At 56.2% G+C, this 123,014-nt stretch overlaps 2 protein-coding genes and 4 long non-coding RNA genes across 17 annotated transcripts; 2 read left to right on the forward strand and 4 right to left on the reverse strand.

Annotated features, from left to right (window-relative positions):
- Positions 1–8,092: 8,092 nt before the first annotated feature.
- On the reverse strand, positions 8,093–57,689 carry C2CD2 (C2 calcium dependent domain containing 2). 3 transcript variants are annotated; one of them, XM_032355794.1, is made up of 15 exons: positions 57,054–57,689; positions 48,884–48,982; positions 37,186–37,305; positions 33,548–33,652; positions 29,244–29,366; positions 27,049–27,172; positions 25,534–25,639; positions 23,392–23,456; positions 21,443–21,564; positions 20,774–20,945; positions 19,862–19,975; positions 17,757–17,884; positions 15,944–16,253; positions 13,276–13,312; positions 8,816–8,879 (listed from the first exon to the last, which is right to left on the reverse strand). In XM_032355794.1, the coding sequence occupies exons 1-14, from the start codon at positions 57,324–57,326 to the stop codon at positions 13,287–13,289; spliced, it is 1,887 nt and encodes a 628-aa protein (XP_032211685.1). In that variant the 5' UTR covers positions 57,327–57,689; the 3' UTR covers positions 8,816–8,879; positions 13,276–13,286. The 3 variants fall into 3 exon arrangements, with proteins under 3 accessions (XP_032211679.1, XP_032211694.1, XP_032211685.1); XM_032355788.1 differs by lacking the exon at positions 13,276–13,312 and having other exon boundaries at positions 8,093–8,879; positions 57,054–57,686; XM_032355803.1 differs by lacking the exons at positions 13,276–13,312; positions 57,054–57,689 and adding an exon at positions 49,074–49,078 and having other exon boundaries at positions 8,093–8,879.
- Positions 57,690–59,783: 2,094 nt separating this feature from the next.
- LOC116597712 lies at positions 59,784–63,020 on the forward strand. Of its 2 annotated transcripts, none has more exons than XR_004288754.1 (3): positions 59,784–60,437; positions 60,610–60,691; positions 62,954–63,020. It is a non-coding gene; the product is annotated as an uncharacterized LOC116597712 (long non-coding RNA). The 2 variants fall into 2 exon arrangements; XR_004288753.1 differs by lacking the exon at positions 62,954–63,020 and adding an exon at positions 60,861–61,166.
- A 2,589-nt stretch (positions 63,021–65,609) lies between these two features.
- On the reverse strand, positions 65,610–67,712 carry LOC116597715. Its single transcript, XR_004288755.1, has 3 exons — positions 67,673–67,712; positions 67,312–67,538; positions 65,610–66,195 (listed from the first exon to the last, which is right to left on the reverse strand). It is a non-coding gene; the product is annotated as an uncharacterized LOC116597715 (long non-coding RNA).
- Positions 67,713–82,004: 14,292 nt separating this feature from the next.
- On the reverse strand, positions 82,005–100,288 carry ZBTB21 (zinc finger and BTB domain containing 21). 8 transcript variants are annotated; one of them, XM_032355896.1, is made up of 4 exons: positions 100,164–100,288; positions 89,352–89,699; positions 87,666–89,239; positions 82,005–87,065 (listed from the first exon to the last, which is right to left on the reverse strand). In XM_032355896.1, the coding sequence occupies exons 3-4, from the start codon at positions 89,224–89,226 to the stop codon at positions 86,071–86,073; spliced, it is 2,556 nt and encodes an 851-aa protein (XP_032211787.1). In that variant the 5' UTR covers positions 89,227–89,239; positions 89,352–89,699; positions 100,164–100,288; the 3' UTR covers positions 82,005–86,070. The 8 variants fall into 8 exon arrangements, with proteins under 8 accessions (XP_032211787.1, XP_032211731.1, XP_032211758.1 ...); XM_032355840.1 differs by having other exon boundaries at positions 82,005–89,239; XM_032355867.1 differs by lacking the exon at positions 100,164–100,288 and adding an exon at positions 98,313–99,286 and having other exon boundaries at positions 82,005–89,239.
- A 906-nt stretch (positions 100,289–101,194) lies between these two features.
- Positions 101,195–111,421, reverse strand: LOC116597749. Its single transcript, XR_004288770.1, has 2 exons — positions 110,723–111,421; positions 101,195–102,197 (listed from the first exon to the last, which is right to left on the reverse strand). It is a non-coding gene; the product is annotated as an uncharacterized LOC116597749 (long non-coding RNA).
- Positions 111,422–112,902: 1,481 nt separating this feature from the next.
- LOC116597754 lies at positions 112,903–120,573 on the forward strand. Of its 2 annotated transcripts, XR_004288771.1 has the most exons (4): positions 112,903–113,935; positions 117,535–117,745; positions 117,884–118,077; positions 118,905–120,573. It is a non-coding gene; the product is annotated as an uncharacterized LOC116597754 (long non-coding RNA). The 2 variants fall into 2 exon arrangements; XR_004288773.1 differs by lacking the exons at positions 117,535–117,745; positions 117,884–118,077; positions 118,905–120,573 and adding an exon at positions 114,262–114,516.
- Positions 120,574–123,014: the final 2,441 nt, after the last annotated feature.

Here is a 123,014-nt window from a genome sequence, read left to right on the forward strand (position 1 = left end):
GGCGAGGCGCGGACGGTGTGGACCCGCAGCAGGCAGGTCGCAGGTCGCAGGCGGTGTGGACCGGGAGTGGGAGAGCGGGTGCCGCGGACCCGGCAGCGGGCGGCATGGACTCGAGAGCGTGGCTGTTGGGGGGCACCGAGGGCGAGGGCGCCGTGGACAGAGCGGCAGGGAGCGGGCGGTGTGGACCGAGAGTGGGAGAGTGAGTGGTGTAGCTCGAGTAGGGGGGAAGCGGGCGGTGTAGACGGGAGGGCGGCAAGCCGGTTCTGCTGTCGCTTCTGGACGAGTGCCGGGTCCTGACCCTCGAAGCGACAGGCGCCGGTAGCCCCTGGGCCCCTCCAGGTCTCTTGTGGCGGCCGGGGAGCCTCGATTTCCTTGAGGCGTGGGAGAGGTCGGACTCCCCGCGGGCGTCGGCCGTCTGCGGCTGCATCGCGGGTGACCCGGGAAGCGGCGGGTGGGGGCGGCGTCCTCCGGTCCGCGGGACGTGCAGGGAGACGCCCTCCGCCCCCAAAGCCCAGCGGGGACGGTTGGGCACCGCGGGCTCCCGAAATCCACCGCTGACCGGTGCCGTGCGGCTCCGGGGAAAGTTCGGGACCGGCACGGCCCTGGTCAGGGCAGCTGTGAAGGCCACGCTGCTCCCTGGGGCTGTTTCTGCCCCCGCCTGTCCCCCCGGCTCCCCCGGCCTGCGAGGCCTCTGGGCGCCCTGCCTGGAATGTACCTGCGGCCGCCGAATGCTGCGAATAGAAGGGACCAGAGGGGCCCTGGAGCGTCGGGGCGCAGGGCCGCAGAGCCGGCCTCTTCGTTCTGCCCGGCGAGCTCCCGCAGTGGAGTCCCCGAGGGGATGAGCCGGGGTTTGCCGCCGGCATCAGGAAGTCACAGGAATCAGCAGGAAAAAGCCCACCGTGTGGGAAAACGGACCCCTCCTGGCAAGGGACATTCGGTGCTTCTTAGGCATCAGCAAGGCTGTGCACTGTGCGGTCAAGAGAGAAAAGGCAACATTGACTGCCATCGTCTTTACCTGTTATGTTAGCAAAGATTTTTTTTTTTTTAAAGCTTAATAGCATCATTTTGAAGAGACTGCAGAAAACAAGGTGTCTCATCCTTTCCTGGTGGGAGGCTGATTCGGTATAGCCCCCATCTGGGCCATTTGTTAATGTGGAAATTCCAAATGCATAGAGCCTCGGCCGGGCAGCCCGGCGAGCTGGATTATTCAACAGCCGGATGAACTTGTGTGGACTGGTGTTAAGTGAGGACCCATCCGAGGGGCCCCGCTGTAGGGTAGAAGGTTGGGCAGGTGCGGGGGAGTCTCGGGCTGCTGGGGCTCGTGGGTCTGCTCTCCCTGGGTCTGCATCCCTGCCTCCCACACTGTCCCTTCTGGACGAGTGCCGGGTCCTCTCTTGGTCATCTCGCCCTTACCCTGCTCACACCCCTGCCCCCCAGCTATGGGTTCCCCGCCTTCCTCCAGCCTTTTGTCCCTGAGGTCTTTTGCACAGATTCCCTCTACCTTGGAGTGCTCTCCTGGGGTTCTCCCCCGCCATCTTTTCAGCATTCGAGTCTCTGCTCCATCCCCGGGAGCCCCAGGCTGACCGCTACAGCTAACAGACGCCCCTCGCCTACCTCCCTCCCCTCAAGTGACCACTCCCAGTCCTCAGAGCCCAGGGGGCAGCTTCTCAGGGCCCCCGCACACCAGAGGTACTGGCAGGCATGAGCAAGAGCAGGTTGTTGGCAGAAAAAAACGGAGAGGTTACAGCGAGGGTGAAAACCTGTAAGAGTGGAAGACCCGAGCCCCCCTGAAGCCGTTTCTCATGTTAGTACGTAGCACAGGGCTGGGATTCATATCCGCGGTGCTCACTGAATCTTCGGGAGAATTTTCAGTGTGTTCAGTATATGCCTTCTACGAAGGCTGGAAGCAGTTCCTTTCAAGGCAGATTTCTATCCAGAATTTTATTATTTTTTTATTAGTTTCAGAGGTAGAGGTCAGTGATTCATCAGTAGCATACAATGCCCAGTGGTCATCACATCCTGTGCCCTCCTGAATGCCCATCCCCCACTTACCCCATCCCCCCACCCCCGCCCCTCCAGCCACCCTCAGTCCATTTCCTGGAGTTAGCATCGCTTCTGATTTGCCTCCCTCTCTGATTTCCTCTTGTCTTATTTTCCCTTCCCTTCCCCTGTGCATGGGTTTTGTTTCTGAAATTCCGTGTATGAATAAAATCACGTAATTGTCTTTCTCTGATCTATCGGAAATACCAAATTTTTTTCAAAGTTGTGTTTCTGAAAGCATCAAATTTTATGATTAACATAACAAAAACAAGGTAGGAACTTTGCCTGAACCCCAAGCAGGAAAACAAAAGAAAAGCCACCTGTAAACGATGTTCAGCTGGGGAGACCTGAACAGAGCCGATACCTGGCAGCCTCAGTGCCCAGCTCCCCAAGCGTGATGACCACTGGGTGTGACGATGCTGTCCTTCTCAGAAAACGCGTTCTGAAACATTTCGGGTAAAACGCAATGTCTCCACATAGCAGTGGATCAAGAGGTCATGGGGAGGTAGCACAGCTATACCCAAATCGGTGAATCTCTACATGGGTTATTCTGTAGGTTTGACATTTTTATTTATTTTATTTATTTTTTAAGATTTTACTTATTTGTCAGAGAGAGTGAGTAAGCACAAGCAGGGGGAGCGGCAGAGGGAGAAGCAGGTTCCCCGCGGAGCAGGGAGCCGGAAGCAAGACTCGATCCCAGGACCCCAGGATCATGACCTGAGCCGATGCGGATGGTTCACCTTCAGAGCCGCCCAGGCGCCCCTTACTTTTCTTAAAAGTAAGCTGAGGAAATTAAACTTGAGAAGAGCTTCCATCTCTGAGTGGACATGTACGTTCCAAGTCCCGTGTCTCATCAGCCCTGGTTTTTTGTTAATTGACTCCTTTCGTAACGTCATAAAAAATAAATATCCTAAGCCACTTCTCTACACTCCCTCCAGCTTGCGATCGGGCTGGTTTTTCTTGCCCAGATAAAGCAACGGATCTAATCAGCAAGTGATTTTCCTCACTCTGTGCAAAGTGGTGCTTCTCGCTTTATAGTATTCCTGCCTCTTAACCACTGTGCGATCTTGGGCAAGTCACTTAACCTCTCTGGGCCTCAGTTTCCTAGTCTGTGGAGTGGACATGGATCATAACTCCAGCGGTTGTTTCAAAGAGTGTAGGAGTCAGTAGATAATAAAACTCCCGAACAGAGTTCTGGCCAATAGTGTGTGCTCGATTCCTATCAGCTGTGATCGGGAATCGTTATCTAGCTTTTGTGTAAAATACCAAGTAGCCCAGGGCGCCTGAGCACCCGGCTTTAAATCAGGATCATCAGTAGTTCCGAATGCTTGCCACACCCAGGACACCAGGTGGGGGGTTGCACGGTGGAAGTGGCCGTGCGGAGCCCCGGACAGTGGTGGGCGGAGCGTGACTGTGTGTGTCTCTCCGGTGCTGTGGGAAGAGGGCCCTGTGCCAGTCCTCCATCCTGGTGGCCAGACCTCTGCGGGACCAACCTGCCTTTTCTGCGAACCAGGTATTGATATCTACATGCAGCCCCTGTATTTGTGGAGCGGCCAAGGTGAACAGTGGCACGGTTTTGTCCTCGGCTCCCTGTGCGTGGCGGGCTCTGTGCCCTGCGCCTGGGCTCCTGTGAGCCGGGGTAAGATGGGCTCATAGATGGGGGCCAGGTGATACCTCTCATTACTCACTAGGTCTACACTGCCCTCAGCCCAACAGGTCCACTGCCCGCTTGCAGCTGGCATAAGGGGGAGCGAGACGGGGACAAGTGACAGGGACCGAAGGAAGCGTTCTCGGGGCTGTCCTCAGTGGCAGAAGCTGTTTCACGGAGAAGGTGGGGCTTGTGTTTGGTGGGGTGGTGCTGGGGACAAGGGGGGCACATTCACAGACTGGGGGAGGCTGGCGTGGATTAGCGTGGGCTGTCGGGGGCGGGGCACCTGGGTGGCTCAGTCGGCGCAGGGTCCCATCTCTCAATTTTGGCTCAGGTCACGAGCTCCGGCCCTGCGTTGGGCTCCACACTAGACGTGGAACTTGCTGAAGATTCTCTCCCTCTGCCCCTCCTCCCACTCACGGGCTTTCTCTCCTCTCTCTTCTTTCTCTAAAATAAAACAAACGTGGCTGGTGTAGACAGGTCTGGTAGGAGTCCACTGTGTGCCTCGAGGTGACCGGCAGGAGACCCAGTGGGGAAAGCTGGTCCATTAGGGCAGGGCTGGCCTTTCTAGCAGGACTGTCGGGCCTCCTGATACAGCGTCGGCCCAGAACGGACCCCAGGTCACGCAGGACGCGGTGGTGCGGTCTCAGACCGCCGGACGCCTCCACCGCAGACGAGACACCGGGCTGCCATGGCTTGCCACCTCCGGAGCTGAGACTGCGGACCCACGCCCAGGATGGCTGGAGCCGCACATGGGGACATGGCTCGTCGGCTCCTGCTCCCTACCCGGCGGGGCCACCCCACCAAGCGGCCACGTGCGCGCCTCACTTCTCCGAAAGCTGCAGTGCCTGGCAGAGCGAGGAAGGAGGGAGGGAAGCAGAGTCACTGACCCCCAGGAAGGAGCCGAGATGCCTGCGCTTTTGTGTGGGACCTGTCCCTCTGTCTGGCTGTGCCCTGCCCTCCCCCCCACCCCACCAGGAACCAGCACAAGCCCTGCACCAGCGAGACACCGGGGATCGGCTCAGCTGAGCCCACGTGGGAGCCCGCTCCACACCACCCTCCACGGGCCACCCCGGCAGCGGACACTGACCGGGAGCTGAGGGACATATTAAAAAGAGGGCCCCCTAGAGGACAGTGCCCCCCAGAAGATCGCCAGGGGTCACGCAGAGGCATCTCCTGCCAGCTTGCACCGCGGGAGGACCCCGGCCAGGCTGACCCTGACTGATAGCACCCCCCATGCACCATGACCCCGGGGGCCCCTGGAAACGATGACTTTCTAGTAAATGGGTGTGGCCCCGGGCCCAGAACGATGCCAGTACGGCAGGAGGACACGAGGAAGGGCGTCTGCCGAGAACAGAGCAAGGGGCAGCGGCCACGCCTCCTCCTCCAGGCCGCTGACCACGGCGGGCTCACACGCCGGCCGACCACCGAGCACCACGGAGCAGACGGACCGGGACCCGGGACCCCGGACAGTCGCAGGACCCGAGGGACAGCCCAGGGCTCAGCAAACACAGGCGGTGTTTCGTGTCCCGAGTGCGCGTTTATTTTCCTTTCAAAGACTGTTAACATCCCGGCCACGCCTCCCACAGTTTGGTGCGGGACGGGGACCCGTGTTGACAGAGCTACCGAGGAGTACGGTCACCGTCTGGCACGTTCGTCACCACACTGAGTGTCAAGCCAGACCTTGCCACACACCTGGAAGACCTTTCGTGTTCTTTTTAAAAAATGCAGCTTTGATGTGACCGTGGGGGAGGGGGTCTACAAGGCTGACGTGTAAATGTTACGTCTCGGAGCAGTTGGAAGCTGGGCAAACTGGGCAAGTCGACGTCCGCCGGAGGCCTCCTGTCACGTGGGACAGGAACGCCAGGAGGGGGCCAGGAGGGGACCTGAGTTTGCTTTGCAGAACGTAGCAGCACCTGCGTGTCCGTGCCACGTGCTTTGGTCATAGGGCCCGAGCAGGCATGGGGCCGGGGTGGGAGGGCCCGGCGTCAGGGTCTACGCCAGCGCAAGACTGGTTTCCACCCAGCAGACATCCACGTTCTGTCCTCCAGGGGCCCCAGCTTGTGCCCTGAGGTGTCAGGACTGTGAGGCTCTTGCCAGGAGAACCCCGGCAGCTGCTGCCAGCCGCGGACGTGAACGAGTCCCTTCCTGCTCGAGAAGAAAACTCGCAACCGTCTTCCACAGAGGCAGCCAGAAGAACCAATCAGCGCCGAGACGGGCACCTCCCTTGTGGCTGGTGGCCGCGACCGGCCCCAGAGCTCTCAGGAGGCATTAAGGGCTGCTTTTGAACTTAAACTTGGGGGTGGATTTACATAAAGTGCTCTGTCTGCACCGTCGTCTTCACAGCGGTTTCCGTAGGGACAGTGAGATCGGCGCTTTTGTTACTGCTGCACTGTGAACACACACGCACACACACACACACATGCAGGCTCCCACTCGTTCCTCTGCAAACACGGGACGTCCCTGAATGCAGGGCAGTGCCCCAGCTCACGACCAATGTGAGCACCCGCTTCCATTCAGACACATTCCCGTTCGCGTGTGCATGAAATCGCTCTGAAACACTTGTCTGCAAAAATATCAGGAGCAAAACACGGAATCGGGAGCCCCCGCGCCACTAAAGCGTAAGGAAAGGCAAGGGAATGAGGTGACTTCTGGGTCGGTACGTTTAGCATACGGTGTATGTAACCTTAACTGACGCGTAACCTTCCCATTTCCTTACACGTAAATATCAACACCGGAAAAGCACAGGCCCGGCTAAACGGCCAGGAAAGCAGCATTCACAGTATCAACACGGCCCATTTTCTCACGGGGCTCTGTTCCCGCGCCCTTCTGTGCTCTCTCAAGTGTCCTGCGAGTTCAGGAAAGGCCCTCAGATGGAGAAAACATGTGCACGTCTCGAGGAGGAGCTCCTGATCTTGCTTAGAGGTACGGGGCTCCTGACGGGTGCCCGACACACACACGGAAACACGCAGCTCCTTACCGCTCTGCACCTCTCACGCTACGGTCCTGCGTCGCTCGCGGCAGATGCAGCCCACCTGTCACTCAGCCGGGACCCAGAAGAGGCCTCAAGTCACCGGGAAGTTGAGAAAACGAGAGCCTTTGGCAAAAGGGTGAAAACACTCCTGGGCTCAGTCAGGAATGGGAATGCCTGAGATGGGTTTTTTTTTTGAGCGCAAGAAAGTGCCAGCGTAAAACTCCGATACCGTCACATTGACTAAACTGAGCCAATCTGAACTTCAAAAAACTGTGCTAAGAACTGACCTGTGCCTGGAATTCTGACACATAACGTCCTCCGAGAATTCTTGACTATCCCAAGGGTGTCCAACCGGGGGAGGACAGGCGGCAATCCTCCCGGTAAGACTGAACAGAGTGACCGGGTGTGTTCCAAAGAGACAAGTAGTGACCACCGGCCTGCGAGGACTGACTTGGTATGGCGACATGTTGGAGTCCCCTGGGCCATCTCATGCCGACAAAAACCAGAATGTCCCCTATAAAAACTCATCTTACAGTCCCCTGGTAACTCGTGGGACACCGGAGGCTTTCTGAGTGTGCATTTCCAAGTAACAGCCTTCATGTGGTTCTATAATCTCGCTCTCAAGGAAAAGGAAGAAAAGTTCCGTAATCTGGGTTTTCAGGAAGTGATTGGCAGTGGCTCTGTTACCCCTGAAAGAGGGGAGGAGTGTGGGGAGGAGCCCCCCCAGGTTCCTATCCGGGACAGAGGTCAGCCTTCACGACAGCCTTGGAAATCTCGCAGGAAGAAAGCGAACCTCGTTAAACCATCCGACGTTTCGCAGGAATGACCACGGCCCTGACAAGCTTGTCCCCTGGAAGTGGCCCCTTTGGACGGATGGGCCGGCGGCGCAGACACACGGACGGGCAGACAGACGAGGACCATGCTTGAGGGGTACACAGAGATATGCACGCGGTGGGCCGCCTTCATCTTCTCCCCCCCCCACGGGAAACCAAAACAAGGACCAGAACGTGCGGCGCACCGTTCATGGCAGCATTCTGGAGAGCTCCCCAGAGGACTGGGACGCGACGTTTGTTTGTTTGTTATGAAACGTCTACCCTGAAGACTCCTGAGACATACGACAGCTTCCTCTCTTGTCCTAGAAGTGCTCTGCTTCCACCATTGCAGCGTTTGGAAAACTGGCCGTGGAGGGAAGAGAGACCATGTGTGTGCACGCGTGCGCGTGTGTGTGTGCGTGTGCGGTCGCCGTGGAGCTGGCGGTCACTGACTGCTCCCAGCCTCCCTGGAGAGCCTCCCCCTCCCCAGCACTTCCGACACTAGAGAGGGACACGTAAAACCACACAGGGATTGCTAGCTCCCCGCTTGCAAATGGGCTCAGAGTAAACACCAGCAGCGCTCGGCGTAAGGTGTGCAGAATTTAGTGTTTGCGTATGGTCTCAGGCTCTACGGCTAAGCCCAAAGGCAGCTGTCCTCTTCCTTGGTCACAGTGTCCTCATCGCCACCGCAATTTCCCTGCGGACCCCAAATGCTGCCTCTGTCCCACCTCTCCGTACTCAGGGCCAGCCGCACCGTGATGCCGAGCCACCCTCCAGGACAGGTGACTCATCCATTCTATTCCCAGTGACAGCACAGGGGGACACCTCCTCTTTGGGATGTGGTCCGGGTGCGGACCCAAGGTGTCCGAGCGCAGCAGCGGGGTAAGACCAAGTCCTCCGCACCTGCCCCATCGCCGTCCATCACAGGACGTTCTTTAGTTCCTAACGTAAATCTTCTCGCGTTTAACTTCCGCTCTTGGGTGGGAGCAGAGCTTTGGGTCTCCCTGGGCATCTGGGGGCAAATCGGACTTTGTCAGGTGTCTCTGAGGGAAGCCTCCTGGCCGGAACTCGGGGTTCCGTTCCCCTTTACCCCAGCCAGACCAGGCGGCCATCTGACAGTGTGCAGATGTCCTGGCGGGTGGTTAGGGGGCCCCGCATCTCCCCGCGTCCTGGTGAGACAGGGGGCTGGCCGCGGGGTCCGCCGGAGGCCCGTTCATGGCACTCTTGCTTCTGTGTCTGGAGAGCAGCTTCTTGTTCAGGATCCTGGAGAGTGTCGTCCCCTTCCTCCGGGCCCCCTCTGGCTGCTGCAGGAACACGAGGTCATTGTGCGACTGGCTCATGCCGGGGTCTTTCTGTTGCTGTCGCCGGCGGAAGAACAGCTTTGCGCCTTTCCTTAAAATCCCTCCTGCAGGGGGGAAGCACAGGGGCCGGTCAGGTGGGCTGTGGCGGGAACGCAGGGACCACTCGAGCAAGATGAAAACAAACAAGGACATTTGAGCGGCTCTAGTAAGAGCGGTTTCTGACTTTGCCGTGCGGTCGCTCTAGCCACCCGGGAGAAGCTGCTGGAATCTGGCCTGGACCAAACCCGAGTTTTCAGGATGGACAGACTCTGAGCCCAGAAGCCATGAGCTGGTCAGGTGCAACCCGGGGAGGCCTCTCTCTCTCCATGGCCTCCTAGGCAAGACTGATGGCGGTGGGCTGTCCCCCTCGGGTCCCCCGGCCCCCACCCCCAGAAAAGACAGCCCTGCTATGGAAACCCCAGCAGGGGTCAGATCACCTTTCCACCAGCCCGGAAGTCATCGCGCCCGCGTGTCGGTGCCGGTGGCTTTGGACAAGGCCGTCTGGCTGTCGGGGTGAGGGGCTCTACAGCTCGTTGGCAATTCGTTATTCTCGCGCTTGAGCCAACAGATACTTGAATGTTTGGGAGGGACCCCGAGGGACATCTGCCGGCTCTTCCGTGTGGAATGCGAGTGGGCAGCGGTGGAATCAGGCCCAGCCCCGTGTGCGCACTTGGAACAGTCAGCACATCAGAGCATTCAGCCCGTGACCTCAAGTGGCCGCTCGCGGGAGCTAGCACCGAGGACGGGCATCCTTCCGCTCTGGGCGCACCCCAGAGCTCCGGAGCCCAGCGGCAGAGGCCCAATGTCACCTGGTCAAAGTACTGAAAAGCCCCCCCCCCCCACCTTCTCTTTGGATATAAGCAAACAGCCTCTTACCCAGAGTCCTGAGGACGTGTGTACAAGGATCTAACGGGGGGGCGGGCGTGTGCAGGGGTCTCCAGGACAGCAGGCAGGGGAGGCGCACGAAGGGGACGACAGGCGTGTCCGTGGCTCTCCCTCGCCACGGGCCTGCTGCGCTACATCTGGGGGCCACAAGGGTCTGTTCCTAGAGCCAGTCCCATCCCCATAAGAAGTGGCCTGTGTCCCGAAAAATCCCCTGCTGGGGAACATTACACCACCGGTCACCAGCACCGGCTGGATTTGACGCTGCAGCACAGCCGGTGGGGCAGGGGCCCTCGTGCCGACTGCTTTATTCCCCAGCCTGTCGGATGCCCCAGGCACTGGGAAGGGCTCCAGCCAGACCGGGTTACCTGGGGTCGCTGAGGCCCAGGACATTGATTCTGAGCTGCAGGAACCTACTTTAGGCTCAGCTTGGGGTCCCTGAAGGGCACATAAATAAGGGGTCCCCACAAAACAGAGGAGAGGAAGGCAGGGAGGTCCCGCAGGGATGGGGCGTCCCGGGGACCGCGTCTCCAGAGCCCACTCCAGGGGTCCGTGCCCTGAAAGTCGGGCGGGGGTCTGCAGCCAGGGGCTGGGTGTGAGCGCAGGTGCTGTTCTGGGTTGATCATGTCCCTCTGGAATTTGTGGGTTGGGGTCCTGAGACCCCCCCGAGACAACAGAGGGGATTCATCAACAGTAAATCCAGGCGGGCGCTCCACCAACAGGACGTGTCCTTACTCAGAGAACTGTGGACGCAGGGGTGCCCGCGGGGAGAGCGCCCATGGAGGCAGGCATGGGGGTCACGCTTGACCAGCCAGGGGAGGGCAAGGACACCAGCGGACACCAGACACCTGGGGAGAGCCCGGAGCAGAGTCTCCGTCGTCGCCGGCAGGAGGCCCCTGGACTTCTGGCCTCCGGAGCCGGGACACTGTCCGTTTCTGAGCACAAGGCTGTGTGCAGCGGGAGAGACCAGCATCTGGCTGCCGGGAAGCACGGTCCGCCCCAGATTCAGGGGAAAACCAGAGCACGGAGAGGGCCAGGAGGCAGCTGTGTTCACAGCTCTCTAGGAAGGGAATCTACACGTTTCTAAGCCATCACTTTCACTCTTTTAAATGAAATTGCACTTGGGGCGCTGGATGGCTCAGTTGGTTAAGCATCCGACTCCTGGTTTTGGCTCAGGTCATGATCTGGAGGTCATGGGATCGAGCCCAGCATCGGGCTCTGTGCTAAGTGGGGGGAGCCTGCTCAGGATTCTCTCTCCTTCTGCTGGTCCCCGCGGACTTGCAGGCATGACTTGCTCTAATAATAAAAAAAACTTCAAGATTGAAATGACTAAAACTCAAATTCTTGCCATATTAAGATGAATTATCAGGGACTTCTAGGCTGTGAATAAAGTCAGGACAGTGGGCAGACCCGTGTGCCGTACGGACTAGAAACGCTCGTGCCCGCTGCGGTCTGTCCCACAAGCTAAGGTCTGTTCCTACACGTCCCATGGTGGGGCCTGTAACGCGCTGCCTGCCGCACTTCCGTCCCCATGTAGGCTCTCCGAGCAGGTCCACAGTTTGGGTAAATCTGACTGTTCCATATTCATACAAGAGCCAGGGGATGTCCCGTAACTTGACATGACTTGTCACGGCTTCTACGGGGACACCACCACCGCCTCGGATGGAGGGGTCGTGTGAAAGGAGGGGCTGAGGTTTGCAGATCTGTAGGCTGGAGCCCTGCGCCTGCCTCCGAGGGGTGTCTGAGGGAGATCTTACTCCTGGCAGTCATGTGCCGGGCCCCGCTAGCAAGGGCCCCAGGGCAGAAAGCCCATGTGCTCATGCATGGCTCCCCTCTGTGCGTGAGACCTGCTGTCTGAGCTGGCAGGGGACGGGGCAAGCAGGTGTCTGGTCAAGGACACCTGCATGGGCGGTCACCGGGGAGCCTCCCTGGGAGTGGGATGAGTCTCGGTCCTCAGAGCATCCCAGAGCACAGCCCTGCACTCCAGCACGGACGTGGATGGGCTTTCTGGAACGCTGTCAGTCTTGACGTGCTGGTAGCGCGTGTAAGACAGGACGCAACTCCCTCCCAGACCCACAGCTTGATTCCTCAAACGTGAAGAATGACTAGCGTGAATGAAGTCATGCCTTTCCCCTTTCCAGATAAAATGTTAAGATCGTTTAGATCTGGGGCACGAATCACAGTGACCTTTGGGGGAAGTAGAGCCAGAACAACAAGGCCACGGAGGGGACACAGACCCTGCCACTCCGTGGAGGTGTGGGGGTCAAGGACAGACATGCCAGCACACACCCCTGCCAGCTGGGAAGGGACAGGGAACGGAGCTTCCTCAGCTCCCCGGGACCGTGCTGCTCGGTCCCCGGCGTCTGCCTGTCCAGCGTGCCCGGTGACTGAGTCCAACACTCATCTGTCCCGCGAGGGCACTCGGGAGAGGAGAGGTTTAACTGTGCCTCCGCCTGTCCTGGCCCAGAGCACGTCACCCTGGATGGCATGCTTGGCCTTCACACCATCGGCTCAGCGCCTTGAGAGCCAACGCCCAGGGTTCCCTCGGGGAGAAGACGGCAGTCTGTCCAGCCGGCTGGCCCGCCCCACAGATTTCAGACAGACCCCAGGATGGCGTGAGCCGCTTCCCTGAAACGTAGCACCTGTGGTTCTGTCTAGAGAACTCTAGCTAAGATGGTAACTAACAGTTTGGAACGTCACCCTTGCCTCTGGGCCCCCAGAGTCTGTCACCTTTGTGGATGGGGACGGTCACAGGGCCTGAGCAGGAGGGGCTGGAGCGCTCCAGGTTTTACAGAGCGAGTTCCAGACCGTCTCGGCCGCTCTAGCAGGCACGAGCGAGAATCCGACCTCGCCCGCCCAGACCTGAGCCTTCGAGGCTCCTGCAGGTAAGATCTGGAGAGGAGGTTCGTGGAATTTGAAACAAACAGCCCCAACGTCTTAAATGGGGGACAGAGGAGAAAAAAAGAAATCTTCCCCTGGTTCTAGCAAGGTTTAAAAAAAAAAATCACAAATGGGCTAAAGAATAAACAAATAGGAAAAATATCAAAAATAATTCCTCTAAATGGGAGCTTTGTATAGCAAATATCTGCAAATTTATTCTCATTTGCCTCCACCGACCCTAACAGACGTGAACAGGTCACCGGAGAATCCGTCGGAGAGGTCGGAGGACAGTGACCAGAGTCACTGGGCACCTTGTAGTTTGCTGTCCGCAGAACAGCTCCGGGAGTCAAGCCAAACCATAGACCGTACGTGTAGAAAAGGGACCGCTTGTTAGAACAAGGGCCCGGCGAAGGGAACGGTGTGTGGGCACTCGACCGGGCGTGAGGCTGGCTGTCCCCTGAGCTGAGCCAGGGACAGCGCCCCGACCCCCGAGGCGCAGGAGCTACACTAACGGGACCAGGGCATGTCCGAGGAGGAAGACGGGGAACCAGCAGCTCAGGCAGGTCACGCTGCAAAGGGACAGGAAAGCAAGGGCAGGGGATCTGCTTCCTGCTCTTGCAAAATAGGCTTTTCTCAGGCAAGGCTGTCATCAGATTTAAAAATAAATAAATAAATAACAATAAGACGAAAATAACTTACTGTGTAGGCCATTAACTCTGGTTGGCATAGCGATCCTCTTAAGTTAAAGGGAATGAGCGCGAGATGACGGGAAGGAAGAGGTCAGAGGTTAAAAGAAAAGTACGCAGGAGCCACACAAGGGGGACGGGCAGGGAGTCCCGGGGCGCCGTGCCCGTGCGCATGTGACGTTACGGGGCAGGACATCTGGCCGGGCTTGGGGGCTGGGGAGTTGGGTTTTGTCTGGTTTTGTTTTTTCACTCCTTAATATCTGTCAAAGTTTCATCCATCGTTTTGCTCTTCCTTACGGTAAAGTCCACACGACATGGACTCTCCCGTCCTAACCACCCCCAAGTCCACAGTCCCGTTCCGGGCCTGCCCCTTGCCGTGCGACAGCACGGACACTTGGTGACGCTAAAAATAAGCCCAGATCTGAGGACTGGACTTCCTGTGTTGGCTGCGGCCTCAGGGGAACGCGTGTGTCCAACCAGCGAAATCGCACGCTTCTCAACACGCCGGCCGTTCCGGGGACCTGCGGGAACGCCCGCTGGGACAGGGCGGCCCGCGTGGGTCTCCGGCCAGGAAATGAGCTTCAGTTTAAAAAGGAGAGAAGGCCCCCCACAGCCACTCCATCGGGCCCCAGGCAGGAAGTGAAAACTCCCGGGTACAAGAACAAGTGGGCACCCGTCACCAGTAATCGCCTGCGGTTCTGACATCTCCTAGAGATGCAGGGCCCGGGCCTCTCTGAAAACCTTGGAATAGAAGCAAATTGGGAAATGCTGCCCAATTCATCCCTTCGCGAATCTGCAGCGCCGGCAGGGTCAGCGACACCACTGTCGCCACCACATGCAACGTGGCCCCGGGGCCCAGGCTCCGGGAAAGCATCAAGCACACCTGTCAGCACCCAGGGCCCCCCCCGAGTGCCCCTTTGCAGGGGTGCCCTCCCCCTGGCCAGGGACTGGAAAGGAGAAGCATGGCCATGGCACAGCCAGGATGGACCCATGGTAAAGAACTCTCTGGAAGGAAAAGCGGAGGAGCAGAAGGAAGAAGCCAGGGAGGAGGGAATGGGGCTCTCTGGATGGACTCAGGGGCAGCGAGACGCGGCCTCTCAGTGAAGGCAGGAGAGCAGGCTGGAGGTTGCTGGACTGTTGGCCGTCGGGAGGAGGAAGGGGCGCCCACCCTGCACCCATCTTCCGCTCTGCCCAGCGCACACTGCTTCCTCGGGGCTAGAGGAGCTCCCTGGGGCGGTGCTGGCCCCCAGACCAGGCTGGCAGGGGGCGGGGGCGTGTGGGCCACCCTGTGGACCTGCAGCCGGGCCACCTTTCCCATCACCTGGGCTGCCCCTTCTGAACCGGGACAAGGGAGCCGCCAGAGGTCCACGCACGGTCACTCCGGCTCGGGCCAGCAGGTGGACAGAGGCCCACGGTCTGATCTCTGTTGCGTGGCCTAGAGATCCTGTCCTCTTCCTTCTAACTTCCAGCGGGTCCCCATCTGTGCCCTCTCTGCTTCAGCAAGGGTGTGGCTCATGTGGACCCCCGTGGAGCAGACCCCCCTGCAGAGTCCTCAACCTCAGCCCCAGGGACATGGGCCACCATGTGCCAGGCCATCCTGCAGGCTGCGTAGCAGCACCCCAGCCCCCAGCTGTGACCGATGGAATGGCCTCAGGACACAGCTGTGTCCCCTGGGGGCAACGGGCAGGGGGCGCATGGTCACCCAGTTTGAGAACCCCTGGTCCGTGGCGGCAAGAGGAGAGGGGCAGAGCGAGGCAGCCGCAGAGCTGCTCCCCAGGCTTCCCGACCTCGGGAGTGACGAGACGCCTCCAGTCTGCATTCTCGGGGGCCAGGACGGGAGGGGCGAGGACTTGGCGCTGAGCAGCAGCCGCGACGCCCAGCTGGGACCGGGCGCCTGCGTCGGTCCCCGTCCTGTCTCTGCACTAGGATCGCCTTGTTCCTGCCTGGGAGGTGGGCACAGCCTCGCGCAGAGGAGCCGAGGCCCAGGAGGCTTGACCCTCCCTGACCACCCCACCCAGAATGGCCCCCGAGCCCCTGGACTGTCTCGCCTCAGAAGGGGCCTCGAGGGGGACTGTCGTGCGAGAGCACACGTCAAGCACACACACGGACAAAGTCTACAAATACAAAGCTTCGATGTGGTGCTCCCAGAGAACAACGGGTCATCCTCAGGACAGGACGACTGGTCACTACACACACACGGCAAGTTAACCGCTTCCTTTCCCGAGGAATGTCTCTGCCCTCGAACCCTGGCAGGTCCGAGCACTGAGGTCGGGCCGGGTTTTAGTTGGAGGGACGAGCCTGAGGCATGGTGAGCAGAGGGGCCAGTCTCCACAGCCACAGAAGCCCGGGGTCTGCTGGCTTTGTGCCGAGTCGCTGGGTGACCCCCTCTAAACGTTCTAGAGGCTTCTACTTTGGGGGGGCATGGCAGAGTGCCGACAGAGGACAGGGCACCTTTAGGCATGACCAGAAACTGCTGCCCTCGGGCAGAGTTGGAAGGATTCTGAACATGCCGCCTGCCCACCGGCTCCAGGCAGGGGCGCCCCTGCTTGCTGGGGCGGGGTGCCGAGGGCAGGGCAGCCTGGCAGCAGAGGGAGGGGAAGTGGGGATAGGAACTGAGGGTTAGCTTGGAGAGGGGAAGGACAGAAAAGCCAGCGGGTGGGCCGGGGCGGGTGTGCGGGTACCTTTATGCTTCTTGGCAGTGCCCGGCTCGGAGACACTCAGGGAGCTCTCCGACAGCTCGTCCCCGTCGGGGTCCAGCGGGGCCTGGCTGCCCCACGCCGAGGTCTGGGACTCCTTGTCCAAGTCCCAGGAGTCTAGCTCGCCCTCCTGGGGCTCTGGGGCCAGCGGGGCTGGGGCGGAGGCCTCTTCCTGCAGCGGGGCGGAGGCAGCGGCCGCCCCCACGAGGGCCGGGGTGTCCTCCTGGCAGGCGCTGTCCATGGAGGCCGAGTAGTCCAGCATCAGGGCGGCGGCATTGTCCTGAGAGAGTGAGGTCTGTCCCAGGACAAAAGAAAGAAGTCAGCATGAGGGGTGGTAGCAAGGACAGACTGAAGGAGCCCCGGGCTTGGAAGAGATGAAAAGCTCCGTGCAGAGGGCGTGAGGGTGATTCCAGAGTGAGAAGACACTGGCCCGCGGCTCCCCCAGGAGGCAGGGTGGGTTTCACAGGGACTAAAACGCAGCCACTGAGGGTTTCCCCTCGCCGCAGAGGGTCTGCGAGGGGCGCCTGAGGTCACAGGTGAGGGGTGCAGAGGAAGCAGACAGCCTTCCCCGGCAGGGTGCCCATGGGAGGGAGACACTTCCGCCCAAGTGGCCCGCAGCACACCGGGAGGCACAGGAAGTGGGCTGTCCCTTCGGTTGGTCTGTGAACACTTCTTCCCACGGGAGTTTGTTCCCCGCACGCAGAAACCCATCGGCAGGCACACGGCGGCCTGAGAAGTCTGTGTGTGACCTCCTGGTGCCGAAGACAGGTGCAGGTGCTACCCTAACCTGGAGGTGGGGGAAGGTGACTGCAAGGGGCGGGCGCTCCCCGGCCGGCTGCTTCCTGACCTCAGGCAGCCACACATGGCTTGCGGAGCACCCACTGACTGAGGACGGGGCCATCTGAGCCTCCGTGAAGCCTCGTCACTGCCGCGGGTTGGACACATTCCATTAAAGAGCCGCGGGTTCCTAGTGAGTCCAAGATACAGCCTCCGGGAACGGGAGAGGACGGGGTTCCGGACTCCTGATGCCGCCCCCTGCCGGCCGCCGCTGGAACAGCGGGGGAGCTGTCCCAGTTGGCACTCGGGTGCCAGGCAGAGACCCTGCGTATAATGGCAGCACCGGGAGCTCACGCCGGCCCCTCCCATGACCCACCTGGGCAGGAGCGGTAGCCGGCCACCATCTCCTACGCTCCAGGCCCTGCCCTGCCCTCTGGGTTCGGAGCCTTCCTGCTCCCCCTCCCCCACATCGACCACATCTCCCAGCGCCCCCTTCCTCGCCCGCAGTCTCCTTGCTCATTCGGAGATGTCGATCACCCACTTGGGACCCCCGCGTGGCCCCCGGCCCTGCAGGGCTACCCACTCTGGTGGCCCGGCCTGCGTGGGGCCCAGCACGGACTCTGCACCGGGCACGGGGAGCACACGAGCGGCTGGGGGACACTTAGACCGTCCGTCTCGGACTCAGGTGTGTGCAAAAGCACTCATGGCCAACACCTTCAGTGCTTTAGGGACATGTCGGTCTGCAAGAGGGTCACAGCTCTGTCCCCAGATGGAGGCCTCAGGCAGGCCAGTCTCTCTCTCTCAATAGTTTTTCACACGATTCACCGGCCACTCACCAACCTGAGCCCCCGGGGCCAGAACCCACCAGCTTCCCCGTGACAGGGGGAGCGGCCTAAACACGGGTGACCCCTGGTGCTGGCCCTCAGCAGGGAGCCGCCTGGATGACACCGGGAGCTCCGGCCGCCTTCTGCACGGAGGGAGCCCGGCCATGGAGGGATGTGGGCGCGGACGCGAGCCGCACCTTGGAGATCCCTGATATGATGATGGTGCTCTTCTTCCTCGGGGACTTGACCTTCAGCTTCGAGGACTCGCTGAGCTGGCGGATGGCCACTTCAGCCACGGGGTCCGAGCCGTTCAGCACCAGCAGCTCTGCGGGAGGGAAGGCAGCCCTGAGCACGCTACGCTCCAGCCTGCGGACCCGCAGGGCTGACGGAAACAGTCCCCAGGCGAGGCCCCCAGGTCTCCTCTGGAAAGGGCCAGAGAGCAAATGGGAGCAGCTCTGTGGGCCGGCCCGGGCCGTGAGCACTCACGGCAGCCTCGGTCCTGTGTAGGCTGAGCCCGTGTGGACACCATGGCACAAGGTCAGGCTCCAAGGAGTTTACGAACAGGGCCAGGTCTGGCTCACAGAACCCCCCTCGGCCTATAGCTCCTTCTGGATGGTTCCATGCACTCGCTGCTGTGGACTTACTCAGATCTCTGCCCTCAGATATCTGCCAGCCAGACCTCCCTAGAGTTGACGGAGACCAACGAAAGCAGGAAGACCCACCCACAAAAAACCTCCGACCTTTCAGAAGATTCTGAACTCCGGGAGGCAACGCAGTCTCTCCTTCCCTCCCGCTCGCAACGGCCGCGGCTTCCCGGGGTCTGTACCCTACACCTGGCCAACACCTGTGGGAGGCCGGACACCTAGCAGGGGCTTGCGAAGGGCTCAGAGCACAGTGTTACGTGTCCCCAGCCCCTCACCCTGTGAGGCGTGTGTCCCTGAGACGTGGGGGGATGTCAGGCAACTTGCGGGAGGGGGCAGCACGGCCAAGGTCCCCGACGCCCAGCTCGTGCCCGTCCGTCCCTTCCCTGGGGCAGCTCCTGCTCGAGCAGAGGCAAGCACACGGCCATCGGAGGGCTGGACGCTAGCAGGGGCGTCGCCCGTCTCAGCTTGGACTACGGACAACAGGTGCTCCATGTCAGGGCCAACGCGGCCACACACTGCCTGACCACCCCGCAGCACGAAGGGAGAGACTCATGAGGAGGAGGCTGGCGAGGACTCCCCAGGGGAGCACGGCACTGTCGTTCCCAACACCTCACGCCAGGCCCGGTGGCTCGGAGATGTCCTTCAAAGCCCTGTCCAAGTGCTGAGGGTGCGTGAGAAGGGTTCAGTGGCCACAGGCAGCCCAGGGAGCTGATCCAGAGGCTGGCTCCGCTGCCCACAGAGCGGGAGAGAAACCCACGGTGGGCACGTCAGCCCTTTTAAAAAGCGAACCTGCGTGGGGGAAGGGGTCCCTGCGGTCTGAGGCAGCGGGACGCTCCGCCAGGGGCAGAAGGGGCACTGGGGGTGGCCAGCCAGCGGAGGGACACGGCCTGCGTCTAGGGACTGCAGCCGGGGGGGGGGGGGGCCTGCGGTTTCCAGAGAACCGTGACACCCCCCAGGACAGGCAGCGTCCGCTTCACCAGCTGCGGGGATCCGAAGCCGTCCTAAGGCCGCGCCCATCGGATGGAGCTCCCGCCCCCGGCCCCGCCCCCTCCTCTCCTCCTCCTCCCACCCTTGACCTTGGCAAGACCAGAAGCAGGACCGAGAGGAGGAGGAGCCCCCGCCCTCCCTTCGACAGCACGTCACCCCCCAGCCAAGGGGACAAAAGGAATCCCCAAGTTGAGATCGGGCTCTGACCTAAGGAGGCAGGAACCCCCTCCCCAGAGACACTGAGCGCGACCGACCGTAAAAAGGGGCTTTTGTGAGCAGAGTTCTGGGGGAGACGCCGCCAAACGAGCAGCTTCTCTGGGGCAACGGGAGAGGAAAAGCGGCCTTTACAGTTACACCCCTGGGTCCTGCCTCTTGGATGTCAGTCATCGCACTGGTATACTGAGCCAGGGGAACATCACGCTCAAATTTTGTAACATGAGGCATAAACTGGGATTTTATGTTTGTTTTGTGAAAGCATCTGCCAGAACTTCCCACCACCCCTGGTCTCTGCCTGGCTTCCGCTCCCCAAACCTCCTCCCCGTTCTGCTCTCAATGCTCAAACCAGCGCATCCCAGACTCCAAAAAGGAAATGCTGACCTGGGGGCACGTGAGAAAGACAGGAGAAGAGTCTGGAAGGAGGGAGAGGATGCGGTGAGCCCGCGGCCCGTTACCTGTGTCCGAAGAAGAGAAGGTCTTACTGACAGGAGCCCCGTGGCAGGAGATGGCTTGAACAGAGATGTCCTTCTCAATGACCTTCACCTGGACAGGCGTCTTCAGGGGAGACTCTGCCAGGAGAAAATCTGGATCACAATGGCCCCAAAAGCCACCTGACCCTACAGTTCACGGAAGGTGAAATCACACCTTTCACGGAACCCCAGCCGTTCAGATGTTTTTAACCGTCTCTCATTCTGGGGTGGGGTGCAGGGGTGTATGAGGGGGCAAGTACCCCCATCCCAAAAGGATGCTGGGAACCTGGGTTTAAATAAAATTTCAGAAACTTTCATCAAAAATCAAAATTAAAATCAGGAATTTTCATCAAAAGCCCGAATTTCACTGTTTCGTAGTCAAGAACAGCGGGGCCAGGAAACCGACTCTGGGAGGAAGATCCGTTATCTGTCTGGAAGCGGAAACACTGTGCAAATGAAAATGAAACAGTAAGCCCGCACACAGAGGTTGTCTCTGGGGCAGAGACTGGGGAGACAGGTGCAGAACTCGGCTGGGTTGAAAGGGACTGCACCCCGGGCCCTTCTAGAAAACGGATTCTCCTCCTATGAACTTGCACCGATGGCCTCCATCTAAGGTGTCAAGACAGCGGGCCGGCCGGCCCCGCGGGAGTGTGAGCGGTTAGTTCACTGAACTAGATCACTTCCCCCCACGGCCAGGTGCGGAGCTCCGGCGTGCGCTCGGGCTGGACGCGCCTGGGCAGCCGCGCGTTTGACCACAGAGGAAGGTGACCGGCTGAGAAGCGGGAAGCTGGGAGTCTCCTCAGTTACCCCCGTCCCTGCACACGAGACCGTCGGAGCCACGCCTGCCCGGCAGCCGGCGCTTCCCGCCACCTTGAGGTGCTCCCGGGCCGCACTCACCGCAGCTCAGCGGGGACGCTCGCCCCGTGTCAAAGCGAGGCTTGGTCTTCACGGCGGTGACGGTGGTGACCACGGTCCCACAGGGCATCACCATGCGGTCTTTTTCGACCTTTGTGGCAGGAGTAGGTGGCGGGGTCTTGGGTTTCACTTCACCGGGTTCTAGGTAAGAAAACTGCAGAGAAAGCCGGTTACGCGTTTGGTGCTGTGCCCACGCCGACCCCTGGGCACGCACACCACCCTCCCGGGACGTAACCCCGGCTTCGTTGGTCAGCTCCGCTTAGTGCCACAGCCATCCGGCCATCAGCCTGGGTTTCCCCAGAACCGACAGAGGGTGACAAGACCCCAGCTCAGACCCCGTCACGCAGCGCCTGGCGATGGGCACCGAGGCTGGAGAACCCAGCGAAATCGAAGGGCCCTTTCTGGGGTTAGGCCCGCGTGACCCGGCACCGTGGAAAGCTCCCCATGCGGCAGACCACTCAACACGATCGTGGGCGCAGAGTGTCCCATTCGAGTCTAGAAATGCACGGGACGGAAGAGGAGCTCCTCTTGGGTGAGCGAGCGTCCCATTTCCCGCTGAAGAAAACATGGAGACGGACCGACAGGTAAAGATATTCCTAATCTCAAGCAGCTCAAGCTGGAGCTTGGCCACGGCAGGAAATGACGTCATACCTCCGCGGTGACCGAACCCAGCACCGAGCCGCCACAGGAGCCGCCGGTCAGCGTGAAGCTCTGGGGCCCAGATGGCTGCTTCTTGAATAAATCCAAAGGAATGGTCGTCATCGCCAATATGGCTAAAAAGATAGGAGACAAGTAAGGGTATGTTTCCACAGGGTTCCACGGGAGCAGGGGTCAGTGGGAGCCACCACCGCAACCAGAACAGAGTCCCGGTGCGCATCCAGTCCACACCAGCATCCTCCAGTTCCAGAACATTTCAGAACATTCTAGAACACCAGAGACAAAGAGAGGCGTTGGACATGCTCCAGACCACAGGAGGCTAAGAGACAGCAGACAGAAGGCAGTGTCTGATCGGGGGAGTGGGGGTAACTGCTCTACGGGATGCTGGCCTAGCAGATGAAGGGGAACGCAGCAGGGCAGCAGGTCGGGGAAACCAGTACAGACGTATGAGAGAAGGTCCTTATTCTTAGGAAATGGCCAAGAAAGGAGGGTGCAGGGCCTGATACCCTCGAACATTCAGATTCACCCTCCAGCACGTGTGTCCTGTGTCTGGACGTCTGCAGGCAAAGTCAAAGGCAACCACCAAGCGTGAGTGCGGATAATAAAGCAAACGCGGCAGAATGTCAGAACTCTGGGAGGCTGGTAAGGTTCTACGTAGTCCTTTGTTCTGTTTTTGGTTTTTGGTTTTAATGTGAAATTTCATAGATTCCATCTGGCTGTACAGCAGTGGATCTCCAAAGGAGCCACCTCAGTGCCTCGGGAATGGACGAGGGTCAGCTTCTCCCGGCAAAGGTCCGCCCAACCCAGGTCAAACCACACGCCCTGCTCTGGCCACGCCCTCTCCTGGAATGTCAGAGGCATGTCTCGGATCTTATCCCAAGACAACAGAACCAAGGAAATTAGCTCAGAATTCTTACTAATGGGGGGAGGGGGAGACGCACCCGGGTTGCTCTGTCTGTTAAATGGCCGACTCTTGATTTCGGCTCAGGTCATGGTCTCAGGGTCCTGGGGTCAGCCTCTGCACTCTGCAGGGTCTGCTTGAGAGCTCCCTCTCCCTCTCCCTCTGCCTCTTCCTCTTCCTCTAAAATAAATCTTTGAAAACTTAAAATCTTGAAAAAGAAAATTCTTGCTAATAAACAGAAATCTGAAATGCCTTTTCCTGTGTCTTTGTAACTTTGGGAGACAACCCAATGGCTTGGTCTTTTAGCAGGATAAGCCACGGAAGGGTCCCCCTCTCCTAATTTTGGTATGTTTATGGGCATTTTTAAAAGCGTAATCTATTCCCCGACTCCTGAGTTACACACATGCAAACATACAGGTCCGTGTGCCCATTCATGACTTTACCTTTAACTGCTGCTTTCTTGTCTCTAAAGCATGTGTCCAGTGTAAGCTGCTGTGGCTTATTTTATAAGGAAAAGCGAGCCGGAATCCATTGAGACAGAAAGCACAATGCCGGGGGTGGGGGGTGTCGCAGGGGCTGGGGGAGGAGGGAACGGGGAAGACAGGGCCTCAGCCCCGCAAGAGGAAAAAATCCGGGAAGTGGACGGTGCTGAAGGTCGCACGCCAGTGGGAATGTACTTAACGCCTGTGAATTTTACACTCAAAAATGGTCAATATGGGAATTTCTGTTCTATGCTTTTACCACAATTAGGAACACTACAGAACAGATCTATTAAGGCTAAGAAGGCCGAGAGGGGCTTCTCTAAGCCAAGAATTGCTGAATAAAAGAGTTGAGGTATTTGTTTAAAAACAAAAAAAGGCAAAAACGAGCTGAGTCCATTCTCCCAGAGTACATGCCCTTGCTAATGACTGAAGGGGACCTGGAAGCAAACACGGCCTCGGAGACCCGAGGTGTCAGGGCGGGTCTGCCCCTCCCCAGCGACTCCGGCCCCCTCCGGTCAGTGACCCCTCCCAGGGCCTGCCTCCACCCGCCCGACACCCACCTTCCGAGGCTCGCTCAGCCGCCGACACCTGCAGGTGCAACTCCTTCGACTTGGCGTTCAGCTCACTGCGGAAAGGACAAAAAGTGCTGTGGATCCTTTATTAGTTCTTGCAACGGTATTTTTTTTCTGACTCTAGAAAGAAACACATCCCCAACGGTGTGAAGATTATCTTCCCCCTCGCCGTCCCCCAGCAGTTGCTGTTATCTGAGAATTCTCTGCCGCCTTCTGGCTGACGGCGGGGGTATCTACGTGCGGTGCGACATGGCGGCCGCTCGCCACGGTTGGCGTCTGAGAGCTGTGCCCACTGGGGGCCTGCACCGAATTTTGTTGCATTTTAATTAATTCAAACTTAAAAAACCACAAGTAGCTCGTAGTTCCTGTATGAAGCATAGCTATATAATTATCGAAAAACAAAACACAGATTGCGATGTATCTCGCTCCTCTTGTAACCTGTTTGTCTCCCTGAAGATATCAGACCTCTTTCCCAGTCAGACGGCACAGAGCAACGCCCCCTTTTAACAGCTACCCAGGCTCCTCCTACCCAGCCTTGTTTTCTTTAATCCGATCCTTAATAACCAACCCTTAATAATGGCCTGGTTGTGTCTAACATTTCATAATTACAAACTAGCTGAGATAAACACCCTTCGACATAGCTTTGTGCACACCGTGTGATTATTTCCTTAGACTAAACGCCAGACAAAACGTACATGCATTTAAGAGATTTTTTTTCTTTGAGACATACTGAGGACTTTCAGAACGGTCATTCCAATGTATACTTCTGCTGGCCATTGTCACCCGCCTATTCCTTACCAACTTGCGCGGGGAAAAAACAGCCTCTTGTGCTTACATCTGTGTTTCTTAAACTATTGCTGATTCGAACAAGTCTTCAGAAGTCTCAGGCTACCTACAGTTTGGCTTTTCTGTTTTCTAGCTCAGACCTTCTTCCCGGTTTTCCGACAGCGCTCGTATTTTCATCACTGATTCATAAAAGCTCTTTACGTTACACACAGGACACCCGCTGCCTGGCCTGTTTCCGGCTGTTCATTGTTCAAGCCTCAGAAAGCAAGTGATTTCTAGTTTTAGAGTCGGCTGCTTTACTGAAATATTATTTACATGAGCTTCCTATTATTTCTGGTAGTTCTGATTCTCTTGGGTCGTCTAGGCAGACAACCCTATCACCTCCAAGTACTAATCCGTTTTGCCTCCGCCTTTTCGTACTCAGACACTTCCCCCTTCCGCCTCTAAGTACGCTGCTACTCGTGCTTCCAGAACAAAACAGCCGGCATCTTCCTCTTGGCTTTCACTTGGGACCCCTTCTGGTCTTTGTCATTTACAGTGATTTCTCTTAGCTCATTAAAGAAGAAGCCATAAATCATGCACTAGTTAAGATTTTAAATCAGAAATGCACAGGGTGGGACGCCTGGGTGGCTCAGTTGGTTAAGCAGCTGCCTTCGGCTCAGGTCATGATCCCAGCGTCCTGGGATCGAGTCCCACATTGGGCTCCTAGCTTGGCAGGAAGCCTACTTCTCCCTCTGCCTCTGCCTGTGCTCGCTTGCACTGTCTCTCTCTCTCTGACAAGTAAATAAATAAAAAAAAAAAAATCCTAAAAAAAAAAAAGAAAGAAATGCGCAGGGAAAGTCAACGGTCATCTCAGCATGTACGAAGATAAATACGTTTTCTCCTTTGATCTAACATCGCAATAGATTCAGTTACTTGCTCTCCCGAAGGTCTGGACATTTCTGGGCTGAACCCGGCTCCTTAATACATTCCTTAGAATTCCTACAACCGTTTCTTATAAACGGACCGTCCTTTTCCCTTTGTTCCCAGCCAGGTTCCGGTATCAACCCCAAGTGTCCTCTGTTCCGCTCCCGATGGCGGGTATCTCCAAAGTCAAGGGAGCCTGACCAGCGTGCTCTCCGGCCACAGCAGGACACGGGCCAGGAGGAAGTCCAGCCCTGGGGCTGCCTTCAGAAAGGAACCCAGATTCAACCTAAAGCTACCTCAGATGTTTAATACACCTTTTCAAGAGCGACTGCACATCTGTGTTTGGGGTTTGAGCAGTGTTACACACTGATCTCGGGACCTGGCAGCCGTGAGCGGGGCGCTCGGCCGGCGCAAGCCCGTTAACCAGGCTGTACGCACAAGATGAATTCTTCTTCCCAGCTGAGGTCGGCGGGGTTTGTCGCGAGGGCGCTGAACTTCTGAACGGGCTCGTTCAGCCGAACTACACACTGTGGGTTCATGTTGCCTGCAATCAAACAAGGGGGCGTTTCTATTTTTTAAATTACATGACGCACGTGCACACTTTGCATATACGGGCTGAATTAAACGCCGGCCGTCTCGGCTAGCCCACCGCTCAGGGACCGCTCTTTCTTCCATCATGAACCAACTCTCAAAGCACTTCTCTGGGGGTTTAAGATTTTCAATCCCCAACTTGATATCTCTTGGCCTGGAGGGTGGACCCCAGGAGCCCCTGCTCCTCACCCGTGATGGGAGACACTCCCCAGGGACATTATGACAGCAGAGGTGGCCCCCCACTTCTGGACAAATGACCAGCTTGTGCAAGGAAAGGCCTCTGGGATGATCCCTAAATCTGGGGATACCCCACAGAGAACCCGTATCCCTACTTACAAGGGATGTGATTTTATCCCTGACTCAGCTCAGTCAGAGCCCTGTCTGGAGATCTTGGATCTGGGTAATGGGACATTTCCCTAGTCAACAATTCTTTCTGCTGCAAGACCATGCCTGTCCCATGGCAAAGAGCTGTCAATGTACTGTGTAACCAGTGACCACGGGACCAGACATCACATGGCATTAAGCATTCCACACCCACGGTCTTAACTGATCTTCGAGATCACCTCCGACGGGAGACACAGAGACCCAGACGCAGACCTGCCTACGAGGAACAGGGACCCCGGGGCCATCCCCCACAGCCAGCCCTGCACGGAGTCTCGGGTTGTTAAATGTGGACAGTCCGTGCTTTGGGGACAGGAAGACTCCGTGCACATTAAGTAACCCTTAGCATTCTCAGACAATAAAGAATTCCTTCCTGTTCTCAGCAAAATCATATCGCAGTGGGAAGATGGGACCCATCCCAGGAGGCTGTGCACCTGGGGTCTCGCAGCCACTCAGGATCGCCCAAAGAGAACCATCTGGGGTCTGCAACTTGTCCTGACTCAGATAACAGCCTCTCCTACTGCCGGAGGGTCCTCGATGGGCCCGAAGCCCTCCTGACGCTCGGTAAAGCGCCCACAAGGAACCCGGGCTTCTGGGAAAGGGGAAGGAGCTCGTGGCGCATCAGTCAGGAGCGCCCAGCATGGGTTTACACGTTCAATAGTTACAAAAGGCGGGCGAGTGCCTTCCGGATGAAAGAAAGGGCAAGGTCATGACCGAATTCCTTTCTTCCCTCGCTCTTCCTGCACGCAAGCTCGGGACGGGCGTGGGACCGTCTCACGGTACTCGTCTGGTTCTCAGAGGCTCTGGGCTCGCGGGCTGGGATCGCACGGCAGACCCAGTCGGAGGGCGCCACGGGGACCCAGAGTCCGCTGAGAACCCGCCGTCACCCCTCACGCTGCTGTATGGAGGGACAGTCACTTCTGTGGCGGGCAGCCCCCGCCCCCCGTGCCCCCGGGAGCTTCCCCCAGCCCAGCCACCTGCCTGAAGCCCCAGGAGCACTTAGCAGCGAAGCCCGGATGTTCTTCACCAGTAATCTGAGCTCGTGAGCCCTTGGAGGCTTGGGCGGACAGGACTCCTGAGGGGAGGATGAAACGCGCTGTAGATTCTGCAGAGAGAAAATCGAGATGGGTGACCGGGGAGAAGAGGCGGCGCCACTGGACCCGTCACGGGGCAGCATCTTGGGGGAAAATCCGCCGGGGGTGGGGGCTGACCCTGCGGTGGGCTGCGCAAGTTTTCCATTCTTGGGGGAAGGGAGGGTCCCAACCCACCATAGCCTCTGCCCCTGCCTCAGAGCCTTTTCTACCCAAATAACCCGTGGGAAGCGGCGGGGCGCTCAGCCAGAGAGGGCTCCCCGGAACCTGGCTGTGAGTGCAGCCCGGAAGCAAAGCTCGCCTTGGGTCCACTGCCCCAGGCCAGGTGCTGGCGAGAGAGGGGGACATCCGCTCCAGGCTGCAGGGGCCCACTGCCCACCAACTCTGAGCGGGACGCCGGACACACACACACACACACACACACACGGCAAGGGCCGCCTGGCAGGTCTGCACCCCAGGTTGGGGTCTCTAAGTGTCACCCGGGTGCCGGACTACAGCAGTGACAGAGGCGCCCATCATCATGTTCTCAGACGGGCATCCAGGCATTTCCAACAGAGAAAAGGCTCCTTTAACCCAGAGGGCCTCACCTTAAACTGTCTCCCAAACTGGCTTCCTGCCTTCCCTCGCGGCGGTGGGCACTCGCTACGAGGGGTCCCAGGGTCCCCAGGGGGCCCGGTCTGTCAGGTGTGTGACTCTCGGTTTTGGCCTAGGTCCTGACCTTGCACTTGCGGCATCGAGCCCCCGCCGGGCTATGCGTGCAGCGGGGGTCTGCTTCAGATTCTCTCCTTCTCCCCCCGCCTTCCCTCTCTCTCAAATAAATAAAAATAAAAATAAATCTTTAAAAAAGCGGGGTGTGGGGGGTTCCTTAAGTACCAAGGCCTGGGACTCCTAGAAAGGCTTCTCAGAGACGCACACAGAGCCTTCCAGAAAGGGCCCCGCGCACTGATCTGACTCGGATGTTTCTCTGGAGATTCCCAACATCTCAAGGTCACCATTTAGAAACCACTACTGTGAACCACGACCTTGCCAACTGTGAGCTGCAAGAAGTTACCGCAGAAGTCCTTAGGATCCAAGCCCATGAGCACTGGGGTCAGAGCATTCACGTGTCGGGGGTGGAGAGGAAATATTTCGGTTGTCTGTGGGGTGGTTAATTGTATGCGTCAACATGACACGGCCACGGGGATGCACAGTATCTGTTCAAATGCAGTCCTGGGTGTTTCCGTAAGGCTGTTTTCGCGCGAAGTTAACATTTAAATCAAAAGACCCAGTGAGGGACCCCTGGGTGGCTCAGTTGGTTAAGCAGCTGCCTTCGGCTCGGGTCATGATCCCAGCGTCCTGGGATCGAGTCCCACATCGGGCTCCTTGCTTGGCAGGGAGCCTGCTTCTCCCTCTGCCTCTGCCTGCCACTCTGTCTGCCTGTGCTTGCTCTTGCTTCTCTCTCTATGACAAAAAAAAAAAAAAAAAGACCCAGTGAAAGCGACGGCCCTCCCTAATGTGGGTGGGCCTCGCCCAATCAGTTGAAGGTCTGCTAGAAAAGAGGCGGACCTCTCCTGAAAAGGGGGGTTCCTCAAGCCTGACTGCCTTCATGCTGGGGTGTCGGTTTTTTCCCTGCCTGTAGACTCGAGTGGAGACACCAGCTCTCTGTGGCTCTCGTGCCTGCTAGCCTGCAGGCCGCAACAGCAGCTCTCCGCCATTCTCATGGCTAACTAGGTTTCCCAGATGCCTCGGTCCTGGGAAGTCGAGCTCTGAGGCCACAGGCCCCGAGTGGACAGTGGAAAGTCAAGTTTCAGCTCCAGAAAGGCATGGGGTCAGGGCTAATTAAGGTTGGAGCGTGCCAGAGCTGCCAGAGCAGCCCAGACCCCTGTTCCTCCCATCCCACAGGGTTCTGGAACCCCTGCCCTGAACTTGCAGTGCGTCACGATCCGCAGGCCGTGGTCGCCCGGCGAGCAGTCAGGCGTTCCCTCTCTACCACGACGGGGGTGGGGGGCTGGGGTGGGGGGTGGGCCTTGGTCGGGCAGACTCCCCTGCAGGAGGGGGACCAGGAGCCCTAACGGGCCGTGAGGCGCCACCCCCCCCCCGGCTCACCTGAACGTCCCTTGCGTCCACGGGCTTCGTGCTCAGAAGCACCGACGGAGACGCAGCCCCAACCAGGTGCTTCAAGATGTCCTTGAGAGTTTCAGACACGGCCTTGGTCTCTGTCTCCCGGTCCTGCCAAAAGAGGGGGACGCCCTCAGATTGCCTCCTGACCGTGCGCCGTGCAACGGGGGGGCAGACGCTGGCCGTCCTCGCTGCGTCCCAGGAACCAAGCACGCGGGGCGGGGGAAGGGGTTTCGGGGCTCTGGGAGGTCAGATCCCCGCAGGTGACCTGCTCATTCTCCTCTGGGAGACGGGGTCCTCCTTACTGACCTCAGAAGTAGGGGCGCCTGGGTGGCTCAGTGGGTTAAAGCCTCTGCCTTCAGCTCAGGTCATGATCCCAGCATCCTGGGATTGAGCCCCGCATCACATTGGGCTCTCTGCTCAGCGGGGAGCCTGCTTCCCGCCCCCCCCCCCCCGCCCACCCGCCTGCCTCTCTGCCTGCTTGTGATCTCTGTCAAATAAATAAATAAAATCTTAAAAAAAAAAAAAAAGAAGTAACTCCTGCTCCTTATTTTCAAAATGACAACAATCGAGCTCGTGAAATAATACAAACGTGTCGCCGCTTCTGTGTCAACCCTTTCAGAGAGATGTTTCTTCTTTCTCGCATGACATCGGGTAATTTTTTTTTTTTTGAAATTAAAAAGTACTCAAGTAAATGAAAGGGCCCAACAAGAAAGATAAGCTTGTGGAGGCACAAAGCTGGGCAGTTTTTATTACCGGGTATCAACTCTGTAAATCTATGATAATTAATCCCCGACAGAAAGGCGAACATTCCTGGGTTCCAGAATGTTCCCAGCACCACCATTCATGAAGCCCCACACTGGAAACCACCTAAGTATCCGTCGAGAACTAAACAGATACATCGACTGTGGCGCAGTCATGGGGGTGGCGGGGGTGGAGGACGGTCCACAGTCCAGTGTAGATGCCCTCGAGGCTTCCACATCCCCAGCCTGCTCGGGGGACAGGACAGCTGCTCGCAGGGACCCCCACCGGGACCACAGACCTACGGAAAACCTCCCACTTTGCGGGGCTGGAGGGATCATGGAGGTTGGCCTGTGGAGGGCTGGCCGGCCAGGCCCTGTTACAGCGAACTTGATCCCACTCAGCCCAAAGAGCAGCTACTCTCTGCCAGAAACTCTAATAATGATCAAAACAGCTAATCCTCCATCGCTCCTGGGATAGGTCAGGCTCAAGTCTTCGCACTTACACGTATTAACTAATTTAATCTTCGAAACCACCTCTACCATCGTTATCCCCATTTTATCGATGAGGAAACTAGTGCACAGAGACGTGAATTAACTCGTGGAGGGTCACACAGCTCACGAGTGGCAGAGCCGAGAGTCAAACCCAGGCGTTGGGGCTCCAGGGTCTGCACTGAAGACCACCACGTTGCCGTCTTTCTCTTCAGTAAGTACTTGACATCCCTGTCCTTTTTATTTTTTAACTGAGGTGACATTCACCTAAATTCACATAAAACCATCTTAAAAGGGCGCCTGGGTGGCTCAGTGGGTTAAGCCTCTGCCTTCGGCTCAGGTCATGATCTCAGGGTCCTGGGATCGAGCCCCACATCGGGCTCTCTGCTCAGCGGGGAGCCTGCTTCCCCACCCTCAACTGCCTGCCTCTCTGCCTACTTGTGATCTCTCTCCCGCTGTCAAATAAATAAAATCTTTAAAAAAAAAGAAAAAAAAAGAAGTAACTCCTGCTCCTTATTTTCAAAATGACAACAATCGAGCTTGTGAAATATACAAACGTGTCGCTACTTCTGTGTCGAACCTTTCAGACAGATGTTTATTTAAAAAGTATTATTTATTGGGACGCCTGGGTGGCTCAGTGGGTTAAGCCGCTGCCTTCGGCTCAGGTCATGATCTCAGGGTCCTGGGATCGAGTCCCGCATCGGGCTCTCTGCTCAGCAGGGGGCCTGCTTCCCTTCCTCTCTCTCTGCCTGCCTCTCCATCTACTTGTGATTTCTCTCTGTCAAATAAATAAATAAAATCTTTAAAAAAAAAAAAGTATTATTTATTTATAAATTTATATTTATTAAAAATAAATTTATATTTATTCAAAAAGTATATTTAAAAATGAAATAAAATAAAATATGCATTTCAGTGGGATTCAGCAGGCTCCATATCCTGCTGCCACCATGGAGAGGTCATTCCTTCTGCTCTCTCTCACCCACCAACAATCACTCCCTGCCCCTCTCCCCACCCTTTCCCTGACTGCCCCTCCCTGCCCCGCCCCTCCCCACCAACAGTCCCTGCCGGCCCCTGTACGATCTGCCCCCCAGGGAGATCTCCAAGCCTTGAGCTCCCAACGAGATCAGGCCATGTTGGGCTTCTCCCCCTCCAGGGACCTTCCTGGGGTTCCTTTGTGTTGCAGAAAGTGTCAGAGCCTCCTTCTTTTTAAATGGCTGAAAAATACTCCCTCACGTGGACGGACCTCATTTTATTTACACACTCAACTCTTTTTTAACCCCCAGGATTTCCCGTCCCTTCACGAAGGAGGAAACCCAGGGTGACAATAAGCAGTGGGTGCTCTGACGTCCCAGCTCCTCCCGCGATGAGCAATGAGCGGCTGGCTCGGGCCACACCCCTGCCCCCAAGGCCTTTATATCCTCAGGGGGCCGGAGGTTCGGGTCCTGTGCCCACGGGCCAGACCAGCTCCTGGAGGGGGGGGCTGGTTTAGCGCCACACTTAGAGCCTCACTTCTCATTCACGGGAGGAGCGCGTGACAGTTGAAGAAGCTCATGGGACACGGGGGTGGGGGGGTGGGGGGTGTGGGGGGTAAGCTGCAAACAGCGGCACAACAGGCCACAGTTTGGGTGAGAACGGGGCAGGGGGTGGGGTGGGGGGATAAGTTCATTTTTGCAAAAAACCCGGGAACAGAGAAACATGAGCTAATGAATGACCAAGTTACCAAGTTACCGTGTGCAGGGGCGGATGGGGCGAGAGGGACAGGGCAGAGACTGCACGTCTGAGTCGAAGGTTTCCCGCAATTTTGACGTCTGAACCGCGTGAATAGTTCACATTTTCAAACAATACGTGTAAATGTACAAAGACGGGGGACAAAACCTGAGCATGAGTGCGGGCAGGTACTGGGGTGCTCCAGGGTCCCCCAAGCACACAGAGGAAGAATGAACTCAAGGAATCCTACACACGGGGGTCTGCCTGCCTCGGCGGGGCACAGCCCGACCCAAAGGAGGTGCACGTTGGCCACGGTGCCGGGACAGTCGGCCACGGAACGTTCCATGCACTGGGCCGGCCTGACCACGGTGCCGGGACAGTCGGCCACGGAACGTTCCATGCACTGGGCCGGCCTGACCACGGTGCCGGGGGACCGCGAGATGCAGATGTAGGAGGGAAGGGAAGACAGGACGGACAGTCCGAGCCCCGGTGGGACCCAGTGGCCGGGCAAAGCGACAGTTGTGATGTGTGCCGGTTAGGGGAGTTCTAGTCCAAGAACAAAGTGCGTGCCTTCATGTCACGGCACGGAAGGTGACAGTATGGACGGACAGAGGCTTACAGTCCCATACTTAGCTGCTGGGGATCTCTCTGTGGTTGGACGAGTCTGAAACAGAGCCAAGACGGCGGACAACCGTCGCCACAACCCCACCCCGCAAGGGAGCCGGCATTCCCGCGGGCCTCTGGCCTACGTGATCGCGCGTGATCTTTCCAGCCCCTGAAAGTGACCCCGGGGGGACTTCGTACGCCCACTCCCTGCTTCCAAACTCATTTCTTCCAATACCTAAGACCATAGGAAGCAGAGAGATCGCCTTCTGATTCTACATGCACTGAATTTTAGGTCCGGGGGAGAGACACGCCTGTCCCCAGGAACCAGCCCACAGCCACAACCTGAGCTGCCCCGGGAGTGCCTCGGGGAAGCAGAAAGGGTCTGATGTCAGGCACGACAGCTGAGGAACGCTGTGGCGACAGACGTCCCTGGTTCTCAGCCTGCGCTGCACAGCAGTGCTAGAAACAATTCTGGGGTTTGGTGGGGGGGGGGCGGGGGGCAGGCCCAGAATCTTCTAAAGTCCCCAGGCAATGGCAGGTGTGGGAGGGTTGAGGGCCGGGGTTAGATCCAGCAAAGCCGTCTCCCCCCACCCCGTCAGCGCAGCCCCATGATCCAGGAAGAGGGGAGAAGCCTGCCGGCATCGGAGGGGCGCCGGGCTGAGCCTCTGTCCCCCAGATCAGGGGGTCACCACGCACATGCGTTCTCACGTACACCAGCAGAGGGGTGATAAAAACGCCCAGACTGACCTCCGCCACTGCCCTGGGCTGCACCGTAACGGCCGCGTCCGGAGTGCTGACGTAGGACCACCGGATCGGGATGTCCTCCCTCTTCTCTGTCATGCGGAGCTCCAGCTGCCGAAACACAGGGTTACGGGAGAGCCACGCGGCCGGCGAAACCTCACGCGGCCGCGCGTGTCTGCACGCGTGGGGGCTCGCTTATTTTCCGAGACGCCTGCTCTGCCTCCCCTTGCCTTTCACAAGGTCGGGAAAGCTCTAACCTCCCTGGGGCTCCCCTTCACCCCCCCCCCCCAGCACCTTCCGCGGCCTCAGCCCACCACTCGGAGGTTCTCAGCGTTGGCCGCTGAAGCCCAGATGTCATGAAAACTCTGCCTTACGTGATTCTGTAATTACATGCGTAATTCTCTGCGCTTTGCATTCTTGATTCTGTAATTACATGCGTAATTCTCTGCGCTTTGCATTCTCTCCGGGGCGGACACCAAGGCGGGCAGGAGAGGGAGATCAGGTGGGGAGGGGGATGCGTAGCCCAACCCCTCGCTCCCACAGGCCCCGAGGGTTGTGCCCCAGCACGGGGGTCCTCGTCCTCTCTTGCCTGGGCCGACGCACGGCCTCCAAGTGGGCTCTCGGCTCTTGCAACAACCCGCTGGATGGGACCCACGCAGGGAGGCAGCGTCACGCCCCCGCCACACCCAGATTCTCGGAACTGGTGATAACAGGACCAGGTACAGCAAAGGAGACTTTGCAGAAAGGACCAGTGCACGAGGAGATAACGCTGGGTCGTCCCAGCGAGCCCCGAGGGAAGAGGAAGACAGGCCCGCAGGCCGGCGAGGGGCCCGAAGACGGAGGAAGGATGCCAGGACCTTCCGGCACGAGGTGGCGGCTAGAAGCTGCCAACAGCCCTCGGCGGCCAGCACGAGGCGGCGGCCAGAAGCTGCCAACAGCCCTCGGCGGCCGGCCCGCGAGGGCACAGGCCCTCAGCCCTGCGGTCCCAGGGAACAGAATCCGCCGACAGCCCAACGAGCAAGGAAGCAGAGCCTCCCAGAGCGTCGAGACTGCAAGGCAGCCCGCCGATGTGAGCCTGTGCTGGACATCGGGCCTCCAGAGTGGCTCCATTTATGCTGGGTTTTCTTTAAAAAAAGATTTATTTATCTATTTTTTTAGAGAAGAGAGAGCATGCCCGGGGGGTGGGGGCAGAGAGAGAGAGAGAGAGAATCCCAAGCAGAGTCTGTGCTGAACGTGGAGCCCAACACGGGTCTCGACCTCATGAGCCTGAGATCACGAACTGAGCCGGAACCGCGAGTCGGACGCTCAACCGACTGCGTCCCCCGGGCGCCCCCACATCTAGGTTTTAAGCTAAGTCTGCATGCTCTGTTTCAGCAGCCGCAGCAAACAAGTACCCTCCCTTCCTTCCTCAACCCGAGACTCTTTCCTGAGCACAGACCCCAGCTCTTCCCCTCGGTCCCCCTCCCCACCCTCAGCAAAGGAGGAGAGAGAGGCTTTCCATGGTACTAGCCCCTCCTCGGGGCCGTCAGCTCAGGCTAGCACCTGGTAAGACCAGCGAGGCCTTCCCTGGCCCTAGAACCCTGGCTGATTCCCAAGAAGGTACACCAGCCCAGGCAGGTCCTGGGGCAGCAGACAAGCGAGACAGACTTCGGGAGGGGCGGGGCCCTTCTGCACCTTTTATCTGAAGGACAACAGAGCGACAGGAGTGTCTCCTGCCTGGGGCTTGGATAAGGCTCCCCTCCGGCAGCTGCCTGCCTTTGAGAGGGAATCCGCAGAGCGGTTTTCAGCTGTGTTAGGAGATCAAAGATGCGATCACGTTACTTGTCTCTGAGCTGCATGAAACGGCACAAAAACAGCATCTGGGAAACTCCGTGTCCTCCGTGGAGGCTTACGGGTCTCGCTGGACTCACTCTGTCCTGAAACAGCCATCGCGTGTCGGCGATGCATGTCCCGGACTCTGCAATTATTTTGCAATTACGCCGTCCAGAATGTTCGGGGGAGCGGGAGGGTACACACATCTCACGGGTGCGAGAAGTGACGCCCTCCTCGAGTCTCAGGAGGGGAGGGTCAGTGAGGGGGTCCCGCAGAGCTGGCTCATGGAGAAAAGCCACGTAGGTGGCCAGAAAACCTTGCTGGCCCCAGCTCTTCGTAACCATGCCTGTGTAAGAAAAGCACCGGGGATGTCCTCTTCCTCTGTGGTCAAGGGGCCATGAGACTTGGCACATGCCCCAACAAGCAGCCAAGCTCGGGCACAGAGGAAAGGGAGACACAGGGCCGAAGCCGTGGTAACCCCTAAAACAGGACCCAGAAATTCACAGCCGAATGGAACCTCGTGGACCCTGCTTCATGGGAGGGACACAGCTGCCGGGCGGTTCAGCGCCCAGGAATTCCCCTCGTAGCCTCTTACGATGATTAGACGTGTCTCTGTGTAATGACTACGGAGATCGTCCCTAACATGACGTGGCACACAGACGAGCACCCCTTGGAGAGGCAGCAAATCGGCTTCCAGAAAACACGATGAAGCAAGTAGCATCACAAAGCCACCCAAGGGAGCGTCCTGGCTTCCCAGTGCGCAGAAAGGTCATGTTCGGGCGCCAGCCCGGCTCAGTGTACTGAGCGTCCGACTCTTGATCTCGGCTCAGGTCGTGGTCTCAGGGTCGAGGGATCGAGCCCCGCGTCGGGATCCACACTCAGCGGGGAGTCTGCCCCTCCCCCTCCTTCTGCGCCTGCCCCCGCACTCCGGCTCCCGCATGCTCTCTCTCTAAAATAAATACGTGGTTTTTTAAAGCTATATTTACACCAACCTGTAGTCTAGTAAGTGTGCAAAAGCATCACATCTAAAAAAACATACATTATTGCTGAAAAATGGTGACCGCCGTGAGAGCGTTCGACCACAGATCACCAGGACAAACGTTGTAAGGGAAAAGCATGACATGCGACAGAACCACGTGCACGTGACAGAGACACCCAGCAAGCAAAGGCTGCCGAGAACACGCCGACAGACATCCCCCACGCTGGCTCCCACGAGCCTTCCGGGGTGGAAAGTGCAGCATCTTCAAAGTCGAATGAAATGAGCCGTGCCTGTACCGAGCCACGATGAGGATAATCCGCGGGTGATGAGAAAAATGAGCGCCCTACTCGTCTTTCAAACTTACACCGACGAGTAAGAGGTCTTTTAAAGCTGGCCTTTTCCAAAAACTAAAAAAGGGAGGAACTCCCAGGCCAGCCCCTAGGCTGGTGCCCCAGCTGCCCAGGACGGCTGGGTCTGGCGCCGGGTCCCGGGACAGAACCACTGTCCTCATCTGGGATGTCTCTCACCTTCACTCCCCCCGTCGGCAACACCCTGTTCTGTTTAAACGCCTCGAAACGCAGCCTCTCTCCCGACGGTGTTAGACGTTATTCATGACCTCCACCCACACACACCTGTGTGTAACACGTATGTGGGGTGTGCGTACACGGTGTGTGCGTGCGTGCGTACGGTCCATGCGCATCCATAACCCACGCTTTATTTCTCCCATACAAGGTAGAAGCTTACAGGGCGAAACCTACGAGACAGACGAGGCCCCGCGATCACACCGGCCTTACCCTGTGGGTTGACGCGGTTTGCGGTCTCCCCGGGGCCCGCTCGACCTGCCCGGACTCACCTGCACATGAAACGGAGAGAGCCGCGCACAGTACAGCGGGGGCCCCGCGTCTTCGGGGGACGGGGACCCCGCGCGGACCAGGAACTGAATGGCCTCGCCCACCACGTGACAAGACACGACCTGGAGGAGGCACGAGACAGGTCAGAAAGGAGAATTTGCGCCCAACAGCCCTCGATGTCAAGGAATAAAATAATCGGTGTGTGAAGAGTTAGCACGGACGAGACGCCAGCGCTCCAAACCCGCCGAGACGCCAGCGCTCCAAACCCGCCGAGACACCAGCGCTCCAAACCCGCCGAGTCCCACCTCCGCACCTTTTCTGTTACGGAATCGTCCGGAAACCAGAATCGACATTCCAGATCTTTTATTCCCAACGCGTCACTCAAGAGCTACACTCTGTGTTGCCCGAATCTAGTCGTTATATGCTTTCCACATAAAAAGTTTCTCCTGGATAGTGTGTTCCGTTTCTCCCCACCAATAGACTTAAAATTCCCCAGACATTTCCACGTTCATATGCTGTAAAGCCATTAGCTGTCTCCTCTCTCTAAAAAGGAGGCTTAGAAAGAACACAAGTGATACATGTTGTAAGCAAAAAACTTAAAAATATACTTGGAACACCATAAATTGTTTCTATTTAGATGATTTTCAACCTATTGTGGTTCCCAAAGATGTGGGGATAATTCAAAGACCATATAAAATATTAAACACTGAGGAAATAATACAGCCTTAACAAAAATAGCATTATAAAATGAGTCAGCTTAAGGACCTATAAGACAAAGAGAAGTAATTACACCAGGAATAAACCAGGCCACATTCCCGATAAAAATCACAAAGCATTTCTGAGAAAGCGCTTACCAAACAGAAATATCAAGTTTCTGCCCCCGGACCCCTCTATAGGAGAGGACCTTCTAGAGTGCGGGTCACCCCTGCCTTCGCAGCAGGCGAGGAGCGGACCCCCGGAGACGATGGGGAGCCAGGTGCCAGGTGCGCACTGGCTGGGAGGGGCGTGGGGGGGGGGGCGCCCGGCAGGTGGCCAGCGTGCCGGGCTGGGGCCAAGTCATCAGGAGGGAGACGCGGAAGGCAGGAGGGACCCCCACCTTCCCGAGGGAACGCTGCCGGCTGTCACTTGGGAGGGAAAAGAAAATTCTTTAATTCTCTGGTGGATTTATCAGAATCTAAAATAAAATACCAAGTGGAAAGATTATCCAAATAGTTCCTTTATCCGGCCTGCTGTTTCCCCAAGTTCAGGCTAGGACATCTGCCTCCTTCTTTCTCATTCCCAGCGAACGCCTTCCTTCCCACCCTCAACCGCCCCTTCAGAGCCTCCCCCACGCCCGGCCCCTCGGCCCCTCCCGAGGAGACGGATGCTGGGCCCTCCCTGAATGGCCCCCTGCGTCCGTCCCCAGCATCCCCCCCAGCCCGTCGAAGGCTCTCGATGGCACAGACTGAGAAGGGAGAGCATCGCCTGCTCTCGGCCCTGGCAGAAACCGCCCCACACTCGTGTCCCCTGGCCCGGCGAGGTCGTGCAGAAGCTCGAGCTCCGTGCGTGAGTTTACATATCTTCATCGCGTTACCGCCTCTCCCGAGTTCACAAAAGGTTGGAACAAAAAAATGTTTGTACAAGAAACGTCGTCTATTCATTTAAAAATAAATGCTCTATAAACAGTCCTCCTTGGAGGAACGCATTTTCGTGCCAGATGAGTTACAAACACAAGAGACATGACACGGAGAGCGTTCACTGTCCCCATCTCGATGGCCTGGGCCTCGCACGGCTCTGGGAAAACACCAGAGGGGTGACTGCTGGGTTCCTGTTAGGTCTCTGGAACCTTCTGTCTCTACAAGTTGATTCGAATTTTCACAATATGTATAAAATCCCAGGGCTCCGTCCGTGCTCTCGAGCAAGAAGGAGGTGGTTTCCATTGCGTCCGGTTCCACACAAAGCTTCCCCCGACCCCATCCCCGGATACGTAGCTGCCTGAGCCCATGATTAAGCACAAATAAACAAGGATTTATAGTTAAAGGCTTTAAAACTTCTAGGATGCAAGACTCCGATGGCCGCAGCCCCCATTCAGGTCCCACAAGCACGGCAGCGGAGCACTGAAGACAGAGCATTTATGGGTCCCAGTGTCCCGTCACCGAGAGCCGCTGGAGGGTCTTCCCAGCCCCCGGGGTCCCGACCCCCTCCGCGGAACCGGCCACGCAGACGGACCACTCCCCGGTCTCCCCGCAGCACTCAGCGGGAAGAGTCGGCCACAACAGCTGCCCCAGCGTTGCAGCTCGGCCCAGCGAGACGCGGCTGGCGCTGTGGCTTGGAGTCCGTTAAGGGACAATGACGGCACGGAGCCTCGTCCTGGCCGGCCGCTGGCCCTGCCACCCTGGGAATAATAATGCTTCATTTGTCAAATGGACAAGAACAAAATGGAAAGGCTTTAAAAATAAGTAATCTTCTTTTAGCTGCATTAAGGTGTTATCCACAAGGGGGATTAAATTCTCTCGGCCCCGGTGAATGAGGGACAAGCTTTTGCCACCACACAGGGGACCCCACTTGGAGCCGCAGAAGGTGGGGGCCCTAAGGCGATGCACAGCAGACCCTTCCAGACGGTCGGGCCTCCCAAGGGACCAGGATGTCCAGGGCCGACGTCTGCCTAAACCCGGCCAACAGGGACAGACCCTGCTCGTGACCCAGAGTCCCCTACCCCGTCCCACACACACCGGTGTTTCTCAGTGTCCCTCCTGAGTTTTTCACAGTAGCTCCCCAGAGCGTCCCCATCATGTTTAAATAGGGCTTTTCGACCCTCAGTGCCCTGGCTTCCCGCGGAGGGACTCCAATCCTGGTACCAGATTTTTGAAGTCAGTAGAAACGGGATCTAGGATCCGCCGTGGGACTGAGCTCTTCTCCGAGACAGATGTGAACCTCTGGGCCCAGAGCAGGACTCCAGGAAGACAACATCTGGGAACATCAGGAGCTCCCGTGAAAAGAGCCAGCCACGAGCCCACCTGCTTCACGCTGGAGAGACTTTTTCCAAAGCGAACAGACAACGCTTCAGTTCCATAAACCATTTCAAAATCACGCCCACAGAAAGCTGAACTGTGCATCCCAGAGACACCGCCCTCCCCTCCTCAGAGGAGAGCATCGACCGAGGACGGGCTTCGTGGATGGAGGGGCCCCAGGGTGCAGCCCCGGTCCACTCCCGCGGATCAAGACCGAAGGCCGGGACGGAGGGTCACGGGGACGCACACATCACCATCATCATAACCGGCGCAGACAGAACGGATGGGGCCGTGGTTCACGGTCCTGTGCTCGCTCCGGCTTCAGGATGGAAGCTCCGGCAGTCACACACCCTCGCAAGTACGTCTGATCCTGAAACTGCAGCCCTTTGTTTAGACTTGGGGCCAAAGAATGAGCCTCCATCCTAGGCAGAGCTGAGTTTGGCTACCGCTTGCCAGAGAAAGGCCTGGAGTGTCTTCCAATCTCGCCACACTCCTTCCGTGTTCCTTTTCAAGTCAGCTCCTTGGACGGCTGACTCAGCTCCTTCTTCTCTTGGAACCCTCTAGAGACCTGGAAATAATTTATTTATTTCTGTCCCCCAAAAAACTAGAAACACAGCCATGAAAACGCATCGAAAGGGTTGAGGTCACCGAGTCTGTCTCCCCGTGATCATGCTTTATAACAGCCCGAGGGAAGAACTCCGGAACGACAGGGAAGGTATCGTCTGTGCTCCCAACACTGCTGTCTAGACTGACCTCTGTAAATGTTCTTGAAGACAGCACCAAGCTGATACAAACGATCCTTTCTACTCAGGAACAGAGATGCAACTTGTTTTCAAAGATTTTATTTGTTTGTCAAAACCACAGTGAGATCCCACCTCACACCGGTCAGAATGGTTAAAAGTCAGGAAACGACAGATGCTGGCGAGGATGCGGAGAAAGGGGAACCCTCCTACACTGTTGGTGGGAATGCAAGCTGGTGCAGCCGCTCTGGAAAACAGCATGGAGGTTCCTCAGAAAGTTGAAAATAGAACTGCCCTATGACCCAGCAATCACACTACTGGGTATTTACCCTAAGGATACAAACGTAGTGATCCAAAGGGGCACGTGCACCCGAATGTTTATAGCAGCAATGTCCACAATAGCCAAACTATGGAAAGAACCTAGATGTCCATCAACAGATGAATGGATCAAGAAGATGTGGTATATATACACAATGGAATACTATGCAGCCATCAAAAGAAATGAAATCTTGCCATTTGCGACAACATGGATGGAACTAGAGCGTATCATGCTTAGCGAAGTAAGTCAATCGGAGAAAGACAACTATCATATGATCTCCCTGATATGAGGAAGTGGAGAGGCAACGTGGGGTGTTGGGGGGTAGGAAAAGAATAAATGAAACAAGATGGGATCAGGAGGGAGACAAACCGTAAGAGACCCTTAACCTCAGGAAACAAACTGGGGGGTGCTGGGGGGTTGGGGGAAAAGATAGGGTGGCTGATGATTCATAGACCTGCACCCCTGAAGCAAATAATACACTGTATATTAATTTAAAAAATATTTTGGGGGCGCCTGGGTGGCTCAGTGGGTTGAAGCCTCTGCCTTTGGCTCAGGTCATGGTCTTGGGGTCCTGGGATCGAGCCCCGCATCGGGCTCTCTGCTCAGCGGGGAGCCTGCTTCCCCCCACCCTTCTCTCCCTGCCTTTCTGCCTATTTGTGATCTCTGTCAAATAAATTTAAAAAAAAAAATGTGTTTGTGTGTTTGTTTAGAGAGTGTGGGCAGGGGGAGGGGCAGTGGGAGAGAGAGAGAACCTTGAGCAGACTCCGTGATGACCACGGAGCCTAATGCAGGCCTCGATCTCATGACCCTGAGATCACGACCTGAGCCAAAATCAAGAATCAAAGCTTAACCGAGTGAGCCACTAGATGCTCCAAGACTCAGTTTCAAAGGTAAATGCATCACGGCTAGGCGCGATCCGAACATCTATGCAGTTAATCCTGTTGGCCCTGGGAGAGATGAAAAATACTAGAAAAAAGACGGCGGCGCGGCCCAATCCCGGAATGCTGGGTCGACGCTCTGCTTTACAGTCCTGCGGGACATGCCATGGACCAGCCGGGCTCCGACATCCCTCCATGGCAACACTCCCCAACCCCCTCTGGTCAGGACACTTGAAATGAACAGGAAGTGTTTCCAGTAATGCTGCTCTCCCAAGGGGGACGGCTACTGGGGAATGTGGCATTGGGGAATGTGGGAACTGCCGGCATTTGGGGCTCAAAGGTCTATCTGTGAACATGGCATTCTCTTCCATCAACCCTATGTAGGAAAGACACATACGGGACATTTCCTTTAAACTGAAGGCAGGAGGAACAGGGTCCTCTCCAGGCTGCCTGTTAGTGCTCCTGGCACGGGGTCCCCATCACTCCGTCACACCCACCCCCGAATGCTGCTGCTCTGTAGCCCGACGCACAAACGAAACTCCAGCTTGTCCATGGGTCCTTTACCCCGTGTTCTGCGGGCGACGTCAGGCTGCACCCCACGGCTGACTCAGCCCGGAATTCAGTCCAACAACCCGGACAGGCATCGCTCCCGCCCCGGGGTGGCATCCGCACTGGGTCTCAGAGGGCAGGGCCTCCAATGAGAAACCGCCCACTGCCTTTGGAAAGACCCTGGTACAAAACAATTTCACAACCTGTTAGCATTTTAATAAATACCAGGCTAATGGGACACCTGGAATTTCAAGTCATGCAAAGAAAAAAAAAAATGTCAAACGCGCATCCCACCTGCAACTAGAGAAACAAACGCAGGCGACCTGGGATCAGGCGACCCTTGGAGACCAAGGGGGCCGGCTGAGGTCTGGGGGGGGACATGGGAGACCCCAGCCGCTTTCAGAGTCTATTTCAGCACGCAAGCATGTCCCAGCCTTGGTCAGTCACACACAGAACTTGAGCTGTGGGCGGCCGCGACGGACAGCAGAACCAGAATCTGGGGGAAACTTCACGCCATCGTCCACGTTCTGTTTGCTGCCGTCTTCCAGAAGCGAAGGTGGGTTCAGGCCTCCTGAGCGCGTCCCTCTTCTCCGCGGTCTACTCCGCGGTCGGGTGGGGTGGGGAGCACCGGGGACGGGAGGACACGGATGTGAGAGAGAGGTCACAGCACTGGCAGAGGTGTCCCAGGCTCCAGCGTGTGCGTGTCCCGAGGCTGACTGGCCTGACCCAAGCCTCTGCCGCTGAGTAGCTCTCGGCCAAGCGACTTAGCCTCTGTTCGCCTCAGTCTCTCTGTCTGTACGCTGGGCGTGATGCTCGTGTGGTGAACACGGACGAGAAGAGACAGAGCCCGAGGCTGCTCGCACCCGACGGCCCCGGAGCCGAGGCCCGGGCTGGCAGTTCTCCCCACAACCGCGCCAGGCAGGGACACACGCTGCGCAGACACCAGCCTCCGGCTCCGAGGGAGCGGGAAATGCCCAGACACGCCCAGATCCAGCCGGTGTCTCCCTGGCTTCGAGCCGGGCCCTTCTCCGTGCAGGCGGGTTATTGCGTGTGTTTAAAACTGGCCGTGGGTGGTCGTTACAGCACGAGAAGCCTCTCTTTACTTAGCGGAGGAGCTGCAGACGGAGATAATGACCGCTTTTCCCAAGACACCTGGCCTCCCCCCGAGAAACCCAACACCAATTCCCCGTCTCCAGGGCGCCAGGCAGGACCCGTTTCCACCGGCAAGCTTTCCGAAGCAATGCCGTGTCCAAGGAGACACACCGCGCTCCCTAAAGGAAATGCACGGCCTTCTCAGCGGGGGTCCTGGCGCAACCCCCGAACCCGGATTCAGGCGGGGTGAGCTCCCACGTGCTCCTTGGGCCCTTCTCATCTCCATGCAGCCAAGTGTGCAGTTTCTGAACCCACGGCCATGCCGTGACCGGGCTCCGGGGACGCCCTAGGGAGCAAGGGCTCGCTCTCGGGCCGACTGCCACCCAGAGACCGAGGCCTGCCTTTTCTGGGTCAGACGTTCTGTAGCAAGCCTCTCCCGGGACGTGCAGAAAGAGAACGTGGGTAGAAACTCGTTGCTCTTGTGTAAGAGGGTAATTACAGTCTGGGAGGAAGGAATCCACTCAGAGCAGGTTGCGACTGGAACAGAAGGCAGAGGAGCCCCTGGAGAGAAGCGTAAAGGTGACGGCTTCTTCGCGCAGTGTCGCGCTGGGGATTCCCGGGTCCTGCCTCCCGCCTGGGCCAGCTGTGCCCACAAACATGGAGGCCACGTGACAGGGATGCATCCAGTCTATGCCCGAAAGGATGTCCTGCGGGACAAGCACGGGCTCCCCGCAGGAAAATCCACGACCCACAACACCTGATTGGGGTCAGTAGTGGGGCTTCGTCCCCAGTTCCGGGTTCACAGCTCCTAACACGAGCGGATCGCCCAAAGGATAAGAGGGTTTTCTGTGTGCTAAGGAGATGACTGGTGGTTGGGGGCTGTGTATGCTTCAGGATGGGGGCTGGTTACCCCCAACTCCAGCCATGATGTCGGGGGTAGGCGGCGGTTGGAACTCTCAGGCCCACCCCTGGCCTCCAGGGAGGGGAGAGGGGCTGGAGATTGAGTTCAACCACCAAAGCCAGTGATTTACCCAACCTGGGTCATGAAAGCTCCATAAAACCCCCCAATCAGGGGCACTGGGGTGGCTCCGTGGGTTAAGCCTCTTGCCTTCGGCTCAGGTCATGGTCTCAGGGTCCTGGGATCGAGCCCCACATCGGGCTCTCTGCTCAGCGGCAGCCTGCTTCCCCCCTCTCTCTGCCTGTCTCTCTGCCTGCTTGTGATCTCTCTCTGTTAAACAAATAAATAAAATCTTTAAAAAAAAAAAAAAAACAAAAAACAAAAAACAAGCAACAGTGTTTGCAGAGCTCCTGGGATGGTCTACGCGTGAGGAGGTGCCCGTAGCTCAGGGCCCCTCCCCCACACCCCACCCGAGGCCTCCCCCCCACCCACCTATTCTTGACTTGTTTCCTGTATCACAAACCAGTAATAGGAAATAAGCTGTTTTCCTGAGTTCCTTGAGTTGTCCCAGCAAATTATCAAACCTGAGGAGGGGCGAGCCGGTGGGTCTGAAGACCAGGGGGCCCAGCCTTGGGGCTGGCATCTGAGGGGGGGGGCGGTCGTGTGGGGCCGTGCCCTCAGCCTGCAGGGCCTGCGCTGCCTCTGGGGGTCGGTGTCAGGACAGATCGGAGTTCGCTGGGGAGTGGGCTTCCAGCGAGGTGGGAAGGAAAAGCCCGTCCCGCTGCTGTCAGAGCGCCCCAAGGCCACGATGCTCCGACCGAGGTACGGCTGGGCACGCCGTGCATCCGGCCCCCATCATGGGCTCTGCCCCTCACGCTGCTCCAAGTGACGAAGACCTTTGCTCTCCAGGCAGGACGCGGGGGTGGGGGTCGCTGAGCGATCGGATGTCTGCCAAGACCATGACTAGGCCCACGGTGGTCTTCAAGGGTGGCAGGAAAAGGTCAAGTTCAGGGCACCCGGAGAGCAGGGCAGGCCCGCGGGAGACTCGAGACTGAACTCGAGTCAGGCGGGTGAGCCCAAAGGGGGACCAGGATCCCCACGACGGGACTGTGTACTCCAGCCTCACGGTCGGGCTCGTCCCTGTCATTAGCTGAAGTGCCAGTCACACGTCCCTTGTCAGGGCTGAGTCAGGGACATGACAAAGACAGAGGCTGATGATACGGAGCGCACCGAGGAAGGGACGGGGGCGTCCTCAAAACCACGCATCTGTATTTCTTTACAACATTTGCTGGTGGCCCCAAGTGCAATTACAGATTTTCCCCGTCCAGCACCCTGCAGAGCACAACAGGACAGAGCAGAGAGACCGTTCAACGTGCCTGAAACCCGGGCAGGGGCCGGTGGTTAGATCCTAAGAGGAGGAGGACCCGGCTGCTGGAAGCACTCTCCCAACGCAGCGGTTCCAGGACACGAGGTCCTAGAGCAACAGTAGAGAGATCCCGTGGTGCGGGCCCCCCTCCTCTGATGCCCACAGACGTTAACACCCAGCATCCCCCACCTGGGGACACATTGCAAGAGGAACTCTGATTCACCTGGTTGACCCCTTTCCAGCATAGCGCCTTCATGTGCCGTGCTCAGCCACGACGCCCGGCCGTGAGTAGAGAAGGTGGGGGCGGGACCCACGGACTTGGAGGCGTCCTACACCCGACTTCTCAGGAGCTCTGGGTGTGCAGAGGCCGCGGGCTGGCAAGTGACAGTGGCACCCACCACCACCACCCACCCCCGGGACCTGCTCTCCCACACCCCTGGCCGGGGGGCAGGGGCCTGACACACGACGGGGACACCACTACCCGCAGCCGGGACAAGGCACTGACAAGCCCCCATTTCCCATTTGGCCAAGGAGATATACAACAATGAAGAAACTGGTAAAACGAAACATGCCCCACGTGCGCTGTACCATGTGTCTGCGGGACACGAGGAGCTCGAGCATCTGCCACAGCCGCGGGCAGTGGGCTCTTCCGGGGGGAGCGCAGGCAGGGCGCTCCGTGCAGGGGGCCAGGGCGGACGGCGGCCTCGTGTTCAACTTTTGCATGAGCGAACACCACTTCTGTAATTGTCTTCAGGGAAACATGATTTCACCAGCCTCTAGTAAAGTTGCTTTTCTGGCACGAAATATCAAGACCTTGAAAAACGGCCCCTACCTACGTCGACCTGTCAGCTCCCCCGTCTACACCTCCGGGCCTCGGAAACCAGGCAGAGTCAGAAACACCAAAGAGCAAGTGCCCACCACAGCGGGACTCGGTCCTGATCAGTCAAAAAGAGAGAGGGGGCTCGCTGCACCCAGAGGCACTTCCCAGGCCAGGGGGCGAGGTGCCAACGGCCCTCAGCCCCCCAGTATTGTAGAAGCCCCGGGCCACCTGCTGGCCCAGCCTGATCCAGCCCTAATGCGTCCTGCTGGTCTCGGCATCCTGAGCTATACCAGCCTAGGGTCTCTCGTACCCCAATACCTTCTAGAGACGTCCCCACACTTGTTACAGGAGTAACACAGCACAAGCCTCCAGTATTGGCAAGGGGGTGGGGGAGGAGAGCCCTCCTAGGCTGCCGGGGCGCAGTGGGCGGGGAGTAGTGCCCTGCTGACCCACTCTGGGACAGCTGGGCACTCTGCAGCGGGCACACCTGCAGCCTCGCAGCCCATGGCTGCCCCCGATCCACTCCCCTGCTGGTGCCTGAGGAGGCGGGGACAGTAAGCAGGTGAGTTCACGGCAGCCTCGCTGCTCTGCTGGCTAAGAGAGGGGCAGCTCCACTGTCCATCCGTGGGCGGTGAAGACAGAAGCTCTGGTCCCTCCAGGGCCCTGAGCTGCAGTTCAAGTAAAGGAAGCAGAGTGGCCAACGCTACACTAGTGGGGACGGGGAGCAGAATCCGTGGGGCGGGGATCGGGGCAAAAGTGCTCTCTTTCTCCAGTGGGGTTGCGCAGGTGTCTCCCTCCCCGCCCCTGTCCCCATCTGCTAAAGGGCCCGTTAGTAGCAAGGGACCCGACAGCAAAACGGAGACAGATACCAGGGCAAGCCTTGTATTTCAGAGGGAGTTTCTTGGGAGTTTTTACAGATACTTTCCATTAAAAAAATCTTATAAATTATTCACAGTATTTGACCAGTCTAATAAGTAATCCCAGCCTGTCCTGTGAATAACCACAGACTCCAAAATGAGCTCAACATGGCATAAGGATGGTTTGGATCTAGGTGTCAGGGGTGCCTGGGGGGCTCAGTGGCTTAAAGCCTCTGCCTTCGGCTCAGGTCATGATCTCAGGGTCCTGGGATCAAGCCCCGCATCGGGCTCCCAGCTTAGTGGGGAGCCTGCTTCCCCCCCTCCCCCCGCCCCTCCCCACTGCTCATTCTCTCTCTCAGATAAAAGCTTTAAAAACAATCCAGTGTCATATATATACACACAAATATATGCATTTCTGGGACACAATTCACGCATCATTTAATTTGCCCATTTAAACTGTATAATTCAGTGTTTTTTTCTTTAAGATTTATATGTTTATTTGTGGGAGAGAGAGAGCCAGCGAGCAGAGGGAGAGAGAGAGAGAAACTCAAGCAGACTCCCTGCTGAGCATGGAGCCCGAAGCGGGGCTCGATCCCAGCACCCTGAGAGCATGACCTGAACTGAAATCAAGAGCTGGACCCTTAATGGACTGGGCCGCCCCAGCACCCCCAAGTCAATGGTTGTTAACACATTTCCGACTTGTACAACCATCATCCACGACTCTGAGAATCTCATCATCACCCCCCAAAGTCAACCCCCCCACGGGCAGTCCCTCGGCAGCCCCCCCACCCCAGGGCCCGGCGACCCCAAATCTCCTTCCTGTCTCTGTCAGCGTAGCCACCCTGGACAGGCCACGTAAACGAAGCCACTCAAAGACGTGCCTTCCGTGACTGGCCTCTCCCACTCCGCGCGGTGTCTTCAAGGCCCCTGCGCGTGGCACATGCCTGCCTCTCCTTCCTTCTCAAGGCCAAATGCCGTCCCAGCGTGCGGACCTACCGTGTTCTATTTACCCATCCACCAGCTATAGACCACCCCTAATTTTGTTTTTCGCTTTTTGGGTTTTTTTAGATTTTTAAGGTGTCCACATTTTCAATAATCCCAAAACAGAATAACGTCCCTGCTCCCCCCAGCTCAGCTTTAAATTCACTTCCTCGGTGGGGAAGGGCCCGGGGGCGACCGCGCTGAGCTCACCTTCTCCTGGGCGGACCTGGCCAGGCTGGAGACGCCCTGCACTGCGAGCTCCAGGGGCTGCTGGAGCGGGTCCTCCTCGAAGGACAGGAGCAGTGGGCCCTAGAACAGAAGGAAAGGCATGGTGAGGGCACGCCAGCATGATTACACACCAGGGAGAAAGTTCTGGAAACCTGGGAACCGGGAATCTGACCCCTTTCGGTTAACTCTGCCTCCAGCAGCAGCCGCGATCACATAGCACGAGGTCCCCGCACCTGAGAACCCACACACGACACAACACGCCCCGGGCTGGGATCGGTTACCAGAGCGGGTCGGAAGCAAGGAACACACGACTAAACCGGAGACGTGTCCGTACAGACGGCAGAACGGGTCTTGAAAGCTCACGTTTACAAGGGGCGCGGTGCTGGTGTGGCTCCTCGGGTCCACCACGCTATCTGGCCAAGCCCAGCGAGGTCAAGGGCTCTGTCCTCTGCTTCTTCCGCTAAAAGCCAGCTCTCTCTCTGGTTTTAGGGTCACCTCTCCCTGCTCCACATGGTGCACCCCCTTCCTCTCCCACCACCCAAGTGGGCAGGAACCCCCCAGGGGCTGGCCACCTCTCCTAAAGATCCACCAGCTGCTGGCTGTGCCCCAGGAGCGGGTTCTCGAGCCCCGGCTTCACAGACCTTCATGGCTGCGGGGCTCCCACCACCCAAGGTCTCCTGGGTCCACTAGGCAACTACAAGCCACGGTCAAGGGCAGGAGAATAAAATGGTACGAAACGGCACCAAAGCTCTTTTGGCAAGTTGTGGAGTTACCCTGGGGCTATTTCTTAAGAATTCCCGATGACCCAGAGTGAACCGAAAAGACCCAGAATATTGTCACTAACACCCGTCCAACCGCGCCCAGCTTGAGCATCTATCTCACCCCCTAAAAATCATCAGGGAGGAATTACATCTACTTCTCAAGAGGGATGAGGTCACCGACCCGCCTACTGCACAGACACGGTCCTCGGCTGGAGCAGGGGGAGTGGCCGGCCAGGGGCAGGGCCATGCCTCGGGCTCGGGGAGGGAAAGGGTGGGAGGCCCTGGGGGGCAGGGGCGGGCAGGGGTGGTCTCAGCTGCCTGGGCTGCCTGGAGGAGCCGCTGTGGGTGGGGCACGCCTGAAGCACCCTGCACCACCCCCCACCGCCCAGGGATGGGTGGATACACTCTCGACTCTCCTCCCTCTGACACCTTCTAGGCTAAAACCCAGAAAAGATTCTGCTGGGACACTGAACGTCAAGGAGTGGGTGCCTAGAGGAAATGAATTTTTAAATTAAAATAAAGACCCAGAGGTTCCCTGGGGCCCTTCCAAAGGGCCTGGTCCTTGGGTTGCAGGAAACCCAGGGCTCAGATGGGACACAAGCCTGTGCTGCTACACCTGTCACACTCTGTCCAAGTGCGGATGCCACCTCGCTTTAGCCCAGCAGGACTTGACGCGCACAGTCGCGGGGAAAGCACCAAGAAAAGCACGAGGGGAGAAGGATGAGCCCTCCCCCTCCAAGAACGCAGAACCTCCATCATCCCCTGTGCAGAACAGGTGCATGCACACACAGACGACCCAGTGGACCAGATCCGCACGGAGAAACATCGTGGAGGACAAACGCAGCATCCCAAATCACTGCATTTTAAAATATGGATTAAAAAATCGGACGTGGGAGGAACCCCGAAGAAATATACAAACAAACAAATAAAACTAAACACATTAGCCATGATGCCATCACTCCCCGAAGGGTGGGAAAACACAGATCTAACCAGAGGAGCTCCGGAAGACGACATCCTGACTGCATAAACGCGTACCCTGGTCCGTCAGCCTGTGTCTCACAGGGGAGCAGGTTAGCAAGGCAGAAACTGCTGTATGTGTCTAAGAGAACTGACCAAATAAGTCAGTATGTCAGAGACAGGAAGGAGCAGATGCCTGCCTCTTGGAGAGGGAGGATACAGACGAGGAGAGGAAAGTGGACGGAATTCTGCTGCTGAACCAGAACATGAGGCATCAGCCTCCAGACAGACAGAAAGGGACAGAACAACAGATATGAGCCTGTGAGGTGCTGGCAGACACAGCCACACCTCCTCCGTCTGTCCACCAGAATGGTCTAGAAGCCATGAGACCCTGACAGTAATGAGCACGTCGGATGCCCCGACCTTGGCTTCCAAACACTTCTCCAGTAAAAGGCACCAGCGCTGCTCCACGAAGGGGCTGAACCCGGGCAGGAAGAGCGGAGATGAGTCGAGTCTAGAGCAAACATCTTGTGGGATCATGAAGAAGGGAAGTGCTAAGTCGATGTCTATTTGTGCATCTTGAAGGCAGAACACAAGAGGCTACCATGAAAGGCCCTACTGGCCAACACGAGAGCAATTCCACCAACCACGCAAGTGGCCGTGGCATCAGATTATAAACCGCAGAATAAAATAAATCCCCGAGAGTCCACACGGACGCAAGTCATCCAGGGCAGGGAAGAGAAGTGGTAGCGCTTTCTCATAGGAGAATTGCAAGGAATCCATGTGGGAGAGAAGGAAACAGAACCATCGTCCACAGACCAGACACACCATGGGGCCAAAATCAATCAGCAGAAGATTGACAAGTAACAGATTGGTAACAGTCTCGAAGGAGCTTCCCAGGAGAGCTGTTCACCGCCAAGGGGAGGACAGAAGAAGAGACACCGGTATACGGAAGAAAGCCCAGCAGACACCCCCCTCACCGGGGGATCAAGGCCCAGGCCTCTGCCGTCACAAAGCCCATGCTACAGGACGTTAATAGGGGCACATCATTTCTGTGGTTTGTATAACCACAGTCCAACCCTGTGTAAACACCAAATTGAGGGACATTTGGCAAAACGTCAGGTTGTGTCAAGGTTGTGAAATACAAGGAAAGACTAGGGAACTATGACCGACTTTGCACGACCAGGAAAAGCCACAGCTCGGTGCCTGCGGGACCTGATGGGATCCGGGAAGGACACAAGGACAGTGGCAGACCAGGTGAACTTCAAGTCAGGCCTTCAGTTTCAAGGCTTTGTGCCAACTGCTAGTTCCTTATACTGTCACATTGTTAATATGACTGCACTAGGAAATATGGTAACATTGTGCCGATGTTAATTTGTTGGCTGCGGTTCTGTAAGGCTGGGTGAGGAATGTATGGAAACTCTGAATTATTTTTGCAACTTTTCTATGTATCTAAAAGCAATAAAAAAAAAATAAAAAGTTGGGTTTTTTTTTTTAAGCTGCTTCTTCTTTCTTTCTCTCTCTCTTTTTTTTTTTAAGGGAGACTTTACAAGAAAACAGTCCCCCTTTATTGGCTACTGGCTAACACCCCCACACAGACCTCAACCCCCTCCCAGCGGATTCAGTTTTCCAGACTGATCCCAAAGGCACCGTCTTTCTGCGGATGAAGCACAGAGAGGGCAGGGCTCGCCCAAGGTCACACAGAGGTGCCTTCCAGCCACAGCGGTGCAAACTGCTCTTCCTCTTCCGAGCTGCGTGTGAGAAGTCGCCCCCCTCCTCAGCAGCCCGCGACCTGGCCGATGGGAATGGAAGTTAGCTTTGGCTGCATTTTCGTCGATGTTAACACTACACCCACTCTTCCTTCCCCTCAATTCCTGTCTCTTCGGGAGAATGGGTGAGGGCCTGGAGCCGAGTCCCGGGTTTTCAGATGGGCAATTTGCAAAGTCATCAGGGAGCCTCCTTGACTGTTGATTCTTTAGAAGGGAAAAACAAAGCACCTTAAACAGCTCGCCATGCCCAGGCTTGGCCGGCTCCCAAGCAGGGAAGGCCTGTGTCCAGACAGGGTGATCCACATCGCCACCATTCCTCCCCGTCTGGTGACAAGTTCCTGCCAGGGCCTGTCATTCAGCCCCTGGCCACCGCCGGCTCCGCGCCAGCCTTGCGCTGGGCACCAAGGAGGCTGCGCCTGGACAGACGGGGCTCTGGGCTGGCCCCCAATCCCGGGACCTGATGATGACACAAGGTGCGGGGACCAGGACAGGTGGCCGGGGGCTGGGGGACAGCATCCTCTCGGATGGGAGGATGGCGGGGTGACCTCTGCTCTGAGACCAGCAGGTTTACAGAAGTCAAAGGAGGGGGAAGGGTACTTAAGTGTTCAAGACGAAAGGAATGATCTAGGCTTGGGGCCCACACGGGAGAGAGCCCTGAATGTTTGAGCAGCAGACAGGCTATCGGTTAGGGGGTGGGGCAGGTCCACAGCCCTGACCCAATGTCACCTTCACGCTCTTACCGACGGACCTCCTGTGCCTCCTGTGCCGCGGCCACCGACGCTGCTCCAGGAGCTCAGATCTCTGCGAGCGTCACTCAGAGCTCACTGTGAGATAGGAAAACTGTGAAGTCTTGTCGCTGTGTTTACTTTTTGAAAATGTCAAAGCTCATATAAAAGTCAGAGCTATTAATAATACGTTTTAAGTTCACACAGCATCTTTTTTTTTACGAAGACCGCAAATGGTCCCACGGTCTTGGTCATTTGCATTGAGAACATTCCTCTGAAAAAATCCTCAGGCAAATGACTAAAGCAACAAATAGCTCTGGTGACCCTCCTAACTGAGGGCCTCCAAAGAGCCGGGCGGGCCTTTTCTAGACAGTCCGAAGCCCCAGCCACAGGACAAGGCCCTCGCCCTGCAGCTACTGCTCCCCACAGGTGGCCCAGCAGCGTCAGCCCCGGGAGGGGCTGCCTGTCCACAAGCACCCTGGCTTCCAGAGCCTTCCAGGTGGGTGTTGGGGGGCACCATGGCTGGGGTAACCAATGTTCACCAAAGGAAGGGGGCACGTCCAGGCTGGTAACTGGGGCAGCCCTGGGAGCGCTCTGTTCTCTGTGTCTGAACCGGCCACCCGGTCAATGGGAATTCAGTGTCCATGACACCAGAGCAGCGACATCACAGGTGGGAGGGACCCTGCTTGACTGGTGGCTGGCTGAGGGACAGGTGTGCACCTAGGGGCTTCTCATGGGTGAGAAGCTACTCGGGGAGCGTGCAAAGACCACGGCATGCTCCCTGCGCTCTGCCAACCTACCACGTCTGAACGGGCAGTGGGGGAGCGTGCGGATTTTCTCGAAGCTCTGCGGGCAGCTCGCCTGGGCTCCCGGCACACCTGCCATCAGCCTGACAGGCCGGCACAGCAATGACGGCTTCCCCTCGTCCCTCCCCACATCACCACCCGGTCTAGTTTACAAAGGCTTCTGCGGTGAGGGCTGGAGCCCCAGCGGCCCGTCTGACCCAGGCAGCCTACACTGCCAGGGTCAATGGTCAGCCAGGGTCAAAGGAGAGCGCCCGTTATCGACCAGCTGTCAGACGCCGGGAGAGGCCAGCCCCATCGCGAGGACAGCAGGTTCAACAACGGCGCCTCTCACCCCTTCCCGCTGTGTCTCAATGAAGGCAGCATTTGGGTCTCAGAGTTGACCTTGCCATCCACGGGGGAATGTGACAACAGAGGTTTGTACAGGAGTTTCGGGGTCCTTCCAGTCTTAATATTCAAGGCCGGAGCAGGGTTTCATTTGGATGGAGGTCCTGTCTCCCAGGGCAGGGCAGGGCAGGGGCAGGCAGGCGAGCGCCACTAAGCTTTTGCTCTCCAGAGGAGAGCAGGCTCGGAGGGTCAACCCTAATCGGGGATTAGTGGGAGTCATTGGGAATGAAGCTGGAGGACAACAAAGAGAAACTCCCGCAGGGCTGGCGGCCGGGGCCAGGACACCCACTCACGCCACCTCACCCAGTGTGGCGACAGAGGTGGCCCGAGACAGGACAGACTATGCCAGACTATGCCGAGTCACCTACCCAGATCCTATCTGTCTGCAAAACCTGTCATTTGATTACAAATCAAGCAACACTTCCAGGCATCCGGGAGGGAAGAGGAACGCCACACGCACACACAGACACACACAGACACACACACAACCAGTCTCCCCACCCCCCGGCAACACAATCACAACCAGCCTGCGTCCTCTCAAAACCGTGAGAGAAGACTCGGCACATTTTCAGCGTGACGCAGCGTTACTATTACCCTCCGGGCAGGAGTCTGGGACAGCTGACGTCCGAGACGGCAGGGCAGGGTCAGCCGCACGGAGAGGAGAGAGCACACAACCAATCTCCGCACACGGAGTCCCTCCTGCCCCCACACAAAGAGGCAGATGATTTGGGCAAAAGCTTCAGGCACTTTTTTGGTGTTCTCCGCTTCACCTGACTGAGCAAAGACCAATTCCAGAGCACAGAGTGCCTCCTTTCCCCCTCAGCACGCCGGGCGGAGGGGTCACCGGGCAGCGCCCTGTCTGAGGCGATCCTGTTTTCTGAAGCCAATCGAGAAACGTCGGGACGCGAAGCAGCACGGCGTGAGCAGGACCATCCCACGGCTGGACGCGAACGGATCTGCGACCCCTCGGCCCGGATCTGCGACCCCTCGGCCGGTCCTTGCTCCAACCTGGCGGCGAACTGGGCCGAGGCTCCCATCTGCTCACAGCGCCGGCCCACAGGAAACTCAGCCACGGAGCCCAGGCCTGTGACACCAGATCAGCTAGGGAGCTTCCTGGGGAAACAAATCTGTGTTTGCTCACATGTGTGAGGTCCCCTGGCTTTAGGTCTCCCCCTAGAGATGGGGTGGTTCCGGGGCACCTGGCTGGCTCACTGGGTAGAGCACGCGACGCTTGATCTCCGGGTTGTGAGTTCGAGCCCCACGCTGGGTGTGGAGCCTACTTCAAAGAGGGGTTTGGGGGAGAGATGGGGCGGTTTCCCTGAATGGGAGATGTTCCACTCTGGACAGCTGGGCACAGACTCTACGCATCAAGATGGATGGCAGTCAACTGACCCTGAAGGCTTTTTTTACCCAAAAGTTATAGTGAATTTTTTCAATAGTTCAGAACACGGTCTTTTGAGCTGATGAGTTTATACTCATTGACACTCAAAGACTTTTTGTTTTTTTCAATCCATGGCCATGTAAGTCAAGACCATGGTGCAAAGACCAGGCAGTGGGCTGGCTAGGGAGTATTTCTGAGGGTCAGGGGTCCAGGCATGCTTTTCTTTTTTTTTCTTTTAAATATTTTATTTATTTATTTGACAGACAAAGATCACAAGCAGGCAAAGAGGCAGGCAGAGAGAGAGGAGAAAGCAGGCTCCCTGCCGAGCAGAGAGCCCAATGTGGGGCTCGATCCCAGGACCGTGAGACCATGACCTGAGCCGAAGGCAGAGGCTTTACCCACTGAGCCCCCAGGCGCCCCTGCAGACATACTTTTAAAGCGAATGGCCACAGGCTTCCCCACGGAGCCTCGCAGACATGTGGAGGCACGTGAAGGCAAAGGTGACGAGCGCCGTCGGGCGGGCACTTCCCCAACACACCGGGCCTCCATCCCTCTCGGGAATGCCCAGATACTGCAGACACCAGGAGCTTGTCATAAAATGAAGAGGTTTTAAAAGTAAAAACAAGTCATCAAGGACGAACCGTGGAAGAAACCACCTCAGGAGGCTGTGGCAGCAGAGCGAGGCAGTGAGCCCCCCAGCCTGGAGGCAGGAGGCAGCGCAGTTCAGAGCCGGCTCTGCTACCCTCAGGCCATGTGACCTTGGGCAGATCAGCTAACCTGTCTAGGCCTCCGTCTCCCCACCTGTAAAATGTGGATGACGCCTCTGCCCCAGGAGTTGTGAGGGTCCAAAGAGAAGATCTATGCCCTTCAAGTCCCCAAGACAACATCTGGCAGGTGCTCGGCCCTCAACAAAAGCCACTACCTCTATAAGCCAAGGGGTACAAACCTTTTGGAAACATTCTGGAAAAAATTCATTTCTGTAGATGGAATCACATTTGGGTCACGGTAATTCATCCATCAGGTGCGGGAGCAGAAAGTGTCCAGCTGGGTACGGGAACCCACCTGGGACTCCAGGAAGGGCAGTGGGCCCCCCTGACAAGTCCCTCCAGGTCCCACGTGTCCCTGCCATGGGGACTGCAGCCTGGCACACCTGATGGGCAGTGAATACCATCTAAGCTTTGTCTTGATTCCCCATCAAAGGTCCTCAGCTCCCCGGGGTCCTTCTCCCAACTTTCAAAAACGCTCTGCCGAGGGGAAGGCTCACTTCCACCCCTCCAGGGCCGTGGTGAGGCTCCAGGGACGAGCTCTGCCCTAAGTGCCGGCACCGGGCCATCAGCCTCGCAGCTACGACCCGCCCTCAGACACTCACCCCTTTCCGTTTGGCCTCATCATTCAGGGCGGTCACCCAGGCGGCCTGCCACTGGCTCCTCCAGCTGTTCAGCGTCAGGATCCAGGCGAGCAGCGCGTCGGACTCGGGACGCGGGCCCTCTCCAGGCTCGGCAGCCCGCCGCGGGGACCGGGGTCGCGCCCTGGCCAGCGCCCACTGTGCCAGGTACAGGCCCACCGTGCCCAGGGCCACGACGAAGAGCGACACCAAAACCAGCCACTGGACCTCCCCGAGCCACGAGCTCAGGCGGGACATGGTGATGGCGCATACCCGGCGCGCCTCGCCCCAACTTGCCAGGGCAACCTCCGGCCGGGGGCGCAGAGCCCGCGGGCGGCGAGCTCAGGACATGAGCGCGCGGCCCGCCCGGCTCGCGGGGGGCGTGGAGGGGGGCGCGGCGGAGCTGGGTCGGCGGCTGGCGGCGCGGGCCCGGAGGCCGGGCGGCCGCGCGGGGCGAGCTGGAGGGGAAATGCCGGCCGGCGCACGACGGCCGCGGCCGGGACTGCGCCCCGGCCCCGCACGCCTGGAAAAGGGGGACGCTGCGCTCGGCGATCCCGACTAGCGCGTCTGGGCAGGTCCCGGGCCGCGACCGGCGCGCTTCCTCCTCCGCGCGCCGCCCCGGGCGTCCCGCCCGCGGCCCAGCAGTGGCCGGAGGAGGCTCGGGCCGGGGCGGGGCGGGGGCGGGGCCTGGGGCGGGGGCGGGGCCTGCGGGGCCAACACCGCCCCAGCGCCCCGGCCCTCCCGGCCGCGTCCCCCCTGCGGCCCGCCCCCTCCCGCCCCCCGGGCCCCTTAAAGGCCCCGCGGCCCCGCGCGCCTTGCCGGTACCCGCCCCGCCACGTGCGCGCGCCGCTCGGCCCTCTGGTGACTGTCGCCGGCTGTGGCGGAGGCGGAGGCGTGGAGACCGGCTTCCCTCAGCGGGGCTTTCCAGGGAGCTGGACCCCAGACCTGCGGTGGGGCCGACTGGCTTGGCTTTAGTGCGCGCGTGTGCGCGCCTGTGCGCGTGGAAGGGTGATTTCTAGGATCACCATCTGCCCAACAACGAGACAGTGTTTGGCTTTAACGTACTTGGAAAGTCCCTAGAAATCCACAACTTGCACCCTGAAGTCTGGAGGTCCTGGAGCCTCACCCTGGGGGCTGCGTGCTCCCGCCCAAGGAGGGTCTTCGGAAAAACGCCCCAACTTTGCAGGGATGTGTTATTTGTTAAGAATTGTGTGCACGTGTGTGTGCGCCTGCGAGGCATGACTTGCGCGCCCCTCCCTCACCTTGCAGATTCAACTCCTATTAGTAGGAAATCCCACAAAACACTAGCCGAGATTCTCCAAGGCCGGATGAAAGGCCTAAATCACAAAACAGTGATTCTCATGTATTTTCTGCAGCTGTTAGGAGACGGATTTGACCTTGAGTTGGCTTCCCTGCACCCCAGCGCTTAGCCTTCTATCCCCCAGCATTCCGGGGGTACCAGCCTCCCTGATAACATCAGTGGGGATGTTGGCCTTGGTGTGGCCACATGAGGGGTCCTCCCCAGTTCCACCTCAGCCCCTCCCTGCCACTATGCTGGGGAAGAAAAACCTTAGAAACTGGTCCAGAGGAGAGTTAGCTAAGGAGACAGGCTGCTTTGGCAGATCAGGGATTAGGAACCTAGCTCTGGTTTACAGGATGGTGCCATTTTGGACACTTACTATGCAAAGGCCCTGGGAACAGTAAAGCAAAGAGAACCCCAGATGCTAAAGACAGGAGGGAGACACCTCCCAGAAGGGGGGTCAGTACAAGGGTATACGAAAATATATGCGCACACGCGTGTGTGTGCGCGCGCGCGCACATGTGCAAAGGCCCTGAGGCAGAGAGGGCAAGTGGGAATGAGAGCTGAAGGTAGTCGGGGGCAGGCAGAAGCTGCAACTGAGGCCTCCAGAGGATGGACAGTGGATTGTGCCATTGTGCCATGGAAAAGGAGAAGCAACAAGCTCTCTTAAGTACAGAGTGGGGGGAAAAAAAAGAATTTTACAAATATGGCTTCCAGCAGCAGGTGGAGACCAGGTTGGAAGGATGGGGGAGGGGTGGACAAACCAGCTAGAAGGTGATCCCGAGGGTGCAGGAAAACAGTTTAAACTAGGCCTGGTGCACGGCAGGGAGGAAAAGGCGGTATTTCTTGCCTAGCGGCGAGAGGCCAGGAGAGAGAGAGGAAGGCGAGATCGGAGTTGCGGGCAGGGAGCAGCAGCAGGACAAAGCAGTTTACACCCAAGGGGCCTGACTTTCTTTGAAAAAGAGGAAGGGACTGGGAGGCAGCTAGTCTGAGAGCCCCTGTGGGAAACAGAACAGGAAGCTGGCAGAGAGTGCCCAGGTGAGCAGGGGTCGGGGTGGGGGACGAGCCCTTCCTGGGCAAGTCCCATATCAGAAAGTGGAAGCAGGGGCGCCTGGGTGGCTCAGTGGGTTGAGCCGCTGCCTTCGGCTCGGGTCATGATCTCAGGGTCCTGGGATCGAGTCCCGCATCAGGCTCTCTGCTCAGCAGGGAACCTGCTTCCCCCTCTCTCTCTCTCTCTCTCTCTGCCTGCCTCTCTGCCTACTTGTGATCTCTCTCTGTCAAATAAATAAATAAAATCTTTAAAAAAAAAAAAAAAAAAAAAAAAAAGAAAGTGGAAGCAGAGTGATCCTGTGAGCTCCCTGGTCACTTGACACCAGTTCCGTGGCGGGGGCTGGGGGCGGGCCACGCTCCTCTTCTCATGTGCAGGAAACACTTCATTATTTTCTGATCTGCCGCCAAATCCACGCAGCTGAATAATTCAGGCGCTGCGGGCCCCCGTGCCAGAATAACAGGGATAACTAGATACCTGGGGCTCTGCGGCTCCCCGGGCAGGCAAGGTGACACGTGTTGGCGGTTCCTGGAGAGCCCGCCCCGTGTGACCGGTGGAACCCGTCTCCCTCCGCCGCCGCGTCTCCCGGGCACGCTCACTCACTCACCGGCTCATTCGGAGGCTTGCAGCAAACTGTAAACTAGCAACCAGCCCTGGTTTGGAATTCGTCACGCTGCTGGAAGTCCCTGCAAGGGGAATGTAAACACAGATTCTGCGTTCCTTTTGGGTGGAAGCAAATTGAGGGGCAACGAGCAACGGCACGGGCTTATAGGGAAATGCTGTCCAACACATACGTGATAGAAACTCCGACATTTACAATCTAGGAAAAGACCAGGCTCCTTCTGCCTCTGCTCCCAGCCACTGCCCCCTGTGCCCAGGCCCGTTCATACCTTGCGTGGAGGACCCGGTCATTCACGGCCCCAGCTGGGGACACTCCCTGCTCCCAGGGTGCTCCTTCCGCCACCCCATCTCCCTGCTGCCCAGAAATGACTCTCCTCACCATCAAACCTTCGAAGACACGGTGAGTTCCGACACTCACGGCAGCTGCTCGCTGCTTTAACCACTCCTAAAAGGGAAACACGCTGCTTTGAATTCCAGGGGAGGGGAGTGGGGGCTCGGGTCTCTGTGCAGGGGTGGGATCCATGGGTCCTGGCCTCTCTTCCCGAGCCGGGCTCTCACCCTGCCCTCTGCAGGAGACCATCTTCACATCAACCCACCAGAGACAGCCGACTGCCTGGAATTCTCTAGAAGGCATCACTCTGAACCTTGGACCAGGTGAGTCCCACGGTGGCAGGGCAGAAACAGCAAAAGCTGGGTTTCCCCAAATTTTTCTTCAGAATGTTCTAGAATAACTGGGTGTGAGCGCACAGGACCCAGGAGTAAGGTTCCATGGTTCCATTTTTTCTTTAATGTAAAAATCATTCCCAAAATGCTTTTCATGCAGACAAACATTGCTTGCTGGGCGATCTGCCCAGTCACCCAACCTCTGCATCCAGGATGGGAGCATCTCGACATCTTTCGCCATCAAACCAGGACGTGCTGTGATGATGCCACGTTTTTAAAAATTCATACATTTGTCGAGTGTCATGTATGCTTCCTATCTACAAACAAACACGTTACTACTAGACATTGATCATTACCGTTGAGCCTGGAATTCTTAGGGATTTTTAAAAAGGGTTAACAACAACAACAACAAAAATCGGAACAAACACTTCAATACTGATTTCCAAGTAATTATCTTAAATTTGTAGAAGAGGAAAGGATTTTCCGAAAGTTGATAGTTTGACTCTGACTTGGTGGAGAAGCTCCTTTTTCACAATGTGTGGTTATTATTATTGTGCAAATTACCACGTTGGGCTCTGGCCCCGGATAGCCCTGGGCGTGGAGGGCTGGGATGGACGCCCCTGGACTTGGTCGGAGGACCCGGGACTACAAATGTGCAGCTTCCCCCAGCGGCCCTCCAGGGAAGGCATTCCGAGAATTCCCTCTCTGCAAAATGCTTTTAAGATTTGGCTCCATGCCCTCGGCAATGGGGGTCTGTGAGGACATCTGACCGTCTCCTTGGCTATGTTTACAGGGCCTTAGTCATTTCCACAATCGGGAGACTCGGAGAGCTTCGGGCTGGTTTCCTGTTGTGCCCGGAGTGGCTGTGGGGCATCCATGCACCCTGCCAAAGGTCATCGGGGACCAGAGCCGGGCCCTGCACCAGCTAGCCACCGCCCCCCTCCCTGCCCCATTAGAGACCTTGAATTCTACCGACCAGACCATTTGTAAGCTGAGACGTGGTTCATGATGTCTTCGCGGGGAGGAAAGCTGCAGTCCCGCGAATCTGCAGGAACTCCCACAGCACAGCTTGCAAGGGCTCGGAGAGCAGCTTCTGAGTCTGCAGACTGGACCGCGTGCCAGCCTCCCCTGGCAGGAGTGACTGGCACAGGATGGGCGCCAGTCTGCTGCCAGCCCCCTGTGCCTGCAGGACGGGCCTGAGCCCTCAGCCAGGCCCCCATGGCCCCCAGCGCACAGCCAGCCCTCTATGAAGGGTCTCACGGCACGCATCCCTGTGGGTGGGTCCCTATGATGGCCTGGGTGTGGCTGGGCACCTGGCGGGCTGTGTGCCCGTAGACGGATGCTGCAGGAGGCACTTGGCTGGGTGGCCTTGCTCCATTTTCAGGGCAACACGCAGAGGATGGCATCATCCCATTTTCAGACTGAGGAAGCTGACTTCAGAGAGGCTGAGTCACTTGTCCAAGGCCACTCAAGTGAGAAAGTGGCAGAGCCCGGGTTTGAGCCCAGGGTGCATCGGCCCCCAAACTCGTGTTGTTTCCAGCACCTTTTATAAAGCAAACAAATTCTACTCAAAAGAGAAAAATGTTAGAAACTGGGGAGGAAGGGGTCCCATTCCTCAAGCGTTCGGGCAAAGATCTGTCCGAAGAAGATGAATTGCCTTCTGTGTCCTGAAGTCCAGGAGACACGGCCTCTTTCAAACCCAGAGGGGAAGGAAGTGCATTTAGGGTTCATCCGAGGGGCGTCTGTGGACCTTCTGCTCTGTCCCAGCCGAAGACACAGAGTCCTGTCCCGGGGCCTGCTGGAGTGGCTGGGGAAATCAGAACCCCATCCCGCAGATGCCCCCCAGGGAGGGTCCCAGAGGCCATCCCGGCCACGAGCGGGGCCTTCTAGGCTGTCCACCTCCCACCCCGAGTGAACTGTCAACAGGATGGGCCCACTGAGTCATGCGAGAGGGGGAGGGGGAGAGGTGGGGTGGGGGAGGGTGGCTGCCCGCTGCGGAGCCTGCCCCGGGCCAGCCTGAGGGCCGCCGGCAGTACGGTGCCCAGGCTGGCGGGTGGAGTGATCCGACCCACATGGCAGGCTCCCTCCCTGCCAGGTGCCTCGCTTGAGCCTCCCCGGGGATGGCCCGACAGCAAGGTGACAAGGCAATTTTGCTTATGCCCAAGGCTGGGACCTAACTGATGAATGAAATATTTGACCTTGTGTTTTTCTTCCCCTTTTATCTTTTCTGGGTTTGAAAATGTCCTTCCACAGAGGCAGCTGCCTACGACGCACAGGCTCCCTCCCTCAGGGGGGTGCGGGCCCCGCCCTTGTCCGCTGATCCCACCGCCCTTGTCCGCTGATACGTGGGATCCAGCTGTCGGAGCATCAGACCTGCCCTAGAGACAGACATCCGTTCCGAGGGCTTCCTCGGTGGGCGTGGGGCCCGGCAAGAGGGCCGGCTGGGGAGAGAGAGATGACGGCCCCGGAGACCGTCCCCTCCCTCCTTGTTGCTGTGCCCTGCCCGCACCAGAGGCCCCAACTCAGAGTAGCCACCGTGGGGCCTTCTAGCTGGGCTCAGCCTCCTGGGCCGCACGAAGGGTGCTGCTCCTAGCTTCTTGGAATGTGCTGGATTCACTCACCCTGTAGTCCCACCGACGTCCCTATCCCCGGCGCTGACTTCGGAAGAAGAAGGGCACTAGCGAAGGGCTCATGGCTGGTCCGCCAGGCCTCACAAGCCAGGGGAGGGCCACAGCCCAGCCCGCCTCATGGGGGACTCAGGAAGCCTCCCCACCTCAAAGGTAACCTAGAACTTCCCTTTAAACCACCCTTGAAGGGTTTTCCAAACAGCCCAGGAGCACCCCGACCCTGCCAAACCATTCACATGCGTATTCCAGGGCCGCTCCGAGCCATCCAAGGAGACAAAGTGAACAATTTTCCTGGCCTGGGAAACTAAAGTGTGGGAACCACTGATCTAGTGCTCAAGGGAGGAAAACAGGAATAGCTTCTGTCTGTCCCGCACCTTACAGTAATTCCGCTAATACACTGTGACTCAGCAGGGACAACGGCCTGGGGGGTTGGGGGGGTGGGAGACAGCCCCAGAACGCCGGTGTTCCGCGAGTGATCCTGCCCGCTCCCCGCCGGCTAGTCTGCACGATGAGCCTGCAGAGTCCTAGAGCAAGTCTTCACACGGATTTACTGCGATGTCTCATTTTGTCAGTGATTCCGGTGGAGTCATCACCCCCCCCCCAACTACTCAGTGTGTGGTGTACCTGTACCTGTGCACACCTGGGGTCACCACACCCATTCTCTGGGTGCATTATTTCCCTGGAAGCTTCCAGCTCCTTCTGCACACACACCCCCCACCCCCTGCCGCTTCTGGCTGAGCAGGGGAGGGAGGAAGAAGCCAGTGGAGCAGGGTGGGGGGGGGATGGGCTGCCCCTGTGGCCCCAGCCTCCCTTTCCCAGCTCTGCCTCCCCATCCAGCGCAGTCTGATGTCCCCTGGGTTGAGAGGGCCACAGAGATGAAGCCAAGAGCCCTCGGGAGGGAAACAGCCCAGCCTGTCCCCAAGTGTTGGAAGGAATGGCTGACGGGCCCCAGGGGGAGGAAAGGGTCCTACTCCCACCCAACCTTTTCTGTTTAATACATAAAGACCCTTCCTGGATGTGTTCCTGATGATTCATACAGGTATTGCTCTAACTCATGCTTCTGTGTCCAGTAAGATGGGGGAAGGAGCAGCACGCGAGCCACACCGGCAGCCTTTCCAATGACAGCTGGGCTTGGCTGAAAAACAGCGGCGGTGCAAGGCTTCCCCAAAGGAATGGGAAAAAGAAGGCAGGAATGACTTCCCGGTGCCTGTGTCCCATTGCTCTAGGGCAGGACAGAGCAGTGCGGCTTGGTGTCTGTGTCACCGAGGTGTGGGACGTTCACAGCCAGATGGCAGCAGGTGAATACCACGCAGGTGGAAAGGCGACTCCCACACTGAACAGACCCCTTCTAAAGGGACTGGAAAATGCATGTTTCAGGAGCATCTCAAGGAAGCTGGTCTTCATTTAAAGGAACACCTGCTTCTGCATGATCTCAGAAAGTCCACGTGAACATTTATATAAAAGGGGGTATCAGAAGCCCCCCTGCAGGGCAATGACAGTCGCTGTCACCCCTTGGCTTCACTGCTTTGGGGAACGGATTCCGAGCTACAGAATCTCTGGGGAAGTCGGCAGATGAGACCACCTACAATCCCGTCAAAAAGAAAGCCCCCGGGGCGCCTGGGTGGCTCAGTGTGTTAAGCAACTGCCTTTGGCTCAGGTCATGATCTTGGAGTCCCAGGATCAGGTCCCACATCCGGCTCCTTGCAGGAGTCTGCTTGTCCCACCGACCTCTCCTCTCCTGTCTCTCTCTCTCTCTCAAATAAATAAAATCTTTTTTTTTTTCAAAGATTTTTATTTATTTGCCAGAGATAGAGAGAGAGAGTACACACAAGCAGGCAGAGAGGCAGGCAGAGGAGCGACGAGAGAAGCAGGCTCCCCGCGGAGCAAGGAGCCCGATGCGGGACTCGATCCCAGGACCTTGGAATCATGACCTGAGCCGAAGGCAGCGGCTTAACCAACTGAGCCACCCAGGTGTCCCTCAAATACATAAAATCTTAAAAAAAAACAAAAAATGAAAACAAAACGTCCAGCCCACAAGCCAAATCCCCATGCCAGGACTTCATCCCTAACCTAACTGCGGCTCCAGCCTCCCCTACAAATACAGGCCTAACCACCCAGCAATGAATGTTCTGATGGGAACCAAGGAGGTAACCTGTCTCAGGGGCCCTCTCCCTCCGCGCCAGGAGGAGGAGGGAATCTGGGGATAAGATCCCTGCTCCTCCCTTAAGGGAAGGTGACCCTGCCTGAAACAATCCTTTCTTTTCTAATGACTTCCTTGCCCCAGGGCCCTTCCTCTAAAAACCCTTCACGTGTACAACTCAGAGCTAGAAGGAAGTGCTATCCAAGTGCAAAAACCTATGAATAAAACCAGTCAGATCTTCAAATTTACCCAGTTAAATCTCGCTTTTAAACAGTCTTAGCCAATTCAGCAGAGTTTAGACAAGCCAATAAGTGAAAAAGCACAAAGAAGCTTTAAAGGTAATTAAAAACGTGAAAAGGGAATCTGCTCCCCCCCCCCAGCCACACCGCTGGGGTCCACCCCCCTTCACAGTGCACTGGTCGCAAGCGGAGAGGGCTGCCCCTGCAGAGGCCTGAAGTCCCAAGTTCAGCCAGGGTCACCAGGAATGTCCCACGCTGACTACTCAGGATGCCTCTGCGAGCTGGAACAGCCGCCTTAAGCAAAGGTGGCCGCCGAGCAACCAGCCGAGCCGCTGAGCCGCGGTCTTCCGGTCCCTTAAGGCGGCGTGTCCCTCCGCCGCACCTTTGGGAATCACTTGCTGGTTAGTCCGAGCTGTTGGAAAGGGCCGGCTGGCATTATTGCTCCAGTGATCAAGTCATGCTTGCTTTTTACAAAACATCAGGGTTCCTCTGCAGTGGGAAATGAGGGGTCCAGGTCAGGCCTCACCGAGGCCCCCAGCGGGCAAACTCTGGTCGCCCTTGCTCCCTGTCCGCAGTCCACCTCTCAAATGTGCTTATCTGCTGCACTTGGGGAGAAAATAAATGGTCTTGAAAAAAATTATTTTGTCATAAAATAAATTTGATCTAAGAAGTCATGCAAAATTGCAGGAACAGGACAGAGGTGGTTGACTTGAAGTTCTGTTGGTGCTGGAGATGTGGTCAGTGTAGGAGAGGCGTGGGGTGGGGCAGGCGGATGGTGGGGCTGTCCTGCTCCACATGGGCTGAGCCCCTGGGCCTCCACCCTCCCACCCCACCGCCCACCTGCTGGCAGCCACCATGTGGGGTGCTCAGACTCTGGGGCATCGAGGGTTGGGGACAACGTGACTCAGAACGTGCCTCCCCCCTCTCTATATCACTGATGAGGGAGCAAGAGGCTGGCTGAAGACAAAGCAAAAGCTGGCGCCTTGCACCCCCCCCTTCATCCGCTCCCCTCCATATGTGTGGCATTCCTCAGGACCCCTGACCGCCATAAAACGATAAATAGTTAACTTGCAGAGATCACAGTCCTGCAAGGTAGGAGTCTCCCTTGGTTTGCAAATATCCTTGAGATTTACAACAAAGAAGTTACCTTATCAATAGCCCAATCTCCAAAGACACAGAACTCAGTTCCTCAAGCCTAATGTTACCCTCCCCTCCATAAAAACTGAAGGAGGTGGAAGTTTCTTTCTTTAGTCGTTGGCTCCGAACCTCCTCACCCCACCGAACCTGACTTAGGTTCTGGGACTTCATCATCACCATAAGGGTGTCCTCCTCTGGGAGGTCCAGACATCAATGGGAGGGGCGGTGAGTCACCCAGGGGGCCATTTCTTCATCAAAGCCACCCCCCACCACGTGCGGAGCCAAGCCTGCCAGATGCTTCCTGCAGGCAGGTTCCTAAGATGTAAGGAGAAGTCGAGTGAGAGATGTGAGGGGCTGGACGGCTATTACTGCATGTAATAAATGAGGGTCCTTGGAGGACGTCCAGGAGGCCACTGGAGGAACATTCCAGAGCTCAAGGCCACTTGTTGGACCGTCCACACTACTCACCAAGCTTTGTCCTAAGCTAGGGAAGTGGGATCCAGACAGGCAACGGGGTGGTGGGGGGTGCCACAGGAGTCCGGGAGGCATCTTCTCCTCCAGCCTGCAGCTCTGAGCCTAGCCCGGAGGCCCTAAGACTCTACTTCCAGGAAACATCCAGAACTGGCAGATTCCCGGAGGCAGAAAGCAGACTGGTGGCAGCCAGTGGCTGGGGCAGGGGAAGAAGGGGCTTCTTTCTGGGCTGAAGAAAACGTCTGGATTAGATGGTGCTGATTGCACAGCACGCGGGAGGTACTCAATGCCATGGGGCACTTTAAAAATGGTCAGCGTGCTCAGGGCACCTGGGTGGCTCAGTGGGTTAAGCCTCTACCTTTGGCTCAGATTGTGATCCCAGGGTCCTGGGATGGAGCCCCACATCGGGCTCTCTGCTCGGCGGGGAGCCTGCTTCCTCCTCTCTCTCTGTCTGCCTCTCTGCCTACTTGTGATCTGTCTGTCAAATAAATAAATAAAATCTTTAAAAAAAAAATGTCCAAGTGCTCAATGTGCTCAACTTCATGTTAGGTAGATATTTTTTAAAGATTTTATTTATGTATTTGAGAGAGAGAGAGCGAGCGAGAGCGAGCAGGAGCAGGGAGCAGAGGGAGAAGCCGTCCCCCGCTGAGCAGGGAGCCTGATGCGGGACTCCATCCCGGGGCCCCAGGATCATGACCTGAACCAAAGGAGTCGCTTAACCAACTGAGCCACCCAGGCGCCCCAGGTGTATTTTAAGATTTTATTTATTTATGTGTGAGAGAGACAGAGATAGTGATAGAGAGAAAGAGAGAGAGAGGGAACATGTGCTGGGGAGAGAGAGAGAAGCAGCCTCCCCACTGAGCAGGGAGCCAGACACGGGGCTCGATCCCACCACCCTGAGATCATGACCTGTGCTGAAGGCAGACGCCTGACCAACTGAGCCACCCAGGCGCCCCAACACAAATTTTTTTTTTAAAAAGGAATTGATCGATTGTTTTAACAAACGCTGGGAAGAGTTCCCCAGTTTGTGTTCATGATGCAGCTTCAGCTTTTAATAAGGTCCCATATGAAGAGGATTCATTTGAAGAACGTTCCTGTTTTTTGGGGGGGAAAAAAAAGTTATGAATTGCGTGTGTAATACTCCCCCCCACACACACACAGACACCCTCACAGCCAGGTCAGCTCTCGGATGACCCCGAGACCTGACGGGGTCAGGCAACCCCCCACGGCTCCCAGCTGCCTCTGTGTTCAGACAGATGATGCACAAGCGCCCATCTCGGCGGCTTGCTCCCACTGGTTTCGGATCCGTCCTCGGGTTTTCCAGCGTTCTGGTCTGTATTTCGTGTGCTTTGCTAAGGTCCCTTTAAGAAGGGACTACAGCAAGAGGTTTAGCTGTAAACCAAACCATTCGGATTATCATGAAAAATAAAACTCGGGTAAGGACACGTTTATGGATAAAGGGGTGCGCGTCTCCCTCGACACACACAGTCCTAGAGTCCTCGGGGACCGCACTGTGCTAACCACTCTCTTGTCACCGGGGTGGGGGTGGGGGGACGCACAGCCACTGGCCAGGGCTTAGGGGACCGTGTTATGACAGGGATGACCAAAATAAGACTGCTTGCAGATGATTTCTAATCTTAATTTGTTTCCCATTTCATACTCACATCTCCGGCTTTGACGAGGAAAGAAGCCCGTGTTTGCTCTCCTTCCTGCTTTTTACCGCCCGGGACCCGACTGCGTCCGATCACCCCCCAGTTCTGTTCAAGCCCGCACCCCGGGCTGGCCTGCCGCCAGCACATGCCAGAACGGGCTTTCCCACACGCGGCTCAGGGGTTTGGTGATGGCCTGGTGCCCAGAGGGGTGGAACGGGTTCTAGAGTCCCAGGCTGGGCCACACCCAGACGAGGTACCGTCCCCGCCTGTGGCAGGTGCTTTGGGCCCCACCTCTTAGCCCTGTGACCTACTTCTTCCCTCAGCCCTGCTCTGGCAGCCCTGTGCTCGCGGGCACCCGGGATCTCTGCCCTCGGTTTCTCTGTCATCTCCACCAGGGATGGCACAAGCTTCTGGAACCCACGTAGATCCTGATGCGGTGGGACATGAATGAATGTGCTCTGGGGCGGAAGACAGAGGCCCAAGACTTGCTTCTTGCTGTCTCCTCCTCGGAGGGCCCCCAGCGGGAGGCGCCCCCAGAGTCCTCAGCGTAACTAGCCGGATGCTTCCCCCGCTGGCGTGTCCCCTTCCTCCCTGCCTTGCTCACCCCGGCCCCTGCCTGTTTGCCGGAATCCTTCCCAAAAGTAAACCATCAGGGAGTAAGCTCGGGTTCTCTGGGGAGACCCAGCTAAAGCCTGCACAAGGGGGAGTCTTCACAGTCTAGACAGATGAACCAGGTCCCCTCGGACAATGTGGGAAGTGCTGGCAAGGCTCCTTCCCCCAGCGTGGGGGCCACGGATGAAGAGAATAGCGCGGCCAAGGCCAGGGCCAGGTTGGGCTGGGACTTGGGTGTACGAGGAAGCAGACAAGGTAGCGGGGGAGGGGCGCCGCGGAGGGGGCTCAGGCAGGTGGGCCCGTGTTCAGGGGCCCGAGTTCAGAGGCCTGGAGACCAGTTGTGCCCTCGGCTCTGGCGGGATCCCCCAGATGTTAGTGGGGTTGGGGTGCACCTGACTGAGGTCTGCTTGGAAAGGAGGCATGACCTGCTCGGAGCGGTCCGTTCTGTCCAGCGGGGATGGGGAACGGTCGGAGGGTTGAGCAGGGAAGGGGCGTCACGTTGGTATGTCACCTGGAGCCTCACTGTTCAAAGCGTGGTCTGGGACCAGCGGCTTTGGCATCACGGGATCGCTTGATAGAAAGGCAGACTCTCAGCCCGAGCCAGATCTGTGGAATCAAAACCTGCGTTTGAATAAAACTTGAGACACTCCATCCGGAATGCTTCTGCCTGGGGGTGCTGGGGTCAGGCAGGCCTGCGGCGGGAGGCCAGCCGTCTGGGAGGGTGGACCCCGGGGAGCAGGGGGTACGTGCAGGTAAGATGCCGCAGGGAAATGTCGGCTGTGGTGGGCTGGAGGGAGGCGGGAGGCGGATGAGGAGATGAGGGGTTCCGTTTGGGACAGGCCACCTCTCAGGTGTCCTCGGGGATGGGTCGAGGACTCGGAAACCAGAGATGTTCATTGGCGGTGGTTTTTAAGGAACTGGCTGGCCTCGGGTCTTTGCGGTTTTCTCAGTTTTTGCAAACCCCCCGTTTGATGCTCCTGTCTAAAATGTCAGGAATCGATGTCAGCATTAGCAGATCTCCTTATGTCAGATTGTCCGCGGGAGACCCCAGACATAGCACCCTCTTCCTCACTGGGGGGCTGAATACGCTGGGGGTGAAGAATGGGCGCACTTGGCCCCGGGAGCTCAGTGCCGGAGGGGGCTGGGGGCCCCAAGCCCAGCTGGTTTGTTGACAACGAGCCCCCAGACCTCAGACACAGGCAGAGCTGACGGGCAGCCCCGCTTCCTACAGCCGGCTTCTTCCTAATGTGCTACCTGTACCTCCGAATTTGCCAGTCAGAGAGCTGCACCCCCTTCCTAGGAGGCCGGGGGACACAGAAAGGAGCCGGGGGTGAGGAGCTGCCATCCCACTACACGCCTGTCTCGGCTTCCTCAGCTGGGGGACACGATCCCGCGGTCACACCCGCAGACTCTGTGGCACCTTTGTCCTGGGGCCCAGGTGCCCCTAGATAAATGCAATTTTAATGCAATATTTTAAAGTTCTAAATCAGTGAAAAAATCATAAATGGGGTGCCTGGGTGGCTCAGTGGGTTAAAGCCTCTGCCTTCAGCTCAGGTCATGATCTCAGCGTCCTGGGATCGAGCCCCGCATCGGGCTCTCTGCTCAGCAGGGAGCCTGCTTCCTCCTCTCTCTCTGCCTGCCTCTCTGCTCACTTGTGATCTCTCTGTCAAATATATCAATAACATCTTTTAAAAAAATTGTAAATAAAGCATCAATGTTTTAAATAAAGACTGATGTAAGGTAAACCATACTGGGCCATGAACAACCACAAAAACCCCCAAGCCCCCCAAGAACAGTGAGCCCCTATATACACATTCTTATGTGTTTCTTTAAGGTTTGGGGTTTTTTTCCAGGACCTTAACTGAAAAATATTAAAGAATGGAAAAGGAAGTATATAAAACTCAAAACATTATTTTCGATTTAAATGTTCACTAACACTACAAACAGAATTTGCTCTGATTCTGCTTCCCTGATTTTACTGGAAATGAACGTGTCACTGGTACTTGGACGAGCTCCTTCTTTGCTTATCTTATTTTCAGTTCGGGAAACTCCTGTGTCTGACGGTTTCTCTCGACCAAGGGATAATCTCAAATAATTTTAAATCAATATTAAATATATCTTAGTATTAAATAACATTAAATATCAAAAAAGTTTTTTAAAGATTTTATTTGATAGACAGCGAGAGAGCACAAAGCAGGGGGAGTGGCAGAGGGAGAAGCAGGCTTCCCGCTGAGCAGGGAGCCCGACTCAGGGCTCGATCCCATGACTCTGGGATCATAACCTAAGCCAAAGGCAGACTCTTAGCTAACGGAGCCACGTAGGCGCCCCAACATCACATATTTTAATGACATTAAAATTATCCAAAAATGTCACCTAATAAAGAGAAATTAGTCCACAGGGCAACTTTCTCATTACCATTAAATATCATTGTTATCAGATATTAATATTAAATAGAATTAAACATTTAGCATTTTCATTACATTAAATTATTTACGAATTGTCACTTCATTGCCTGGGGTCTGGTGTCTTGGGGACCGATGGCTCACATGTTTTGTCTGGAGTTTTAGGGGGAAGAGGCAAACCCCGTCCCTATTACACCATCTTGGCTGGAGTGGAAACCTCTCTGTCTTTGAATTTTCCCTTCGTGTTTTCAGTCTCCTGGTTCCTCCGTGCTGACGCGGGCGATTTCCTTCTGACATATCTGCTCGTTAGTTCTCTTCAGTCATGTGAGCGCTGTTCTTTGACCCACTATCTGGGTCCGTCCGGGCGGCTATAACCAAATACCCCCGGACTGGGAGGCCCATACACAGCCGGCATCTGCTCCTCCTGCCTCTGGAGGCGGGGAGGCCAAGGTCACGGCGTCCGCAGGAGCCCTGTCTGGGGACACCCGCTGCCTGGCTCGCAGACGGCTGGGGCCTCTTTCCTAAGGTCCCTGACCCCGTTCCTGAGGGCCCCCCACTCCTGCCCAACTGACCTTCCCAAGACCCCACCTCCAAACTCATCCCGGCAGGGATTCCATCCCTACACGGGGACTTGGGGGGGACACGCGTGTTCAGTTTGCAGAGCACCTCCAACCCCCGGCACTGAGTTTATTTCTAATCATTTATGCTCCTTTTTCCAGAAGTTCCAGTTGTTTCTGAGATCTGCCCGCGCACCCGACGATGTCGAGTTACTCCCCATCTTCAATTCACCTTTTTATTTCTTTCAGTGCGTCACCCGCGTCTGCCGCGCCCCTGCACGTGGGGGCTGTGACCCCTGCAGCCTTCGCTGGGCTCGCTCTGCTGCTGGTTGTTCCCGCCACGCTCAGGCATCGGGCCTGCCTCTCCGTGTGTGCGCTGTGACCTCTTGGCTTGCTCTGCTGGAGTCATGAGCGTCTCCATGGGGGGTGCTTTCACCCAGACATTGTCTGATTCCGTTGTGAGCCAAAGGTGATGTGGCCTTGAAATCACGTGTTGGGGCCCCCAAGGCCACCCCAGGTTTGGTGACTCGCTGGGACTCACAGGACTTGGGATAGAGTCCTACTCATGGGTGTGATTCGTTGGGGTGTCAGGACACCAGGCACCATCGGTCAGGAGAAAAGGCGCATGTGGTGAAATCCGGACGGGGCCACATGAGGCCTCCGGGAGTGCCCCCAGCAGGGTCACACAGGGTGTCCTGACAACACACATGCACACTGTCTACCGGGGGAAGCTCCCCAGAGACCCAGGGGCTGGGCCTGTGTGTACCTGCTGCCTGGCACACGTCCAAATCCTGACTCCCAGAAGGAGGGCAGGTGTTCCTCGTATACCTTACTGTCTGCACGCACCGCTTGGGCACCGGGGAGCCACTCTTATCGGGGAATAGTGAGAACCCTCCCTGATCCACGTTCCCAGACACCCGCCAGGGGCCAGCCTACTTTCTAAGGACGGCAGTCTCGTTACGAGAACACTTCCCTTCCCGCACACTCCGTCAGCTCCATGCTCTGCAGAGGGAGGCTCCCCCAGATCTTCACTGAGGACCCCGGGACCATCCACCCTCAGGGAACCCGACTCTCACCCCACTCGCAAAGGTTGCTTCCTTCTCAGAAGCGGGCTGGGAAGGGAACTTGGAAAGCACCCCTACTTCTGGTGGGTCTGGTAATTCGTCAGAAAGTGTGTCTTATCGAGAATCCAAATCCTCCTAAGTGGGGAACCTCTCGGAGCACCCCATTCATCATGTGTCAGAAATAAAAATACTTTGTATTTATTTGAAAAAATAATTTTAAAAATTCCGATATGAATTCCAAAGTTTGGTCATCAGGATAAAAATAACCCTGAATGTTGGGAGGTTATCATCCACAGAATAGCATTCCCACAGAAACCCTGGAACCCCGCTTCCATTTTGCTACCTGGGGACCTGCTTCTCTTGGCATGCCCGCATGCTTGCTGGCCTCATCCTTCCTTCAACCAGGCTGACTCGTCTGTCAGGCACAGTGTTTAGGGTTTATGGTACTTTCAGGGAACCACAAAAATGTTTTTTTAGGGACCACAAAAAGAAAAAGGTTTCCAACTTGAATGAATTAGAAGACTGTTTCCGAGCTCTGGTAACCTTCAGCTGGAGCTCTAGATCAATCAAAATAAGTTTCCGGGGAAAGAGCTTTAGTCCCTGCATTGTATAAGGCCTTTCCTTGGTGGTAGGCTACAGTCATTTCCAACTATTCAAACTGACAAATCAGGAAGTGTTCATGGATGTTTCTAGAATTATGGGGGTGGACAGGGGCTAGAAGCTGAGACCAGCCCTTATTAGAGACCCAACAGCACTCAATATAATTTTTTTTTAAGTGAAAGGTCTAGTAGAATATTTTATACTTTGTCTTTTTACTGAGAAATCAGACAAAATAACCACGAAACATTACACACTAGTCAGGAATCTAACTTTGGTCTTTGCTTTCATGAACAGAAACTGGTTCTTATTAAGCTCTATGACCTCAAATTGGAGATCCGACTTTAATGCCTGTGAAAATTTCCTTTTCATCATTGAGATCATTAAGGCCAAATCTCTGCTTCCCTACATGCAAAATTTCTATTTCTGGTGGTACAAATTAAGGTTCCTTCTTGACTTTCCAATGTCTTTAGCACATGATAGAGAAAAGGAAGTCAATTGGCATCTGCCATTTTAACTACATATCACGTTTGCCACCAAAAACATTGCAAATCAAAATGGATGGCTCAAGTCAGAGGTCATTCCAGCATCTTCCCAAGGAGTACATCCTTGTCACCTGGGCCATCAGGAGACCTGGACAAAGCAAAGGGTTGTCTCACAGCAGGCTGCAACTCATGATCAGATTAAAATGTTCACACCATGGGTTGTGGCTGAGGTTCGTCACTGTAAGTGAATGAAACAGACAGAGGTAGATTTGTCACGAGACTGACAAAGCTCAGGTTCCAGGGCCCCTCACTTTACAGGTGACTTCCATCCCGAGACATCTTACTGTGTTGAATTTAATAAAAACGTGACCACACATCTGAACACGAGAGAGAGGGATCTCTTTCTCTCCATTCTGACATCACCCCCCCAACCACTGTTTCTTTTATGATGGTTCATATTGAGGTGGGCTTTTAGGACCTAAGGCTGAACTAAGGAGGGGATACATTTTGTTTTCACTGAGTGAGATCTGTATGTGATCTTTTTGGTCAAGTTGGAGAAAATGTCTACTGAGTTCTTTCAAGCTTGGAATTTGGAAGCATTTCCCACAGGCAAGTTTTTGGCGTACGCACGTGGATGTCCAGTGCTAGATGCTTTAGGACGTGTTTGCAAACCTGCTGATAATAAAATAATAAACTCAAGTCCACTTCTGACCAAGATGGTGTGGGGTGGCTAGATTTACCACCCTACATGAACAACTAAACTCTGGACAAAGTACATGAAAGAATGAGTTTGAAAACATTGCATGTCAGACAACAAAGAACAGTAACCACTGAGAGATGAGAAAGAAATAAGGCAATCTAGCAGTCCCATTCCCCACCCCCACACCCACTGAGAAGCTGGAGTCCAGGGAAGAGAGTGGCCAGGGCTCTAAAGGTAGAGAACCAGAGAGGAGAGAGCTGCACAGAGATAGGCCTCTTGACTTCTGCGTCAAGTACTGATCAACACGTGCACATGAAGGAATTTTCTGAGACTGAGAAAAGGACCACCTGAAAGGCTTACACTGGATAATCCCTGCAGCTCACATGTGCCTGAAATAAGACATGGGACACTGGATAGAAGGAATGTGTTTCCCTCAGTAGTGGAGCAAAGTTAGCCCTATATTAAATGCTGCTCTGATCCAACATAACACAGTCTAAAAGGAAAACCTAAAAGGATAGGACTGTTTCCAAGTAAGTTAATTACATCCCCTAAACAAAGCTCTAGAACATTTATAGGAATACAAAAACACCCAGCACCCAACAAGTTAAAATTTGCAATGCCTGACATCCATCCAAAAATCACCAGAGATGCCGAGAAGCAAGAAAATGTTACCCAGAATCAGGAGGAAGAGAAATAAAATTGAAACCAACCCAGAAATAGAACAAATGATAGAATTAGTATATAAGAACATTAAAAAAAAAAAACTGTATTCCATCTGTTCAAGAAGTTAGAGGAAAGACGGAGCATGTTAAGTATAGACATAGGAGATATAAATAAGATCCAAATCAAACTTCTAGAGATGAAAACTACAACAGTTCATTAATTACAGATTAGACTTTGCAGGAAAAAAGTTAGTAAATTAGAAGCATGGCAAGAGAAAATATCCACAATGAAACACAGACAGGGAAAAATTCAGCAGAGCAACAGTGGCTTATGGGACAATTTCAAATGGCCTAATAAATGTTCTAATAAATAAAAGGAGTCCATGAAGGAGAGGAGAGGGCAGGAAAGAAAAAAAAAATTGAACAAATAATGGCTAAAAAAATTCCAAATCTGATAAAAAGCTATAAATTCGAACATTCAGGAAATTCAATGAACCCAAGAGGGTATGGACACACACACACACACACACACACACAATTTACACCATGGTACATCATAGGTTGTATGAAACTGGTAATAAGGAGAAAAATTTTTAAAAAGCCAGAGTAAAAATGATACCCTCCATATAGGGGAACAAAGACAAGGACTGCAGATTTCTAAAACAATTCAAACTAGAAACAAACTAGAAGCAACATCTTTAAAGTACTTAAAGAAAAAAAAATAAGCAGAACTATCCATCTAGAATTTTATACCCAGCAAAACTATCTTTCGGGATTGGCAAAATAAAGACTTTTCTAGCACACGTAGGCTGAAAGGATTCAGCACCTGTAGACCTACACTACAGGAAATACTGATGTTTGCGTCCGTAGGAGGACACTGACACCAAATGGAAACTTGGGTCTGCAGGTGAAAGGAAGAGCACTGGAAATGGAAATTTACATGGGTAAATCGAAATACTTGTTTTTTAATAATTGGATTCCTTTAACAGTTAATTGACTATTTAAAGTGAAAACAGTAACAATGTATTATGGGGCTTATACCATACACAGAAGGGAGCATCTGACAATCATAGCACAGAGACTAGGAGGGGAGAAAAGGACACATATGCCATCCATTCTTGCATCACACATAGGTGGTGGTCTGATATTCCTTGGAGGGTAGACTGTGATAAGGCAAAGATGTATACTATAAACTGTAACATAATTACTAAAATAATAAAACAAAGTTATAGATCATAAGAATAAAAGAGAGAAATGGAATCTTAAAAAAGAAAAACAAGGGGGGGCCCGGATGGCTCAGTCAGTTAAGTGGTTGACTCTTGATTTCAGCTCAGGTCATGATCTCAGGATTATGAAATCAAGCCCCATGTTAGGTTCTGCACTCAGCAGGAAGACTGCTTGACAATACTCTCTCTCCCTCTGCTCCTCCCCCAACTTGCCCGTGCTCTCTCTCCCTAAAAGAAATAAATCGTTAGGGGGGAAAAAGAAGAAAACCAAAACCCAGTTAATCCAAAAGAAGGAAGAAGGAAAACCACAAACACAGAATGGACAGGATAAGTGGGAAATGAATGATGAGATGTTAAATGTAAATGGTCTAAACACTCTGACTAAAAGGCAGAGGATGTCAGATTGGACCAAACTGGTACCCAAATATATGCTTGCCTGCAAGACACATACTAAACGTATTGACACAGGTGAAAGAATGGAAAAGATGTACCATGTTAAAACTTGTCAGGAGAGAGCTGGAGTAGTTATATTAATAAAAACAAAGTAGGTTTCACAGTAGATAAAGAAGCTCATTTAAAAAATAATATGGGGCTGGCTAATCAACCTTGTACATGGATGCTGTTAACATCAGAGTACTTAGACTACACGAAGAAAAACTGTAGAACTAAAAGGAGAAAAGACAAATAAGACAGACCTTCCTCCCTCCCTTCCTGTCTCCTTTCTCTCTTTGTTAAAAAGCCATTAGGTACATATAGCTGTCCAGTTTTCCCAGCACCATTGATTGAAGAGACTGTCTTTTTCCCACTGTATATTTTTTCCTGTTTTGTCGAAGATTATTTGACCATAGAGTTGAGGGTCCATATCTGGGCTCTCTACTCTGTTCCACTGGTCTATGTGTCTGTTTTTATGCCAGTACCATGCTATCTTGGTGATCACAGCTTTGTAGTAAAGCTTGAAATCCGGTAACGTGATGCCCCCAGTTTTATTTTTGTTTTTCAACATTTCCTTAGTGATTTGGGGTCTCTTCTGATTCCATACAAATTTTAGGATTATTTGCTCCAGATCTTTGAAAAATGCTGGTGGAATTCTGATGCTGGTGGCATTAAAAGTATATATTGCTCTAGGCAGTATAGATTCCTCAAGAAATTAAAAATAGAGCTTCCCTATGACCCTGCCATTGCACTACTGGGTATTTACCCCAAAGATACAGATGTAGTGAAAAGAAGGGCCGTCTGTACCCAATGTTTATAGCAGCGATGGCCACGGTCGCCAAACTGTGGAAAGAACCAAGATGCCCTTCAACGGACAAATGGATAAGGAAGATGTGGTCCATATACACTATGGAGTATTATGCCTCCATCAGAAAGGACAAATACCCAACATTTGTAGCAACATGGACGGGACTGGAAGAGATGATGCTGAGTGAAATAAGTCAAGCAGAGAGAGTCATTATCATATGGTTTCGCTTATTTGTGGAGCATAACAAATAGCATGGAGGACAAGGGGAGTTAGAGAGGAGAAGGGAGTTGGGGGAAATTGGAAGGGGAGGTGAACCATGAGAGACTATGGACTCTGAAAAACAATCTGAGGGTTTTGAAGGGGCAGGGGGGTGGGAGGTCGGGGTACCAGGTGGTGGGTATTATAGAGGGCACGGATTGCATGGAGAACTGGGTGTGGTGAAAAAATAATGAATACTGTTATGCTGAAAAGAAATTTTAAAAAATCATTAAAAAGAAAAAGCCATTAGGTAGCTCCCCAGGAAGTTGGCATGTGGATGGCAGGTGCAACGGGGCTGGAGGTGGCTACACACAGGGAGACTGAGGCCATGGGAGGCTAGTCTGTCACCACCAGAGAGGGAAGGCATAAATATGGAAAGGGCGAGCCATGGAATGGACCATATGGCATGGGGTTGGAATTGAAGCTATCAGTGTGAACTCAGAGATTCGCACATATCCAGATAGGTCTAGAAGATTCAGAGATAAATCCAGATGTCCCTGTGTGAGTGCACGCACGTGTGTGTATTTTCCCTGTGAGTGAGTCCTCCCCTGAAGGACCGGTGCACGTGCACCTTGCCACCTTGCATCAGTGAGCCCACCTCGTGTCCAGAAACTGGTCTCCAAACGCTGTTCTCCGTGAAAAGGAAACAGCATCCTCAGAGAAATGCCCGATTTTGCAGCTCTGGTAGGAAAAGGACAAGGTGAGTCTGGAACACCTTGTTGGGTGAGAAAGCAGGAAAATACTCCAAGAGCAAGAGGGACGTGTCACAGGTCAGAGAAGCCAGGCTGAAGCTCCCATTGGTTAAATCTGGGATAGCTGAGCCTCGAAGAACAAAGAAGAACGGTGATTGATTACAGTCCCTACAGCAGACTAGGAATTCCTGAGTCCACAACACAGAAACAACCAGCCAGTTAATGGGAATAACAGACGTTTCTTCTTGCAGCAGAGAGCACCCGGGTAAATGCAGAAGTCGTGACGGTAGCAGAAAATGCCCATGTGGCAATGACCATAAAGACAAGGAATTCAGGCAAACCCCATCAACAGATCCTAAAACTAGTGGGTGAAAATGGAGATGAAAAATGGGATTCCACATAGCCCGAAAATGTCCCCCCGAATCTTTATTAACTGCAGAGGGGGAAGGCGTGGAGGATGGAAGGAGCGCCTCCCCGTGGCCGCACACGGGCAGTGCACGCCACGCGCAGGTCCAGAGGGAAGGAACGGTCGCAGCCTCCGTGACGCTCTGGGGCAAAAATGCATAACTGGGGTCTAGTCGGGAGGAAACACCAAACTCTTATTAAGGGGTGTCTGCAACAAGACTGGTCCATAATCCTCAAAAACGATCAGGCCTATGAACGTCCAAGAAACCCCGAGAAATATTCCAGACTGAGGGAGGCGAGAGGACTGGGCTGTCTGAGCACGGGGGGCGGTGACACCACGCGAGAGGAAAACGGGGCTGCTCCTGGTTTACCAACAGCTGCATAGACACGTGCCGGCAGTACCACGACCCACCGGCAGTCGCTGGTCACAGCCCTCGGGGCTCTGAGGTTGGCGCCTGAGTTTATCCGGACAATCCCCCACCACAGGGTGACCTAATGGGCGCTGTGGCGGGGCCAGGGACACACGCCGCCTGCCACACCCCCGGAACAAGGACAGCCGCGTGTGCTGTATTTGCAACAGGCGAGGGGCTCTTCCATCTGAGCCATCTGAACACCTCCGTTCTTCCCCGGGCTTACTGAGAACGGTTTAAAAAATTAAAATACGCTCTGGGTCTCTGAGCAGCTGAATCGGGGTCTGGGGTACAGGCAGAGACTCGGCAAGGTTCTTCCAGTGTTAGCCGAGAAGGAGCGGCTGGTTGCTGGCTGGCTGCTGCGTCCGGCAAGGTTTTTTCTTCACGGTTTTTCTGAGACTCACCACACACCGCCTTCCCCCTGCCGGGCCCTGGAAGCGCCGAGGTGACAAGAGCCCTGCTCTAGAACACATCTGCGCAGGCCAGAAGGTGGCGACAGGCTGACAGGGCTCTTTGGGGTTTTGTGGGAACAGAGCTGGGGTGAGGAGCAGGTGGACAGGGGTCGGAAGAGTGTCCTGGAAATGATCTAGCCCGCGTCGATGGGAGCAAAGACATCCCGCCGGGCAGAATGCAGGGGTGGGGACGATGCACTGGCCAGGGGACCCTACCTTGGAGGATGGGGGCTGATGGCCCGTCACAGGGCACCCAGGTTTTAAAGCTCTCCTGGGACAGCTCGGGGAGGCTCGCCCTCCAGACACCCGCCGGGGATGAGGAATTCCTGCTGCTCAACCGTCCCAGCTCGTGGAGCTGACGGGCTCAGCGGAGCCGAGGGAGCCTCTGGCCGGGAAACGCATCACGTACTGGAGACGCGACTTGACCACCACGGCCGTTTACGGTCCTGAGTGTGTGCCTAAGACTGGGGAGGACGCCACGGGACCGCGACAGGCCCATGAAGAGGCTGCAATTACTACAATGGAAAGGGCCCAGGGAACATTTTCAACAAAACAGCGTGTGGTGGCCATCAGGGTAACAGGTCGCACGGATTATAACAAGATCGTATTTTTTGTTGGGGTGCCGTGCGATCACAGAATCGTTAGCCAGAGGCCCCCAAGATGGGTCTAGGGGGTCAGGTGAGGAAGAGAGCCCGAGACCAGCCCCTTCCCTGCCTGCGGTCAGCCTGGTGGTGGTCACTAGAGATGGCTGCGGCTTGGCTCTCCGAACCCGGGAAGGCGAGCACCACAGAAGCCATCTGCCCCGGGATCACGGAAAGGGCTGGTCAGGGTGACCTGGAAGCCGTGAAAATCAGGCAATAAAACTAGATTATCAATTGCTATGCTGAAGCGTCACTGTGGGGTAATTAACCCCGTTTGGTGGCCCCACGACTGTTTTCAAACTAATGTGACCAGTAAAGCAAGAGGTGGGTGGGTGAGGTCGTCGCTTACGTGAGGTTCTAGAGATCACCTACCTGTGGCGGCCGGGCGACCGACCTGTGAGCGCAAACCCGGTTATCTAAGCAAGCTGGACGCACTGGGACACAGCACCTCACCCGGCTCAGGGGCTACTCCCCAGATCCCCCCACAGCGGCCCCCTCTGTATTCCCAGAAGTGCACACGCTACTCCCCGTGGCTGCCAACGTCCGAACACAGCAATGAGACACGACTCCAAACAAAGTACAGTACAAATTTATTGACTCCAATCATTCGTAGTCAGGATGTAAGCAAAGGAAACGGACAACAGAATTGGATACAAATAAGCAATGGTTTAACGTTAGATAGAAATCCTATCGGACCAGGAGTTTTCAGTTCCCCAAAGCTCATTCCTAAATAAAACCAAACAATGATTTAGTCTGCAAACGCATCTGACAACAAAATATACACAATCTGTTTATAACCACATTTGTTTAATAGTAAGTGTTACTCAATGAAAAGTTTTAAGGTATTGGATTAATGTCAGTAAGAAATTATCCCCAGTTGAAAATTAACATTAACCAAGTGTAACTTTGTGGAAAATTTGACCACAGCACTAATAAATGACTAGAGAGCACTCAGTTCAATTATTTTCAAGATTTACAGTAAAATGCTTTGGTTCCCAAACAACGGTCTCTTGGAATTCCTGAAAACCCTGACACCGACCCACGCCCCCGCCTCCGGAACGTAAACGCGACCAGCCAGTGTCCCCCGCCACGCGGAAGCGAACACGCAGAGAAGCGCTGAACAAGCACGTTAACCATGATGGGAACATAAAACTTCTTAAAGTGCTAAAGCCGCAAAAGAAAACCCTATTTTTTTTTTTTAAAACTTAAAAAAAAAAAAAGCCAGTGTTAAAGAACTTATTAAATGTACTAGCACTATTTAAATAACTTTTCACAATTACTACAAAAAACATCTATGAGGAATCAGAAATCAACAAAATGGACTTGTAAAATCCCAATATGAATTAGTGCAATTATCAAGAAACCTGCTATGTATGACATTTAATTTTTTGTGGTGAGAAAATTCAAATGCCTTTAATTCCTATGGTTCTGGATTCTGGTTGTACACAGACACACACACACACACACACACACACACACACACACACACACACACACACACACGAGGATTCTCCTGTCTCCCTCCCCTGGACGGGCCACTGGCCTGCAGAGGAAGACACCCCCTGCCTCCACAGAAGGGCACTTTTATTCTGGTCGTACAGTTTCTCCCGTCGTCAGCACCAGCGGTGCGTGCGTGGGGAAGTCCACTCCTGATGGACAGGAACTGGAGCGTGTTTTCTAAAAGGCTGTTAGGGATCCGCTCCAGAACGGAAAACCGAGAACCACACACCTGCCCCCCAGATGCAAAAGTGACATCATGGTTGAATTCTTAGAGATTTTGATAAAACAATAAATGCACACTAGCCATAACTAGTTTTAAAGGTGAATATTCTGTTAAAGTTGAAATATTACTATAAAAAATGCACACTATTTGTAATCTCCATTGCTGACTTAGATAAAAAGGTGTTTTAGGTTTTTCCTCTTCCCCTCTCCCACACGAAGAAAATGATTCAATAGCAAGTTCTCAGATTAACAAAGAATATATTAAAACATCTTACATTCTTTTCCATAACTGCGTAAAAAAAGGCAGCCTGAATACTTACAAGGAATAACGAGATTTTCTACATTTTCAAAAATTAATTCTAATCAGAAAAAAACATTTTCGAGAATACCTTTACAAGCCGGAGTCCTAACAATGAAAGACCAACCTGTCTCACAGACCGAGGGTCTGCCCGCTGTGTGAGATAAACATTTTTAAACGGAGCGATGCGTGTCTTTCATTATTTTACTTCCAAACTTTTAAAATAGTTACATGAGTGGAAGCCTATTTTCTTTATTGACCACCAAAATAAACTCTTTCAGCCTGACGCTTTGAAGGTAGAGTAAAAAAAGTAATAGAAAAACCAGAACTGCATTATAAATGTTTTTGGTTCAAAATTTTATTTGAAATCTTAACGCTCCTTGCCTAGACAAAAACGTGAAACGAACGAGACAAAACACTGGCAATTTTCAAAATCTAACAGATAAGCTGAGCCTGTATTTAGATCAAAAATATTTTTCTTTTACTGATTAACATTATTAAAAAATCTTCAAAAACGTAGCATAAAGGTTCAAGTCCTGGGATACTGGATTTACAATGCCCAGATCACGTGTGCCGTGGAATTACCGCACACGGTCTGACGGCCAGAAGCAAGGACTACTCTGAGGGAGACTGTCTTTTCGAAGAAGTGACAGCTGGCAAGGTGTTCAGAGTAAGAAAACAGCACATTATGCAGGGAATTAAGTCAATGAACAATAAGCCACCTAGATGTTTCTTGAAACATCACACGCTTTAGTTTCATCTTTAAAATGCATAGATTTCTTCAAGAAAATATGAAGAGGGCAATAAGTAGTTACTGCAGCTTCGTTTTTTCCTTTCTCCAGCAAATTTAGGTAAGAACAAAATTAGGAAGGGGCCACTCAGATATTTTGTGACTTGTCATAGTTTTCACATGAAAACAACAAAAGGCAAAATTTCACATGCGATTTCTCTGATCTGCAAAGCCAGTCAGCATTTTATGAAAATGCTTGCGTCTCGATCAGAAGTTGAGAGAGTCTTTCCTACCGCTGGCGCGGGATGTGGGGGACAAGACAGAGCAGGACGGAGCTCTTTTCTGCTACAGCGGTACACACTGAAGTACTCAGTAAATTATTTCTTAGTCACAGTAATTTTTTTTTTTTTTTTTTTTTTTTTTTTTTTGAGAGAAGAGCTTGCAAAAAAAAAGAACTTAATAAACTTGGGAGCCTTCATCCATATAGTACTGGCTTGGGAAGATTTTGCGGTCTGAACAGTATCTCCCCTTGCTCATACCTAACCCCTCGCCTGTACCAGTGAAAGAGTCTTCCCTTTAGAAATACCCGCTGAGCTCTGCGTAACGCCTACAAGCGCCTTTTAATTACAACTTATACAAACTAGAAAAAAAACGGCAGCCCACACCCTATGGGCCGAAATAGGTAGCGAAACTCATTTTGGACCCTCGATAGTGCTTTGACACAGATTTACGAAACGCTAAAGCAGTGACTCGGAGCAGGACGGCCGCACTAAGGACATCTCACCCCAGCGAACTCCAACAAATCCTAACAGAAACGGAGGCAGGAAATGGAACACTACGAACACTGGTCGAGAGCGCGTGGAGACCCTGCGTGGGGTTTTCCCCCGGGGCCCATCTCGGGGATTCCGTGCTGACTCGGGACTCACAGCAGATGTCCGGACTGGGGGCGTGGGACCAAGGTACCTAAGCGTATGTCCCAACCTTCACTATTCCGCTAACACAATTCAACTCAAAAGGAGTGCGTGCCTCATACTACCTTTCTTGTCTGCCCCCGACGCACTCAGATGTCCCCACTGGTGACAGCACGAACCGGAGGAGACCGAACCCGCCAGCCCTTCCAGCGCCGGTCAGAGCTGAGACCAGAGGCCCGTGCTCATGGCACAGTGGTCGCGATGACCACGCCTGTCGCCACAGAAGCTTTAGTTAACGGGCTTGGAGGCCTCCCAGAAACCCTCACGTGTTCATTTCCCAAATCTTCCATCATGAGTTATGGTAAATGACCCAAGAGCAAGCTTTTGTTACTTTGTAAAAATCTAAATATTCCTATTGCTGATTTAAATTTCTCACTGTTTTCATACAAAAAATTTTTTTACAGGACCACAAAATACCAAATATTTATTGTTATCAAGTGTCAGGATAACTTATTAATAAAGTTGAGGCTTATCATTGTTTTATTGCTAAAGTACCCTAAGATCTAACTGGAGGCCGCCAACTATACTCACTTGCTCCCGACACGCCGTGGCCTTCGGAACGTGGCCGAGATTGAACTAGAACTTAGGCGTCTGACAGAATCAAAAGAAATACTTGAACCGTATTTCACTGACTGTGAATCGGTAAAAAACCAAGACCACCTCCGGGAGAAGATTATACTGACACCGTGGAATGAGGAACCATGCAAACAAGTGAAATCAGTCAAGTTTCAACAGGAATGAAGTCCAATCATCCCGTGACGGAAACGCCCGACGCACGACAGATTTTAGTCTTCCTAGGCTGAGTGAGGACATCATCACTAATTAGTATCAATTTACCTCCAACTTCTATTCAAGCGTAACAATTTCCAAGCTTTATTATTCTCTTTTGAAAAATATCTCGCTTCTGATGCACATTTCCAATTAAGGTCGCACTCTGGAGACCACCGCCCCTTCCGCGACAGGTGAGAAGGGCCGGCCTTTCAGTTGTGGCTTTGTTCGTGACTCCAGAGGCTGAAAGCCGTCTTGAATGTCCTGTGGCACAGTTTACACATGAACTGTCTCTTAAAGGTGATCGCAGAAAGGGGGGGCGCGTGGTAGAAGAGCGTGTCGGACTCCTGGGGCACAAACAGTTTCTCTGCGGCGGGCGCGGGGTTTTCGGCCACACCCGTGGGGCTGTCGGGCTCCAGGGGCTGGATCTTGGGCAGCGGCGGAGGCGGGGGCAGCGGGGGTGGGGACGGAGAGTTTGTGGGCACGGGGCAAGCCTCCGAGTCCTTATGCGCCGAGTCCTCCGTGGCCTGAGACATGTGCGACTGGAAGTGGCTCCAGAGCCGGAAGTTGGTGCGGAAGGCTTTGTTGCACACGTGGCAGATGAAGGGCTTCACGGAGCACAGCAGCTCCTGGTGCCGCTCCAGCTGCTTGTGCGCCGTGAACGTCTTGCCGCACTTCTCGCAGGGCCACAGGCTGGCGTCCTTGCTGGAGCCGGCGTCCTTGGGGGCGGCGCGGGCCTCGGGGGCCTCCTCCTCGGCCTCCTCGGCGGGCTCCTCCTTGACGTGGATCTTGAGCTGCTTGGAGAGGCTGAGGTCTTCGGGCAGACAGGAGGAGTCCTCCGAGTCGAAGTTCACCTGCTCCGAGCAGTCGCTGAAGGTGTTGTCGTCTTTGGCAGTGACCGCGTGGTTGGCCCTGTGGGGCTCGGGCTGCGCCGGGGGCCTGGCGGCGGACGTCGCATCCCCGTTGTGCTCCAGGACGGGTAAGGAGAAGTTCTCGGCCGGCGCCATGGTGTTCTGGTTATGGACCTCGACCTGGTGCCGCCAGATGCTGAAGGAGGACTTGAAGGTGCGCATGCACTCGAGGCACGTCAGCTTCTTGTACTCACACCTGCCCTCGTGCTCCTGCTTCAGCTCGGGCGAGAAAAACCTAAGGCTGCAGTAGGGGCAAACGGTGGCGTTCCTGCACAAGCGCTCGTGGTTTCCTTGCTCTAGAAGAGAAGAGAGCTTAGCATTACAGAGGCGGCACTGGTAAACCTCCTTGTTCTCTACCGGCCTCTCGAGAGAGACGTGCTCTCTGGGCTTGGCGGCCCTACCGACGCCAACGGGCTTCTCTCCCGGGTGCATTTTTATGTGCTGCTTGAACTGCGAGAGGAAGCGGTAGGCTTTTCCGCAGTACGAACAGACGTACGCTCCTTTGGCTCGCGACCGCAGGTTCCTCTTGATGGCCTGGGCCTGGGAGCTACTCTGGCCCTGAAAGCCAGGCTTGCTGCGCCTCAGCTTAATGATCAGGGCCTTCTTAATCTCTCTCTCTCGCACTATGTCAATCAGCTTCCTTTGGAATTTCTCATCCAAAACGGCATGTGAACTAGAGGCCGGTGATGGGTTCTTCACTATGCCGTGCTGGGTCTGACAGTGTGTCCACACTTTGAAGTTGGTGTGAAACCGCTTGTGACAGATGTCGCAAGCGTAGGGCTTCTCTGGGTTATGGTACATGTTAACGTGCCGGTGAAGACCCGCCGTTGATCTAAAGATCTTAAGGCAATGTTTGCACTTAAATTTTTTGTTGGGTCTTGTTCCCTCCAACTCACCGAATTCATCTTTGTTCAAGTCAGAATCTGGAAACTCTGCATCGGGGAGCGGGGGGCTGGAGGCCTCCTCGAAGCTGTCTTCGGACGCCGGAGACCCGTGCTCCGCCTCCCTCACCTTCTTCAGCGGCAGCCTCCGGTCCGCCTGGAACCTTCTTTTTGCCGGGAGCCTGCTCATGTCCTTCTGGTCGTCTTCGGTTTTCAGGGAGAGGTCCCTGGCGGCAGCGGCCGGGTCTCCCACGGTGACGCGGATGATGTCAGAGGGGTCGGACAGCGGGCTGCGGGGCTCCGTCTTGATGCGGACCTCGGTCACGGCCGGCTCGCCCTCCCTGTCCGTGGACTGCGAGGCGCTGAAGGACCTGAGGCGGTGCGGCTGGGGCGCGGGGCTCCGCTCGTCGACGGCCGCCTTCTCCCCGCACTCCTTCAGAGACGACTTCTGAGACAGGGCACAGAACACACTCCCCGGCACCTCGCCCGCCCCAGAAGAGGGCCCCTGGGAAGACTTGAGCTCTATGGCGGGCGAGTAGACGGGCACCTGGCTGTCCATGGACAACGAGCGTCGGAGCAGACTCTTGACGAGCGGGCCGCTCCTGTCGATGCTGGGCTTCCCAGGCCCTGCGCCGCCGGACGGGACCACCAGCCCCAGCTTGGAGTAGTACAGCAGGTTCCTGTCTTCGCCTGGACCCCCTCCTTTGTGCGTCTCCTTCAGCACATAGGGGGTCTCCGACGCGCTTCCGAGGGACAACACCGGCGGCCGCGGTCTCTTCAGAGCCAGCTCGATGGCTTTGCCTTTGGGGAGTTTATCGTCCGCGGCCTCCCTGTCCTGCGGGGGCCTGGAAGACAGCGGCGCGCTCCGCGTCCCCAGCCCGCCTCTGCCGGGGTCCTCCAGAGGCCCCGCGCGCTCCGCCGCCTTCGCGAAGCCCACAGAGCCGTCTCTTGGCCAGCCCTTCTCGGCCAGCGGCGAGCCGGGCAGCGGCTCGGCCGGTTTGGGGACGTGGGGCTTACCGGGGCCAGTCTTGATGGCGGTGCTTGGGGAGGGCCGGGCCGTGTGGCTTAGGTCGGGCTGGTTCTGACTCCCAGTTTTGCCCTGGGCTTCGTTTCGACTCTGGCAGACGATGACGCTTCTCTTCTGCGAACTGCTTTCATCATCCTCGAGGAGTACTTTCTTCCTGTTGGGACACGTCGGAAAGGGGGCCTGAGGGGTTCTGGAGACGATGTTGGTCAGGAAGGAAATCCCGAGGCTGTAGCCGAGCTCCTGCACGGCCGCCAGACTGCTCTTCTCGACGAACAGGGACGAGGAGTAAATGTAGTTCAGGACGTTATCGAAAGCGTCCGGCTCGCAGAAGTCCAGCTGGAAGACGGTCTGGGACTCGCTGTCCTTGCTGGTGAATAACGTCTGGAAGTACTCGCTGCTGGCGGCCAGGACGTTTTTGTGCGCTCGGAACTTCTGGTCGCCCACGATCAGGAGCACGTCGCACAGCTGCCCCTTGAGGCGCTCCTCGTTGAGGGCGCTCAGCAGGGAGATGGCGTGGGCCGGGTTGATGTAGTGCAGCAGCCCCTCCATCGCGGGCGCCCACCTGCAACACAAAGCGCACGGTTACTGGGGAAACACAGCCAGAGCTCTCAGCGGGACGGGGCGCTCCTCCACGGCGGGACCCCAGCGGCGCTCCCACGGGCGAACGGGCTTACTTGGACAGCACGAGGAGCGGCCGCAGGGGGCTCGGCGCTTGCAGGGCGCGCCGGTCACTGGCTGAGCGGCTCCGGTGCTCTCATACCAGCGGGGGGCTGCCGGGCCTCGGCGGCTGGGCAGAAGCACGGTTTGCAAGGAGAGGTCTGCACATTAGGGGTCCCATCTGCTTGAGGCTTGGTTCTAGCCCTTTCTCTCCGGAGAGGAAGCACGAAGAGCCAGAGCTGTTAAGGCCGGGATTCTGAAAGGAAGTCAGTCTTATCGCGGGAGGCACTTATCCACCATGTGAACTGGGACCCCTGGGTTGCAGGGGGGGTCGTCTCACCAGACCTTTAAAAACACGGAAGAATCTGGAAAGAGAAAGAATTTCACTTACAGATCACTCACACATCACAGGGTTTAGCCAAGATCAGAATGTTCAACACCGGAGAGCCTGGCTGCTTTCTCAGGCTAACCCTGCCGCCCCGAGTGCTGTTCTCTGACCAGTTCCCGTTTTCCGCGACAGCACAGAGGAAACTGTGTCCCGATCTAAACACAATTACTGCTCCTTGCAAATTAAGGGTCTGAAATGAGAGGTCACTGTCATTCTCTTCCAGTCTAAAGGTGAGCCGGGAAGGCCTGGTGGACGGTGCAGGCCCGGGCACAGGCGCCGGGGTGAGAGGCTGCCGCCTTCCCCCTGTGCGCCAGGCCTCTCGCACGAAACGGGTGGGGTGACTGTGCCCTCCTTTAGCCTTGGTGCAAAGGCTGGCTGGGCCAACATCTCGTACAAGGCAAACATTTAATTCGGTATCAAAGAAAAAGGCCCCTATTAATGCCACCCAGGCTCTCAACAAAGGGAAAGCCATTTTCCATAGAGACAATCGCAGACTCTCCAAAGCCGACCCTTCACTCGGAACACCTCATCTCTGCTTTGACTGTGGTGTCTTCTTTAAAACAGTTACGGCGATTAGGGGCACTGGGGGGCTCAGTCAGTTGAGCATCCAATTCGTGATTTTGGCTCTGGTCACGATCTCAGTGTCGTGGGATCGAGCCCTGGGTCCCGCTCTGCACTGGGCGTGGAGCCTGCCTGAGATTCAGTGTCGTGGGATCGAGCCCCGGGTCCCGCTCTGCACTGGGCGTGGAGCCTGCCTGAGATTCAGTGTCGTGGGATCGAGCCCCGGGTCCCGCTCTGCACTGGGCGTGGAGCCTGCCTGAGATTCAGCGTCGTGGGATCGAGCCCCGGGTCCCGCTCTGCACTGGGCGTGGAGCCTGCCTGAGATTCAGCGTCGTGGGATCGAGCCCCGGGTCCCGCTCTGCACTGGGCGTGGAGCCTGCCTGAGATTCAGCGTCGTGGGATCGAGCCCCGGGTCCCGCTCTGCACTGGGCGTGGAGCCTGCCTGAGATTCAGCGTCGTGGGATCGAGCCCCGGGTCCCGCTCTGCACTGGGCGTGGAGCCTGCCTGAGATTCAGCGTCGTGGGATCGAGCCCCGGGTCCCGCTCTGCACTGGGCGTGGAGCCTGCCTGAGATTCAGCGTCGTGGGATCGAGCCCCGGGTCCCGCTCTGCACTGGGCGTGGAGCTTGCCTGAGATTCCCTCTCTATCCCTCTGGCTCTCCCTGCTCTAAAAAAGTAGTAAAATAAAATAGCTACGGCATTTATTTTTGAATGGATTCAAAGTAACCAGGTCTGCTGGTGGCAGGTTTCTCATTCTCTGGAGGGCAGGCTGTACATGTACCAACCTCGGCACCCAGGACACAGGCAAGTTCTCTGGTTTCAAAGGCTCAGCCTCTGCTGGTCCGCCAGCACGCGGACTCTTCCGAAGAGCCCACGAAGAAGCGTGTGCTGGGCCATGGGCCTGTAACGACCAAGCATGGTGCACGAACTTCTCTCCTGCTCTTCTGACTCCCCCACTATGGCGCTGACTGAATTTAATGGGCTCCGAGACACAACCACAATCAGGGACAATGTCCCCAAGCAGACGCCTTGGTCAGAGCGCACGGAGTTTCTGCTCATTCCGACCTGAGCTGGCTTCAGAGCAGCGCCAAATTTTAATTCCTCTGTTTGCCGCTGCTTGATAGAGAGCTTTGTCCTTCCTTTCCCGTTAGCCATTTTAACTTCCCCTCAACCCTGCTACATGTCTCCAGGATCGCGTTTACTTATGCTCGCCCGATCATCTCTCCCAGAGGCCAGCAGAGAAGCAAACAACTTGTGAGGCCCCATTTACAGCTCGGCTGCGCACCACATGCTGTTTAGAGCGCTAACTGCCATGAGAAACCCAGTTCAGATGCTGCCACAGGAAAAAGCCACAGATGGAGCGTTAATAGCACGGACAAGTATTTTTCAAAAAGGGTCTCTTAAAAGTTTAGTGATTAGAAACTAGCAATTAACATCATAAACTGACTAGGACGGAGTGGAAAATGTCAGTCCCAGTCACACGTGCTCAGGTCCACACGCACAAGCGCGCACACCGTGCTCCTACTCCCCCCCATGAGCCGGGGTCAAGAGGGTTGTGACGTCAGCGCTGCGGGCTAGCCCACCTCGGTGTCGCCCACCGCAAACAGGGAGAGCCGCAGCTACCGCAGGATGCTCTGGGGAGGCGCAAACGGGAACACGGGATTTACACTGAAGACACACTACAAACTGTACCAGAACTTCGCAAGTCACACATCTATTCGCTCATTCAACAAAATGCCACTCAAGAAGGTCTGGAGAAGGCAAGGGGGCCACGAAAATCCCAAGGGACAAGCACTGCACGCGGAGGGAAGAGCTGGTCAGGGCAGGGCTGGAGCAGGGAGCGGCTAAGACGCTGCGGGGCTGAGTGAGCACAGGAAAACCGAGCTCTCCACCACAGGTGAAATGGGCAGTCGCTGGAAGATTCTGGCAGGAAAATGACAAGGACCCGAACTATGTTTCTAAAGGATCACTCTAGCTCCGATGCTGAGAATGGATCCTAGCAGGCATGGGACGGCGGAAGCTGGGAGACCAGCTAGGAGCCTGCAGCAACACGGCAGCTGAGACAGGACTGTGGCCCAGACCAGCTAGGAGTCTACAGCAACAATCCAGTCATCAACAATGACCCGGTGGTGCCTGGACCGAGGTGGCAGGGGAGGCCAAGGCAGTTATCTGGGTGTCTAATGGACTGACCTGAGTGGGTAAGGTGAAGCATTAACGACACCTCTAAGAATTGTACTGGAACCGCTGGAAGGGTGTCCTTACTGGACATGAAGCTCGGGGGGTAACTGGTTCAGCTCTCTTTCAGGAATTCGGTTTGGTGTCTAAATGTGAGCAGGCACCTGGCTCGATAACGTACTCTTTTTTTTTTTCTTCCTAAAGATTTTACTTATTTATTTGACAGCGAGAGATCACAAGTAGGCAGAGAGGCAGGCAGAGAGAGGAGGAAGCAGGCTCCCTGCTGAGCAGAGAGCCCGATGCGGGACTCGATCCCAGGACCCTGGGATCATGACCTGAGCTGAAGGCAGAGGCTTTAACCCACTGAGCCACCCAGGCGCCCCTGGATAACGTACTCTCGACGGGTCCCCCTTCTTGCTTCTCTCCCTGCCACCTATCCTGTGCTTCCCGGGATCATCTCGCAGATGAACACCGACTCTGAACCCGTGGCTCGGGGTTGGCTCTTGGGGGACTCCAAACGAAGACACACAGGACACCTGAAAGCACAAGCGCGGGTGAAGGAGGTGTGTGAGGACGACACCATGAGGACCGCCGCGTCCCTGGACACGGAGCACACGCGACCGCACGTGTCGCCCGCAGCCTCCTGCCGTGTGCCCGAACAACGCTTCAGAGAAGCTCCTCCTCCTGCCTTCCTCAAGCTCCTGTGACCCCTGCTTGTGTTCTGAATCACTGCTTCTAGTCCCTTCAACCACGGGCTCCCATAGTCTTTGAATGAAGACATTTGGGAATTGGGGAAAACCAGTCAGTCACAGGTGGGCTGCATGGGAAGTCGTAACTGTCCCTGAAAACCGTGTAAGGCGACTCCTTCGGCTCACCCTCCACTCAGAGTCCTCAGTGAGACGGCCTGCCCGGAGAGGGGTCACGCCCATCACACTCCGGACACGTGAGTGCGGGCGATGCCACAGTGGCACCCGTGGCTTGGCCGGGCGCCAACTGCCACCTGGCAGCCGCGGCCCTGCGGGCGCCTCCTCGACCACACACCGCCGCTGCCATCCTCAGCCCCGCACTGAGAGCTCCGGCCACCCTTGCAGGCACGCACCAGGATCACGACAGAGATGAGACACCCGGGGCCAGAGGGTCAAGTGACTTGCTCAAGGTCCCATCGAAGGTGAGCGGCGAAGCAAAATTCAGGCCAGGGGCCGCGGCTGCGGGGAACCGGCTCAAGAAACCCCCGTTTCTCACCTGTTTTAACGAGGACTACCGGGACCTCGGACTTGCACGAGTCCGCACACCGCACGCCGAGCCGCCCTCACCCGAAGTGCATGGTGCCCCCGAGTCCGCCCCCCACTCCTTTTCCATTGCTCATCTCCACTTGACTCATCGGGCAGAGTCCCTGCTGTCGCTGCAGTCATAGTGAGAGCCCCCGGCGCTCTGAAGAGGAAAGTGGGTGACACGCGGGCCGGAGAGCCGTTGACGGTGGACAGAAAGAGCTCAGCGGAAACCCCCCGGGAAAGCCAGACTGACACCGGGCCGGCGTGCGGCCGCCCGCATCCCCGTACACACAGACCTCCCCAGGCTCGGCCTGAACCCTTCCCATCTCGTGCTGTTTCCTGAAGTTTCAAAATGGGAATCTTTACGGTCAGCAACTCACAGACCTCACAGCTCCACGGACAAGACCTTCAAATCGGTGTCTGTCTCCGGTCCTGGCTCTGCTCCCTGGTGCGCACCCTGGTAAGATCACTCGATCCCTCCGAGTCGTAGCTCCTCAGCCTGTCCCCTGGGCGAACCCTACTCGCCACACAGGACTTTCACGGGGAGCGAGACACGCAGCGTCCGGCAGCTCTGTCCGCGGCGCCTCCCACGCGGCGGGCGCACGTTCCGTCCTTGCTCTCCTGAAGGTTTATGGTCCCGGGTGTTATCAGTCGTAAGAGATGCTAGTGACGGGACAGGAGGGAGCAGGCTGACCGCCGGCCGTCCAGCCGCACACGCTGCCGCGGCAGGACGGAGACACCAAAATCGAACAGGATGATGGATACAGACGATGCCCCGAGCACACGGACGTCGGGAAGCAGTGACTGTGGCCGGGTGGAGGGGAGTGCGCAGTGGGGACAGCAGGGAAGATTTGGGACTCCCCGCTCCCCGGACTCCCGCAACAGCGAAGGTCCATTCTTCCACTCCTACTAGAGATCCCTCTCAGAAACACAGCCGATGGCACCAGGGCTTGGAAAATCCTACTAAATGCTCACACGGGCCCCCAGTTCCAACTCCCCAGCACAGCCACAAAGCCCTTTGCCACTGAACCACAAAAAATTATTTTATACCAATTTTATACCAGAATTATTTTATACCAATTTACTATATATTAAATTCCTCAGGTACTAAATGCCAAGAGAAGCAGGGATTCGTATCTTAATAGAAATTAATTGAATGCAAATAATTTCCTCTTTACACCAATGTTACATCAAGGAACTAAGATTTTTTAGGGGCTGGAGGGAAGGTAGACAGTTTAGGAATACAGAGCATTCTGGCGACATGTGCAGGAAAAAACGAAGCACATTTAAGCACTGGGATAAAAAGGGCACCGGGAGGTACGTGAGGGGCCCGGGAAGGGAGATGGGAAGGGGCCAAGATGACGTCAAACTGACTTTCAAGCTTTGGAGAGTAAAACTCAGGCCGGTGTCAGAGCTAAGGCACACTGTGAGTCCAACTTGCTCCAAGACCGGCCCAGAAAACCCTTGGCACCACTTCCACAGGAAAACGTCTGCTTACATCCAGAACGTGAGCCTAAACCCGAGCTCCACACACGCCGTCCCTGGGAATGCTGGACGGTGCTGACAGCCCCAGCCGTTACACACCGCACAGGGGGAGCTCGTCACAAAGCCAACACCTCGTCGGAAACAAAGCGCCCACGTGACTTTGGAGCACACGCACACCGATCCCCCGAACCCTCACATCTGGATGCAGGCCTGACGCTCCCCCGATTTCGTTATTCGAAGGAGACAAGAAGCGCTGCTCTAAGTCAGGTCTGACCACTCACTTGGGGACAACGCAGACATCGTCTAAGGCTTCTCAGATTTTGAAGCCAGCCTTCCTCACTCGTATCCCCCTGGGGCAGGAGTGTCAGCCTCTTGGGTCCCGCGTCACCCCGTGTTCAGCCTCTCCTGAGGGGCTGGCTTCAGTTTCAGGTGTGCTCTGTTGTGACATAGCTCCGGCCCGCCACGGGCACCTGGACTCGCAGCGCCGCCTCTCTCGTTTGGCTCTGGAGGACCCACCCGTATCCCGGGAGGACGTCCGATGAGCTGCGCTGTCCTAGCTTAGGGGCAGGCACACAACCAAAGCCACACAGACCACAAACTTTCTCCCCGGAAGACGGGTCTGAGAATGCAGCCGGCCGGTGCCCGCCATGCTGACTCCTGCCAGTTACCTTGGTTTCCGTACTTCCTGGCCCAATTCTCTAGCTTTTCCTTAAACCTCAGGAGCAGCCTTCTGTCTCGGTCATAAACTCCTTGCTCTGTTCAAGTTAGACTGTTTCTGTTCTTGTTATTAGAGGACCCTAACCGACACCTTTCCAAGTGTTACTCATTCTTCCTGCCACGCTCTCCAAGTCCATCCTTTCAATCCTGCTGCGGGACAAGCCTTCCTAAACAAAGTTCCAAGCACCCACTGGACGTACACGCTAGGGAATACCTATGAATTCACCTCATTTATTGAGCTCTTATTATGTGCAAGGCTTGGCTAGACAAGCCTGAAATACGGGACGCACAAAACAGACAAGGCCCCCCAATTCTAGTGGGGTAAATGAGATAATGAACAAGAGAAATGACAAAGGTAACTTCAGGCCGTACTATAATGAAAATACACAGGGTGCTGTAACTGCCTAGAAACTAGGGGTTTGGAGAGAATGCTTAGGAAATGCCTCGATGTGATAGTTTAGCTGAGCACTAAGAGCTGCGTCAAAAAGAAATAATGAAAACATGGTTCTCTGTTAGGTTAAAATGCAAAAATTTAAAACCATAGATGCCACACTTCTATGAATCTGGTCACAAACTACTATTTAAAGTTTCTTTCCCAGCCTGCCTGGGGGGGCTCAGTGGGTTAGAGCCTCTGCCTTCTGCTCAGGTCATGATCTCAGGGTCCTGGGATCGAACCCCGTGTGGGGCTCTCTGCTCAGCGGGGAGCCTGCTTCCACCTCTCTCTCTCTGCCTGCCTCTCTGCCTGCTTGTGATCTGTCAAATAAATAAATAAAATCTTAAAAAAAAAAAAAAACCCACAAACGATAAATTTTCTTTCCCTTCTTTAGTCCCTCGCGACGACTTCCTGCTTCAGATGCTGCGTCTCTGGGACACAACCCGAGTGTCCTGCTGCTCCCACGACCGTATCTTCAATGTCTGAGGCCTCATCTACCACTCTCCAGCGCTCCACTCAGCTGAACGCTGATCATCCTTCAAAGCTCAGCTCAAGTCCAGTCCCTCCAGTAAGCCTTCTGCCATGGGCTGGACTGTGTGTCCCCCTCTCCACACCGCATCACAGGCTGAAGCCCTAACCACCCCCCTTCCCTGGCATGTCAGAATGCAAGAGTATTTAGGGGCGCCTGGGCGGCTCAGTCAGCTAAGCGTCTGCCTTTGGCTGGGGTCATGATTTCGGGGTCCTGGGATGGAGCCCCACACTGGGTTCCCTGCTCAGCAGGGAGCCTGCTTCTCCCTCTCCCTCTGCCCCTCTCCCCACTCATGCACAGGCATGTGCTGTCTCTATGTCAAATAAAATCTTAAAAAAAAAACAAGCATATTTAGACAGAATCTTTAAAGGCATCATTGCTTTTAATGAGGACTTGAGGGTGTGCCTGAATCTGACTGGTGTCCCTACCATGGGAGAGGAGGACACCAGCACACAGAGGGCCAAGCACAGGACGACAGGGAAGATGGTCCTCTACGAGCCGTGACAGGCCGCAGGAGAAGCCGACCGGGCCCACGCCTGGCCCTGGACGTCTGGGCTCCAGAACCGGGAGCGAATACGTTTCCAGTAAGCCCGCCAATCTGGGGCACCGCTCTGGGAGCCCTGGCTAGCCAAGAGATGTGGCGGGACCCCTTCAGTTAGCAACGAGCCAGCACCTTCCAACGCCGGTGCCGCAGCCAGGCCCGCTCCCATGACGTGGGAATCTGTGGTTTGTCCCCCAGCGGAGCTGCCGGCTGCGTGAGGACGAAGAATCTCCTTAACGTCTCCTGACAGTCCTCCCATGGTCCCCCACTGCATCTTGCACGATACAAAATCGTTGACTTTTCTGTCGTCTGATGATCCTAAATGCAGGAGTGGAGATGAGGCCTTCCATTTGCTTCTGCTAAGGAACGTTGGCCCCATCACTGCCTTTCGAACACGACACTGACTTTTCTATTACTTCCTGGACAAAATCCGAACTCCGCAGACCAGCGTACCCGCCTCTTCACAGTCTGGTCATCGCATCTTTCCACCCTCGATGGACACTCGCTGCCGTCTCCCCCCCCCCCCCACAAGCCTGTACACCACGTCCAGCACCTAACATGCCTCTCCTACCTTCTTCTGGCCAACTTCTCCAGGAAGAGCCAGCTCCAAGGTCACTGTCCCTGCAAAGCTCCCCCTGTGGCGCCCCCAGCCAATGGCTCAGTCCTGGGTGAACCAGCACAGTGCTCCAGCCACCCGTCTGCAGGAACGGCACAACTATTTTGAGTGACCTGCTTTTCCGTCGACCTCCCTCGTGACAGCCCTCGAAAGGAAGCGCGCTTACTTTCCTGTGTGTCCCCGGTGCTTGGCACGGGCCTGCAAGTATCTGCTGGGTCAGGAGAGAAAGGAGGAGCTCACGGTTCAAGCCCTGCACCTGCTCACCTTCCCGGCCGCGGCGTCTGTGAGGGAGCTCAGGCGGCAGCTCTGCCTTCTGCAGGAGCTCCTGGGGCTGGCAGGTCGGCTGGACGGCGACGCCCACATCTGCACCTCTGCTTCCCAGTCTCCCTGGGCCCGCAGGGGCCCGCTGAGCACCTCCATCCCAGCCAACGCCACAGGCCCAGGGCAGCACTTGGGCCCGCTTCCCTCGCCCGCACCCACATCTGCTGTCCTCACACATTCCTTATTTGGTTAGGTGTGGTGCCAACCACCAGCTCCCCCAAACCGGAAACCTCTTTCCTCTCTAGCCCGTCAGCACAGCCTGGCAAACCTCGGCTGTGAACCAGCTCCCCTCATCTGTGTTGGGTCTGGGGACAACCAGAAGTCCCTTCCGTCACCTCCTGCTCACCCCGAGACTCCCAAGAACGCTCTCCGGTTACACACCCAGCATCGCCTGCCGCAAACTCTGCTAGGTTCCCCGAAGTCTGGGCTGATCCCCTCACCCCACGTGCAGTGACTCGTGTTACCGGAGCGAATGACTAAGCACACCAACACCCCAAATTTCCACCTTCTTTCCAGCACCGTATGCGGGAGGACTTAAATTTGGAAGTAATGACAACTGGACACTAGAGGTGGACGAGCAGAACGGATTTACGAGTGACTGTCAATGAGAGGCCCCAGGTCGATGAGCCCGCTGTGCCCCGCGAGCCCCGCGCGCAGGCGGCCGGCTGATGGCTCCCGGCGCTCACTGTGAGCACTGCGGGACCACTGTGACCCGCCGATGCCCTCTGATGCCCGCAGCGCGCAGCGCGGCCGGCCGCCGCACGGAAGGACCCCGGGATGCTGCACCGAGCGGGGGCGGATGGACCTCTGCGCCCCGGGCCCGCCCTGCGGCGATCGCGAGGGACGGCCGGTCCCCGAAAGCACCGGGCGTCCACGTGCCGCTCCAGCGGCATTCTCCAAGCTCGCAGCCCCAGGCTGGCGGGGCGGCGCGGCCGGGGCGCAGCGCTGGGGCCGAGGGGCCTCCCCGGGCCGCGGCCCAGGAACCCCCGGGGCTCCCGCCGTCGGAGGTCCCTGCGCGGGGGTACCCAGAACCGCGGGGCCCCACCCACCCCCTCCCCAGCGCCCGCGGCCGCAGACTCTCAGTGGGGAGCCGGCCACAGCCCCGCACCGAGGCCCGCGGCCCGCGGCGGGGAGTCCGAGCGCCGGGGCCCCCGGGGGCTCCGCAGGGAAAGGGGCGCGCTGCGGGGCCACGCGTCCGGCAAGGGGCCGGCGCGGAGGCGGGCGGGGGCGGGGCCGCGAAGTCAACGTGGGCTGCGGCCGGGTTTGGCCGGCGGCCGCGGGGCGGGACCGAGGGGCGACGGGGCGCAGGCGGCGGCAGGTGCGGGGTCCCCGCTGCCACCCAGCTTCCGCACACCCCACCCCGTCGCCGGCGCGCCCCCACGCCCCGCAGCGGACCGGAGCACGCGCCCCGGCCGGAAGGCGTCCCAACCGCCCGGCGCACACGCTCGCGCCGAGGTCGCGGCGTCCCGCCCAGGGGGGCACCTGGCCGGGCGAGGGAAGACCAGCCGGCGACGGAGCGTGCGCACTGGCGAGGGCGAGGCCAAGTGCGGGCAAGGAGCATGCGCAGTGTGAAGGCACAATCGGCGACGTGGGAGCCTGGGGCATGCTCGGTGAGAGCCCGGACCGCGCGCACGCGCAGAAGCGCTCGGAGCCCGCAACCCGCTGGTGGAGAGAAAAAAGAGGAGAGAAATCACCTCAGAGTTACGTCAGGAAAGGCCGCGTTTTGCGAGGAGACTGTGGCCTCCCACGGGGCCCCGCAGTTCTCCTAGGGCGAGGGGCGTGACAGTTACTCACCGGTCTCCAGCCCCGAGGCAGACGCCGGGCCCCTTTCCGCTCACACTCGGCTCGCGCGCGCCGCAGCCGCCGCTGCCGCTGTGATTCCATCCATCTTGAATTTGACGTCATCCCACACCAGGGATGAGGTCATCGCAGGCAGCGCTCGTCACGTGCGCGGCGCTGTGATTGGGCGCCGGCCGTCCGGGGGGCGGGGAGAGGGCGGGGCGCCGCGCCGGGGGCGGGCGAGGGCGGGCCTGACGGGACCGCCGCCGGCGTCCGCGTCCTTCCGCGCCCCGCGCGCGCCTTCCGCCTGGCGTCCGCGTGCGCCCGCGTCCTCCGCGCGCCCGCCCCGCGGCCTCCGTGGGCACCGCGGGGCTCGCGTCTCCTGCCGGGGTGCGCGGGGCGGCTCGGCGCGGAGGTCCGACCCTCCCGGCCCGCGCGACCCGGCGGCGCCCCCGCACGCCCCTCGGGGATCGGCCCTCCGGCGCTGGCCCTGGCGCGGGGCGGCGGGGCGGGGCGCTCGCGGGCCTTCCTCGGGGGCGCACGGGCTGCGGGTCTGGGAGCCCTGACCTCCCGCGCCCCCATGTCCTCCCGCCGCAGGGGCCGCCCTGGAAGGACCCGGAGAGCCGGCGGCGGGGACGGGGCTCGCGGTCCGTCGTGCGCGGGCCGGTCGGGGCGGCGGCCGGGTCACCGCGCGGCCACACGCAGCCTGCGCCTTCTGTCGCCGGCACCGCCTTCTCCGATGTCCCTGCTCGTCCGGAGGCTCCCAGGCCGCGCGCGCTTGCGAGCCCCACAGGCCCACGGCGGCCCGAAGCGTGCGGGGACACGCGACGCGGTCACGCGGCCGGCGCTCCCCGCGGACTGGCCGTGTGTCCCCGCCGTGTGTCCCCGCCGTGTATCCCCGCCGTGTGTCCCCGCCGAGCCCGTGCGCAGGGCACTGCCCGGCCGAGCCGGCTGCCTTCCGCCGGACAGATTTAATCGGGGTGAATGCTTTTCAAATGTCCATTAATTTTTTAGTGTCATTTTTAAATTTGTCTTTCATATATATATTTTTAAGACTTTATTTTTAAGTAGTAACGCTGGAACCCCCAACCCCGGGGTCGAGAGCCCCGGGCTGTACTCCGCCCGCCAGGCACCCCCAGTCTGATTCCCTGAACGAGGTCACGCATTTGACCCTGGCTGAAATCATTGATGACACGTTTGGGGAGCGCGTGCAACAGACCATCTCGCCTTCGCTTGATAAAAGCTAACACGTTCCGGCATAACAGCTTCGTTGCCGCCTGTTTCACTGATTTTGAGAGAACTCTGAGTTGCAGAGCAAGAACCTGGCACCTGGGGATTTTCTCTTAGCGCCGTTGCACCTCCGGGACGTGGGTTTCTGTGTAGGACCGAATGGTGGGAAAGCAGAAAAGGGGCTTTGTACTTAAAAGAAGGCAGAAGGCAAGGGTGACTGGGAGTGTTTCCCAGGGCCAGGAGTTCTGGGGTCCCCTGGGATTCATCTGGGCCAGCACACCCCCTTATCCCCATTCCGTGGCTGGGAAGCCAGGTCCAGCTGCGAGGCAAGAGCCAGGTTTTCTCAGTACCAAATGCCAGAAGCCGCCCCTCCCAGCGTACCTGCCTTTCTAGCGGACTCGGGAAGACACATGTTGGTGTCTCGTCTCCCAGCCATGTCATCAAGCCTTTGCCTTCGCGGCATCACTGCCCCGGACCGACCCACAGATCCAGCGGGAACCGCAGCCTTTCAGCTGACCTCCTGGGTTTGTGGTCGCTACCCATTCCTCCTTCAGACCCGCGGGTTTCACTGATGCCTCCGTCTCTCGGAGTCTCTACCTGTTGTCTGACCTTCCGCTCTCCGCCTCCTTGGCTGGCTCCTCTGCCCACGTCCGGCCTCCCACTTTGGGTCTCCTGAGGCTCCGAACGGGGCCCTGTAGTTACACTAAGGCCCTGCAGTCCATCCGTCCCGGGGCCGTAACCACGTTCCCCAACGGCTTCCCGACGGCTCTCCGGCTTCCGGACGTTTCTCGTCTACCCTCCCTTTGCAATCCAAGTGACCTTTTTAAAAAGCGGAAGATCCCGTGTCACTCCCGTGCTCAGGTTTCTGACGGCTCTCGGTTGCTCTAAGGCTGGCATTCAGTCTCCATGTAGGGGACCTGACCCAGCAGACGGATGCCCCCCCGCCCCTATGGTCCCCTCTCTGCCCCCCAGGGCTCCCCCCAAACAAGTCCCGCTCTGTCTCTTGCCCCTGTCTTGGGTGTTGGCCTCTCCCCCTTCACAGCACTGCCACCATCCCAGACCAGACCCCTACCTCTGACCTTGATCAGCTCATCCCAGAGGCTGCGTTACTGCCCCCATGGGAGGGGTTCAGGGAGGGACAGGGATTCCCCCACCTCCTCCCTCCCCTTGTCACTGTCCTTCTGGGTTTGTGCTACCGCTTGGGCATACTCCTGGATGTGCCTGCCAGGACCCTCCCAGCCCGCAGCGAGCTCCTCACGTCTGCCTGCCCAGAACCTAGCACGGTGCCTGACCTACAGTGGGTGTGCAACCTATTTTTTTTTTTTTTCTGTCCCACCTTACGCTTGTTGACCCTTCCCTGTCCTTGTCCTGCCGCCTGGCCTGCCCCCCACCCTGCCAGGAACTTGCTGGTTGTTTTAGACCCTCTGGCTTGTCAGTTTCTGCATTCGGCCATCACCGAGTCTGCCCCCTGTGCCTCTTAAATGCTCCTTCAGTCTGTCCTCACCTGCCCTCCCGCTGCTGCTCCTGCCCTCCGGGGTTTCCGGCCCGTCCCTGTGGCCACTGCACCAGCATCTTGTGTGAGATGGGCTCCCTCCCTTCCCAGGCCGGTTCGTTTTAGTCCCATGTCTCTCAAGGCAGAGCGGATGGGTACAGCCCCCATGTGGGCCTCCAGAGTGGTCCAGAGAGGGCTTCCCTCTGTTCCTCTACTCGGTCTACTGCCCCAGGTACTTCCGGAGATGCCTTTTTCCTGCTCCGTCTGCCGGCAGGTCCCATTTCTGCTATAAGAGCCAGCCGCCTGCTTCTGCACTGTGGCCCCTAATGAGCGTTACTGGCTGCTTCCAGGCCAGCTTCCTGTGGGCTCTTGTGATGCAGAGACCGTGTCAACGAACCTGTGTGTTGCCAGAAGTTTGGGGCCCGTGGCTAGGGCTGCACCCCGGGCCATCAGTTCCCTATGGCCAGAAACTGTCCGAGGGGTGTCTGCTTCTGTGGCATTAGTAATTAGTAAGACTCTAACTTGGTCTCTCTGCATTTCTGGGGCCAGGTAAACACAGCCCTTTCGTAAACTGGGGGAGGGAGATCTGTATTGGTTTAAAAGCATGAGGCTGTTCAGAGGTGGGACATTTCAGTCGGCTGTGATCCTCCTAACCCCCCGTTTCATTTGGAGCCATCCCCTAGACGTCCCGATGGGATTCAGCTGCAGGTTGAGTAGTTGTCCCTTTAAAAAAATAGGTTGGAGCGCAGAGGGATGTATTCCTTTCCTATTGAGGTTATAACAAATGACCACAACCTTGGTGGCTCGAAACAGCAGACATTCAGCGTTGCAGGGCTCTAGAGGCCACAGGTCCCCAGTCGGTAGCACTGGGCCCTGATCATGGGGCCGTGTTCCTTTCCTTGCCTCTTCAGCTTCTGTTGGCTACTGATACCATTGACTGTGGCCACATCTCTCCGCCCTCCACGCTCTGCTTCTGCGGCCACATGGCCTGCTCTGTGCGTCACGTCTCCCTCTTACAAGGACACTCACCATGGCATGCAGGGGCCGCTCGGGTAATCCAGAATGAACTCCCCGTCTCAGGATCCTTCACTTAATCACAACTGCAAAGACCCTTTTTCCAGAGAAGCTCGGATGACAGGTTCCGGCGATTAGGACCTGAACTGGTATCTTTGCAGAGACCTTTGCCGATGCTCGGTATGTGTTGGCAGCAGGAGAAGGTCTTTGAAAAGCCCATGGCAAGGAGAATGGGACTGGGAAGCGCTGAGGGGTCAGATGGCTGTGCCCATGGTTTATGACAGCCCCTGGCCTGCAGACGCTGCGTCCAAGGCTCAGGCAGGCTCGGGACTGGAGTGGGCCGTGGCTGTCTTGTCAACAGGGTGGAAATCGGGCCGGGTTAAGTGTCCGACCCACGGGGTGCTCACAGTTGAGAAGCCTCGCGAAGTGGGGAGTTTCCCCCCAGCTAGAACCATCAGTCGGCTGCCTGCTTGCCTTTCCCGGAAGGGCCTGACGGCCTCCTCCTCTCTCTCCGCGCCAGCGCTGGTCCTTGAAGACCAAGGACATTGAGGACCGCCGGTTCAGCAGACAGCTGTCACTGATAGGAACCGGACTGCATCAACACAGTCACCCCTGTTTCTGGCAACCGTTTGCCTTACGCAAGATTGGAGGAGGACTCTGTGTGTGCGCACATGCGTGTGTACCAGCAGTAGACCTTCTGAGCACTTGACGGTGAGCCGCGTACAATGAGAAAGCAGATTTAGATGGGATTTCTTCTGTGCTGTTCCATAAATTGCCATCAGGAAAGGAGGAAGACAGGTGCTTTAAAATCTGCACCGTGGGATTCTTTGGGTAGATAAGGCTGGATCTCGACCCCCAGAGCCTCTCGCTGGGGTGCAGCGGCACAGCTTCCTCTGAGCTAGTGCCTGCCCTCCGCTGTGATCCCAGCTGTGCCCACGCCCTGCTCTCCAGGAAGGATAAAGCCCTCCACCCCAGGAAAGTGAGCCTCCTTCGGCCAGGAGGTACAGGAAGGAGGTCGGACCGGGTCCGACAGTGAAGTCCAGGACCTTTCAAACAAGCAGCTCGGAAAATACTCCAGGTGTTTCAGGTGCAACTCATCCGCCCTTCGTCCTCTTTCTCTCCTAATGGGAAGCGGTGAATCCGGGGCCCGGGGCTTCTGTTAGATGAGCGGGTGGGGCGGGGAGGAGGTGTGGGCAGATGGGGATATGCTAGCAGGTGGCCGAAGGCAGAGGGAGGGACACCCCGTGGCTTGTGATGGATGAGCTCCGTACTCTGTAAAGAGTGAGGGTGCTTGGGGTGTGGATGGGGTCCAGCTCTCAGGGAGCCCTCCTGTTCTCTGCCCATCAGCATTATGATGAACGTGCCGGTCATGGCCCAGGCTTTGGCACCGCAAAGATGAACGCTAGACGGTCCCCGCCCTCGAGCAACTGGCATCCTCTCTGGGGAAACGGACAGGAACCATCAACCCAAGTGGTAAATGCCACAGGACTCGTGCGTGCTCAGGACCGTGATGCGATGCGGTTCTGCCTCTCCAGGGACCCAGACGTGGGGCGGGCCCGAGGCTAGCGGTGGCCATGGCAGCCTCTGTCCTCCTGGTGCCCTGGAGATGAGCCCTTGGGACCAAGCAGTCAACCCCTTGCCCGTACGCGGGCCACATAGCAAGGGGACCCAGCTTTACCCCTGACATTGACTGCGCCGATTCCGGAACAGGTAAGAGGGAGCTGGGTTTCTAGACGGAGACCTTGTGTGGTGAGAGTGAACCCTGAACTCACCGAGGGCGTCTGGCCGGGTAGCCCTTTCCAGACAGTAGCTGGTTCAGGGTGTCTACCAACAAAATGGCGTTGTTTCTTACCAGGACCTTCAAGACAGCTGAGCACATTCGTCCAAAAAATAAAAAAAAAAAAGACTGGAGATGTACTTGGGTTTCTTTCGTGTGTTTCTGTTTTGTTTTTTAAATCTTGGAGACAGTAGAGCTTTACCCCTTCTCTTTTGGAAAGAGCCAGCCTTGTTGACCCTGGTCCAGAACATGAATCACTCCACTAAAAAAGAAATAGGAACGTGCATTTACACTTGATCCGAGAAGCACTTACTGCGCTAAAATCGTCTCCAGGATGCGTTTGGGTCCTTGGCGTGTTTGGCACTTTCAGAAATCTGACACGTTGAAACATCTCAGTAAATATTTCCCCCCAGATCTACGTTAAATATCGATTTTAAGAACTAGGCTTGATGAAACTCTCTAGAACTAGAAGTTCGCTTGTGAAGCAATCTCATAAAAACTGGGTCAAGTGCTTTAATCTGTTTTTTCCATTAGAGAGCAGCCCCCGCCCCCGCCCCTGCCCCCACCTTAAATGTGACTCAGTTGACTTGGTTCATTGTCTGGTTCCCTGATAATCTGCGAAATTGCTACTTGTAAAAACAGATTCCCTGTTCCTTTTAAGTGTTCCTTCTTTCTAAGGTAGGCAGATTATCGTCAGGGTTCTAGGACTCGGAAAGTAGACGGGTGATGATGACCAGTGACCAAGAACCATCATGATGTCATTGGAGCTTTTGCCAAGTCTGTGTATTTAACCCATCTGACTTATCACTGGCTCTAATAAGCCTAGGATTTTCAAATATTGCCTGAAAGTCTTCCCAAGAATTTTGACTTATAAAAATCAATGAACTTGGAGCGCCTGCGTGGCTCAGTGGGTTAAGCCGCTGCCTTCGGCTCAGGTCATGATCTCAGGGTCCTGCGATCGAGTCCCGCATCGGGCTCTCTGCTCAGCAGGGAGCCTGCTTCCTCCTCTCTCTCTGCCTGCCTCTCTGCCTGCTTGTGATGTCTGCCTGTCTGTGTCAAATAAATAAATGAAACCTTTAAAAAAAATCAATGAACTTTAGAAAATAACTGTATTGTCAGGAGGATAATAAGTATTCTAAAATTAAACGTGGTGCTCTTTCTCCTGGATTGAAGCTAGCTCGCCAGAATTCTCTATTAAAAGGAAGCAGGAAAGGAGGGAGCATGGCTGGCTCAGAGCACGCAACCCTTGAGCCTCAGGGTTGTGAGTTCGAACCCCACTCAGGAGCCGAGATGGCTCAAAAATAAAAAATCTTGGGGTGCCTGAGTGGCTCTTGGGGTGCCGAGATGGCTCAAAAATAAAAAATCTTGGGGTGCCTGAGTGCCTTTGCTCAGGTCATGATCTCGGGGTTCTGGGATCGAGCCCCGCATCAGGCTCTCTGCTTGGTAGGGAGCCTGCTTCCTCCTCTCTCTCTCTGCTGCTTCTCTGCCTACTTGTGGTCTCTATCTGTCCAATAAATAAAATCCTTAAAAATAAAATAAAATTTTAAAAAACACAAAAAATCTTAAAGAAAATAAAAGGAAGCAGGAAGGGGATGGTCATGTGCGCACGGAGGGCACGTCCCCACGAGCTGTGTCTTTCCACGACGTCCTGCTTTATTCAGTCATAAAGCAAAATTAATCACAATTACGAAGCAGGTTCAGGATTCCAAACTCAGTGACAACTGACCCTGTGATTAACCTTGGCTTCTTACACAGAAACTAGGGCTGGATTCGGAAGAAAGATCAACAGAGAAAGTGCCACGGGTGGCTGCAAGTGAGAACGTGGGCCGTCGCAGTTTTGCTGGACGCGACCGGTCCGGGGAAGAGACAGCCACAAACATGCACTTGGTGTTTCTTTTTTCCTGCATTCTGTAAAGGCGGGCACCGGCAGGCAGAATGCTGGGTGCGGCGAGCAGGATGGTGGGGCTTGTGTGCCCCAGGTTCAAGAGCCATCAGCTCTTCCACTTAGTGATGGGGTGACCCCGGCCACGTTGCATCACCTCCGGAACCTGCAGGTTCCTCCCAGTACCGAGCGCCTCGTGAATTTCCACAGTGCAGGTCCCGCGTGGGGCGCGAGTGAGGGGAAGGCCAAGGGCTTAGCCCTCGCCGACACAGAGCAGGCATCGGACTGGACCTGGAGGGTATCATCATTTCTGCCTCGTACTTCAATAACCGCTTTGTGATCGAAAGGCGTTCCAGAGAGAAATGATCGGGTCAAATCCACAAGATGCACAGGAAAAGCCATAGCCAGTCTGGGGAGATGCTCGTCTCGCCTGCGTTATCTGGGGCTGCGTTACCGTGCAAAGGAACAGGAAAGGTCAGTCCTAGAATGAAGACAGAATCCCTCACGTGCTACGACCTCTGGCAGAGAGAACTTGCTTGCCAATCTCGTATGCTCGCACTAGAACATAGCCGTGGGAGGGACGAACATGGTGCAAACAGAAAGACGTGAAGAAATTCCATCTACGTCTATCATTGTTTCAAAATAGTGTGTTGGGAAAGGCTGGTAATTAAGGAGATGCTTAACGTGGGCAAGACAGAAAGTTTCTAAATGTGTTCTGAGCAAAGCTGTCTGCTAATCGCAGGATCGGGACGGGAGGTTGGTGGCGCGGGCCAGTGGTGACCAGAGCTGGGCGGCCCCGCTGGAGGGGGTGTCGCTGGGTGAGCTCGGCAGCAGGTGGATTAGATCAGCAAAGCCCATGGGAAAAGCTTCTCGAACGCTTCGCTGAGTTGCCCCTGACGCTGGGTCACCAAATATCTCCACGTTGTGTGTGGTCGTATTGAATTATGGCAATTATAACATCGACCAGGGGAGAAACACAGACTTCTGGATAACCACAAAATTCTAAAGTAACTTTTAGGGTTGTGGAGTGCACTAATGACCCAGATGTTTTTACACAGAAGAATGAAGGATCTCTGGGTGCATGAACCCCGCCTCCCATCAGGCTCTGGGAGGGCAGCGTCCGCTCACTCTGGAGAGGCCGGCGGGGGGACTCGAGTCCAGCTTTCAACGGCTCGCTTGGGGGTTGCTCCGTAGCTGGTGTCAGGGACGCATGAACCCCTGGCTCCGGGCTCGCAAACGGGTCGGGCTCGGCTACTCATCACTGACAAAACCCAAAGGGAGAGGAACATGATTGGCCCGGAAAAGAGAAAGGGATTTATTTCAGCAAGGCCAGTGCCGGGAAGATGGTAGGCGGGTGTCTCAAAGCCAGTCTCCAAAGTACCGAAAATGCTTCCAGGTTTATGGAAGGAAAAGTGGAACGGAGGTGGGTGGGTCCTGGAAGGCAGGCAGTGAAGGTCAAAACCATCATTGTTTTGGGGTCAATCCCGGGAGGGTCTCCCGGGGGCTCAGGGCAGCCCTTATCGCTGGAGGGGGTAGTTCCTGTTCCCATCAGAGGATGCTTGGCCCTCGGGGTCTTCCGCAGGAGCCCAGAGACACACTGGAAAGAAGAACTCATCTAGAAAGTTTGAGGTCAGAATGGAGGCAGCCAAGCCCCCTACAGTTTCTCTGGCCATTTCCATGGAGAAGCTCCACGCACCCATCTCCACTCTGCAGGGGCCCAGCCGGTGCCTCTGTCACCGGCCTCATTTCTCAGTTCCAAGCCAGCAGGCGGATAGTCCAGTAGCTGCTCTTAGTCCAGAAGAATCAGATCGACTTGAGATACATTACCTGGAGAAAATCAACTTTGGTTTGGGGCATGCGGGGCATCCACTCAGACACGGACGTTCCCAAGACGGTCAGGCAACGGGAGGCCAGTAGTGACGTGGGAAACAAAGTCAAAAGGACGCGTGAATCTTACTGCTCGCAGTCCACTGACGCGTCCTTGAAACAGGCACAGTGACCTTCCTCTTGAGCCCAGCTGCCTGGATGTGATGACTTGGCTAAGAGCAAAAGGCAGTCTCCGCCCAACCCCCAGGATCCTGTAAGTCGACTTTAACATGTAAAAATTCCTTTGGAAACCTCCTCTCTCTCCCCTCCCAAGATACATGTGGGCCATCATCCCCCAAGCATGTGACCCACCGATACACCTCTGAAGGGTCGCCGGACTAATTACAGTAGTAAATGACCTTTCCCCAGCAACAGCTGGCCCCCTTGGGGTCCTAGAAACCTTGCTTCCAAAATTCCTTAGAGACCTGCGCCATCCCTAACCCTCTCCCAACTTAAAAGTATATAATGGGCCACTCCTTGTCACCCCGGTGCGGCTTTCTGCCCATCGGTCCTGTCCCTGTGCATAAATAAAACCAGCTTTTTCACTGAAGATGTCTCAAGAATTCTTTTTTGGTGGTTGGCTCCGAGCCCTAGCGTCTGTCCTCCATCTGTAGCACGGCCTGAGCTCCAAAGGGGGGGTCAAGTGGGGAGGAAGGTGGTCCGCAGGCTGGGGCCAGGAGGTGTTTGGGAACACAAAGGTCGCTCTGTCATGCAGATCAGTTCCTGAGGCAGAAAGGAGTCTCCGGGAACGGCTCCCTCCGGGGTGCGGACTCTCCTTTCCAATGTAAATCTGGGCGGTTGAGCGGGAGGTGACGCGCTTTTCCTGGGTTTTGATTGCTTCCAACTAAAAATAAGCTTCAGGCCTCAGGCCAAAGAGGGCCCATTTGGGGGCGGCCTGCGCTGGGCCCCGACGTACCCCTGCCACTCAAGAGAACTGCAGGGAAGGGGCGGGCGGGGGGGTGCAGTGAGCGGTGAGAGTGGCGGGACTGCCGTGGGCACGGGGACCGCAGGCGTCCGCCGGGGCATTCTAGGACAAGCATTCCGTGAAGTGGGACGACCCACGGGGAGGACCACTGTGGCCTGACGCCTTCTTGGGCACAGCCCCCTCCCCCCGCAGCCTTTTTTCTAAGCACAGCCCCGTCCGTTCTGGGGCACCCCCAGCCCCTCCCCCAAGTCTCCTCCGTCCGGAGCCTGCAGGCTTCAGAAGCCACAGAGCGGGTCTGAGTGGGGGGTTGTGGGGAGACCTTCTCTTCTGGCACCACCCGGACACGCTTCTGTCCTCGAGTCCCCTCAGTAAGCCGCTTCTTGTCAACCTGGACTCGGTGGTTGGCCTTTTTCTTGGGTCTCTGGCTCCTTTGTCCTTGGAGGTCCTTTGTGTCACCTTCCTTTTTTGGGTCAGAGAGGGAGGGAGGAGCCGGGTGTCCCTGGGGCCGGCTGTTCCCTCCAGTCCCCACTCCCCACCCAGCGGGCAGCTTTGTCTCCAGTGCCAAGGGAGCCGGGATATGACACAGGCATTGAGAAGCCCTTATTCAGCCCCAGCCCCGGCCCCGGCCACGCGAGGTCCGGGTGACAGGCAGCCGCTCCCCTGCGAGCGGGATTCCGGGAGATGCACTTTGGGGGATGTGATGCTTCCGAACGGACGGCAGCCTTTCAAGCAGAGGGCGGCCTTGCGAAGGCCTGAGCTTGCTGGGAAGTCAGGGACTTGTGTGCGCGCACCGGCATCCGGGAGGGCCCTGGTCTGAAGCCAGGTGCCATCAGAGAACGAGATGCCCCAGCTGAGCCCGCAAAAGGGGACAGTCAGCGCCGGCCGGCGACCAGGACGACGGGATTTAGGGCCGTGTGCGAGGCGGCCAGGCAGGAAGGAGGCAGGGTCCAGGACCTTGGGATGTGGAGCCAGCTCTCAAGGGATGGAGAAGACCCTCCAGGGCCATCAGCCACTGGGGGAAGGGGACCAGGGCCAGTGTGAGGTTTCCACAAAGTACAGCTATCCAGCAAAGCCACGTCACAATGGGCATGGCCGGGTCCAGCTGGGGTGGGGGAGGGTCTGCTGTTGCCAGGCAACCCGTGAGGGGGCCTGCCTCCCCATCCCCAGGCTGGGCTTGGCTGTCACAGTCTTGAGCTGCGGGGTGCAGCCTGCACTGCACGGCCTGGTGGCCTAAGCTCACGGTCCCCCTGGGTAACTCTGCCAGGACTTTGGGAGGCCATCGCAGCAGGGGAGCTGTCTGCTGGGGAAGCAGAGGTAGGGAAGCGCCCGTGAGCCAACAATCCTGAGCAAGAAGCCTTGGAGCAGAATGTCAAGAGGGCACACAGTGGGCGCTGGGGACGTCCCCGTGCCCTGGAATCACTCAGGCCTCAGTGGGACATACAGGACAGGGCTGACACAGCTCAGGCCTGTCTCTAGGCTCCGCTCCCCCTGTCCCAGGCCTCCAGGCAGGCCCTTAGCCGCCAGGTAGAGCTAACTGCTGCTAGGTAGCCGCACATCTCCCCTCCGCTCATCTCCTTCTACCGGGGACGCCTTCTCCCACTAATGCTTAGCCGGCCCTTCCTCTTTCTTCCACGCAGCCTGGGCATCACCTCCTCCGGGGAGCCCTCCCTGACCTCTGCAGACAGCTATGGAGTTTTCCCGCACATTCCTGGAACGGCCCTCACGAGCCCCAGCTCTTCCTGCCTGCAGACCCAGTTTTGCAACATGCCTGAGCTTGGAGGGGCTTCGTGGCAAGTGGCCAGATGGGGGAGGAGGAACAAGGCGGGGAAGAGGAAGATGCGGGGGCTGCACGGGTGTGCATTCCGCCTGGGAGATGGTCACAGGCCGCGGCTGCAGGCAGGGCCGGGAGGAGCGGGCTGCGTGGTCAGAGAGCAGGGCTGGGGTCTGGCTGCAGAGACAGGGCAGCCCAAGGTGGGTGAGACCGGACAGGGGAGGGATCTGTTGGGGCCTGAAGGCCGGGCTGGGGGAGGGAATGGCCGGGAGCGGACGGGAAGGGCTGAGCCCATTTCATGGTGCCGCGTGGCGTCTGGCTCCCAGGAGGTGCTCACTGCTGTCTCCCCTGACCAACCTGGCGCCCTTTTAGTCCTCGCCGTGTGCTGGGCAGCAGACGGCCTCATCAGGGACAAGCCTGGAGACTCCTAGGGAAACCAGAGCAGCCGAGAGAGGCTGCTTCCAGACGCAGAGGCTCAGAAGCCGGGCCCCGACGGTGCAGAGGCCTGTTTCCCCGAGATCTCAGGTCCCCAGAGGGCTCTGTTCCCACTGCACGTGCTTGCAGGCAGCTTTCTCAGGTCCCCTGACAGGCGGGTCCCAGCTCGGTCCTGGGGGCCAGCCTGAGCACCCCTGGGGACACAGAACTCCCAGGGACAGGTTTGAGCCCTGTAGTGTGTTGAATTGTGTCCCCAAAATAGGTCTATTTTTTTTTTTTTAAGATTTTATTTATTTATTTGAGAGAGAGCTTGAGATCACGAGCAGGGAGAGACGGGAGGGAAAAGCAGACTCCCACGAGCAGGGACCCCAAAGCAGGACTCGATCCCAGGACCCTGAAATCGTGACCTGAGCCGAAGGCCGATGCTTCACGGACCGCGCCCCCAGGTGTTCGGCCCAAATAGGTTGACTTCCTAACCCTCTGAACTTGTCAACGGGACCTGACTTGGAAATGGGCTCTTTGCAGATGTGATCAAGTTACGATGGGGTCACCCCAGCCTAGGGCGGGCCGACAGTCCAGTGACTGGGGTCCCTGGGAGGGGACAACACAGAGACCCAGGGAGAGAGGGCCAGAAGATGACCGGGGCAGAGCCTGCCGGGAGGTCCCGACAAACCGGGGAAAGCCGGCAGCACCGGCAGACGCTGGAAGCTGAGAAGGACGCAGAGGATTCTTCCTCGAGTCTTCTGGGGGAGCGCGGTCTGGCTGGGCCCTCGGTTCTGGACTTCTGGCTTCCAGGTCTGTAAGAGAACACGTCTCTGTGGTCCTAAGCAGCCCGGCTTGTGGCCGTGATCGTCCTGTGATCACGTATGCGAAGACCTTGCTCCCGAGTAAGGTCCCAGTCCCGGGCATCCGGCTTTTGAATACTAGGCCCCACGAAAGATAAAGTGAGAGATAAGGACTCGGTCTTCACCCCACTGTGATCTCCTCCAACTGTTGGCCGCATCGGGGAATGGGGGGCTGTTTGCCCTGCGCCTCGCCACGCTTTCCCCCTGCTGGCCCAGCTCCAGCTCTGGCTTGAGCTTGTCCTGAGCTCTGCTCCCCTCAAAGCCTCCCACCTTTCCTCCGTATCAGGCGGGTTTGCCGCACTCTTCTCCCTGTCCCCAGGCGGGAGAGGACAGGACTCGAGCTCCTGTTTGCATCTTGTGAGCAGCGGGACTGGCTGGCGACTCCGACTCCGTGGTTATTGGTCCCCGCTCTGGGTGGGCGGGACAGCCGGTCTCAGCGTCACTCTTCGGACACTCCCCAGTGCCGGTGACACGAGCTACCCACGCCCGCGGGCGACCCAGGGATCGACGAAACGCAGAGTCTCTGTGAAGGAAAAATAGCCAAAGTCACGTGAGTAAGGAAGTGGGGGTCATTTTAAAATCTCAAATGAATGCCATTTTATAAGAAAAATTATAAATATAGCCTATTTGGATTCTCCAGAGAGTGCGGAGAAACAACCCACAGGATGTGTGTGTGTGTGTGTGTGTGTGTGTGTGTGTGCGTGTGTGTACATATCCACACGCATTTATATGAGGGAGGCAGAGAGAGACATACTTGTTTCAAGGAATTATCTTACACAGTGGTGGGTCCTGGCAAGTCCAAACTCCGTAGGATGGGCCAGCAGCCCGGGGACCCAGGGAAGAGTTGCAATTAGAACCTAACATCTCTTTGGGCAGAATTCCTTCTTTCTTCCTTGGGAGAAGTCAGTCTGTGATTTTAAGGCTTTCACCGGATTGAATGAGGCCCACCCCCGTTACGGAGGGCAATCTGCTCGGCTCCAAGTCCACTGATGACATGTTAAGCATCTCTGCCGTGCCTTCTCAGAAACATCTACAGCAACGTTTGACCAGAAGCAGGGTGCCATGCAAAATTTATATGCGATACATCGTGTGGAAAACCACACGTAGCTAATCTAGTTTTTAATTCACTTTTTTAAAAAAATGGGGTTGTTTAAGCCTCCCAATTAAAACAATGCAAAAATGAGACTCAGTGGGCCTCGTCATTAAAGGTAATCGTACATGAGTTTCTCAGACTTTAAGAACCGCCCCCCAGGAGCTCGCCAGCCTTTGACTCAAAAGTTACAACTCTATCAAGGGCACACTCACGTCTTTGGTCCCATTTGTGTCCAAATGACGGGGCCCATCTACATTATCAGGCCGTCTCCATCTGTCTTAGCCCTTTTCCTTATAAAATGGAATGAATGATAATGTTGTGGTTTGAAGCACAGCAGTGACCTAAAATGCCTCCATGATAATGACACAGCAGGCGCTTCACATGTCTGTGAAGAATTGGAGAGGCTGTACTGAGCCTTCCCTACAAAGAGAAGCGCTCACCTACCTCCCAGGCCACCAGTGTGCTCCGAGGACGGGATCTTGTCCACAAGGATGTCTCAGGACACTGTGTGTGTCCTGCAGAACGCAGGGCCCTCTAGGGCACCATTAGAGGTCACGTGAAGGACAGTGGTCAAGACCAGCACATTGAGATGCTTCCCACGTCTGTCCCCCCCCCCACCCCGTCCCTGCCCCCCTCCCCCACATTAGCAGCCCGGATGAGAAAAGGCACAGCCCCCGGTTCTAAAAATGGGCGGAGCAGACACGACACCAGATGACCAACACGCACCTGCACAGAAACGCCAAACGGTGCTCAATGTCCCTAGTCACTAGGGAGACGGACGCGGAAATGATGGTAAGATTCTGCACGAACCTAGTAGAACGGCGGACGCTAAATGCAGCCGCCATTTCGAACAGCCGCACGGGTGCGGGGCTAAGGAAGGTTCTGGCCGGGGCGCTGGGAAGTGGAGCAGCCTCGGGGAAGACCGCCGGCCCCTCCTGCAAACAGGTGCCCTCCTCCGACCCCGCTGGGCGTCTACCCAAGAGGAAGGAAAACGTCTGGCAGCTTCGTCGCCCAGACTGGAAACAACCGGAATGGCCATCCGCCGGCGCTTGGCTGAGGGGGTGACACAGCCGCGCCACGGAGCGCTGCTCCGCAGACAGACAGTGGCCGACCTTGAGCGCGCTGGACTGAGTGTGGGAAACCCGACGCTGAACGCTAGTGCCGCGTGACGCCGCTCGGATGAGGTTCTGGAAAAGGCAAAACGAGAGGGACATAAGTCGGGGGCTGGGGGTGGGGGAGGTGGTGGAGAGCAAAGGGACACCTGGGAGGTCTGGGGGGACGGGGTCCTCTGTGTCTTGGCTCTGGTGGCGGGAACCCGCGTTGCCAACACGCGGGAGCTGCGTACCTAAAAAGGATGGCATTTTCGGGGGTGTAATGGGCGCCTGACGTGTGAACTCCAGGTGCACCACGATGCTCGGGTCAACGTTTATTGCGAAACGAGGGGGGGTTTCAGCAAACGTGCACGTGATCCCAGGGAATCTGTCTTTTTTTTTTTTTTTTTTTAAAGATTTTATTTATTTATTGGACAGACAGAGATCACAAGTAGGCAGAGAGGCAGGCAGAGAGAGAGGAGGAAGCAGGCTCCCTGCTGAGCCGACAGCCTGATGCGGGGCTGGATTCCAGGACTCTGGGATCATGACCTGAGCTGAAGGCAGAGGCTTAACCCACTGAGCCACCCAGTTGCCCCGGGAATCCGTCTTGAAGACAGAACCAGACATGGCAGAGGAAGCCCGCCTTCTGAAGCTCGAGTTCACGGTCGTAAAGTCTCTGGGACCTCGCTGTGCTCCCCGGGAAGCCCCGAGGAGGACAGAGTCTCAGAGCAACGCTTCCGAATCTTTTCATTTTGGAGTTTCAGGCGTAACCCCCGCGCTCTCTGCAAAAGTAAGAGAGGATCGAGCTTTCCGCGCCTGGCTGGCTGCCTTCCCACCAGGATCCTTCCGCCGGCTCCTTGCAGAACTCGTAGTGCAAAACGTTTTATTTTTCTAATAAGCAAAGATATTAGGGAACAGTATTTTTGGCGCACATCGCTTACGGACACTTGTTTTCTTCGGAATATTTCTCTAAGCAGAAATGTGAACGGTGGAATCAGCCACTCGTTTTGGTGAATATGTTTGAAGTGAAGACTCTAAACTTGGTTTATTTTATTTATTTATTTATGTGTGCTTCTATTTTATATTTTATATAAATGAATCATCAGTGAACTTTGGCCAAAGCTGTGATATTTATATGCTGTGAAATAAAATGTTCATTGGAAAGCTACCTCCTTTGGGGGTCCCCATTCAACACGGAGCAGTCAGAACAGGGAAAAGTGAGCGGGTTGTGATTGTTGGGGGGGCCAGGGCAGGTGTTGTGCCCGCTGCTTCTTCCGTGGGTTTGTCCCTTTGCTGGAGAGCTCCTTGCGACTGCACAGATCCCCCACACGTGGGCAGAAAGGCCCATGGGGATCGCAGCACAGCCTGCGAGGGGGCAGGGCAGGGCTCTGAAGGGCAGTCTGGGAGCCTGGAGCCTGCTCTGGCACAGCGTGTGTGGCCACCTTCTGGATCTTTCTTTGGGAGGCGGAGCCAGGCTGTCCTGCTTGCTCGGGTCAGGAGATGCTGTCCCCGGGGGCTGGTTGGCTCCCTTGACCTGCAGATGCCCATGTGCAAGCAAGTCTGAGGTTTGGGTGCGGGAGGAGGTGGGGGTCCCAGCCAGGGCTCAGAACCCCGTCTTTCGAGAGCACCCCGAGGGCAGCAACACTTTCCCGATGTGACGTGGCACATTTCCCGTGTGATGCTGGCTCCCTGCACACAGGTCCCACCGCCTGGGAGTTTCTGCCCATCCCAGAGCCTCCCTAGCACACGTCCCTGGCCCGGGGACCCTGCGCTGGGGGACACCCACGGTGCCGCTTGCCGGGGAGAACCTGGGCCCCCAAGAAGCTGATATGCTGGTGCAGGATGGCGAGAGGGAGTGTTGGACCACGGCCCTGAGTTCCATGGAGGTGGGCTCTTGGGATCCTCAGCTGAATGTCACACAGGCTCAGTTGCTGCTAATTTTTTTTGACTGTTTTTTTGGAACAGTTTTAGGATCACAGCAAAATTGAGGGGAATGTTCCGAGAGCTCCCATACCTCCCACGCCTGCACGTGCGCAGCCTCCCCCGCTGTCAGCATCTCCCTCCCCGGAGCCATGCACCTGTTACAGGGCGAGAACCTGCGCTGACCCGCCTTCGGCACCCAGAGTCCACAGTGGACAGTGGGGTTCACCCCGCGTTGCTCCCTCTGTGGGGCTGGGTGAGTGTGTAATGCCGTGCACCCGTCACTACACTGTCACAGACTAGCTTCACGGCCCTAAAATCCCCTGTTCTTCCCTCCCTCTTCCCCAAACCCTAGCAACCACTGATCTTACTGTCTCCATGGTTCTGCCTTTAGCTTCCACTTTAAAATAGCATTTTTGATGGAAATCACTTGACTCGAAGAGGAAAGTTGCAAGTGACAGGAAGAGTACAAAGCTACCCACGTAGCTCAGACCCCGGACCACCTGCCGTCAGGCTTGCGCTGTCTGCTTGAGCCCTCGCGCTCCTGCCCTACATACACGCGTACACGCGGACCTGAATCGCTTGAGAGTAAGTCGCATACATTGTGAGCCTCGTGTGTGTATTCCCTAAAAATAACATGCTCTCGCGTCAACGCCGGGTGAGCTTCCGGGTGAGAGATCACTGGAAAGCTCCTCCCACGGGAGGGCATGCTTCTCTCCTTCCCCATTCAGCTCCTTTCCTCCAGGAACCTTGTCCCATTCCCAACTACCTTTTCTACTCCAGTTCCCTGTCCTGTGCCTCTGAATTCTCATAATTGGGTGGCTCCTCAGTCTCTAGTCCTGCAGAGCAGCTCTGTACTGTTGTGTAGTCTGTGCACTGCATAAAAGGCCCTGGATGAAGGGATCTGCCTCACTCTGCTCTGAAGGGGGCTGGATGTTCATGGAGCTTCCTCTGCCCAGTGGGGTCAGTTTCTCTAATCCACAATAAGTCATCCTATGGGCCAGAAGTGATCAGCAACCAAGTGTCTACAAGATGAGATTGACCCACGGTACGCCATGCTGTAGAGTACAGAAAGAGGCCGGTTGCCCGGCTGGCTTGGTTGGTAGAGTACGTGACTTTTGATCTCGGGGTTGTCATTGGTGATCTTAAGATTTGCTTTGGGGCAGTGATGGAGGCGGCAGCCTCATCAAAATTGGTTGAAGAATTCAAGGAAAGAAATTAGGACGGCAAGACTGTGTGTGTGTGTGTGTGTGTGTGTGTGGTGTGGCTGGGGAACAGAGAAGGCAGGGTGGTGTCCAGATGGTAAGTGAAAGTTAAACGTTCTGTGGTTTTGCATGGGGAAGGAGTCTAACTGTTGGGTGATTATTTTTTATCTTTTATTAATTTTTTTTAAAGATTTTATTTATTTGTTTCAGAGAGGGAGCACAAGCAGGACGAGGGGCAGAAGGAGTGGGAGAAGCCGACGCCCTTCTGAGCAGGCGTGACACACTCCATCCCAGGACTCTGAGACTGTGACCAGAGCCGAAGGCAGACGCTTCACCAGCTGAACCGGCCAGGTGCTCCGGGTGATTATTTTTCATATTTTAACAACAACACATGGAAAAGCACTTAGCCGTGTGCTTGGCACAAGTAAAGGCTTCGTTAACATGAGCTCCTATTATTACACGCACAGCAGCAGAAATGTGGGCGCCGGCTTTGTGCCTACGCGCCGCGGAGACCCGGAGGCGCTCCCCCACGCGCCCCTCCCTCGTTCATTAACAGCGGTGGCATGGCCGGTGGCCAGGCGGTCTTTCCTTTGGCCGACAGCCGTCGCCTGTGGCTTTTAGCATCGAGGAGAGCAACCTTTGTTCCTCCAGAACTGGCCTAGGTATGGGTTGAGGGAAGCAGAGTCCAGGACCTGGGAGAGGTCGGTCGGAGGACCTGGGCGGTCTGCAGCAGGCAGTCTCCACGGGGCCCAAGACACGCGGGGGCCCCCACGGATGCGTGGTGCTTTGAGTTGAGAATTTAAGTATCTAGAGAAGGTACCAAAGTCTGTAGAACGTGGACTTTCCTCCCCATCTGCACCCCCACCCCTGCCTCTGTGGCTGGACATCTGAGGTGACCGTGAACTCCAGGCACATCTTTTACAGGTTGACATTGTCCTTGGAGACGTTCTCTCTTCTCACCATCTGTTTCCCGACATGACAAGCGCCTTGCGCACGAGAGCGTGGAGAGCATGACTACTGGGGTTATTTTTGTCTCCTGATTCATTGTTAAACATCTTTTACCCTCTTAACTGCGCAGACGTAAAATCCTTTTCCATATAATAATTGTCTGAGCTCAGAAGAGCCAGTGCTGTTACTCACTGCCACCAAAACCCAGACGGTATTTTTATTCTACACTCAAGTTGGCTCCCGCATTTCTTTCCAGGCGCTGTATGTGCCTTAAAATTTCCATGGATCAGGTCAAGCTGTTCTTTAATCAACCAGAAAATGCAGGGCACACATATGTCTCGCTTCTTGCAAAGCGAGATGGACACAGATTTTTTTTTTTTTTTTAAATAAGCATTTATATACATTTTAAGAAGAGGAAAGACAAGAGTCCTCTCCTCCCACTCTCACCGCGGGTCTGCAGATGGCCGAGGAGGACGATGGCCTGTGCTGCCCCTGCTCGGGTCCAGACCAGAGCTGCGTGTCACCCCGCGGTATCCCCAGCCCGCAGGGGACAGGGCCCTGGGGGTAGCGCTGTGGCTGTGGAACTCCAGGGTTGAAGGGCATGGTCGCACCCTGCAAGGCCTGTTAGCAAACCTGGAGAGAAAAGTCGTAGGACATTGGAGATGGAGAGAACGTGCGTCCTTTCTTTGCCACTTGCTCGTGCTCAGACGGGAGCTGGACGCGGGAGCCCGACGCGGGAGCCCGCCTACCTGGGGCAGCCCGGGGACTCGGCTGTCGGGCCTTTGCCTCCAGGGCTCCCGGCTCCAGGGGTGGGAAGAGAGAGGGCACTGTCCGCCGCAGGCGTTCTGGGAAGAGCCCTCTTCTGCCCTGCGGAGGCTGTCCGTGACAGGTATGAAGCGCAGGAGGGTGATTCAGAGCGAGAGGGGGCGAGGCCAGGTCTCAGGGCGTGGGCTGACCTCATCCTGGACTTGGCATCTCCTTCTCCTGCCCTGGATGTCTTTCCAGATGCTGGTCTTGGTGCCACCCAGCCCCCAGCATTTGCCTTCAATGGTAAGTCCTACCAACGAGCTTCAAGCCCCGGGCTTCATGCCCCGAGTAAGCGCGGCCAGACACCTGCTCCCTACCGCCTGGTCAGCAGACAGGACCACGGATGCAAAACCTGAGCGGCAAGGGGACGAGTCACAGCTCTCAAGGCTCCTCCTGGCCTCCTCTTGCTCTTATCGACGCCCTCGTCTCCCTCAGAAACGGTGCCATTGTCACCAACATCCCCAACATCACCCACGTCCCCAACGACCGTGGACTCTCCCCTCAGGATAGCGGTGCAGATAGAGGAGACACACACTGGTGACCATCTAGAAAGTCTTTCTTTCCTACGGGACAGTAAGTGCCTTCGAGAGACTGCTGGAACCCACCCGACATCACATGAGGAATGGAAATGTGATTTTATCTGGGGCGGCAGGGTACCCCGTTAAAGGACTCCCTTTTCCATCCTCTCGATTCTCCTGGCTCTCATGTGATGCTCTGCCAAGACATATCCGTGGAAATAGGCTTTGGGGATTCTGGGAAGTCTGTCGAAGGGAGGGATCACTTTTCTCTCTCTCTCACGTCCCTCTGCCTCTTTCTTTCCATTGCCTGGAATGCAGATGTGAGGGCTGGAGCTCTGGCAGCCGTCATGCTCCAACAGCTGACTGAGAAGAGAAGCCACATGTGGCCAAAAGGAAACACAGAAGCATGGCGTTCAGATGACCTCATGAAGCTGCCGTATCTGACCCGGAACGCTCTCGTTCAGACTTCTTTGTTGCACGAGAATTAAACTTTTCTGTTATCGGATTTTTGCTAGATTCAGCTGAACCTAAGCAAGGTCACATGAATTCAAGATCACATGAAGACACCTTGGTACAGAGGTTGCAACACAAGTATCCATTTGGCGACTAGAAATTCCTCTTCTTTTTCTGCTAGCTCTGTGGGGCCCAAGAACCACTGAATTCTACTGGCCCCGTGAGCTGAGATCAGTGGGTTCCCTTCCTTTCCCACATTCATGCCTGGAATTATTCCCCGTCCCTGGTGGGAAGGGAAACCCTGAAGGAGGGTCCCCAGCTGCCACACAGAGAAGCCCCTTGAATCCCACGCAGCCCCACATCCCCCCAGAGCAGTAAGGGACATGACAAGTAAGTTTTCCTTTCTGTGTGTTCTCTTTTCTTGGCTTTCTCTCCCCCCAATCCAGGTTGTGTGTCCGTGTGTTTTCTCTATAAAATGAGTGACTCTGGAGGTCAGTTGCTGCTTGGTGGTTTGGAGAAGTGGGAGGAAGGGGAGGTGAGCAGGGGCTCACACCAGACCTGTGAGTGGTCCTGGGCTGGGGTCTTCGGCACTCACCCTCCCCTCCCCCTGCAGGCACATGCAAGCCCTGGGGGGTGGGGCAGAGAGACCTCCAGGGCACCAGAGTGTTGGCCGTGCAGAGGCTCCCTGTGGGCTCAGACTGGGAAATCTGGCCCACTTACAAGCAGGAAGGGCTCCTCGGCTATGAATAAAGATGGGGGGAGGCAGGAGCCCGGAGCCCAATGTTCGCTCAGGGACGTGCTGTTTGTTGATTGACTGATGGGATTTGTGGGCGATTTGGATGACTTCTTTCAAAAACAGCAACTTGACAGGCACAGCTGGGCTTTTTGTCTTTTTCATCCTTGGCCCATCCCCCTCTCTGAGGGGTTAAAATCCTTGCAGATCAGAGGGAGCTGTGAGTTCAGCTGGTGGTTTGCAGGGGCTGCTCTAGTCTGGCCATTGCCCCCCAGGGGTGGGGATTGAAGAGGTGAGGTCCGGAGCAGGAGCCCCGGGGCTCAGGCTTTCCTCTGGGGATCTCTGTCCTGGTTGCGGCTTAGCACTGGGGGGCTGGCTCCGTGCCCTCCCATCTCATCCAGCCCAGAACAAATTAATTCTCACAGCCAGCCCAGCAGGGCCCCAGGGGAGAAGCCCTCTGATCTCGGGCATTCCTGGGACTGGCCTGACCTGACAGGCAGGTGCCGCACCTTCCCGGGGAGTGGCTCACCCCAATTCTGTCTCCAGCAGGGTGGTTGGCACCCGCCTCTCCCCGCGCCCCACCCCTTCCTCCCCAGCTTCAGACCAACCACCTGGGCCTTCCCTTTCAAAGGTCATCTGAAAACACAGCGTCCTACAGACGGCCAGATGTCACTGGTTTGCAGAGGTCAAATATTTAAAATACGTCATGCCCAGCTGGCCAGCAGCCTGCGGAGCAGTCTCGAACCTGCCTGGCCTGCGAGCCTGGGAGCGGTGCCCTGAAGAGAGCAGGTCTTAGCCTCAACCTGGCAGAGGACAGAAAGGCCCAGGGAGCTTTCCCAACACCCGATGACCAGACCTCAG

The sequence above is a fragment of the Mustela erminea genome, chromosome 1 (assembly GCF_009829155.1).
Source record: "Mustela erminea isolate mMusErm1 chromosome 1, mMusErm1.Pri, whole genome shotgun sequence".
Classification (NCBI taxonomy): Eukaryota; Metazoa; Chordata; class Mammalia; order Carnivora; family Mustelidae; genus Mustela; species Mustela erminea.

Coding starts and splice junctions, on each gene's coding strand:
- C2CD2 (XM_032355788.1), bottom strand. CDS start 57,326: ATGTCCCGCCTGAGCTCGTGGCTCGGGGAGGTCCAGTGGCTGGTTTTG. Junction 27,173..29,243: donor TGGACGCAAGGGACGTTCAG/GTGAGCCGGGGG, acceptor TTCTCTCTGCAG/AATCTACAGCGCGTTTCATC. Junction 21,565..23,391: donor GGCTGAGCGAGCCTCGGAAG/GTGGGTGTCGGG, acceptor CTATCTTTTTAG/CCATATTGGCGATGACGACC.
- ZBTB21 (XM_032355887.1), bottom strand. CDS start 89,226: ATGGAGGGGCTGCTGCACTACATCAACCCGGCCCACGCCATCTCCCTG.